This window comes from Girardinichthys multiradiatus, chromosome 19, assembly GCF_021462225.1.
Source record: "Girardinichthys multiradiatus isolate DD_20200921_A chromosome 19, DD_fGirMul_XY1, whole genome shotgun sequence".
In the NCBI taxonomy this organism is placed as follows: domain Eukaryota; kingdom Metazoa; phylum Chordata; class Actinopteri; order Cyprinodontiformes; family Goodeidae; genus Girardinichthys; species Girardinichthys multiradiatus.
Genome location: NC_061811.1, coordinates 10,990,201 through 11,134,379, shown reverse-complemented (window position 1 = coordinate 11,134,379; position 144,179 = coordinate 10,990,201). Strand labels below are relative to the sequence as shown.

The window sequence follows — 144,179 nt, the reverse complement described above, 5'->3', positions numbered from 1 at the left end:
AGGTCAGATCCCTTGATACGTTTGGAGATCCCAGGCGTTCTGTCTGTGACAGATTCTTGTGTGGCACATCTACTGCAGACTGATGCAGCCTTTCCGCATAGGGGAATTGGCAATAAAATCGGGCAATAAAATTGTATAGTTCGTCCCCAGCTTTAGAGAGACTAATGAACCAAAAAGTCATGTTTTTTGACTGTGGGTGGATGCCAGAGAACCCAGTGAGCAGACATGCACGGGGGGAAACATGCAAACTACATGCATTCAAACCCAGGACCTTCTTGCTGCAAGGCAACATAGCCACCAACTGCATTATTATTAAACACAGTTTAAATATTTTTAATCTTAGTGTATGTGATGAATCTGCACAAACTAGCCAGAGCTGGAGAGTTGAAATGAAAAAAATTATATTTAAAAAAGAATTAAAAAAAAAACAGAAGAAAATATCCATCCCCGTTGCTATGAAGCCCCTAAAAAGTTATGGTGCAAAGAAGGCATTAATTAGAGGATCAGCACAGAGTTGGAATGTAGCTTCGTGTTTAAATTCTGCTCTTAGAACACCAATACTACAGATGCAAACCTGATCCTAAAATCAATAATTTTCATGTTTGTTTCTTTTTCAAGGAAATGCTTTCTTATAGTCTTTAACTGTTGGCTACACTGTTTTACAGGCCTTCTGGGACCTTTAAAAAAAAGTGTTCTCGATGACTTCAGCAGCAAATTCTAAAGTTTATGTTTTGCAGAAAATTTGAATATAAAAAAAAACATTTTTAACACATGAATGCCAGCTTACTGGCAAGTATGTAAAACACTATATGCACTCCATACTTGTTCAATGCTCCTTTTCTATAACATACAGTACAGAGCAAAGGTTTGGACACACCTTCTCATTCAAAGAGTTTTCTTTATTTTAATGACTATGAATATTGTAGCTTCACACTGAAGGCATCAAAACTATAAATTAACACATGTGGAATTATATACTGAACAAAAAAGTGTGAAACAACTGAAAATATGTCTTATATTCTAGGTTCTTCAAAGTAGCCACCTTTTGCTTTGATTACTGCTCCTCACACTCTTGGCATTCTGTTGATGAGCTTCAAGAGGTAGTCACCTGAAATGGTTTTCCAACAGTCTTGAAGGAGTTCCCAGAGATGCTTAGCACTTGTTGGCCCTTTTGCCTTCACTCTGCGGTCCAGCTCACCCCAAACCATCTCGATTAGGTTCAGGTCCGGTGACTGTGGAGGCCAGGTCATCTGGCGCAGCACCCCATCACTCTCCTTCTTGGTCAAATAGCCCTTACACAGCCTGGAAGTGTGTTTGGGGTCATTGTCCTGTTGAAAAATAAATGATGGTCCAACTAAACACAAACTGGATGGAATAGCATGCCGCTGCAAGATGCTGTGGTAGCCATGCTGGTTCAGTATGCCTTTAATTTTGAATAAATCCCTAACAGTGTCACCAGCAAAGCACCCCCACACCATCACACCTCCTCCTCCATGCTTCACGGTGGGAACCAAGCATGTAGAGTCCATCCGTTCACCTCTTCTGCGCCACACAAAGACACGGTGGTTGGAACCAAAGATCTCAAACTTGGACTCATCAGACCAAAGCACAGATTTCCACTGGTCTAATGTCCATTCCTTGTGTTCTTTAGCCCAAACAAGTATCTTCTGCTTGTTGCCTGTCCTCAGCAGTGGTTTCCTAACAGCTATTTTACCATGAAGGCCTGATTCACACAGTCTCCTCTTAACAGTTGTTCTAGAGATGTGTCTGCTGCTAGAACTCTGTGTGGCATTGATCTGTTCTCTAATCTGAGCTGCTGTTAACCTGCGATTTCTGAGGCTGGTGACTCAGATGAACTTATCGTCCGCAGCAGAGGTGACTCTTGGTCTTCCTTTCCTGGGGCGGTCCTCATGTGAGCCAGTTTCTTTGTAGCGCTTGATGGTTTTTGCGACTGCACTTGCCAAGAGTGTGCGTAGCAGTAATCAAAGCAAAAGGTGGCTACTTTGAAGAACCTAGAATATAAGACATATTTTCAGTTCTTTCACACTTTTTTGTTCAGTATATAATTCCACATGTGTTAATTCATAGTTTTGATGCCTTCAGTGTGAAGCTACAATATTCATAGTCATGAAAATAAAGAAAACTCTTTGAATGAGAAGGTGTGTCCAAACATTTGGTCTGTACTGTATATAGCACACTAAAAACATTTAGAAAAATAAATTAAAGCCAATCAGGAATTCAAAATATCTCAACATCCTTACAAAAATAAGAACATCATGTTTTCTGCCTTGTTGCCAGTCAACCACACATGGATGTTTAGTTGGGTAAACAAATCTACAAAGTAAAACACCTCAAGGATCAGTTTTCAACATGATTGTTAATTTAGACCCCTTGGTTCAACATTTTTATTCAAACAGGAGAGTAAACATTGGATTAGTGTTCAAATTAAACCAAACAAAACAAAATCTCTCCCCAAACCAATCCAAGTTCCCAAACCAATCTAAGCTCAGAGCTTAAAGTGATTAAGTGCCTCTTGATGTGATGTACGATGACCCTGAAGGAATGAATCGTGGGTGGAAATCATTCTGCAAGAGTACATAACTGAGTTTCATGACACTAAAAACATCACTAAAACATCACAGAATAGATGTGTTTACATAAAGGGTGGGACAAGCACTGATAACTCCTGATGGAAACAACTGTGCCCTGACGGGCTGTAGTACTGTCTGGTAGGCATGGTGTGGGAATCATTTTTATTCTGAAGCATTATCACCTGTAGTTATCACCTCTTTCAAGGTTCTCTTGTTATCTTCAGATAACATATAGACCATGAAACTCTTATGATTTCTGCAGAATAATAAATTGATAACTCAGAATGACATACCCCTGCAGGCCAAAGGTTTATGAATTCAATTAAAGAAAAAGAAATCAAAAGAGACAAAATTATGGCATTGCTGTTGGTTACATCTACCACAATGTAGAATAATGTGTTAGTGTTTTACATAACTCATGAATAAAAATAAGCCACCAGCGAAAGTCGAGGAGTGATTGATGGGATTGAGTCCACCGCCTAAAAGCTGCCATTCTGTAAAAGTTTAAATTTATTCAATATTGCGGTAAAATGTGTTCATACGGACGATCAGTGCTATCGCTGATGCGTCTGCAGCCACAAACCTAGCCGTGACATGGAGTGGGAGCTCCAAGGCGAACTTTGGGAGGATGTTGGTGTCTTTGTCCTCTTTCTGAGAAGCATATATTTCACATCAGGGGATGGAGCTCTAAGCGACAAAGATAGTGATGAAGATAAGGTGAAATAAACAGAGAGAAAGTGAGTCCTCTGGGCTTTTACTGCCCTCTAACAGCATATATCCTGAGGGCACAGGGACAGGGAATGTTTGCCACTAAAAAGCTATTGATCACATCACTGTGTTATCTCCTCTACTTCAGAGCGTATAAGTCACGTCTTCCCGCAGGGTGGGGACGTGTGTTACAATGAGTCTCTGCTGTCTGCGTGACTGGTGGCTGGAACATATATTGACAGGAGCAGCTTGGCATGCCAATGACCTGCAGTGTCAGTTTATTGAACTGCTCCATAATGCAGAGTGATTACACATCAGTGTTAATTCATTCCAATATGAACGGTCCACCTGGAGACAATGGCACAAGCATTAACACAGAGGCCCAGCAGGCATTCTACGTTAGCATTACTACTGACAATCCATTGGTATGTTGGGGAGGTGAAGAGGCTCCACAAGTGAGAGTTTCTTTGCAATATCACATGTACAATTCAGTGTTCACAGTAGTTTAATAGGTAGAGACTGGGCCAGAGGGTAAACCTTTCAATTTATCCATCGATCTACCTCTTATTTCTCTGTGGGGGTCAAAGCTTCAGGGTTTCATGTTTAAGACGTCAGATCCCAGATGTTTTGCTAAGCTATATCAAAGGTGGAATGAAGGACGAGTATTCTGGGGAGTTTTGTTGGTACTCAAAAGACATATTTTCTGAGTTCCCAAGCAGAAATACAACCAAAGCGCTCACTGAAGTTGGAATTCTGGGAATTTGAGTTCCTTGAGAAGCTATGACTTCAGTATACATTATGGCTGTCACACATTTAATGTGTAGTGAAAGTTGACCAATAATTTTTTTGTAGTTCATCTCATGGTTTATACCATATTAGTGTAGTATTACAATACAACCCTTATTTGTCAGCCTGCTCCTTCAGTGTTTGAACAAAACAAAAATGAAGAGGAATACATTTTTATCGTAACAAAATTCTTCATGTATTTACTAATGGCTGCAGAGGAATATGAATCTTATCAAAAGCAAGAAAACTGAATGGGACAAAAAGAAATGTCCTCGCTGAAATTCAACATGAAATGGCTGAAAAGGAATCCATTAAGGCAAAACAACAAAGAACGGATGCAAGAACTACACCTTTGTCAAGTGACAATTAGAGACTGACATTTTTTCGTGAATCCCACGGATCACGGGATTCCAATGGGAATCCCGTGGGATGGGAGACAGCATTAGTAAAGATCACGTGATTGAAATGGTACAGGATAAAAAATGAACGCGAGCAGACGGGATCGTCTGCTCCCGTTTCTAATGATGTATTAAATAAATAGATAGTACCTTTAATTTAATGGCACATTTAATTTTACATTTCTTTCATGTTACATTTACTTCACTTATGGAACATTCACAACATTTATTTATTTAATGATGATTTCATTGTATTAATTTTGTCCAGTTTGACCCTCCATTCTTGATGCCTGTATAGGAGGTCATGTCACAATTTGAATCAGGTGTTCTGGAGCAGACACACATCTAAAACTTGCAGGGAAGGGGTCCCTGAGGACCAGGGCTGTCAACCATTGAGGTACAGTTTCTAAATTGTGAAGGTAATGCCTTTTTGCACTTTTGTTTACCAAGTACAGTTCTCTTACTAGGTGCATTTTTCTTTCGTTTCAGCAATTTGAAACATAAAAGTAATGTCATTGTTCAAAGGAAACAATCACTTAATAAATGAGTAAAATACAACTATGTACATTTTGTTTATTCAACTAAGATAGGCATGGTCTGTTTCCTTGTTTGATATTTGATTATTTCTTCATTATTACTCTTTTTACTTTAACTGGCTTTAACTACAGCTAAAACAGGGACCTAACTGGTCCTTCAAAGAAATTGCCAAAAGACTAAATGAAGAAAACAAAAATGGTAGAGGCACAGGAGTGGGAGTCGTTCTAAATGGAAGCGGGATGGAAGTGGAAGTCAATTTACCAGGAGTGGGATGGGACAGGATTTTTTTTTTTATGCTGGCCTGGGATTCTGATGGGACAAGACATTTTTCTGTGGGAGCTGGATGGGACAGGAGAGAAAATCCACTCCCGTGTCACCCTCTAATGAGGATATCTTTGTAAAAACAAGCATCAAAGCTTCCAAGTGGAGGTCGTAAACTCTGCTAACTTTCAGGTTACTGGATGGATTCCAGTCACTCACTGAGGTGACCAGATCCTCATATGAGTCAGTCTTGTTAGATCTGAGAGCAGTTCTGGATTCAGATTAAAACTTTTCTAAAAACCTTAGTAATATTACATAAACAGGTATTTTCCAAATTGGGAACATTACCAGATATTTCCTCTCTTTCACTGACATACATACCCTTATTCATGCCTTTGTGTCTTGCCGTCTTCATTACTTCAATTCTTTATTTGCTGGGCTGCCCCAAAAAGCTCTAAATCATCTACAACTTATACAAAACCCTGCAGAGTCCTCACCAGAACCCACAGATATGAACATACTGTATCTTTCCAGTTCTTGCTTCACCGTACTGGCTACCTGTGGAGTTAAAAGCTTAATGTTTGTTTTTAAATCTTTCAACGGTCTTGCCCCTGTGTATCTTTCTGAGCTTCTCACTCCTTACACACCTTCTGGTGCTCTAAGATCATCAAACCAACTCTTGCTTTCTCTTTCCAGAGCAAAGATTGCAACAGAAGGTTGTAGGGCTTTCATAGTCAGAGCTCCTCTTTGTGGAATGCTCTTCCACTTGATATCAGAAAGGCCTCCTCTGTGTCAATGGTTGTATTTAAAAGATGCAGAACAGTAGCTCTCGAGGACTGGTGTGTAGACGATAGTGATAGAACATGCATGAATTTTGGAAAACATCATTCAGTATTCAACAAAACATGAATGATCTGAGCAGAAGCAACTACAAATCACGATGAAAAAAACACAAAAATATTTAAAATGACACAAAAAAGCAGGACAAAGAAAAAGAGAACGAAAAGCAAGCTGGTGAAGAAAAACTGAGTAAAAATCAAATACAAAGAACTTTAGAATGAAACAGGAAGTGGAAGAAGATACCACAGGAATACAGAACCTAAGGTAAGAAAATTATCCAAGAGAAAAACGTAAAAATGAACAGCTAACCTAAAGTCTTGTAATCTATAAGAAGAAGCAAAAAGAAGTTTAAAAAGTTGTAGTGATACACACACAGAATACAGATTAAGCCACAGTCATGCTTGGGCAGCAAAGTTTTGTAATAAGAAACAATATTTAAAAAGTTTCAACATTGACTTATAATGTCCAAAGGAACACCTCTTTTCAAATTTCCAATTTAAATTTTCAGAGATAGTTGGCGACCCTTGTAATGGCCTCCAGTAACATGAGTGTTGCTACAGAAACACGTGTCAAACTAACAAATATTTGAATAACTAAAGATTCGTTTTGTGATTTTACAATCTAAATTATTGGGTTTTATTCTTATTTTCCCCTCAATGTAAAAATTGGTGTATTTAAATTGGATTTAATAATTAGACCAAACGATTTGGAATGTACAAGTGCATTGGATGTTGGACAAAATTGTGTATTGTTATTGTAGATATGTTGAATGTCAACACTAAGTTAAAAGAAAATCTAACCTGTATTTGAAATGTTACAAAAAACACAAAAATATTATGGTAAAGCTAGAAGGAGGCTAGAGGAGGCCCACATGTATTGAAAATATTGGAATTAAGCAAAAGACCAAAAATAAAATGCCAAACAGGCTTAAAGATGAAATACATCAGATTCAGCGATCAGCAAAAACTTGTAGGAATATACCAGTATATCGGATGCTGGACAAAACTGTGGAGTTTTTTTTTTTTTCCTCGCACTTTGATCAGATGAGCATGTCTGCATAGGTCCTCTGAACTCAGCTCTGTATTTAGAGTATAAAAAAAAAATCTGTGGAAACTTTCAAACTAACTCTTAACTAGCCATGTGCTGCTACTGCGAAAGGCAGCAGCATAACCTGGTGAATCAAAACAGCTTTTTTGTTACTCCATCTATGAAATAGCGAATATACCCGTGCTGACCTTGTAAACTAGACATACTCATAAGAACATTTAACTATGTGATTTTCTATTTTGCCAAGCAGTTTAGTGTTGTGCTCCCAAATTAGGTTCAACCTGAGAACAATGGGAGTTCACTGGCTTCCTTCTTTTATCTTAAAAAGCAACAACCAATTATTTTGATTTTAGTGAAAAATGATTTTGGTATTTTTATTGAAAATTTATATACTTACAGGTCCTTCTCAAAAAATTAGCATATTGTGATAAAGTTCATTATTTTCCATAATGTCATGATGAAAATTTAACATTCATATATTTTAGATTCATTGCACACTAACTGAAATATTTCAGGTCTTTTATTGTCTTAATACGGATGATTTTGGCATACAGCTCATGAAAACCCAAAATTCCTATCTCACAAAATTAGCATATCATTAAAAGGGTCTCTAAACGAGCTATGAACCTAATCATCTGAATCAACGAGTTAACTCTAAACACCTGCAAAAGATTCCTGAGGCCTTTAAAACTCCCAGCCTGGTTCATCACTCAAAACCCCAATCATGGGTAAGACTGCCGACCTGACTGCTGTCCAGAAGGCCACTATTGACACCCTCAAGCAAGAGGGTAAGACACAGAAAGACATTTCTGAACGAATAGGCTGTTCCCAGAGTGCTGTATCAAGGCACCTCAGTGGGAAGTCTGTGGGAAGGAAAAAGTGTGGCAGAAAACGCTGCACAACGAGAAGAGGTGACCGGACCCTGAGGAAGATTGTGGAGAAGGGCCGATTCCAGACCTTGGGGGACCTGCGGAAGCAGTGGACTGAGTCTGGAGTAGAAACATCCAGAGCCACCGTGCACTGGCGTGTGCAGGAAATGGGCTACAGGTGCCGCATTGCCCAGACCTGGGCTACAGAGAAGCAGCACTGGACTGTTGCTCAGTGGTCCAAAGTACTTTTTTCGGATGAAAGCAAATTCTGCATGTCATTCGGAAATCAAGGTGCCAGAGTCTGGAGGAAGACTGGGGAGAAGGAAATGCCAAAATGCCAGAAGTCCAGTGTCAAGTACCCACAGTCAGTGATGGTCTGGGGTGCCGTGTCAGCTGCTGGTGTTGGTCCACTGTGTTTTATCAAGGGCAGGGTCAATGCAGCTAGCTATCAGGAGATTTTGGAGCACTTCATGCTTCCATCTGCTGAAAAGATTTATGGAGATGAAGATTTCATTTTTCAGCACGACCTGGCACCTGCTCACAGTGCCAAAACCACTGGTAAATGGTTTACTGACCATGGTATCACTGTGCTCAATTGGCCTGCCAACTCTCCTGACCTGAACCCCATAGAGAATCTGTGGGATATTGTGAAGAGAACGTTGAGAGACTCAAGACCCAACACTCTGGATGAGCTAAAGGCCGCTATCGAAGCATCCTGGGCCTCCATAAGACCTCAGCAGTGCCACAGGCTGATTGCCTCCATGCCACGCCGCATTGAAGCAGTCATTTCTGCAAAAGGATTCCCGACCAAGTATTGAGTGTATAACTGTACATGATTATTTGAAGGTTGACGTTTTTTGTATTAAAAACACTTTTCTTTTATTGGTCAGATGAAATATGCTAATTTTGTGAGATAGGAATTTTGGGTTTTCATGAGCTGTATGCCAAAATCATCCGTATTAAGACAATAAAGGACCTGAAATATTTCAGTTAGTGTGCAATGAATCTAAAATATATGAATGTTAAATTTCCATCATTACATTATGGAAAATAATGAACTTTATCACAATATGCTAATTTTTTGAGAAGGACTTGTACATGAAGTACGTATAACTGCTATTTAAAGCAATTGGTGAAAATCAAGCTAATCTAATATATGTGAAACCAGTCAGATATATGCAACATAATTTAGTATTGACTGTCTCATTGCCAGCTGAGATGGACTTTAAGAGTTGAAGAAAAGAAGAAAGTGACAGAGTTTCACATTCAACGGAGGATTGATTTCTTTTCTCTGTTCTTTTTTGCTAGACTCTCAAACAAAGACCCGCATCTCACTGTATTGACTGAAACATGTCAGTTGTTCAGGGAAGGTGAACAAAAACCATGAACACCAAACATGAGGGTTTTAACATCTGTCCATTTTGGCTTAGTGTTTATTAAATAAATAATGATATGATGTCAAATATGTGTTCATGATGGAGTCTCTAAGGCTGTGGCCCCTACAGAAAAACTGCCTCCATAGTTCTTCTAGGAGATAATTAGTTAATGACATGGTTTCACTTTTAATTTTAGTCATCTGCCACCTCAAGCAATGCCTGTCTGATATAATTTATTCTCTGATTGTTGTTGCTTCTTGTATTTCCACTGACTCCTTTGAGATGCCAGCTGGCCTCCTTGTCTCATCTTTAGTCTTGTTTACATGATCTTTCTTCCTGTTTCGTCTATAATGACATTTGTGTCCAATGATGTTTTATCTCCTCTCTTACTATTAGTTATATCTAGTTTTTGAAGGGTCTGTCTTGATATTTGTACCCCAGGCCTTACTTGTTAGTTCATCTGTTTTTCTTTCATTCTTCAGTTCTTTCTACATTGTTAGCTCACAATGAGTTATATAGCTCCAGTTCAGTTTTCTGTTGGAGGTGATGCATAATAAACTGCCGATTATTCTAATTAGAAGATTTAACAGACCATTTCTGTTATATTTAACATTTTCTCCCCTTAACTGAGGTGGTCCCCTTCCCTCCAGGGGTGGAGACAGGCAGACAGCCCCAGCACCTGAACCTGGTCCAGGCTAGCCCGGGCTTGTGGCTGAACCTGAGCGACCCCGGCCTGGACCCCGACCCCCCGCCGCGACACCAGTCCCCAATGACCCCCATCTTCATCTGGAGAGGGGGAGCCTTTGTGTTCTCTGATCCATTTACTGTTTTCACTTGTACATTTTGAATGTGTTTGAGTTACTGGCTGGAAAACGTTTGGTGTCCAAAGATTCATTGGTCATTGATCAAGCAAATATGGATTTGAAAGCATTGCCTCAGCAGCATATCCTAGATTCGCAATATACAGTTGTTGACAAATTAAGTGACTATCTAGGATTGTGTAAATGAGGGTCATTTTCAGTTTGTCTTTATCAAAGATTTTATATTATCATTTAAAATATAAAAAGCAAATATAAAAAGCAAGTCTAATCAACTTAAGATTTCTGCCTTTACCACAAAAAAGGAAATCAGCCCAGATTACAATTTAATATTGCGGATCTTAAAACTATTTTTTTGCTTCCGTCACTCGTTTCGTTAAAGTCTTCCCACCACACGGGCAGTAGTGCACCAAGTTGGGTCTTGATTCTTGCCATATTTTGCAATACGTTTTCTGATGCCTATCAAAAAAAAAAAAAAAAACGAAAAGCAAACACATTTTAAATTTGCTTTATTGTTTAGAATTACAACATTTAAACACTGGGTCTTCTATGGGACTGGATCCCAATTGGGTTCTGAGTGGGAAGGGAAGTAGGTCCCAACGGGGAAAGATACCAAAGCCCCATCTGTGTGAAATCTTTAAGTTCTGTTTGGGTAGTATGAAAAGAGAAGGGCTGGAAGTCAGATTATTCCCATGTTCACTGAAAGCCCCATCTTGTGAAGACCTCCTATTTGTTTATTTTATTTTATTTATTTATTTTTTTATTTTTTTACGGACACGGAGACTGAAATGAGAAGGAAAACAGAAGCTTGAAAAAGAGAGAGATGGGGCAAAAGGGAAAAAGGGGAGAAAAGAAGAAAAGAATGGAGGAGAGAAAGAAGGATGAAGAGAATAAAAGATTACACCCTGCTTGCTTATACACCTGCAGCTGTTTTTTTTTTTTTTGTTTTTTTTTTTTCAACAAAATAGCACACAGTATTTATGAATGTAAAATGTACTTAGTGAGAGGTGCAGCCCAATATAAAACACCTGTGTATCTGTCAACACCTGAAGCTTAACACCTGTGAGTATGAGTGTGGACGCGCTTTGTATACAAGGTTTCTCCACAAAAATATGCAATAGGGAGTTTGAGGACCCACCGACCTGCCCTGTGGTCCCCGGGCGGACACTGAGGAGATCCGAGCCACAGACATCCAAACATCCAAAGGCCCCCCAAAACACAGGAACCACCAGGAGAACCACCGCCGGGACTACCGCAACCCCCCCAGAGAAGAGCAGTGGAGAGTCCCAGGGGAACCACCCAGCAGCGACAATGCAGACGCCCCAGGGAGCAGCAGCAAAAGCCCACAGGCCCCGCCGGGAACCGTCCACGCCCGAACAGATCCGGCCATGGACCCAGAGACCCAAGACCCCGGGACACACCACCACCCAAGCAGAGGCCCAACAGAGCCCAGGGGGCCAGGCCCCGGCAAGCAGCCACCGGGAGTGAGCCAGCCCACACCAAAGCACCTAGCCCCGGACACCGAGAACCACCAGTACACCAGCGGGCAGAGACTCCAGCCACCGGTAGGTAGTGTGGTGGGGAGGAAATAGGCCCCCTATAAGATGGGGGGGCCTAAGCTGATCCAGGAGAGGGAGCAGTCCAAGACCCAACCTGTCACAGAAAAAAAAAAAAAACAGGCACTCACAGTCACAATCACCCACTCCCACCAACTCGCACCCAACGTAAAGACAAACAACAATGGACGTCATACACTCATTCACACTCCCCATGCATACTCTATACTCCCACGTCCAGGCGCCGGTTTATTTGGTTTTAAGGTAAGTCAGTACAGGGATGTAGATACACAGGTATGGAAAACCTTTCTGGATCCAATGGTTTAGGTTATGTGTGGACCTGAGTCTAATAATTGGTCAAACCCATTAAGACTCCATTAGTTTATTTACAAAGGGGGTCTATTTGGGTCTACAGGTCCTTCTAAAAATATTAGCATATTGTGATAATGTTCATTATTTTCAATAATGTCATGATGAAAATTTAACATTCATATATTTTAGATTCATTGCACACTAACTGAAATATTTCAGGTCTTTTATTGTCTTAATACGGATGATTTTGGCATACAGCTCATGAAAACCCAACATTCCCATCTCACAAAATTAGCATATCATTAAAAGGGTCTCTAAACGAGCTATGAACCTAATCATCTGAATCAACGAGTTAACTCTAAACACCTGCAAAAGATTCCTGAGGCCTTTAAAACTCCCAGCCTGGTTCATCACTCAAAACCCCAATCATGGGTAAGACTGCCGACCTGACTCCTGTCCAGAAGGCCACTATTGACACCCTCAAGCAAGAGGGTAAGACACAGAAAGAAATTTCTGAACGAATAGGCTGTTCCCAGAGTGCTGTATCAAGGCACCTCAGTGGGAAGTCTGTGGGAAGGAAAAAGTGTGGCAGAAAACGCTGCACAACGAGAAGAGGTGACCGGACCCTAAGGAAGATTGTGGAGAAGGGCCGATTCCAGACCTTGGGGGACCTGCGGAAGCAGTGGACTGAGTCTGGAGTAGAAACATCCAGAGCCACCATGCACAGGCGTGTGCAGGAAATGGGCTACAGGTGCCGCATTCCCCAGGTCAAGCCACTTTTGAACCAGAAACAGCGGCAGAAGCGCCTGACCTGGGCTACAGAGAAGCAGCACTGGACTGTTGCTCAGTGGTCCAAAGTACTTTTTTCGGATGAAAGCAAATTCTGCATGTCATTCGGAAATCAAGGTGCCAGAGTCTGGAGGAAGACTGGGGAGAAGGAAATGCCAAAATGCCAGAAGTCCAGTGTCAAGTACCCACAGTCAGTGATGGTCTGGGGTGTCGTGTCAGCTGCTGGTGTTGGTCCACTGTGTTTTATCAAGGGCAGGGTCAATGCAGCAAGCTATCAGGAGATTTTGGAGCACTTCATGCTTCCATCTGCTGAAAAGCTTTATGGAGATGAAGATTTCATTTTTCAGCACGACCTGGCACCTGCTCACAGTGCCAAAACCACTGGTAAATGGTTTACTGACCATGGTATCACTGTGCTCAATTGGCCTGCCAACTCTCCTGACCTGAACCCCATAGAGAATCTGTGAGATATTGTGAAGAGAACGTTGAGAGACTCAAGACCCAACACTCTGGATCAACTAAAGGCCGCTATCGAAGCATCCTGGGCCTCCATAAGACCTCAGCAGTGCCACAGGCTGATTGCCTCCATGCCACGCCGCATTGAAGCAGTCATTTCTTTACTTTATCACAATATGCTAATATTTTGAGAAGGACCTGTATATGTCTATACATTGCAGTCTGCTTTATTGTGCTCAGTAAAGGGAATAACTTTGCCTTGGATTGGAGCTATTTTTGAGATAAAAACAAATTTTCTAAGTTACAAAGGTTAAACTAACAGTATATTAGACTTTTACCCACAGGACTTCAGCCAAATTTAACCGTTCATACACACACTGATAGCAGAGAGTCGCCATGCCAGCTGCTGGCCTGAGGATGACAGTTTTCAGATCTGCTGGAGCGTCCAACAGGCTGTTTCAGACGAAGCCTGCTGGCAATCTGAGAGTGGCCCACATGGTAATAAACACATGCTTACTGACACACAAACAGGTCGACACACTTCAGTCACCACCGTTTGCGAGCTTGTGTGTTTGCCAACTGTCAGCTGTGAAATTAGATCAGCTACCCTCCGCAGATGTGACGGCTAACAGGAAATGCAGCGAGGCACTGAAACAGAAGCTCTGTCAAACAGGGATAAAATGTGTAGGAATCCCTATTTGTTACCCAACTGATTTTTTGGACTGAAGTTTTCATAATTTTTTTGTATTTTAGAAATCCTTGACATAAGAAGAAAGGAAGTGTGTACATCCAAAGAACTCATTAACAGGTGGCAAATGTCTGTAGGTTGTTATGTCTTTAGATTATTACAGGTACATTAAAGGTGATTAGAAAGTTTAATTGAGATCAGTGGGCCATACCAACTCTACTTTGAGACACTACAGAATATGTTTTATCATGCAGGAGTTTGGTGTTTTAGAAAGTTTGGCTCATAATACCAGTGGTGAGTGTTGGATGGTCTACAGTTCGGTGGCCTTAGGTTTTCACCAAATGCTGTACTGGTCTGTCATGGAAACGAGAGAGCTGAGCTAAAGGGCAAAGCCTTCAGCTCACCAGTCACCCTTCATTCATCAACTCTCACCAATGGTCATGAGCTTTAGGAAATGACTGAAGCACAAAATCATAAATACAAGTAGTTGAAGTTAGATTTTGTAGGGCTGCAGGACTTCTCCTTGAGGATACAGTGTAATGAGATGAGAGCAGCCTCTGCTTTTCTGCTTTAAAATGAGCCAGTTCAGGTGGTTTGAACATTTGGATTCGTCCTTAGGGAGGCATTTTGTACATGGAAAAAGGCCCAGGACTTACTGGGGATATATTATCTCATTGCTAGCTGTGGAAAGCCACACAGTGGACCCGATATAAGCTGGAGGAGGTAGCTGGGGACATGGAGGTCTGGGGATCTTTGTTGAAGATATTGACCCTGTGACTAGATTTCTGATGGGAGTCTAAGGATAGACGGTCTTTAATAAGAGCTGAAAAAGTGATCTGTGCGTTTTCTGTTTATTTGTTTATTTACATGATTTGTCCTTTTGAGCTCAATATTCAGAGTATTAAGGTGAACCCTTCAGCGTTAAGTTTGCTTCCACTTTTCACTGGCAAATCTGCCATTATTGGACTCAACATCTGTGTAACATCAAAATAAACATTTATTTACAGTATATAAATGAATATATTTATTTTCAAATAATTATGTAAAACATCAGATATTTACAAAAGCTTCAAAATTTACCCCTATTTTCTGCAAAGCCTTTCTTACTGGTTATGCATGACATAACTGTAAACTTAAAGAGGAGACAATATAAACTCAAACACCTTAAAACCAAAATAAATCAGAAAGCCTACTTTTAAGAAGAAAAACAAATACAGAAAAAGTCTCCCTTACAGTTGAAGAAAACAGTTTTGTGTTCTTGACCTTTTCAGTAGGATAACAAAGACAAATTTTTAGTAGCGAATCTTTGTCATTAACATTATACAAAGTTATTCACCTCAGATGCAGATGTTCGATGGCTCCATTTGTAATGCTTGTACTTGTGCTTGTGCTTGAAAATAGACAGACTGGAAATTGAGAGCTTTGTTTTTTGGCTCAGCCCTTTCTTAATACAACAGACTGGAGCACTGGCGGCATTACTGCAGAAAAGGCCCCATTCCTTCTATCCATCTTACACTTTATCCTACCATCACTCATGAACAATACTGTAAGCTACTTGAACTCCTTCGCTCAAGGCATAGGTTGACCCCTGACCCGGGGGACCGAGCTGTCTCTTTCCGGTTGAGAACCATGGACTCAGAGTCAGAGGAGCTGACTCTTGCCCCAGCCGGCATTAAACTGCCTCAGCATTTATTTCAACTAAACAAGGCAAACTGCAGACCACAAAGAGGCTGGAAGACCGAAAGGAAATTACATACTTCTCCCTCTGCAGAGCAAAAATATCATCAAGCTATTTGAGTAATCTGGAGGAGTTTTAGAGAGCAAGCCTAAGCAGGACATCAGTGTTCTGCTATTATTAAGAATTGTCATTCATCAGTAGCTGATAGAACCACATGGACAAGGTATACTTTGGGAAACCTTTGTTGAAGTCTATGATACAAAGTTATATTCTCAAATGCCTGTTCGATCTTTATGGTTCAAAAAAAGAAACCTTTTTTTTTTTTTTTCTTTTTCCTACTCTCGGTGGAGGTGGACGCTTTTTCTTTGTCTCCCGCACCCCTCCCATATCTGCCCTGCTTCAGCTCTGTGTCTTGTCTTTTTTGGAGCCTCTTTTTGCACATCTTCCAAATTCTTCAAAAATATGGATTTGGTCAGCTGGTCTCTCAATGCAATTGATCAAATTTTCTCGATGAGAAGACAGGGGTTGGGAGAGCCCACTTGCCCGGACGGGACATTTTTCTCTGGATACACGATGGAATCCTGACAGAAGTGGAGGATTGTGTGTTTGTCGATAATGTCAGTCGAGGATGTGGAAGATGTGTATATAATTGGATGTTTGATATCAGGATTTCTGCTTTTTGGAGTCAGCGGTTACCTGGCATATCGAGAAATTCGGAGAATGTCAGCAGCTGTTCTGGCCATTGTAAGGCTGCCTGGCCTGTATGATGGGATCTTCAGAGCAATCAACACTCAGACTGAGATGTTACGTGAGCTGAATCGCAGACTGGATGTGATCCTTACACAGGATCGCAGGCAGGTTGCGGTTCCTGGACTCAGGGGTGAAATGGGATAAATCTTGGAGAAAGTTGTTCGCTCGGATCTGGCAGAAAGACCAGGAATTTGGCTGTTTGGATTCGCCTTTGAGAAGCACCAGCGAGACTCTCAAAGCTGACGGAAAATTAAGAGTCAGCCTAACCCAAATAATTATTGTTTTTCTGAATCTGGCTCCTCTACACGGCCTTGATGGCTGGCTATCTTCAACTTCTCCTGGGAGTTATGTAAACATGACGCTCTGCTCCCTCTGCCCCCCTCCCTTCCCTGAGGACATCTGTGGACCTGCTCAGAACTTTGTGGCCGGTTGATGTACATTCCAACGAACCATCAAGGACAATGGCCTCTGGGACAGTGCTTCATGGACTCACTTGCACACACACACATGCTCAAAATAAACACATGCACCCCTCATACCACCTTCACCGTTCCCGGCATGATGTTGTTTTGTCAACTTGTTGTTTCTTTGTTCTGAGGTTTTTTGCAATCTCAAACTGTATCCTGCTAAGGATAAAGTGTGAAATATGATTTTTTTCCCTCTACTTACCTAATGTGGCCTCTTTTCTCATCTAGCAAGAGCAGCGCCTGTGAGTGGGCAGCAAAGCCTCGGTGACCCGTCCCCCCTTGTCTTGTGTCATGCTGTATGATTGGATGGGTTGTACTGGAATTCTAATTTCCCCTCGGGGATCAATAAAGTATCTTTGAATTGAATTGAATTGAATTTTGTTGTGAAGCATTACCCAAATCTGTAGGCTCAGGGGCATCTGCGATGGATCATTACAAAGTAGAAATAGTTGGACAGATCAGTATTCAAGATCTATATTGGACAAAATGAAGCAATGAAGAAAAGCATAATCCAGTATCCTGTAGGTAAACAAGTCCAGAATCCAAGATTTTTGCCGAATTTTGTGATGGCAACATTAATGTAGAAACACATACTGCTTAAGGACCATAACTTTCTAAAGATGATTGTCCCACACCACTGGTCTCCATAACACATGTTTATAAGAAGAAGGGGACAAAACATCACCTGAAACCTTTCATACATTGGTCTTCACAATGCCAGGAGGAGCTGAAATGAATATCTGGAATCAATCCAAACAGCTTTTCTGAGAGGTAGAAATAGTCGTAATGATTAATTCTACAGTAAATCTGAAATCAAACTGAATCACATCCATCATCCTGGGGGTGGAGCGCAGCAAAAGGCATATTGGATTTTTAATCAGGAGAAAATGTCAACCTCAGTCTAAATAAGAAGACATTACGACAGAAGGCTTGAGTGAGTGAACTCACTGTCAGGAGAATAAAAAGGCAAGACAGAAGGAGGGATGGATGGAAGAGCTGAAGCACTTACTGTTTACTTACCTCAGTGGCTACTGTGTTGTGAACAGCGTGGGCCAATTCCCAGTGACACCTCATTTATTACCCTAAACAGACTGGAACAGAGGTACAATGACACAGCTGCTGCCCACACTGCGTAGAAGGCCAGCAGCTTGTTTCTTTAACTCACATGGCAAAACCAGGTTGACCTAACTGAAGTGCCACGGATGAGGGCATAAATATTGTCTTCTACAGTAGCCTATGGCTCCGTGCACCTGAGTTCACACAAAGGTTTGTTTATTTTAGCCTCTTTTCATCAACTTATTCCAGAATAAGCTGATGAAAAGAAAATGCTACAAGTTGATGTTGGTGAATGTGTTGTCATCATCCACAATGTTGGCTGATATGTTGAATTGTTGATATTTTTATTTCAGACTGAAGCAGATGCGTCTTTATTTTGGCAAAATTTGTTTTGTTTTCTTAACTTCTTTTGTTACAGAGCCGACATCCCACAAAACGTCAACAGTAACCAAAGGACGGCCATTATTGAGGTGAGGACCACACTATGGCTGATGCTGTACAAAGCCAGATTCTTGTGAATTTTCTATGGTTTGTCGGTGCCAGAGATCCAGGTTGTTTTCTGACTTTGTGATTAATTTGAATGGAATTTCCTGGACAATAGTTTCAATTTGCTCTATCTGAGGTTCATTATAAAACAGACTTGATGGCTATCAAACCTTGAATGAAAAATGAACCAGTTCATCATTATCTCTGTTGCTAATGACTACCATTTCCCTTGGCATTTACCTTTCATACAACACCATAACATCAAAAACATCAGAAAGGCACACCATCACCTCCTTTAAGAGTTATTTATCAATCCATGATCGCCTCTCTCTACCGAAAGTCACAAATACAAAAAGCTGTGACTTTCAGTCATGACCCACAGATGATGACTATTTCTGCATTTGCAGAACAGAACTGTCTGTCTATCACCTGCATTCTACTGAAACCCATAAACAAAATTCCTAAACTTATTCCTAACTTGAAATGTTTCCTGTCAGCTTCAGCCGCTCAGTAACATCTGACGGTTCTTTTTTTTAACCAAACATATAGTTATGCATCATTAACATTGTATAAGGACCTCACTACAGCTAAAAAAAGTCAGCCAGACAATGGATGGTTTTCAGAAGGTCTTGGTAAGGTCTTCAAGGGGATATTAAGCATCCATTATGTAGACCAGAGCTTGAGAATTCTCGAAGTGGCTGCAGTGTATCCATAATGTGGTCCCTGCACAACAGGTAGTAGCATCATGCAGCTACTTTAAGCACAAAGTCACATCTGATAGGTCAAAGAGAGTTGTGAAAACCAGGGCCTAGGTAGAAGATTATTGTTGTTGCAGTATTGTTATAAAGTGACAATACTATTGTCAGAAAGCGCAGGAGTGCGATACGGAAATTAGTGACTGAAGAATCATGATTTCCACCACAAGGAAGGAGGTACCCTAAATTTGCTGCAATCCAGCTATGTTGTAATAGGTAGTAGAGAGGGTGAATCTTTAGACTGTCCAGGGATTTATTTTCTGAAATGCAAAATTTAATCCAACTTCACACTTTATTTCTACAGGTCCTTCTCAAAATATTAGCATATTGTGATAAAGTTCATTATTTTCCATAATGTCATGATGAAAATTTAACATTCATATATTTTAGATTCATTGCACACTAACTGAAATATTTCAGGTCTTTTATTGTATTAATATGGATGATTTTGGCATACAGCTCATGAAAACCCAAAATTCCTATCTCACAAAATTAGCATACCATTAAAAGGGTCTCTAAACGAGCTATGAACCTAATCATCTAAATCAACGAGTTAACTCTAAACACCTGCAAAAGATTCCTGAGGCCTTTAAAACTCCCAGCCTGGTTCATCACTCAAAACCCCAATCATGGGTAAGACTGCCGACCTGACTGCTGTCCAGAAGGCCACTATTGACACCCTCAAGCAAGAGGGTAAGACACAGAAAGACATTTCTGAACGAATAGGCTGTTCCCAGAGTGCTGTATCAAGGCACCTCAGTGGGAAGTCTGTGGGAAGGAAAAAGTGTGGCAGAAAACGCTGCACAACGAGAAGAGGTGACCGGACCCTGAGGAAGATTGTGGAGAAGGGCCGATTCCAGACCTTGGGGGACCTGCGGAAGCAGTGGACTGAGTCTGGAGTAGAAACATCCAGAGCCACCGTGCACAGGAGTGTGCAGGAAATGGGCTACAGGTGCCGTATTCCCCAGGTCAAGCCACTTTTGAACCAGAAACAGCGGCAGAAGCGCCTGACCTGGGCTACAGAGAAGCAGCACTGGACTGTTGCTCAGTGGTCCAAAGTACTTTTTTCGGATGAAAGCAAATTCTGCATGTCATTCGGAAATCAAGGTGCCAGAGTCTGGAGGAAGACTGGGGAGAAGGAAATGCCAAAATGCCAGAAGTCCAGTGTCAAGTACCCACAGTCAGTGATGGTCTGGGGTGTCGTGTCAGCTGCTGGTGTTGGTCCACTGTGTTTTATCAAGGGCAGGGTCAATGCAGCCAGCTATCAGGAAATTTTGGAGCACTTCATGCTTCCATCTGCTGAAAAGCTTTATGGAGATGAAGATTTCATTTTTCAGCACGACCTGGCACCTGCTCACAGTGCCAAAACCACTGGTAAATGGTTTACTGACCATGGTATCACTGTGCTCAATTGGCCTGCCAACTCTCCTGACCTGAACCCCATAGAGAATCTGTGGGATATTGTGAAGAGAACGTTGAGAGACTCAAGACCCAACACTCTGGATGAGCTAAAGGCCGCTATCGAAGCATCCTGGGCCTCCATAAGACCTCAGCAGTGCCACAGGCTGATTGCCTCCATGCCACGCCGCATTGAAGCAGTCATTTCTGCAAAAGGATTCCCGACCAAGTATTGAGTGCATAACTGTACATGATTATTTGAAGGTTGACGTTTTTTGTATTAAAAACACTTTTCTTTTATTGGTCGGATGAAATATGCTAATTTTGTGAGATAGGAATTTTGGGTTTTCATGAGCTGTATGCCAAAATCATCCGTATTAAGACAATAAAAGACCTGAAATATTTCAGTTAGTGTGCAATGAATCTAAAATATATGAATGTTAAATTTTCATCATGACATTATGGAAAATAATTAACTTTATCACAATATGCTAATATTTTGAGAAGGACCTGTATGCTTGACCTGAAAAAAGGGGCATTATTGGCCATTCTATTTATATTTTGGAGGCATGATTACAAGGCCAGAAAATATTAAGTATTTAATGCCTCTGTCAGTATTTTTCATTTTTAGGATAGAACGCACCTGAATGAAAAGCTGAGATTTAGTATTTTTTTTAGCTTGTGACTGCTCTGTATGATATCTCTGTATCCCATAGATATACATCATATTTCTCTGTCAATGCTCTTCTAAATATGGTGGCAGGACAGGAGGTACTTTGGACTGGGTTTCCATGGATCGAGCAGTTTAGCGTACACTCCGTTTCGGAGGCCTTGGAACACTTTGGAGCCTTTGTTGTGACCATCCAGCACTTTTGTTGTGGTAGGTTTTATTCAACTCTGAGCTTATCAAACCATCTCAGCAAAAACGTTTGTTGGTCTATGTTCACATTTAAGTGTAACCAGTACATTTCAGTCAACCAGCCTACATGCCATGACTGGGTGTTTTCATGTAGAACACTGTATTGAAAAAAATATATATATCTACAAAATTGATCAACATCACAATTTTAAATGATCAGTTTGTGACCTTCTGTACTCCTTTTAGGCCTGTTCCACAGAGGGAGGAAAGAGAGAGCTGCCCTGGGTGGCTCTGGGTGATAAATATAGATGATCCAACTCTTCAACACACACACAGTGATACAGGCACTGCAGTTATACCACTCCGGCAAACAGTGGAAACTGATGAAGAGGAAAATGTGTGGTTTTTATGTGCATGTAACCTCCTTTATAAATTGAAAAAGCAGCAACAGAAAATGTGTTCCTGATATCTGAGTGTAAAAAAAATAATTCAAGCTGATTTTAATTCCCGAAGCATCAAACACAAGCAAATCCACCACCCTGTTTTACCAACATTTACACTGGATTAGATGTCCAAAGTGCAATAGAGAAATTATTTTCTCCTTTTGGCCTTTTTTTGCAATTATGCACTTCTGCTGATGAACTGCAGAGAGAAGCAAATTATCAGCCGACTTGGCGAGTGTGCCTCTAAGATTGGCTGCTGGAGGGATTATGGAAATGGAAATGAGAAGCTGATATTCCGAGTCCAGGCTGAATCTCGGGACAAAATAAAAGCTGTTCATTTCGTCCAGACTGTCGATGTTTGCATCATCAGGTTGTCCCTGAGGTTCTGTTGGTGTAGGCATGCTACCCTCACTGTGAGCTGATAAACTCTGCTTATTCCTTTTAATTTGTTAAGCTTTCTATCGTCATTTAGACTAAATAAATCCAGTTTAACTTCAGCTTTAAAAACTAACATCCACTTGAGATGACCTCTTACCTGCTGCACAGAAGAACATCACAGCGAGTGTTGTGACATGCCTACTGACATTTAAACCCTGCTGTGCTTAAGTATTTCCCTCACAGCGTGGTTGTACTCTTAATCTGGATTTTCAGCGTATTTCTGAAGTAATTATGGCCTTCCAACTGTGGTTAAATGTACGACCTCAGATATTCTTCAGGACAACAGTACAGCTGGTGAGCTGGCACTGCTGTGACTTTTCCAATAACTTTCCAATGTAAGTGAAATCAGCAATAGGTAGAAAAATGTGTTGTTTTTTTTCTGAGACACAAAGCAAGCTTATATAGAGTTTCTGATCACAAGGAAAGGTTTCAGAATAGAATAAAAATTGAATTGCCCTTTATTGTCTCAGTGAGGAAATTCAGGTGCACTAGTAGCAAATGTGACAGGCAAATGCTACAAGGCAAATTCACATATAGGGAAAAATATAAAAATAAAAATAGCATATTCAAATTCAAAGAAATGTGCCACAGAGTAGGATAATCTAAAAATTGTACAACGTGTGCATGCATATTTGTGCATAGAAAACAGCCACAGACTATTTACAAGAAATGGACAAAGTGTCCAAAATGACACTTGGGATGTGAACTCTTATTAAATTGGTTGGGAGCAGTGATGTTTAAAAAGTTTAACAGATGCTGGAAGGAAGCATCTGTGATAATGCTCCTGATGTTATTTTTGCCACTTTTTCTGTCTCCCATCACCTGCCTTGAGTCGAGGTGGCATCCTAGGATAGAGCTGGCCTTCCTGTTAAGCTCATCTAACTGCTCTCACTCAGCTGTAGAGAAGCTGCTGCTCCAACAGACAACACCACAGAAGATGGTTGATGCCACCACTGAGTCAATAAAAGGTCTACAGGAGCTCTGATAAGGAAACTGCACCAAGAAACACATTTTACATTTCTAATTTAAGCAGCTTGAACTGTACTGTTATTTAACATTACTATATTATTATTTAAAAAATGTATTTGTGTCTGCAATGATTTTTTGGGGGGGCATCTTTATGAAGTGGGGGACACAGCCGATGTGCCCCCCCGCTCGTGATTTTCCACCTATGCACCCAGGTACTTATAAGCGTCAACTGTCTCAATGTTAGTTCCTTGGATGGTAACTGTGTCAGTGTCAAGGGTAAGCGCCTGCGGATATCCACCACCCACACCTTGGTTTTCCATGTGTCGATCAGGAGGTGGTTCCGCTGGCACCAGTCCACAAAGTACTGTGTCCACTGTCTGTACTCAGACAGTGAATCGTCGTCACTTGTGATGAGGCCGACTTTGGCAGAGTCATCAGAGAAACCTGGGGAGTTGATGGAGACGTTTGCAGTGTAGAGGGTGAACAGGAACATGATCCTCACAGTGCTTTCTAGCTTCTCCAGGTGGGTCAAAGCTTAATGCAAGCGGTAGATGATGGCATCACCAACCCCGATGCCAGGCTGGTAGGTGACCTGCAGCAGCGAAGAATCAATGAAGACCCCACCAGGGGTGGAGATGGTTGACAACCAACCTCTCCAGGGTTTTCATCAGATGTGAAGTCAGTGTAGCTGCTGAGGTCCTTCGGAAGTGTGACCTTCAGCACTGGTACCACACAGGAGGTCTTCCACAGGCTCATGTTCTGCATGTATCCCATGGTGCCACACAGTTAATGTACGCAGCATATTCGCAGGTCGTCACTCACTTGATGGTGGCGGGGGAGGGGAACTGATGGATGGAGTGCTCTGAAGCAGAGGGAGTTGGTGATGGCTGAGAGTTTGAGAAAATGCACAATGAAAAAAGCAAATCAAACTTTTAGAAGATATTTGTTTCTTTCTCATTTCTGTTTATAATCTACATCAATTTCTGCATTTTGGGAAAGGTTGGGAGAGGAACAGTTTGACGTTAAGATTTTATTTGAGTAAAACAAATTACAAAGATAGGAAGATGATTCTAAAAGGCAATTGTTTTTCCTATTCACAAGTGTTTTGTGGTACTGAATCGTACGACTGTGTCTACCCAAGGGAATATAATACGGCTATGATGCAGGAATGTGTGTCCACATCCTGTAGAGATACGCCTTGTATCCGATCCTGTTTGCTTCATTCATGAAGAGGATCCTAAGGTGTAGTCATGGAAAACAGGATGTCTGAGTTGAGACACTCATGGTGTCCTGTTTGCATTCTGTGAGTGTCCTAAAGTCATAATTCTTGTTCTGCACTGGAACAATCTGCAGGGAAGTATGGACTGGCTGTAATGAGAGACCGGTCATTGAATGGCTCCTTAACCTCTCAAAGAAGCTGGTTAAGGTGCCAGGAAGTGTGGTGTTGTAAAATGGGAGTTTTTACTCTCTTTCCTCCCTGTGCACCACCGGGTCCGTTTCTCTCCAGTTCCGAGACCCAACCAGTAAAACCAGCAAAGTATTTAACTCGTGAAATAATGAGAAATGGTTACGTATAAAATCAAGATTTAATGCCAAAATGAGCAGTGTACAGAGTATACAATTGAACAGATACAGAGTGACATTCACCTTCGGTACCGGGCCCCACTCAGCCCATCTTAGGGATGAACCGAGAGGAGCAAAGAATGGAGCGTGAGTCCTGTTTTTATCTAGGCCTGTTCTTAACCCTCTTAAAGGATGTCATCCTCTTGTATCAGTTTATCCTTGACTATGTGTTGCATCTTATGTGATATCAACAGTTATGTTGTGTAAGCTGTAGCAGTGAGCGGTGCTGCAGATAAGCAACAAAGGCAGATATATTTAATTAGGGCAGCAAAGAGATGATTAGAAAAGGCCACAGAATCATACATAAATAACAGTGGGGTCTTGACCGACCTGCTGATCCTTACTCTGGTAGCCTGTTATCATTTTGATGCCTCTCCACATATTTTGTGGTTGTCGACAAAGTTCCTCTCAATGCGCCCTCTTTACCTGTGTTTGGCCAGGCGGATTCCCTGCTTTATTTCTTTTTGAGCCAGCAGTAACCTAGTATGCAGGCAGTACCCCGTGATTTAGAAAAAATGCTCTTGCCTCTGGTTGAGAAGTTTATGAATTTATGGAATCTGGAGAGCACTGCTCTAAGTTCGACATGGCAAGTCTCCAGCAACAATAACAGCCACTGATGGATTCTCATTCATTTGATTGCTAATTAGGGAGAACAGTTCCTCCAATGCAAATTTAGCATTAGCTCAGGGTGGAATATTAGTGGCTACAATCTTGATTTTGCAAAACTCTCAGTTTTGAAGGGCCTGCATTTCACTGCTAGATATTTAAAGTCAGAGCCAACGTAGTCCGGTTATATTTGCAGGTGTACCACAGGTATTATTAAACAATTTGGAGAAAACCTCGGGTGTAGCTTCTATTAGAGGCTACTGTCCTGTAAGCCTGTAACAAAGAGCACCCCTCCAGCTCCACCGCAGCGTCCGGAATGTTATCAAATTTTTTGGTGAGTGACCTGGTTAGAAAAAGACTGGGGAGAGCTGGTCTGTGAGGATTAAGGCTCCCACAGTGTACTGTGAGCAGTGCGGACTTTGTGCGTACTGTCCGCAGCAGTTTGAGGTTTTAAGTCAAACGTACCAGTTTCCTACATTTCCCTCAAATTCTGCCATGCCATAAATGAGCGAGGATGCAGAGCTAATTTGCCTCGTAGCTTTGGAAAAATAAAGAAAAGAAGGTGGTATATAAGGCCATCAAACCAGACTAGGGACGGAGAATGGGAATACACCTGTCAGTGTGGTTCAGAGAGTGGATGTGCCACTGCAAATCCTCACGACTGGTTGCTTGGAGCAGTGTGTCACATATAAAGCAGTTCGAGGTGGAGACTTTTCCCCACCGAGCAGTTTATTGTGTGACCCGGTAAACATTTTTCTTTGCGCAGACGTGTCCATGGAGTCAAGTACGCCCGACTACGTGGGAGCCCTTAGCCTGTAGCCAGGCCCGTAGGTCCCTCCTCTTGCCCCGCTTTTGCTTGTGGAGTCTTCTCCGTCTCCTTGGTAAAGGTGAAACGTTGAGAGCTCCAGTGTTCTGCTGTACCTCCAGTGGAATAAAGTCCATAATTGGGGGGGGGGGGGGGGGGCCTCACCAAAAACAGCCATAGAACAATAAAAACAATAAAAAGCTGGGAGCACCAAACTGCTGCGTTCATGTGCGCCACCATACACATAAACTGTCTTCATGTCCATTCTGGCCTTGACCCAACTCTGGATTGAAGGTTGAATGGATAGCTGTGATCTCTGATCTCTCAGATGGCACTGCATCAAGAACCACCATTAATCCACAGCTGATAGTCCCACATGGACAAGGTCAGCTCTAATGTTTGTTGTGTTTACCTCAGACTTTTCTTTAGCAAAAAGAGCAGCAAACCAGGTTTATTTCTTTTAGGAGAAAACAGAAATAAGTCACATGGTACATGGTTACTGTTGACTTATGGTTCATTTTAATTAGTCTTCTCTCAAATGATGCAGGTCCCACCGTTGAGGCTCAAACAACTGGACTCAAATCTGTCAAAAGATCAAGGAAAACAAAGATAGAAAACAAATAAAAGATAATAAAACTGTTAAAACTAAATGAAATTAAATAAAGCAACACATAAACTGTATATGGCAAATGAAATTAAGACAACAGAAAATTAGACAGATTAATTGATTATTTTGAAAGCACCATGAAATAACATAAAAGGATGTTGATTATGGTTGAGGCAAGCAATATGGAGTGAATTCAAACAAAACTTAACCGCTTTTACATGTGTGTTGTAATTGAGGTGCATAAGCACTTAACCCCAAAACACTAGACTGAGTTTGTGACAAGATGATTGAAAGAAGTTGAATGCGAATATAAGAAACTGGGATACTGATGTTTCCATTGCCTTTGTAAAACACTGAACTGCAGCTTTAAATGTCGTTCTTTCCAGAAGTGAAAAGAAATCTCCACAAGGTCCAAAAAAAAGTCACAGAAACAGACAGGAATATTATTTCAAGCTCAAGTCTGGAAATGAAAAGGCAACAATCTGCAGATGTTCAGAGCTGTCCCAGTCATTCCCACACTGACGGACCCAAGATGACTTTGGGTCCAATCCGCACAGTTAACAATAACAAGAGAAATGCACACTCATGGTGCTTGAACGAAGGAATAGGATCTGACCTAAACAAACGGAGTAAACATGATCTGTCTCTCAAAGTGAGGTGCAAAACAATGATGTGACAGACATTTTGAGGTATTTTGTTGAGAACCAGGAATAAGAGGAGCATCACGCAAGCTAGGAACATCTCGGAGTGAAACAGATTTTAGATAAAACTTCTAACATCAGGGCAGCAGCTGCTTATCTTCCATACCACAGTGGGAATGGAAGATGGGACTGATGACTCTCTTTTCCCAACACTTTAATGGTATTTTAGCAACCTGTTTGCATTCTGGTTAAGACAGTTTTCAGTTTTCATTCAGTCACTGATGGATTAAATACAGACGTGCCCACAACTGCATTGTTTTGGGTAGTGGGTTATCTCAATGATACTTTACATGACAAATAACTACAACAAAACTAGTTTTCACGTTATCACACTTGAACCTTAAATATTTCCCAACATTGTAGAAGGATAAAGATGAAAAGTACAGTTATGCTTCAGCATGAAAAAGTTTTTATTAAACTTGCTTAGTGGGACATGTAAGCCAGACTGTGTCAGCATCCTGGCCCAATGACGATAATGATGTCCCTGTTCCAGATGTGTCTTAGTACAGAAACGCCAGCAGGGCAGAGAGCCAGCGAGTCATCACAGATCCTCTGACCCACAGAAGAAGTTCATACACTGACAGTTTCCACAGACTCACAGACTCGGCCAGTGTAATCTGCAGGCACCTCCTCCAAGACTGAGTATGGCTCCTCTTGTGCCTGTCAGAGCAACAGAGGAAGATAAGGTGAAGAGTCACATTTCAAGGTTTATTCACATTTAACTCCAAAGGAATCAGAGGGAGAAGCAGTGAATGGGAACACAAGTCTACCCTTACTGCTTTCACAAGAATTACACACTCAGGTGTGTGTCAACAACTCCAGGATAGAAAGACATTAGCAATGGCAGTATAGAGTCCATCTTTCTACAGTGAAATTTCTAGGCAGCTGCCAATCTTTATACAGCATTCCTAAACATCTTCTATTTCAAAATTGTAAACTTTCCAGACTAATTTCTGGACTTTTCATTATTATATTTAACATTATGTTGAAGCAAAAAACATTCACCTTGACAATATGTTTACAGCCGACTAGTCCTATTTTACTATATATATGGTTTAATTCAATCAACTATGAGCTGAACTTCAGCTTTGAGTTACAGTTACATTGCTTGAGAGCAGGTACTTCGAAAATGTTCAGAAACTATGATGCAAAGCTTATCTTATCACATGGAATCATATGGTATTTAGCTTGATAAAAAAAAACAAAATTATCAGTGTGAACTGTTGTTGAGTGTGGAGTCAAATCCAACGAAATCTGTGTCATGCAAAAGACATGCGTCACAAGCAGAAAGATGCAAACCGTGAAGAAATGTTAGCATTGGTCAAAGAGGGTGAGTGAAGTTTGCCCCCCACCTTCCCCAAATCAAAGAAAATTTGTGTCAAACGTTTGTGCTGGTTTGTCCAGCAAAAAGTTTGTTTGCGCCTCTTTTGTTTTAGTTATTAATGGACCAAATCAAGCAAATGGCGTCAACTGATTTTGCTATACTATCACTTTGAACATTTTAAAGTTTAATTCTTCCAAAGTTCAACCGTCAAAGCCACATTACCTGAAACCCATGTTAGCGCTCAGTACTTTAACCTAAACAATGCTGGTTTAAACGACAAACACAGCTCACCCCCAACATCAATTAACAGCGCTCTATTTGTGGGTGAACAACAGATTTACATTGTCTTTTTAGAGGCCAAGTTTGGATATTTCGGACAGAAGGAATCACAGCATTTTCCCTCAAGGCGAGTGACTGCTTAGTGTGTGTGTGTGTGTGTGTGTGTGTGCACGAAGGCAGCAGAGATAAAGTTCAGCTTCACTTTAAAAGTTTAAAGTTCTTCCTTCATTGTAAATATAACTGTCCTCCCATCGGGTTCACTTATATGAAAAAATATTAACTGCAGGCTCATTCCCCAACCCTTTGTACGCCCACTCCATAGCTTATAGGTGGCAGACATAGCAAAGATGTGCAAAGAAGCTGCAGCTCCTAACTCTTCTTTTGTATCATCCTGCAGGTAAGTCTCCAAAAGAACAGCAGAGATGTATTTAATTTATCAAACTGTCCACTGTCTCTACATGCTGGTCCAGGCGGAGTGAACGCTGCAAGTAACTCAATGCAATTGGCTGCGTTTCCTTAAATAGAAAACGTTTAGCCAATTTGAAAAATAAACTAAATTTAACTGAATTGTTTGATATTAAGATCAATTGAAATGTATGTACTTGACTTGGAATCTGTCTAAGTAGATTGAATTGAGTGCCTTGAGGCAATAAGGGTTGTTGATAATCACTATATAAATAAACTGAATTGAAATGAAAACTATTTCATTTATTTAGGTGGAACATGCACCGGGACTTGTTCATGTTAGACTCTGGCAGGGCTGCCCTTTGTCACCGGTCCTGTTCATAACTTTTATGGACAGATTTCTAGGCGCAGCCAAGGGGTCTGGTTTGGGGACCAGTGGATATTGTCTCTTCTTTTTGCAGATGACGTGGTCCTTCTTGCCCCCTCTAGCCGAGACCTACAGCATGCATTGGGGTGGTTCACTGCCAAGTGTGAAGCGGCTGGGATGAAGATCAGCTCCTCCAAGTCCGAGGCCATGGTTCTCGACCGGAAAAGGGTGGCTTGTCCTCTTCAGGTTGGAGGGGAGTTCCTGCCTCAAGTGGAGGAGTTTAAGTATCTCAGGGTCTTGTTCACGAGTCAGGGGAGAATCGAGCAGGAGATCGAGAGACAGATCGGTGCGGCTGCCGCAGTAAAATAAAGAGAATAGAATGATGGATAAGAAAATGAAAGAAAAATTGGACTGAAAATTTTACTAATAATGTTTAGATGGCACAGTCAAAGGCCACTCTAAACAAATAAGCTTTTAATCTTGATTTAAAGCAACTTAGGGTTTTGGCGCTTTTATAGTTTTCTGGGAGTTTATTCCAGGTTAGTGGAGCATAAGAACTAAAAGTTGCTTCTCCATGTTTGGTTCTGGTTCTGGGTATGCAGAGTAAATTTGAGCCAGCAGACCTGAGAGGTCTGGGTGGTTGATACACTGACAACAAGTCTGTAATGTATTTTGGTGCTAAGCCATTCAGTGACTAACAGAAGTATTTTAAAGTCTATTCTCTGAGCTACAGGGAGCCAGTGTAGGAACTTTAGAACCGGGGTGATGTGCTCCACATTCTTAGTTCTACTGAGGATGCGGGCAGCAGGATTCTGGATCAACTGCAGCTCTCTGATCGACTTTTTAGGCAGACCTGTGAAGACACCGTTGCAGTAATCAATTTTACTAAAGACAACCGCATGAATTCGTTTTTCAAGGTCCTGATGAGACCTTAGTCTTTTAATCCTGGAGATGTTCTTTAGGTGATAGAAGGCCGACCTTGTTACTGTCGTTATGTGCCTCTGAAGGTTCCAGTCTGAGTCCATCACTACACCCAGGTTTCGAGCCTGACTGGTGGTTTCTAGCTGTATTAACTGAAGCTGTGTGCTAATTTTTAAATGCTCTTCCTTTGGTCCAAAGATTATTACTTCAGTTTTGTTTTGATTCAGCTGAAGAAAATTTTGGCCCATCCATGCATTGACTTCTTCTAAGCATTTACCCAGCGTTTGAATGGGTTCATAGTAACCTGGTGACATCGTAACGTATAGCTGTGTCTCGTCTGCATAGTTATGATAACTTACGTTGTTGTTTATTAAAATCTGAGTTAGGGGGAGCATGTAGATATTGAATAGAAGGGGCCCTAAGATGGACCCTTGGGGAACGCCACATGTGATTTTTGTGCTCTCTGATGTAAAGTTACCTACTGACACAAAAAAGTCCCTGTCCTTCAAGTAGGATTTAAACCAGTTGAGTGCTGTACCAGAAAGGCCGACCCAGTTTTCCAGGTGCTCTAATAAAATGGAGTGATCAACAGTGTCGAATGCTGCACTAAGGTCCAATAATACCAGCACTGTGGTTCTTCCACAGTCTGCATTTATACGGATGTCATTGAAAACCTTGATAAGAGCAGTGTCTGTACTGTGGTGAGCAGGAAGCCTGACTGGAAGACATCGAAGCGGTTGGTCGTTGTTAGGAAGTTGTTTAACTGCTGAAACACAGCTTTTTCAATAATCTTACTGATGAAGGGGAGGTTTGATATAGGCCTGTAGTTCTGTAGTAGCAGCTTGTCCCAGTTGCTCTTTTTCAATAGAGGTTTGATAATTGCTGTTTTCAGGGCCTGGAGGAAAACACCTGACAAAAGGGACGTGTTTATTATTTGTGTTAAATCAGATGTTATTACAGGCAAAGCTTTCTTAAGGAAAGCTGTGGGTAAAAGATCGAGACAGCAGGAAGAAGAGCTTAGTTGGTGTACGATTTCTTCTAAGTTTTTGTAGTTTATTTGGTGAAATTGGGAAATTTTGTCAAAATCAGTTCTAGTTGGAGACCACAGTGGTACTGGAGTTGATGTGGATGTGCTGACTGCCTCTCTGACCTTTTGGGTGTTTTCAGTAAAGAATTTAGCAAATTCATTGCATGTCCTGGTAGAGTGGAGTTCAGATGCTACAGTTACAGGAGGGTTTGTTAACCTGTCAACCGTCGCAAATAATGCACGAGCACTGTTGATGTTTTTGCTGATGATCTCAGAAAAGAAAGATTCCCTTGCATTTTTCACTTGTACCTTATATCTGTATAGTCTCTCTTTATAGATAATATAGTGAACCTGGAGTCCAGTCTTTCGCCACCTGCGTTCAGCTTTTCGACACTCCTTTCTTTCACTTCTGACTGGTGGAGCACCTCTCCACAGAGACATTTTCTACCCAGAAATGACTTGCACTTTAATTGGAGCAATTGAGTCAATGATGTCCGAGATTAGATGTGAGACGTCTGACTCTTGGCTTGTTCAAACAGAAATAATCTTGCTTGAAGAGTTGTCCTTTTTCCCAAAAAATATTAAAGTTGTCGAAGTTCACAGGTGTGGTAGCACATGTTTTTTTCAACCACTTATTAATCATCAGAAGTCTCGAAAAAATCTAATCTCCACAGAAAATTGGTGCAAAGGGTCCGCTGAGAAATACCTTGATATTGAGACCTCCAACAATATTCAGAAGACGAGTGAAATCCTCCTTCAGTCTTTCTGATTTTTTCTTAGCCACGTCATCCATGGCTCCACAGTGTATAATAAGGTGTTCTAGAGACGGGCGCTTTTCTGTGATTGCAAGAATATTCTCTGAGATATCGGACACCACGTTACTGGTACCAATCATAACTTCTGTGTTTTTCTTGTTGCAGAAGTTTTTAATCCCATCCACAGCTGTGTTGCCCACTATTAGGGTTCTTGGTCCGGTGGGGCGCTCATTCTCTGGCAATTTAGGAGAAGACTGTTTAGAATGAAGGTTGTCCTCAAACCTTTTATTGTTCTCAGAAGATGGATAATTTTCCTGGTTTTCATTCTGTAGTGGAGAAAATCTGTTTTGGAGGGGAATTCCATTATTTCCAGCTGTCTCATTCCTATCAGTTGTTGTGACAGCAGCTCGCTGTCGAAGTCTCCTTTTCCCAAGGAAAACGGGGGCATTTCTCTGTAATTCTGGCTATTCTAATTTATTTAATTGCTGAGATTTTCCAGTGAGTCGTCAACCTTGATTTTTTGGGCAAGCGTCTAAAACATGGGTGGGGGGTCTGCCGGTAGGATTATTCTCAGTGTTCTGATAGCCGGCTGAGTCATTGAGCTGTCACTGTTTGGGATCACAGGCAGAGTTAAATCATCGCTGTATCCCATATTCACCTCCACATTCACTTCTAGTTGATGGATTTTCATCTCCAAAACAGCCAATTTCTGTAAAAGTTTGTTGAAGTCCTCTGTGGTGAAGGGAGGCATTTTGTGCTGATGAGCTGGCGTCAACTTGTCCTTCGATTATAAAAACATCAAAATTCTTTAGAAAAATTAAAATAATAATAATCCTTGGGAGTTGCTGGTAAGAAGTAGTTTTAGTCCAATATTTCTGTAATTTTGGCTAAGAGATAAAAAGTTAGGAGTAAAAAAATGCAAGCAAGCAGGGAGTTTAGAAGAAAAGCGTCTGAGCAGGCAGAGAGGTGGAAGCCCTCTGCCTGCTCAGACTCCTGTAGAGGCTCCTATATCAAAATTGACATCCTTAAGGTTTCCACTTGGATCTGCCAAATAAAAGCTCAGACAAGACCGAAAAGAACTGTTTGGCCACATAAACAGAGTAATGTATGAAAGACTTAAATTGAGGATTTCAACTCTAAGACCACCGTACCGATTGTAAAGCATGATGGTGGTAGCCGCATGCTGTTGGACTGTTTTGCCAGGTCCCTGGTTTTAGGTAATGTGGCTTAGGGGGTTGAACTTTGGAGGATTTAAACTTTAAAATCTTCAAAGTAATAGTATAGCAAAATCAACACCATTAGCTTTTGGTATGGTTAATATGGGGAGAATGGCTGACCTATGGTGATCTCCGGAAACTTTTATTAAAAACACAGCCAAACCTAAGCAAGTGGGTAACCCACTTGCTCAGTTACGATTAGACGACCAAAATGATGCACTTGATTCATTCCAGGCATGCATTCGAAGCCTGTCAATAACACCAATTCTGTCAGGACATGTGTGTGCCCTCTAAAGTAGATCCCCTCTCTGCAGGTATTAGATTGAGACCTAAGAAGAGATGGGACAGTTTTAACTTTGCCAAAGTTATTAATCTGTTAATTAAGGTTGGTGCAAATGCACTAGATTTTTGAAAAACAATCATGAATAAATCTGAATAAACACATAGAAAACCAGAAACAGCAAAAAACAACTCATCACGGTGGTGGAGGGCTAATGATTTGTGCGAGCTTTGCAGCCAGGGGACCTGAATATCTTGCATTAAGTTGGCCACAAACTCCTCTGTATGTTGACGTTATCCATTGTTTTCTAGTTTTACACATCAAACTAATAGAAAGGTGAAAAAATATAAGAGTCAAATTTCAAACTTTTAATCACTTGGTGACCTCTGCAGAAGTAAGAACTGCTGACAACAGAATCAAAGAATTGACCTGGCAACGGCACGTATGCAGCAGCGAGACATGTTGATGAAGGACGAGGACGAAGCTCTGGTTTGTAACGTGGTCTCGATGCCCCTCAGCAGGTCGTTGGTCTTCAGCAGCAACAGCATCTGTCTAGGAACTCTGTTCAACAGGTCGCTGATCTGAGGCAGGTAGAGAGCGGCATTGGTCCGAATCTCAACGTCCTGCAGAACAACCGAGAAAACTGGTCACGTCTTGGTGCGTCTCTTGGTTTAAATCAACATCTGTACACCAAAACTTGGACTGAAAATTTATACAAAACCTGTGACGCTGCCATAAAACTGAAAATGTATGGTATTTTTTCACACTTCCCATTTATAAAAGTAGCCTTTGTTGGTTAGTTTTTAACCAACAATGAGCCCATCACTTCAAGAGAGGACGAGGTTAAGAAAGCAAGAACAAACAAAAGAGCGGAAGAAAAAGAAAAGATTCAGAAAGAAAGAAAGTGTGTTTACCTCCATGGAAACCATTTGTTCTCTTTGATGTTGCTGCTCAAGCACCACTGTCTTCCTCTACTCCACTTCAAAAGGTTCTGCCTGCTGCACATCAGCCAGCCTAAATTACACTATTAGTCATGGAGGAGAGCAGACTGCGGGCTTACAAACCTTTAGACACTCAGCAGTCTTTAAGCAGAGAGGAAAACCAGGACGCAAACAATCTGCACGAGGATGTGACGTTACAAGAAGCTCAACTGCTGTGAAATGAGCTGAACAAAGAATTTTTAATTTCAAGTACAAAGAACTGAGTTTATTTGATGTGTTTTATTAACCTTATCAGTACATATTTAAACTGCAAAAACAAGACACAGCTCCATTATTTTCTACAACTGATTGCTGAAGATGTCCTGCACAAAGTTTGTTTTTTTGTAACAAAGAAAACATGTGCACCAGACAAGAGAGCCTTTTTATGTGTTTGCATCCAGTTATTTATGTGGACATTAGTGAAGGACACAAGAAACAAAAACTGAAATTAGGTTTTTATTTGCGTTCACCGTTTTATTTTTAAAAAGAATTCTGCAAATTTCACTGAAATTACTCTGAGATCCAAATAGTTCTGACCTTTAGGTGTGCTTAATTTCTCCTCTTTGTAAAGCATTTACTGAATGTTGGTGACATTAATTCTTTGGTAATATATTATTTTTGTTAAGAGTATGCCTGTGAGTTATGATGGTCACTTATTCTCAAATCTTTTAATATTCGCTCCAGTGTAGAACTTCAAATGATTTCAACAAATTTGTTAGCATCTTGTTTTTCAGATAAACTGGTGATAATGCATTGCTGCAACCAGGTGGAGGCAGCACTGCATTAATTTGTTTGTAGAGAAGAAGAAAACCCTTTAGGTATAAGCAGTAGAGATGGGAAATTTGATTCTTTTTACTAACTCGAGTCTTTATGAGCCACTCACCAAAGTGACTTGAGTTTTTGAATCAGTCACATTAGTTTAAGTAACCCTATTTAATGTGGTCCATTAAACATTAAAATAAATAAAAGACATGATACTTTTTCCCATATGTGATGTTTTTTTTCCCCCATATTGCAAAAATTATTTTTTTTGCACTGAAACATGGAAATAGTATAAAATAAACAACAGAACACGCTGAGCCGAACTGAACTGCTAACTCGCTGACTCGTCCAAAGCTTAAGCTGAGTGAACCGGTCATCAAGTATGTGAACCACTGACTCAGCTGAGACAAACCAGAGATGTAGATTTTTCCAGTGACATGTTTTCTAGTTAGTTATTTTTAGTCAGCCAACTGTAGCATTGAACGAGTTAATAGAGGTGACGAATTGTGACTCATGAGTCAGTAAAGCGACTCACGAGTTTTGAACAATTTGTTCAGGACTCGCACGCCACTAATTAGCAGGCAATTTCTGGGTGTGGTGTGATCTGAAATGCTGACGGTTTGTTGAACGGGGAAACATCCATCCATTATCTATACCTGCTTGTCCCTGCAGGGTCACGTAGGGGCCAGTGCCTATCTCCAGCTGTCAGTGGGTGAGAGGCGGAGTATATTTTGGACAGGTCACCAGGGCAACACAGAAAAACACAGGACAAAGCATTTCCACGGCATCTACCAGGGTAACATTTACCACAAAAAAGGCCTCTAGTAGCCGTTAAGTTTTATTTAACAAAGAATTATAATGTCCGTTTCAATTTTAATATTTAATGTTTTTACTTTAAAAGAGACAATGTACATTGACAAACAAATGAACACGTTAAATGTAAAAGTACCCACGTTAGCCAACGGCTAGTTTTCATCTGTAGCTCCTTTGGTTGACCTAAAAACGGCATCCAGAATATAAAAAAAAAAAAAATCATATCAACACAATCATGAAATGTTAAAAAAAGAATTTTAACTAACAATTTATGTATGACTGAAGTGTGCTTTTAGACATCTATGTCAGTTCTCCAGTAATATGAGACACAAGTAAAAAAAAAAGAAAAACAAATGTGGATTGTGATTGGATTTTAAATTAAGAAACTAGGAGCTGCTCTGGGTGTGACTGTACGTGGTTAAAGCTGTATTTGGACATGTCGCTTAATTTATTATATAACTGTGAATGTCTTTAAAGTGATTTTTATTCAGTTTCACAGTGCTAAAGCTCTGTATCTACTTCTCTCGCTTAAAAAGTTTGATTGCTGAGGATTAGTTTGAGGAGTTACCTTATCAACATCTGTGGATGTAATTTACATGAATGGACCAAGCAATAGAAACAAACACAGGGTGTGACCAGAATAAAATTTCCACTGGAAAATAAGTTCCAGTGGAAAACTTTCTGCACTTTGGGTCTGGCCTGGACTCTCCTCTAAGTTAGATATGCACAGAACATCTTCTAAGGAGAGGCCAGCATTGTGGTGAAATGAACCACCTGAGCATGTAACCATGATTTTGTTATTTTAGTCATTACTATGAACCATTAAAACAAGAGTCGAAGGTTCACAGACTGGAGCAAAGATTTTCTTTTTTAAATGCCACCTTTAGACGTCAGAGAGACACCAGACATGGTGACAATCTATCACTTTAACTATGGTAACCATCTCATGACTGAGGCCGTTTTGACATTCAGCTGTTTAAACCACGAAACCTGAAAATTTCTAGTTAATATAGATTCATTTAAAGTTTTCTACATTTCTTAGCTAAACAAAATCATTACGATTGATGTTGTCTCGTCTTAGGAGGAACTTTTCACATCTGCTGGCAGCTTTCAAGAACACAGATGGAGCAATCACAACGAGCAAGGTTGGGTAAATACTCCTTTAGATAAAAAACAACTCAAAAAGTTTGTTTTGACTCAATCTAAAGCCCAGTGAAGCTATTCAAAGGGATCTGGAAAAATATCTGAATGTGCACATTTTATAAAATGAAAAACATGAAATTATTCTGAACCATTCTGAACCATTGCCACAAAGAACTCCCAATCTAAACTTTTTAATTATTTGACTTGTTTATAGAAAAATGGATAAACTTACTCAGATGACTTTTGTTTGCTGTCCCTAACTGCAGCTACCTTTACATAGACTTATTCACTGTATTTTCATTTCATGCAGCAAATACTCTTTAGGGTCCAGGCCTGTGTAAGCATAAGTGTAACATCATGATTGTCAGAGCTGTCGGTCCAGATAAAGAGAGATTTGAGACGCACAGGGGGAGACAGACAGCCAGTCAACAATGTGACATGGATAAACCCTGCGTCTGTATTTGATGCCCACAGGAAGAGCTGAGAAGTGACAACCTCCGTGCAGCAAACATGCACCAACCACATTATTCTGCACACAAATATAACAGAGCGTGAGAGGCTTTGCAGAGGAATGTAACAAAGATGTGTTATCATTATGACATAAAGCATGTTTTCTCACAGAATTATGTCACTTTCAGAGTAAGAAAAAAAGGAAACTTTTTGCCACTACGAGCACAGAACACCTTTCATATTCCCATAAAACTGTCCAGTTAATTTGTCCGCGTTACTTAAGTAGCTTTCTATGTAACAGCAGCAGTTAAACTGAAGTAAAACCACATAATGCTGTGTTCCCCATCCTGGCACTACCACCATGCTTCACAGAAACAAGCTCATTTTTACATGAAAGGTTAGGTGTTTAAACAGGGTTTTAAAATATTAAACAGTCAACAGAACTAGCTAAATAAATGTTATTTGTTTATTTTAAATCAGTAGAGGGGTGTTTCCAGGACCGAACTGTAATCCGCTAGCTACCACAGTGTTCAGTGACAGAGAGGTATAACAGCAATCAGAGACAATATCATGATGTATGCTTGATGGTCCACCAGCTCCAGACGCCTGTGAGACACATCGTCATTTTGTGACACACAAGTCTTTTTAAACAAAAGATATTTTCAAAAGATATCATATTTTCCTATTTATTTATTTGAGGTTCTGCCTGAGGTTTGTCTATCCATATTCCATCAGCACAGGATAAATAAACCACTTGGTTTTTGTTCATGGACATTACTTAAAAAAGGGCGGAAAAAATATTTCTGAATAAAAGATGGTGTTAAAGAACAAAACAACGTATGAAGAGTGCAACTAAAAGTTGAAGAGGCAAATAAAAAGGGATGCCTCTGAGGACAAATTCGGTATTTTCAACATACCCTGTTGAGAAATCACTCAAATATCACTTTTGATCAGACAGTTAACAAACTAGAACGTTATCACCACCTACTGGGCCTTAAATGTGAAATGGTAAAAGCAAGAATCAAATTCTTTGGCACAGGGGGAGCTTTGGGCACAAGCAAGTCGAAGACCTCATAATTTTTCCTGCTGGCTGCCTGGGAAAGGTTGCTGCCAACTGAAAAGCCAGTCTAATCATTTTGTCATTTTAATGACCACTCAGTGGAAAGGTCTCTGTGAAAATGCCTGAATTTTATTTTTAGGATGGAGGAGAGAGCAGACAACAGGAAGGCTGAATGGAGTGAGCTTTCTATCCCTGTCACAGAACACATTGGATTTGGATATTTTGGGAGATATTTGGAAATACCTGAGGTAAGGATGTACTTTCCCCAGGAAATTCGAAGACGTGCTTCAGTTTAATTTTTCATCTAAATTAGATGAACATAAATGGTAAATGAAATATATATATATATATTGTGGTTTTTAGTATAACAATGACCATCAGTGGGACCCTTTGTGAGGTGCCTTGAGACGTCATTGTTGTAAATAAGCGCCGCTTAACTAAATAATCTGAACTGAAACTATCTGTGTTGTTATGCTGCTATAGGCTTAGGCTGCTGGAGGACATAACGACCACTTTCACCCTCTTCGCTACATTCTCACACTACTCTCCAATTTTGCATTGTTTGCTGTTATTTCAGCTTTTAACTTTGTTCTCTCTTTTCTCTTCCTAGAAGCTACACCTGGCCTGGCTCTGTGTCTGCCTGTGACACCTTTCTGGAGAGGGGCATCGTCCAAGCTTCTGCTGCCAACAACTTAATGCTCACCCTCTACCGATGACCCACATAATCCTGTCTTTTAGTGTTTAACCCTTTCTCTCTCCTAGACATGGAAATTGACTGAGCTTAACTGTGACTAACTCTATGTGCTCTCTTTCAGACTCTAACCTTGAAAACTGGCTCAGAGTTTATCTCTCCTTTCTTTCTAGGTGAAACGACTAAAGGAGCTACATCCATTAACATTTACTTTTCCTTCCCATAGAAAGTACTCCTGGATCAGTACTTCTTTGATCTTTTTGTGTCTCTGCTCTGTTCTCTCAAACTCCCAGTCGGTCGTGGCAGATGGCCGCTCATACTGAGCCTGGTTCTGCTGGAGGTTTCTTCCTGTTAAAAGGGAGTTTTTCTTCTCCACTGTCGCTACATGCATGCTCAGTATGAGGGATTGTTGCAAAGTCAACACCAGTGACTGTCCACTGTCTCTACATGCTCATCCAGGAGGAGTGAATGCTGCAAGTCACTGACTGGATGCAATCTGCTGGGTTTCCTTATATAGAAAAACCTTTTATCCAATTTGAATAAAAAGCTAACTCCGACTGCACTGTTCAATTGTTAGGATTAATTGGAATGTATGTACCTGACTGTTGTGAAGTGCCTTGAAACAACATGTGTTGTGAATAGGCGCTATATAAATAAAACTGAATTGAATTGAATATATATATATATATATATATATATATATAAATATATATATATATATATATATATATATATATTAACTTCACACCGTTATAGGAATGTGGAAACAAATGGACAGACACTCTGTGTTCTCATATGGGTTTATCACCACAACCTTGTGGTCTGGTTATGCAAGATCCATTTTAATACCATTTCAAAACAAAGAGAGATACAATGACTACAGTAATGAGAAGCACAATTATATAAATATTGTCTAAATTATATCGAAAACTGGCATAAATGAGATTGAACAGCAGACTCCGTCTCTCCAGAGTACCGTTGATAGCGATAACTGATCCATCCCAACCTATCTGGACTCAGTAATTACGGTTTTATTAAAAATATTTAGGTTCAACAATAAATCTTTCTCCAACTCATTTTCCTTGAAGAATTGTGACCCATCCCCTTTACTGTCTCATCCCCCACCTCTTCATTTCCTCTACTTACATGACAATCTAAACTAAGAATTACCAACCTGAAGACATCGACATTCAACGCAAAACTGCACCTCACCCCAAATAACAGGGTCTTCAGGACTGCTCCGCTAAATCCTGCCTTGGGAATAACAATTAGTAGCAATTATCGGAGACTGGGAGGCCGGCCTCACAGCTGCCAGGAGGGCACAGAGAAGGTGATGGCGCTCTCATTTGCATCTGAAAGCTTCAATAAGGACATATTATATTGCGAGTGGTGCAATAATGGGCTGTGCAAAAGGCAAAGGAAATTCATTTGGGAAAGGGAGAGGGATCAGGCTGGTGATTTCTTTTTTTCTACAGCATATTCAGTCAGAAAGCAGACAGTAGGATATAATACTCAGACATGCAGACAGAAAAAGATGGTCAGGACTGTATTATTTGCTTTTATTAAAGCAATTTTTAATAAGTAGGAATGTAAAACACAGCTAAACATAAATTATACCAAATGCATACGCTAAGGAAGATGCATTTACATTCAGGAGTCCCGAATGACATGCAATACACAATTGTTCACATTTCTCATCTCAATTCACAAAAAGATTCACCATATCCTTACCAATTCAACTAAATGTAAAACAGTACGACTTCAGTCTTTAAGTTTATTAAGCTAAAAAAGTCTCTTACCATATCTAACATACATCACTAATCTCTTAAATAATCTGTGAGAAACACAAACATAGACCAGCTTTTTGCCCTTAAGGTTTATCAAGGGTGTGAGGGAGTTTGTTTTTTGTTGACCTGGAAAACTGGAAAATGCCTATGACTGAGGTACACAGCTGTGCCCCAGAAGGATATCCAGCAAGTTTGGAGCTCCGGGCCTTTTACTAAGGGCCATTTTGAACCGTGCAACTAGACCGAGAGCTTGGGAGGGAGGGAGGGATTGATGGACGGACGGACGGATGCATGGCAAAAATGAAACTTGTGTATATTTGCTACATTTAGATAAAATATAAACAAAAGCATAACTCAGCTGTTATTGTGTGTGAATGAAACAATTCATGCAGAATTAATTCTTGGAATTCGTTTTTTGTTCTCTGATGAACTCAGTAAAAAATATAAAAAAATAATTGGCAACTCAGAGAAACTGCCTTTTTGCTGTCACAAATTGAAAGTGGTTATTATGGTGACTCAGTCTTGTCACAAACCTCATAATCCCATCAGCACAATAACAGTAAACTGCATTCAGACTAATATTCACACACAGTTCAGCCTCTGTGCCACAAAACTCACCATTTCTCATATCTTTTTCAATATTTAAAGAACTGCTAGAAGAGGCATATGGCTTTTAATGTCATAAAATATTTGTGCATGAATTAGAGGATTGGACAAAGATCCAAACAGTGAGTCTTTAAAAACCAAGAAGTAGAGTTAAAAACATAAATAAATCAATGGAAGTACTGGCACTGAACTGCCCACAAAAAATGGAACAGCACAGCAAAAGACCCAACAGAATAAGCTTGACTTTTTTAACAGCTTTGTTTTGGTTGCGTTTGGTAGAGAAGCATTCATTAAGGAGGTAAAATATTCCTGCCTGTGAAAGAAAAAGCAGCAAAAAGCTGCAGCTCTAAAAGCACTCAACTCTGGCTGGGTGCACGTGATTGCATTACCACTAATGGAATGCATCATCTGCTGTTAGAAGCAGAGCGTCAAAATGATCCATGAACAAGAGAGCTTCAGGGGGAAAAAAATTAAAACAGTAAAAATGGAAGGTGAGAAGACAGAAAATACTGAAGGGAAACAAAGATTAGACAATGCAGGTGAGTGGACATGAGTGGAGCAAAGTCTTCACATTTAAAATCCACAAAAACATTTGTTTGAGTAAAAACCAACAGGTAAACCAGATGTTACAGATTGGTGAAAGACTAAATGGAAGCAGGTGTTGGCACACTGTAGTTCTGATGGGGAAAAATAAATAAAAGTTCATGTACGGCATAAAATAGCTAATAAACTTCTATTAAATGGAGATAATAGGGTCAAATCCGTTATTCTAAAAAAATATAACTGTAAAAGGACTCTTTGAAATGAAAAAAAAAGAAATTGTAATTTATACCAAACATGACAGTGTTATCTCAACTTCAAAGAGTCTGTGTTTTATGGCCCAGACCCTCCTTGGGTTCAGAGGTGACAAAGTCATCTAGGAACAGACATAACTGCTCTTTCAAAGGCATCACCCTAAATGATGGGTCTTAACCACTAAACTTCTGATAATGGCTTTTACAGCTTCCTCCTCTAACACAGATGTTCTGAGGAGTGAGGTAAAGGGTCATACACTTTGGAACACTTAATAAAAGAATTTCCATTACACTGACATGCTAGCAAAAGTTAGCAAAAGGAAGGACAAAGAAAAAGACCATGACAGAAATGGTGGAGCTTCTCCACCCACATGCCGCAATGCATTTAAAGGCCGCACCTACCCCTTCCATTTACTAAGTGGCCTCTTTTATTGTTTTTTTTTATTTTTTTGAGAATGCACATTAGCAAGATTTCTATCACTGTCGACATGTTTGCTATTTTCCTCTGAATTCAGAAGCTATATCAAAAATGCCTGTAGTGGCTACATTGGCTAACAACAAAGCTAACTTAATAAACATAGGCTACTGAAAGCATGAAGGCGGTGGCAGCTGACGATGTGAGAAACAGGCAGACATCTATTTAGGTGCGTAAAGGGAGCATAAAGGGGCTTTTAAACATTGATGTCCAATCTAACGATCAAGCTAAAACTCGTCTAGTGAAAGTCTAGCAGACATGAAAATTGACTTTTAGAGTTTGTGATTTAATTTTGTTTAACACAACAGAGCTGTGGTTATCACTGATGCTCACAGTGGGAAGGAACAAGGTTCAAATCCCATCTGGGATCTTTCTGTTTGGTGTTTGCATGCTCTTCAGGTATAGAAAATATGATATCATCAGGGCTAACCTTCCCTCTATCCAGGATTTATACAGCTCTTGGGTCAGGAAAAGGGCAGCTAAAATCTCTGCCGACCTCACACACCCTGCACAGAAACTGTTTAGGCTTTAACTTCAGGTCGGTGCTACAGAGCGCTTTCTGCTAAAACCACCCGCCACAGAGACAGTTTCTTCCCCCAGGCTGTTTCTTTAACGAACACTTGTTCCAGAACAACACCATGGCATGCTTGGACTGATCTCACGTTATATTCTCTTGTAAAGTCAATTGTGTATATATGTACATTTAAGAAAGGATATTCTTCGTTATTGAGAGCAAAGTGTAACAGAGTCGAATTCCTTGTTTGACTATATAAACTTGGAAATAAAGATGATTCTGATATAGATATAAAAAATGAGCATAACCATAAAAGTTAAAAGTCATATTTATAATTGCAAGTGGTGAATTGTGAAAACTAAAATAATAAACGAGAACATTTTCACATATTTCTAAGAAAGAAATGAAAACCAGTCAACATCGGAAGTTTTATCAGTCTTTTTGACTCAACGCCACACTCATGCTACAGCACATATCTGTTTCATAAACACAAAGATTTCCTTTTCCCACCCAGTTATTTATGTTGTGGCCCCGCCATGTGTGAGGGGGTGGCACACTCTAGCAGGCCGTTGTGTCGTACTTCTGCCAGCTTCAAAGCATTGCATAAGAGGTATAAATAACCTCTCCTGAGGACAGATGGTGTTGTAGAACACCTGAGGGTTTGATGGGACACGGCCCAGGACAGACCCTGAAGCTGGTTTCTTCTCTTAGAAAACAGTTTATAACAATGAAGTCACTCTGGCTTTCAGCACCAAATATCCCTGCAATGAGGGGGTAAACAACCCCTGAATGACTGTGTGGATATAAGCTGCCAACAGGGAGGAGCTGCATCTATGAAAGCTGAAACTGCACCACAGCGGCAGCTTAGGATCAGAACAACGAATGAAATGCATCCCAACCTTCCTGGTGGAGCATTATGGCTAAATTTGTATTTTTAAACTATGCAGTACAGTGGTATGGTACGGATGGATTCAAAATTTGAAATGTTTTTTGGCAAATCAAACAAATTGGCCTTTTGGTCATCAGTGGTTTTGGTCTTACGTCTTGAATTTTGTTAAATTGGGGTACAATGTGTTGCTATTAGAGATGTTTAAGCCTACTTCGTGTTGTTATGCAGGTTCTATTTAATTATTTTTTTAAACTAAAGCCGATTCTAATCAGGCCTAGTTGTGGCCAAGCGAAGTTGTGATTAAGCAAACTTACAGGGGCAAGTACTTGAAAAAGTACTTGTAAATAAACTAAAAGGTTAGTTAAGATAGCTTTTTTGTCTATTATAATTTAAATTGTCATTTGAAAACTGCTTTTTGTATTTACACATGTTATCTTTGTGTGACCTTTAAATATAATAATCTGAAACATTTAAGTTTAACAAAAAAACAAAAACAAAAGGGGCAAAAACTTTTACACAGCACTATATGTATCTGCAGGAACAGTGGGATATTATACCTCTGCATGTGTGACGGGAACAGAACCGATTCCAGCGTTTACGGCATTCCAGGAGCGAGCAGTAAGCACACAAGCAAAAAGGGGATAGAGATCTCCAGCTCCCAGTCTGCGGCTGTAACGCTCCACTCCAGACATGTCGCCTTTAATCAGAGACATCCACAGTCGACAGTAGTCCATCCTGAAATCTGGCTGCAAGACCTGAAACAGAGTAAGCATATAGCTAGGTTTACGTTTTGTTTTAATTTTTGTTAAACAAACTAAGGCCAACCTGAAATAAATGTGCATTCAGCCTTTAAGTCTGATGCCAACACATCTGACTCATCAACTCCGCAGTTTTTCCTTTTCATATGAAATCACAGCAGCCTATGAAGTCTAAAGTCACGATTCTGGAGCAGAAAAAATGGAATGCTTCCTCTGGGTCAGGAATGAGTCTCTGCCACAAGTGTTGCTTCATCTGCAGTAATAAGGGTATTGCTCTGGTCTGTGATGCAGAAGGAGCTGAGCTGAAAGGTGAAACGCTGGATTTACTGGTCCATTTATAATCCCTGCCTCACCTGTGATCATTAGAAATTGATCAGGACTAAATATATGAGCTCCTAGATACATGTGTGAACAAAGCCAATCTAGTGCTGCACCTTTAATAATAACCCAAATGAGAGATAAGAATACTGTGGTCCACAGTGTCAAATGCTGCCGTAAGATCTAAAAGTCCATAAATCACAGAGTTTCCAGAGTCGTTTGCTAAAAGGATGTCATTAAAAACCATTACCACCACTGTTTATGTGCAGTGTAAATGTTTGAAACCAGACTGGAAAATCACCCCAATGCCATTAGTGCACACAAAATCATTCAACTGAGTAAAAACTATTTTCTCCAATATTTTTTAAAATGAATCGGAGTTTTGAGATTGGTCTAATATTTGAGCAGACTGATGGGTCAAGGCCAGGTTTTTTAACAAAGGTTTGACAATTGCATATTTAAAAACATTGGGGAAAACACTGGAAGTGATGCTGCTATTTATAATAGCAATAACCGAGGGTCCAATTGACGGAAACAACTGTACAATAAGAGAACAAGATAAAATGAATGACAGAAATAGACAGAAAGATTCTTGAAAATAAGGGATGGCTAGCCAGATGGACAAAACATACCAGTAACTGTTGAAACTGATTGGTCCAAGCCTGTGGTGCTGTCTCCAACTGACAACTTGTTGAGATTTCCCTTATTTTTTGTCAATTTGGTAAAATTCAGTTAACTCCCAACCTAAGGAAAATGAGCTACTGAAGAAAACAGGCCATGTGTTTCCTGTGTAGATGGTTATGTTCGAATATGCTAAAATAAATAATGCTGGGAGCTGGCACAGGGTAGAGCATGCGGCCCATGTATAGAGAGGCTTCGGCCCTCGACGCGGTTGTTCCCTGGTTTGAGTTCCAGTCTGCTGCTGTCTTCCCTACTCTTCACCCCATTTCATGTTTGCCTACTTTCAAAGAAAAAATGCTAAATCAAGGCCACTAGTGCCGCAAAACAAATCTTTTAAAAAATAAATAAATAATATTTATTTATGTAGAAATATCTGGTTCAATTTTAAAACTTTAAAGTAGCAGGGAGTTTATCCTTTCTGCACAGTGCAGTAATTTCTAAATCTTAGACAATCTGAACCAGTATGAAGACATACATCACGATTTACTGTACTAATACTGATAGTGGAAACACTTTATGTTAGTGTGTGTGAATGTACAGTACGGACCAAAAGTTTGGACACACCTTCTCATTCAAAGAGTTTTCTTTATTTTCATGACTATGAATATTGTAGCTTCACACTGAAGGCATCGAAACTACGAATTAACATATGTGGAATTATATACTGAACAAAAAAGTGTGAAACAACTGAATATATGTCTTATTTTCTAGGTTCTTCAAAGTAGCCTCCTTTTGCTTTGATTACTGCTCCGCACACTCTTGGCATTCTGTTGATGAGCTTCAAGAGGTAGTCACCTGAAATGGTTTTCCAACAGTCTTGAAGGAGTTCCCAGAGATGCTTAGCACTTGTTGGCCCTTTTGCCTTCACTCTGCGGTCCAGCTCACCCCAAACCATCTCGATTAGGTTCAGGTCCGGTGACTGTGGAAGCCAGGTCATCTGGCGCAGCACCCCATCACTCTCCTTCTTGGTCAAATAGCCCTTACACAGCCTGGAGGTGTGTTTGGGGTCATTGTCCTGTTGAAAAATAAATGATGGTCCAACTAAACACAAACTGGATGGAATAGCATGCCGCTGCAAGATGCTGTGGTAGCCATGCTGGTTCAGTATGCCTTCAATTTTGAATAAATCCCCAACAGTGTCACCAGCAAAGCACCCCCACACCATCACACCTCCTCCTCCATGCTTCACTGTGGGAACCAGGCATGTAGAGTCCATCCGTTCACCTCTTCTGCGCCGCACAAAAACGGTGGTTGGAACCAAAGATCTCAAACTTGGACTCATCAGACCAAAGCACAGATTTCCACTGGTCTAATGTCCATTCCTTGTGTTCTTTAGCCCAAACAAGTTTCTTCTGCTTGTTGCCTGTCCTCAGCAGTGGTTAACCTGCAATTTCTGAGGCTGGTGACTCGGATGAACTTATCGTCCGCAGCAGAGGTGACTCTTGGTCTTCCTTTCCTGGGGCGGTCCTCATGTGAGCCAGTTTCTTTGTAGAGCTTGATGGTTTTGCGACTGCACTTGGGGACACTTTCAAAGTTTTCCCAATTGTTCGGACTGACTGACCTTAATTTCTTAAAGTAATGATGGCCACTCGTTTTTCTTTACTTAGCTGCTTTTTTCTTGCCATAATACAAATTCTAACAGTCTATTCAGTAGTACTATCAGCTGTGTACTGTATCCACCTCCTGCACAACACAACTGATGGTCCCAACCCCATTTATAAGGCTTGAAATCCCACTTATTAAACCTGACAGGGCACACCTGTGAAGTGAAAACCATTCCAGGTGACTACCTCTTGAAACTCATCAACAGAATGCCAAGAGTGTGAGGAGCAGTAATTAAAGCAAAAGGTGGCTACTTTGAAGAACCTAGAATATAAGACATATTTTCAGTTGTTTCACACTTTTTTGTTCAGTATATTGTTCAGTTTGAATGAGAAGGTGTGTACAAACTTTTGGTGTGTACTGAATGTGTGTGTGTGTGTGTGTGCATGCACGTAGACTAAATCAAAATTCTAGCTGTACTTCAAAATGACATCTGAAATCACGAGTCATTAGGAATTAATTGGACCCATTATAGTCTAAGAAAAGCAAGTAAGTGCATGATTGTGCATGTATCTGAGTGTGTGTGTTGTGAATATTGTGTCAAATGATGTAGTTGCATATGTATGACTAAGTCTCCCATGAATATGGCAACAAGCAGGTAACAAAGTCATGTCAGAGCTTTGTGCCACTGCCTGTGTGAGAGTGTGTGTCAACATGATCGTGTATGTGTGCCCCTGCGTGATTAGGCTGCAGTGCATTCGAACCCAGCACACAACACTCTGCTAAGAACAACATCAAATGAGCTGTTTATCAAAAAGCTTTTATCCTGTTGTACTCTAATAAAAGTGTATCTGTCTCTGAGAGTGTGCGTCATCACTGTGTTTGCGTGTTTGCTGCTCCGCCAATTTAGCCAAAGCCTCGACCGGCAGCATGAAAAATGGGTTGCAATATTACAGCAAACAGGGCTTTGTTTGTGTGCGGGCAGCCTGCAGATTTGTTACCTGATACAGGCCGTGATCGAGCAGGACAATCTCTGTCTTCTGGCTCAGGGGACATTTTCGGACCAAGACGTTGCCCGGGTGGGGATCGCAGTGGACGAAGCCATGGACGAAGATCATTTCGCTGTACATTTTACCCAGGTTTTCTGAGATCTGTTGGAAACATGAAGGAGAAATGTGAAAACTGAGAGAAAACAAAGAAACCATTGCCTCTATCTGGTGAAATCAAGCAGGGAACTTCAGTAGAAATTCCATTTGGTTCCTCATAAATCATGAGACTCCACAAACACAGACCAACATGCAACCTAATGATGCAATCCATCCAAGGACCATCAGCTTATTATTCTCTGTATTACCCTATACATGTACACTAGCAGTCAAACGTCTGGACACACCTTCGTCATTCAAAGGCTTTTTCTTATTTTTATTACTTTCTACATTGTAGATACATGGTAAATACATCCAAACTATGAAGCACAAGTATACAGAAATATGTAGCAAACACAATATTGTGAAAGAACACATCTTTTATATTTTAGATTCTCCAAAATAGCCCCCCTTTGCTGTGATTATTGCTTTGCACATTTATTCTCTGGATGAGCTTCATGAGGTGGTCACCTGAAGTGGTTTTCCAACAGTCCTGAAGGAGTTCCCAAAGGCAGGAATACAAATAAAGACAAAATGTCCGATGAGACGGAATTTCCAGACTTTTTACTGTATATATTCTTTGACATTTACAATTTCTACTTAATGCATGATGCATGTCTTCTTCTGTTTTGGTATTTTCTTATACAAAAAAGCTCCTAAAATAATCCTTCAGTCCATGCACTCATTTGTCCATCCATCCAGAGGTGTTCTTGAGGCGAGCAGGACCACATTATCCACCCGAAATCTCCGCCCAGCCAGGGTACACTAAACTAATTGGAATAATAGGCAATTCAAGTCAGGTCCTCTGTAGTTGTAAAGGGGAAATGGAACTTAGACAGAGGTCCAAAACCCTGACATAAGCTAAAGAGGAAAACAGTCATGAGTTTTCTCCAAGTCACATGAAAACTGCTTCGGCAAACTCCACAACCAGGATGCAACTGTCAAACTTTTCAAATCGACCAGACTATTAAACTTGACATGCAAAATGTTTAGTTTTTTGTGTAGCTCATAATAACACCGGTGATATCTTCTGATGAAGCCAGATCAGTCAGTAAGACTGCAGCAGCTGTTTTTCTGGTCCAAAGGTGCTGTTTTTATAGTCAAAACAGAAGCTACAGCAATGAAATGACTTCAATAACTCATAAGTATCATCCATAAAGCCAAAAGGCAATACCTCATTGACATTGATGCAATGTTTCTTCATGTATTCTCTGTCGTTGACTTGCCCTCCTTCTAAAAACTCCATTGTCAGGATTCTCTTTGTGGAGAGATCCCAGCAAATCATGGGAACCTGAAGAAAAAGCAAGAGCAATAAAAATGAGATACAAATATGATTTTTTTTTGCAGTGTTTTATGGCAGAGAAATACATTTTTGTTTTTATTAGCTGAAATTACTGGAACTGATGAAGTTCACTACCTTGTAAATCTTCATCTTAATATCTATTACCTCAAAACAAATCTGTAATCCAATCTTTTAATCAGAAAAATGTGCAGTCTGTTGAAAATGTACATTTTCTCTGACATTAACATCATGTCAGACTATTTGAAGCCAAGATATTACGACTAGTAAAGTGATAATGTGGGAATATATTGCGTCTTTAATCGGGTTAATCTATTTTTGAAATAATTGTCAACTAAGTTGTTGAATAATCGTGCACTGGAGTACACAGAGTCTAAAACATGCCATTTGGTGAAAGAACAAATCACTCAGAGCAGTAATTAAGCCAGATTTTACAAAAAATATATAGATTTTGCATTTCAGATGAAAAACCTTCTTTTTCTGTAAATATGCTCTATCCAGAACTCCTCACGTGGCATACTTGTAGCTTCACCTGGTTCAATCGATTAATCGATTAGTAAAATAATCATTAGTTGCAGTCCTATTTTCTTCCAAAAAGACAGGGAGCAAAAAGGAGAAGGCTCATCCGGACTGTTGTGACACATACGCCAAAAGCACGGCTGATTAAGAAGAAGGTCCCATTACTGGATTGACCTGACTGCAGTTCTGGCCTATCCACAACAGGGAATGTTGGAGAATTTAGAAATCATAAGCAGGACGATGATAACCTTTTACTTTTAGAAACCTTAAAACATGTTTCATAGAAAAATGGGACAAAACAGCCCACCAAACAATCTCTATGGTTCACTATCAAAGCCAGAACCTCTTAGAAGTGCCAGGAAAATGGACTGGTAACATTACAAAGTATGAAAACTCTCCTGGAACAAATTATTCTGGAATTTTTTGCAGCCTGAAATACAACTTGTTTAATAATCACAGATTCCTTTCAACAGGAATTTCAATCAAAACTGATGTAAAATGATATCTCATTCTCCAAGGGTAATATTTCTATGAAAGTCATACAATTAAAACCAGCTGAATTAGAATTAGCAACTCTCTAAAAAGATGTTTTAGCTTTTTGGGTAAAAAGAAAATGAACAAAAGCAGGCAAAGCCAGAAGAAGGTAATTCACATTCAGAAAAGCTAATAAAAACTTTCAACCAGACATATGAAGAAAAAGGATACCGGGAAATTAAACGATAATGACATGAAGTCTAACTCTATCTAGTAATGGAAATATGATTCTGCAAATGCGGCTTTGCTAGAATATAGAGGAGAAATGGGCAACACAAAGGAAGATCTCAGACACAAAGGAGGACACTGACCTCTATTAATGGCAGACAGGAACAATTTAAATACTCTGACTTTAACTAGAGACAGAGAGCGTTAAAATAAGTGTGCTGGAGTCCCATGCGGTAAAACAAAGCTTTGTAGGAAAGTAACATAAAATGTTTGTACCTTGAGAAAAGGGAAGTGGGACAGCATGTTAGCCACCTTTTCAGCATTGTGTCCCTCGTTAAGGAAGTCCAGCTCCAGTGGCATGTTTTTCTTGGCTTCGTCCACCAACCACATAAAGGCAAAGTCTGGGAAGAGCCAATGAACTGCCTTCACCAACACCTTCAAAGTAAAAAAAAGACTCAATTACACTCAGTATCCTTTTGGACTTAGAAATATATTAGCATGCTCATTTAAGACCATAATGTAGACCAACTAAGATGACATTAAGTTGTACTGTATTCAACAGGCACAACTTTTATTATTTTATAGCGGTTACACTCTAAAACTGAATTCAAATCTTTTCTAACTCAGAGGAAGTTTGTGATAATCCACATAGTATGTTTAATAATTAAAGCCTGACAGTTGCATTCTGATGAGCAATAACCACACATGCAGCAACAGGACTACTGCCCCTTTTCCACTGGCTTGTATTAGGCGGGGAGGGTCTGCTTCACTTGGTTTCGCTAGGTATGGTACCAGTTGTGTTTGAATGGACCCACTGGAGCACTGTGCTGCTATTACTGTTACTGTGTGACATTGTCACATAAAGTAATTTGCGTAAAACGAAAAAAATAAATACAAAAAGAGAAAATAAAAACAAATAAACAAAGTACAAATAAAGTTTGTTTTATTATATATGACATTGTACAACCAGAACTTAAAAGGCTCAGGAGTTCTGATGTAAGGGGGGGTGGCAGGAAAAGCAAAAAGGAGAGATGCCGCTGTCTGGACTGGTGAAGCTCCAAAGTTTGCCTGAAGAAGTTCCAATTTTGGGCTTTATGAGGAAGTTTTTCTTAGCCACGGCAATAATGAAAACAAGGACCTTAAAACGCACTTTTGACCGCGGTGAAATTAGTTTCAGGTTGGATATTTGTGCCAGATGATTCAGCAGGGTCTTCCTCCCATTTGATCTGACGGAGGCAGTCTGATTACGGGCAGCTGCTCTCCGCCTGCTCTCTCCTCCTGGAAACGGTGGTTCACTAAAGGGCTGTCAAAAAATTTCCAAACCAAACATGCTGTTTCATGGTGTTTTGGGGGAAATGTTTGTGCATCTGAACAGCTGATTTAGCATATCATTAAATACAGCGACCCGCTTGCATGTAATACAGAAAGCTGATGTGCCCTTTTTCTTTTCTTTCAGCCTTTAGGCATGGTCTATGATCTGTAAATAGCAAAATTATATTTCTTTATGACCATTGTGGTCCTTAATATTATTGTAGTTGCTCTTTAGGTACCGGTACGGAAAAAATAGTAATAGAAACACTTGCAAAGAGAGTCGAGTGGTGTCAAGTAGGGGCAAATCGAGCCAGTGGCATAGAGGCATATATCTGCTTCTTTCAGATTTCATCTGTTAATAATACACAATCCCGAGGTTGTAATTGCTTTGTTATGTATCTTGGGATGTAACCGCTGTAAAATATTCTAACATGTCCAGTTTAAATCCCTAAAATAGACTTTGACATGTTTTTTGTATAGTACTTCAGCCTCCGGAAACACTGAAATCAGAAGTTAAATTTGCCCTCTAAATACATTGATTTTATCAATGTATTTAAGTGTTTACACTGTAAGTCACTGCAATATGCTAACTGTGTGACTAGGTTAGAGTGTTGTGTCTGCAAGCAAAATTAACAGGTCCTCCTGTTGTATAACCTAAGTTAAAAATTAGAAGACTTAAACTGGGACTGATAAAAATTCTGGGAATATTGAACAAGTAGATAATATTTAGTTACTTTCATGTTTTGAATGATATATAGTGTTCTACATTTTTGTTTTAAATTCTTATGTTAATACAGTGAATCCATGCTAGTTTTACTCGAGGTTATCATACTGTGAAAACTTCATGCCAGCCTATGCCTATTAGCACCATTCCACAACAAAGCTCCAATAGTTTAGAGTCCATCCAAACAGTACTATCGCTCGACCTTTAGGGGAGATTTGCACTGGAAACTGTGGGGATAAAAAACGGTCCCAAAAATCTACCCTGGGTTCTGGAAAGGATCCTGTGGAAGAAACACACATAGTACCAGGGTGTACAGTGGCTCCAGAGATTAGCACTGTGGCCTCAAAGCTACACAAGCTAGGGCCCCTGTGTGTCTGACATTGGCATGCTCACACCATGCACAGTTTAGTTTTGTCCAGGTTTTCCATCTTCTTTGCCCTTAGGTGTGTGCTTGGCCATTTTTTCCTGTGTGGTTCTGTGTTGATACAGACCTGAGATTCCACTTACTCTAGCCCCTTTCTTATATATTTCTAAACATGACAAAGCTGATATAGATAGAGGATGTAAGGCTCTATGGTTCTGACATGTCACCATACACAGAGAGTTACAAAACAGAAAATCTCACAGACTCACCTCAATCACCATTATATCCTTGGAGCTTTGTCGTTGGACTTTGGGGTGCTGGACCTTGACGGCTACCGTTCTCCCATCATGCAGGACTGCTTTGTGGACCTGCGCTAAAGAGGCTGCACCCTGAGGTTTCTCCTCAAACGAAACAAATAACTCAGAAATCTGCACAAGAACAGAAAAAAAGAAGGCAAAAATTATAACTCCCAGGGTTATTTTTGCAGAGGTAAACATTTTATTCATGTTGCTCATTTATGCATCTTAGATGTTTCTCATTGGAGTATCTGTGACAGGGTGACAGCCATTAAGCAAGATTAGCTACCCATGTTTTGTGTATATCACAATAATGTGTTGTCCCAGCCATCCCTTTGTTTTCTTCTTTGCAGGTCTAGTTAAAGTTCGGAAGCAGGTGTATCTCATGTTGCAACACCACTTCCGATAAAAAGCAACGGCAATATGAGTATCCAGAGAGGTGACCATGAGTGCACAGATCCAAGACTGCTGTGTGATCTCCTCAGCCCACCAGCATGTCTCTATCACAGCATTCAGCCCCCAGTTTGTCCTCAGAGCATAGGTGGTCCCTCATTAGCTGCCACTGCTCTCTGCGGACTCCCAGAACACACACGGTAATTAGTGTGTGGGTTTGAAGGTTAAACAGACTTCCCGAGAGACTTTCAGTTATTAGAAACGACTTATTGTGTACTTGGGAATCTAAGAATCGCCCTGAGGCTGCCCAGCTTCATGGAGACAAATCTGTTCGGTTAACAAAGGAAAAAGCAAAATACAGCCTCAAGAAAATACTTTTCCTTCAGCACTGCAGCAGCTACTTACTGACACTACTGTTGTGTATAACAATGTTAACAATTAAATGCATCCTGAAGACATTTAGAAAAAACACTTCAACTTTCAAACAGCATTTCAAATTTATAACAGCAGATTATGTTTCCCTTGGTTTGCATTGCATTAACTGTTGATGCTCCTATTTTAGGACTGTGTTCAGCTTCTACCTTTGATTGAATCAGTGAAGTCAGAGAAGAAAGATAAAAATTACCAACAAATGAATCCCCAAAACTGTACACATAAAATCTGGACAGAAATACATTTTCCTGATAGTTATACCTACATCGTTTCTATGCCAGCATATTCAGGAACCAAAGCCTGGGTAGCTAGTTGAACTATAAGCAGGATGTGTCTTAGTTATACATGCTTCAGTTTGTTTCGTCAACCACGTTAGTCCAAGCAATGACAAGAGCATCTCTATTTCCTTCCCATGGATTGTTTGCTTATGTTTCTTTGTTTCGGACAAGAAATCAGCTCAATAGATGGACACCGGACACATCAGACGCTGGTGGATTTTTTTCATCGAGGAGTTTGAACACTCTCTTGTTGCATTTCATTGTAGTAACTTGCTTTTTTTGTCTTCAGGACAGGTAAAGCTGGTATAACGGTTTCTGTACTTGGTACCGGGACAATTTTACTTCTTTGAACATTTTGTATGAAGTCATATGATTTACCGTCGTGGATAAAATCCCAAAGTTGGAAGCAGGGAACGAGACGTATTTAGGAGTGTTCAAAAAATAGGACTTAGTTAAATTTTGACCTGATTAAATTCAGCTAATTTTTATATATTATTGGTCTCCAAAAGCCAGTACACACAGACCATTATCCTGCAAGTTTTAGAGGTAACCCAGACTGGTTCATCAGAAGACCTCAGCAGAGTTTGGTAGCATGCTGTGGAGGTAATTGAGCCATTTGAATAACCCGCACTGGAGCTGGAACACATGTAAGACCTGCAGTGCACTGTATATGTACAAAACAAGTCTGTGCAATCACCTAAAATTTCTGTATAGGACCTTTCAGTGGCTTAGTGCACTAAAACGCAAATTTTTTTCTTCAAAATACTTGTGGTTCTCTCTCTCATTTTGTTTGTCTTGATAGTTGGATTTACATTTTTTATCTATTTTTTGTGTTTGCATTTATTCTTTTTATAGTAAAACATACCTCTGAATAAATACATTGACAGTTATTTTAAGAAAAGAGTAAAAATGTAGGTATCAGGAAACATTTTCTTGTTTTTTACAAATTCAACAAATAATTGTTTAAATAATTGTGATTTATATTTTGACTAAAATAATTGCCATTATGATTTTCTTACATCAGCGAGTAGCCCTTATTGCACTTTGCTTTGGAAAAAAACAAAAACACTCAGGATCTTCTTTTCAAGCATCAGTAACAGTTACAACTCCAGAAGCCTTTAAACTAAGCTAACATGAGTCATCCCAGGTTTATCCAACAATTTGGCTTTATTCTTCTCCAGCTTTTCCAGGAACCGATATTAAAGGCTTACAACAAACATCTATTTCATTGTCCCCATCTCAAAAACCAGTCCATAAGTGGGAAAGATTCCCTCGCTATTTGTGCAACATGAAAAGAGGCTAATCTGAACATGATGTTGGCCCGTCAGGTACAGACAGAACATGAGCCCTGCAGAAGATGCCACCAGATATTAAATTATACATCCAGCAGGAGCTGCTGTGCGGCCTCAGCTGAGCTATTCATTATGCAAATATGCTAAATGGAATGAAATTGTTTGCACCCACCAGTGTCTACACAGGACGGCAACAACAATCCTGTGGGATCTGACACGTCAAAAGTACTTTCATGGGTTAAGGGAACGTGTAATTTCTCAGATGAGCCCATCAGTTTGAGCAGCAGCCTGAGCTCTTTGAAATCCCAGCAAAATTTAAACAGAAAAACTCAGATAAACATGATCTAAGAGAAGAGGGAATACTGCAAATGTTTGCAGCCATGCAGTCAACGCTCGTGTTCAACTCGGAGGTGGAGTTAATAAACATGGTAATACATGCGATCGGGCCCTGCTCCCACAGGGCAGACCCTCAGTGACATACGTTCCCTGAAATGAGTTATGGCACAAATAAAATGGCCCCCGAGGCCTCGCAGTTGGATGGAAACACATCGGTGTCTGTGTCACAGAGGAAAGGTGGCCAGTTTGGCTGCTGGCAGTGAGCCACAGCCCCAGCTGGCTGAAAATACATAAATCATTACAGAGCGGAGAAAAAAGGAAGCAGAAATGAGAGATTGCTCTGCAGAAGTTGAAAAACTAACGGCCCTTTCAAGGAATCTTAATGTAAACCTCAAAGCCATATAAAAAAATAACCACGTTCTTGTTGACCTGCATTCATATATGATAAAAACAGCTAGATAGACCTTATAAATACAAATTCTTGAGTATTAGACATTTAATAAAGCTTCCGATATTACCATAAGCAGACAACAAATTGTTATTATTGTTTCTACTTTCAAAGTGGTAGGCATCCCTCTGTACTGAACCAGTTTCTCTACCTGGAGTCAGAAACCTGAATGTTTTACTTTTCACCACATTGCATCAGTCACTGAACTCATCATGCTGTTAGCATCTTCCACCTGCAGACTCGATCTTCTCACAGCCGCAGGAGTGGGAAAACCTGGCAAACCTCTTCATAAATGCCACAATAGACTCTTTGCTGTCCATTGTAACTGCCCGTCATTAAAACTGCTAAAAATCACTTCAACCCAAATAACTTTGAATCTATCTTCAGTACAAAGTTAGCGACAACTCTTTTTCCATCCTGCCAGATACAGCAGCCTATGGACTTCTTGAACTTTCTATCTTTAAATATCTGTTTATTTTTATAATTCTGTTGACTCAAAAAGACACTGGCAGAAAAACAAGGAGAGCTTTAAAGGATAATTTAATTAAAAAATCTTTAATTTATTCATGATTTCTGTTCAGCTAATTTCACTCAGGGCAGAACTCTAATCAAACACTCTTTAATCGTACACTGCTGTGTTCAAACTTTGCACAGACCGTCTGTATTTTTCCGCATTTACATTCCAAAGATTTATTCAGACCACTATAATTTCCGTTAACTAGAGGTATCTGTTGATAACATGTTCAGAGAAAATCTTTTTTCTATTGATCCACCATACCTTTTCAACATATCTGAGATCGGTTCTGGGATTAGCTGTTTTTCTAACCATGGATAGAATCACTGACTGTTGCTTCAACTACCAGTATCTCTGTTCACCGTTTAATTTTCTTTTCAATACAAAGCAGGCCTACCTCAGTGCTTCTGTGTTTAGCTGTGTCTTTCCTGAACAAAGCCACTGATAGAACCATTGCTGCCATTACTATTTTTTACTATTCTCCGTTTTTCTTGTCATTAGAGGTGTCCTAGGCCCGGTGCTTCTGGGTTTAGCTGTCTCTTCGTCCTGGACGAGGCGATTTGTGTTCTTTTGTTTTTTTTTATTTACATAGATGGTACACCTGGCTTACTGCTTCTGTGTTTAGCTAGACAGCCATTAACAGAGCTATAGCCAGTATCAACTCTAAGTATGCCATTTTTCTTTTCTATAGAACATATGTTGTTCAGTAATCCTGTTTTTGGTCTTCTTTTTTACTATATCACTAGTCCGGGGTTTCTTTTTGTTTAAAAGCAGTGATCCGATCCTTGCCACTGTCACCCTTTGCTTACTCAGGAAGAGGGATTCCTCCAGCTTGCTTAGATCAACAACTTTTTACCACCTGGTAATAAATAATTAGTTCTACTGGACTTTTTTTTGTAATGTGCCCTGAGATTACATTTATTGTGAAGTGGCAGCAATACATATAAATTCGTTTTTCATTGCATCTTTCTGAATCAATCTGGCTTTTTTGCATAAATGCCTTGTTTGTTGCTCGATTCCAAATTATGTCACATAAAAAATCGTGAACACTGATGGTAAAAATGGGCCAATTATTGGATTATTTTGTAGAACGACCAGTGTGCCTCCAAAATAATCTTCCCCCCTCATGTTTCTTGTTTCAATATTTTGGCACATTTTGGTTTTTTTCAGTTCCACCTCCACTTCCTGAAACCCCATGTCCACAGATATTTCCAAACCCACACTGCCCAACCTGAACAGCCATGTTGTCGTCATGTTCTCCCGAGTCACGCTTTTAGTACCAGCTAAGTATGACATTCATCCTGGACTCAGTTTAGTAAAACAACATATTGTGCATATTGGGCTTTTCAGCAGATTCTCTGCAGCCAGATCTGTGCACAGTGGGACTGCATATGCTGCCACAAATGGTGCTGGAAACAGCACGGCAGCTCTATGCTCCACTCAACGCTTCTATATGACAAAAAAGGCCATGTTGTAAAAAAGAAACGTGCGGCGAAACGGATATGATGCTGGAGCGGCGGCCGCTTCCACTCCGGGGCCGCCTGGTATAGCTCATCAGTGTTGCTTCTTTCCCAGCTACTTCAGGAGGGAGGAGGGCTGATTCATCCCATTCTCCCTGCTTTCTACATACAAGAGTTGTATCATTGCCTTTTCAGGGATAATGACGCCCCACGCAGATAGTAGGAGAAATCAAATCCAATGAGCACCTTTTGTAAAAAATCTGAGAAAAATATTATGTAGTGGTTGTGCATTAAAGGAGGACTCTGAATAACTGTACAGAATAAAATATAAGATGGAACTTATAATTTGTGGGGTTTTTTTTCTCTGAGGGCTTTTGAGAAGTTCCTTTGAATGTTGGAGATGCTGCAGGTGTGCGGCTGTAAACAGTTTGAAAATCAAGTGGAACTATTAATTAGCCTGGCTGTTAGAGCTGCTTCCTACTCTATAACAAAATGAAAAAACCTTTTATAATCTGTTATTTTATTAACTCGACGGCTGCAAATGCAGTAGCTGTACAGAATAAATGCATACAGGAGAAATCAAAATAACCAATATAAATAGGTTGTAAAAAATTTTTTAAACAAGTAAATCACATTTTCACATGTGCCCTATTCATGCCAAATGTTCCCTTTTTCAAATTGCACAGCCCTGAAAATCAAGTATAATACATTTTTTGGGATTGCAAAAAATGTGTCTTGGATATATTCTTCTGGATGGAAGCATTATCAATTTGGTCATTTTAAAATATACAGTGCCAGTGCTTGCAGGGTTTAAAATGTAATCATTAAATGAAATAAACAGATGGACAGACATGACATGCAAACTCCAGGCAGAAAAACCCTAGGTCAGGATTCAAACCCAAAACCTTCTTGCTACAAGCTAACACTGCTACCAACTGTGCCACCATTCAGCCCATGTGTAATGTCGTAAAGCAAAAATGTTTCACAATTGGTTTGAGGAGTACAACACATTTAGGAAGTTGACCTGGTCTCAAATATTGTTTAAAACTCATCAGAACAATCTTTTTTTTTTTTTTTGCACTTTTACTTTTTGTATTTTGAATGCATTTGGTTTGCTTTTCATAGCTTAGGCCTAAAACCTATAAATATTTAGGTTTAAAAGATATTTTTTGACATTTACTTCTATTTTCTTTTACACAAATAACCATTTTGGTTCTGAATTAGCTCTAAATAGCAGAAGTTTATTGGGTTACTTTGGCTTGTTCTACCTGCCTAAACATTGGTGCAGACCATGATAAACCTTCCATGGAATCAGTATTCCCTGATGGCTGTAGCCTCTTTCAACAGTATGTTTTCAGGAGTACAACGGGTTTGTACAGCCAAATACCACAGCAGTGGTTATGTGGAGTCCATGGTTGGACGGGTCAAGGCTGTTTTGGTAACAAAAGGGGGACTAACACACTATTAATCAGGTGCTCAAATTGTTATGCCTGCTTGGTGTTTACACACTCCTGTTAATATTCAGTTACCTTGTCAAGTTGTACCTCCCTCACTTGCTTTTTGTAGCTATCAACAATCCTGGCTGTATATTTGAACACTGTTAGAATTAGTAGAGTTGATTTACAGGGCTTGTTTTCCTGCCATGAACCCAACTTTAAAGGAGAGTTCACAAATCTATACGATTGAGGTCAGGGGTTTAGGAAGGTCATACCAGAAACTTAACATTAGCCTGTTTAATTTGATCCAAACCTGTTTGGATGTGTGTCCGAAGGTACTCACCAAAAGTGATCCAAGGAAGAAAAAAAACAGCGTAGACACAATCAACACGTGAAGACTGACCTAATAACTGCTGAAAGTGTTCCTTCTGATTCGATTGAAAAAAATTAGAAATACTGAGTGAAATACACATTTCTCTAAAAGGATACATCAGTTCTTTCACTCAAAAGGCATTTAGTTTATTTCTTACCAACAAAATAAAGTTCACTCCAAACCTGATGGTTTTATGCGACTTGACTGATGATGAAAACGCAGAGATTATACAGATTATACAGTCCTTTATACAGGGCAAATTCATGTGAAGGGGAACACAATGAACTTTGCTACCGATGTTCCTGATTCAATGTACCTAAACTGGGCACAATAATTGCACTTTTTTACCACACAGCAGTGGAGAGTATGTGTTAGGAGAGGACCTGTATATTTGAGTATCACAGAATAATTGCCTAGCCTCCTGCAGGCCCTAAAAGGCTGTCATAACAACCGGTTTGAGAGCAAACACCGCACTCGGTGCCAACAGCTGTAACAGCTTTTTCAGCTTATAAAACCAAACAAGGACACAATGTCAGACTGGTCCAGCTCTGCTTATTTGCCCTTCTTCCTGCAACCCATAAAGTGCACATATACAGACAAGTGCACATTTAACACCACATCAGAGCTGATGATAAAAGGAGCCTCAAGTGCCACACAGTGGGAATGTACAGGGGTTGGACAATGAAACTGAAACACCTGTCATTTTAGTGTGGGAGGTCTCATGGCTAAATTGGACCAGCCTGGTAGCCAGTCTTCATTGATTGCACATTGCACCAATAAGAGCAGAGTGTGAAGGTTCAATTAGCAGGGTAAGAGAACAGTTTTGCTCAAAATATTGTAATGCACACAACATTATGGGTGACATACCAGAGTTCAAAAGAGGACAAATTGTTGGTGCACGTCTTGCTGGTGCATCTGTGACCAAGACAGCAAGTCTTTGTGATGTATCAAGAGCCACGGTATCCAGGGTAATGTCAGCATACCACCAAGAAGGACGAACCACATCCAACAGGATTAACTGTGAACGCAAGAGGAAGCTGTTTGAAAGGGATGTTCGGGTGCTAACCCGGATTGTATCCAAAAAACCACGGCTGTCCAAATCACGGCAGAATTAAATGTGCACCTCAACTCTCCTGTTTCCACCCAATACTTGTGCTAGATGGGCGCGTCACTGCCAAGGACTACCGAACCATTCTTGAGGACCAGGTGCATCCAATGGTTCCAACATTGTATCCTGAAGGTGGTGCCGTGTATCAGGATGACAATGCACCAATACACACATCAAGACTGGTGAAAGATTGGTTTGATGAACATGAAAGTGAAGTTGAACATCTCCCATGGCCTGCACAGTCACCAGATCTAAATATTATTGATTCCTGAATTACACTACTACATGAAAATCCAGATTGGTGTACAGTGGGCTACTGGATGCTGCATAAAAAGCCAAGATTTTAGTTAAAGTCTACATGTTCACAGTACTCTTCCCTTTTATTTGCAACACTGGTAAAGATGTGTAAAAAGCTTTAAAATACTTTCTTTGTTGTTTTTTTTTGCAGTAGTATATTCTACCGAGATGCATTGATCAGAGATTTTGTCACCAATTTCTGATCTTTGATTTTATAGAGCTTTAATCTGCAATTCAAGAAATAGATGTTTTTGATACATAGAAATAGTTAATATAAACAAACAATATACACATTTTCAGCATAAGGTTACAACGCTGTCTCCCTCTCTGCATCACTAATATTTTACAAATACATTAATAAAAACTATCCAGGTTATGGGAGGAGGGCATCTACAAATAAAACAAGTCACAGAAGTACAGCCTATTAAATACTTCTTTACACGACAGAAAATGTAGAAGAATGCAATATCATTCAAAGATTCAAGTTTGTTGCAAGATCATAATCAAATTATATGATGACTAGTAAATTAACATTCATATAGAGGAGCCATAGGGAGTCTTTGTGTCATGAACAATCAATAATCATTTACTTTAGGAGCAGAGGACATATTGCACTATGTGTCTGAGAGCAGTTTTTGTTACACACCTCTGCAAACTGGTTTATGAGATTTTAACATCTCAAAATAAAGACAAAATGATTACAAAGTTGAAATTTTAAGCCACCTTCACCACCTTCTGTTTGCAATCAGCATGGTAAGCATTTTTAATTGTAAACAGCAGTCTCTTGCTTCAATTGTGATTATTTCAAAAGCCTGCCAACATTTGTTATTGGACATTTTCCCTCACGTATAGAATTGGACTTTATAAAAGGCTTAATCATGACCACTTTGCTGTAATCCTTTCAGCTTTCAGTCATTGGCAACCTGTTAGAACGTAGCTATGGTACAAAGATCAGGCCTGTAAACATTTATTTTCTTAAAAACACTGGTACCACAGATATAGAGACAACTAAGCATTCCTATAAAAAAAGTTGACCTGTTTTTTCCCCTTTTGCAAGTCGATCAGATGGTCAAGGAACTTTAATTAATAATCCGTTACTTTCTGTTTCTGTTGTCTATTAGCTTCTTTTCAAATTTGGAAAGAACAGAGAAGATGTCATTCAAGTATGGGAGATGTTTGTGAATTATCATAAATCTGGAAATAACTACAAACTGTGGTCCTTTTCCTGCCCACAACTCAGAGAAACATGTAAACTAGAGGGTGACACGGGAGTGGATTTTCTCTCCTGTCCCATCCTGCTCCCACAGAAAAAAATCCTGTCCCATCCCACTCCTAATAAATTGACTTCCACTCCCATGTCGCTCTCATTTAGAACGACTCCCACTCCTGTGCGACTCCCATTTTTGTTTTCTTCATTTAGTCTTTTGGCAATTTCTTTGAAGGACCAATTAGGTCCCTGTTTTTAGCTGTAGTAAAGGCTAGTTAAAGTAAAAAGAATAATAATGAAGAAATAATAAAATATCAAACAAGGAAACAGGCCATGCCTATCTTAGTTGAATAAACAAAATGTACATAGTTGTATTTTACTCATTTATTAAGTGATTGTTTCCTTTGAACAATGACATTACTTTTATGTTTCAAATTGCCGAAACAAAAGAAAAATGCACCTAGCAAGAAAACTGTACTTGGTGAACAAAAGTGCAAAATGGCATTACCTTCACAATTTAGAAACTGTACCTCAATGGTTGACAGCCCTGGTTTTAGGTGTACAGGTCCTTCTCAAAATATTAGCATATTGTGATAAAGTTCATTATTTTCCATAATGTCATGATGAAAATTTAACATTCATATATTTTAGATTCATTGCACACTAACTGAAATATTTCAGGTCTTTTATTGTCTTAATACGGATGATTTTGGCATACAGCTCATGAAAACCCAAAATTCCTATCTCACAAAATTAGCATATCATTAAAAGGGTCTCTAAACGACCTATGAACCTAATCATCTGAATGAACGAGTTAACTCTAAACACCTGCAAAAGATTCCTGAGGCCTTTAAAACTCCCAGCCTGGTTCATCACTCAAAACCCCAATCATGGGTAAGACTGCCGACCTGACTGCTGTCCAGAAGGCCACTATTGACACCCTCAAGCAAGAGGGTAAGACACAGAAAGACATTTCTGAACGAATAGGCTGTTCCCAGAGTGCTGTATCAAGGCACCTCAGTGGGAAGTCTGTGGGAAGGAAAAAGTGTGGCAGAAAACGCTGCACAATGAGAAGAGGTGACCGGACCCTGAGGAAGATTGTGGAGAAGGGCCGATTTCAGACCTTGGGGGACCTGCGGAAGCAGTGGACTGAGTCTGGAGTAGATACATCCAGAGCCACCGTGCACAGGCGTGTGCAGGAAATGGGCTACAGGTGCCGCATTCCCCAGGTCAAGCCACTTTTGAACCAGAAACAGCGGCAGAAGCGCCTGACCTGGGCTACAGAGAAACAGCACTGGACTGTTGCTCAGTGGTCCAAAGTACTTTTTTCGGATGAAAGCAAATTCTGCATGTCATTCGGAAATCAAGGTGCTAGAGTCTGGAGGAAGACTGGGGAGAAGGAAATGCCAAAATGCCAGAAGTCCAGTGTCAAGTACCCACAGTCAGTGATGGTCTGGGGTGCCGTGTCAGCTGCTGGTGTTGGTCCACTGTGTTTTATCAAGGGCAGGGTCAATGCAGCTAGCTATCAGGAGATTTTGGAGCACTTCATGCTTCCATCTGCTGAAAAGCTTTATGGAGATGAACATTTCATTTTTCAGCACGACCTGGCACCAAAACCACTGGTAAATGGTTTACTGACCATGGTATCACTGTGCTCAATTGGCCTGCCAACTCTCCTGACCTGAACCCCATAGAGAATCTGTGGGATATTGTGAAGAGAACATTGAGAGACTCAAGACCCAACACTCTGGATGAGCTAAAGGCCGCTATCGAAGCATCCTGGGCCTCCATAAGACCTCAGCAGTGCCACAGGCTGATTGCCTCCATGCCACGCCGCATTGAAGCAGTCATTTCTGCAAAAGGATTCCCGACCAAGTATTGAGTGCATAACTGTACATGATTATTTGAAGGTTGACGTTTTTTGTATTAAAAACACTTTTCTTTTATTGGTCGGATGAAATATGCTAATTTTGTGAGATATGAATTTTGGGTTTTCATGAGCTGTATGCCAAAATCATCCGTATTAAGACAATAAAAGACCTGAAATATTTCAGTTAGTGTGCAATGAATCTAAAATATATGAATGTTAAATTTTCATCATGACATGGAAAATAATGAACTTTATCACAATATGCTAATATTTTGAGAAGGACCTGTACATCTGCTCCAGAACACCTGATTCAAATTCTGACATGATCTCCTATACAGGCATCAAGAATGGAGGGTCAAACTGGACAAAATTAATACAATAAAATCATCATTAAATAAATAAATGTTGTGAATGTTCCATAAGTGAAGTAAATGTAACATAAAAGAAATGTAACATCAAATGTGCCGTTAAATTAAAGGTACCATTTATTTATTTATTTATTTAATGCATCATTAGAAACAATAAATGTACCATTATATCATGAAATGGACTATTATGCAATTAAATGTGCCACTGAATAATTAAGTATAATTTTTTTTTTTTAAAGATATCTTTTCAGCACTAGTGGCCTTTATTTTTCCATTTTTTGACAGTAGGTAGACAGGAAAGAGGGGTAGAGAGAGGGGGAGACATTCGGTAAATGTCGCCGGGTCCGGGACTCGAACCCGGGACAGCCGCCATTCGAGGACTGTAGCCCCTGTATATGGTCGCGCGCTTTCGCCCCTACACCACCAGCGCCGCCCTAATTAAGTATAATTTTAAAGATGACATGACGTAATTAGTGGTACACTTAATATTTAATGATGTATTAAATAAATTGTACATTTAATGGTACATTCAATTTTTTTCTACATCACAACGTATTTATTTAATATCTTCCCTTGATGAAGCCTTTCCCCTCTACTGTGGCCAAGGCTCTTAAATCTTTAGTGCGCATGCGAGCAATCTGGTCAGATGACACTTGACACATGATGGTACTTTTCATTTGACGAATGAAGAGATGCAGGGCTGATTCAATCCAGAATTTGCCTTACAAGTGTCCCTTAATCACTGGTGAACTTGATTACGACTAAACATGTTTTACAAGCAGCATACAGCGTGTTAACACCGCTGCATTCAACTCTCCTGAAGTTCGGTAATATTTACGACTTTCCAGTCAGCTCTATGAGTTTAATAGATAAGTCCTTACTTCTGACTTTACGTTGCAAATCCAATTTTACCACGTCCAGTTCTCCACCTGCGTTTGCTCCCTCCATTGCTGTGTTCTGAACTGTAATGAAGAGGTCTTCATTACTTGGACTATTTTTATTTAAGTAATTCATAGCACTTTAAGAGCACCTTTGCAATCTATTAAAAGCACTCAATCTAGCACTTTAACAAACACTTTATTTAGAACTGCACTTTAAGCATGGATTTGCACATAAAGAATCATTTGCACACAAGTTTTAACTCTTTATTGAATATTTATTAAGTATTTTAATAATGAGCATATAGCTTTTTGTTCCAGGCTCTGCACAGCTGCTCCTCATTGACAATTGGGTTGGGTGTCTGTGAAAAGAGAATTGTTATTCAAAGCAAACAAGGTCTCATGTTTTGAAACTTGAGCAAATGTTTGTATAAAATCAGTTTAAAAGTGTGAGTGCAGGAGAAGTGTTGTGCTAAAAAAGTAACTCATCTGTCTTTTCTGTCTTCTCCAGAGTGTTTGGACAAATACTTCCTCAGGGGTCCAGACACCATTTATAGGTTCCGGGAGAGACCATGGAAAATGTGGGGGATTTGTGCACATAGTAGTTCTGAGGTTTAATGGTGTTTGGGTGTACGTTTAAAAAGAAAATATATATTTATAAAAAGTAAGGAGGAATATGTATATATTTGATAAAATGTATGTTTGAGTTGGAAGTTGTGAAATGTTAAATTCCATGTAGAGAATGGTTTAGTCCTTTATCAGCTGTGCTTATTTAAGGCTGCAATTGTGTCTTTTAAGGAGGCTTGATGCTGTTAGGCTGAATGGTGTGCGCCTGAATAAACCAACTGCTACTTCCGCCTTACTCTGCCTCTACTATTATTTGTCACTGGAAGACCAGCCGCAAAGGCCACCAGGTAACATGAACGCAGGTGGAAAACATCAATCAGAAGAACTGTTGGCTTGTGGGTCGTGTAGCACAATGGCGGCGTCGATCCAAGTTTTTTTTCTTAAAGTTTATAACAAAGTCTCATTTTTACATTTCCAAAGACAATTGATCCTAGTTTGTTTTCCCTCATATTGGTTAGCTCCCGCTCCCGTCTGCTCCCGTTCATTTTTTATCCTGTACCGTCCCAATCATGGGAATCCCGTGACGCTTGGGATTGTTGAAAAAATGTCAGCCCCTAATGCAAGCCATCACAATTATAAACATCTGGAGTTTGCTAAACTCTACTGCGGGTTTTACTGCAACTGTCTGCTTTAGTCAGAACAAATTAAGACTGGGTTTTTTAGCAACAAATCTACTGGTGGGATTAACATGAAACAACGGATGATTAACTAAAGCACCTCATGCCCACTGTACAGTATGGTTGTGGATCTGTCATGCTGTGGGCCTGTTTCTTATCTGTAAATTATTTTCTTATCCCCATACTCCACAATTTGTAGTTTCTGAAAATTCGATGATACGATCTTGTTCATAACTAAATAATCAATGATGTCTGAAGGGAAAGCAAGCAGAAACTACCTTTGTTTCAGTGTATTAGTGCTTAACCTTCAAACCTATGAAGGTTGCAGCGCAGGCTAAGGGCCAATTTTGGCCAATAGCTGTCGCTGCGGGGTATGTACTGTACCTCCTTTCCAAGATCTTCTCTGATGACTCGCCGAATCTCCTCCATGGTGCTCTGAGGAGCTCTGCTGTGGAGCACCTTCAAGGTGGAAGTGTACTCCTCAGGGAGCAGATAGTCCAAAGCACCGAGGTGTTGGCCCACTTTGATGAAGGTGCCCCGGTTGGCGCAACACAAGTCTCGAAGCCGCTCTGCTGAACGTCGATGCACCTTCAGGGGATCAAATAAACAAATTAATTAATTTATTGTGCAAAACACATAAAATCTTCTAATCAGTATGAGATAAATGGTCCCAGATTTTCTATAAATCTGGAAAGATACAAGCCATCATCAATGGTTCCTCTATCAAGATCAGGTGAAATCTGAGAATTTGCAGCATGGAGGTTCATATATTGTCTAAAACCTTCCCTCCTCCACTAATAGGAAAACGACAATAGTTTCTTTATGTATCTGACTTTGTGCTGGAAGGCATCATCACACTGAGGCAGAAGAGGAACAAACACAAAGACTGTGTGTTGGTCCCGTCCCGTCTGTCCCATTTGAACCAGCTGGAAGTGATAATGCTTATAGAGAGTTCGTCTCCTGAGACCCGTGCAAATAAAAAGGCGTGAAATTAGCTCCCCTTAACCCCAGTAACCCTCACCCCACACACTCACACACACCAGACAGACACACAGCTGACTCCCACAGGAACGTTTGACACCAGTGTCATCTGGCTGATGATGACAACGCAATGACAGAAACAAGTCACCAGAGATTACCAGATGAGCCTTTTTCTGCATTTTGTTACAGCAGCGCCACCTTCTCACACTGGAGTGCATGGAGCGCTCCTTCAACACCAAACACAGTGGCTGGAATAAATACCGTTTCTGCACATACAAAAACGGATAGGAAGGTATTCAAAATTTAAATCAGATTTTACTGTACAAACGTTTAAAAAAAAAAGAAAAGAAATAAAACTACAAATAAATCCCAAAAGCAAATTCGGAAGAAAAAACATCTTTGATGATCAATGATTGCAAAACAGTTTACATTTTAGAGGTAATATTAAATGGAGTATTTTAACAAAAATAAATTCTATATAAACTGTCATGACAAATCAGGCATTAAATGGTTTTGTCTTATTTATAAGCATGTGTCCCTATAACAATAAAGTTATTGAAATAAAAAATAAATACATTTTGATATATAATAGAAATGTTCCTACAAAGATCCTAAATTATGGTGGTATACATTGATCTCATTAACCTTTCTTTATTTTAAAAATGCATACTTCCAATGTGTTTCAAGTGAATCACAAGTCAATTTATAGAATCAAATGAATGTGGCTTTTGCCATTAAGGACTGCTGCATGCAACTGTAACAATTGCTAAATTGTTAAATGTGGAAATATAAATTTAAATTATAAAGTTATCAGAAGCCTAATTTTACAAATACACAATGTACTGATACTAAAAACAAAATATTTTGAAATTTTACAAGGACAAATTAACTAATAAACTACAACTACCAATAATAATAATGATAAGAAGACGAAGAAGAAGTTAATGCTAAATAGAGTCTAATATAGTCTATATAAAGGCCTCTATCAGAAGGCCTGGTGCCTCTGGAAACATGATGTGAGCTGGGTTTTCAGTTAAATCTTAACTGCCTCTCTGGAACATTTTACATTCAGATGAGATTAAATTAACCTGTATGAACCTTGCAGCTCATTATCATGATTACTTGTTTGCAGGAGATTATGTCATCATCATGTCAGACTGATCAACAGCCTTCAAGGGGCAAATTTTAAAAGACTGTGACTGGAAACTCATTCTGGAAGTTGTTCAAGCCCAAAGTGACGTCGACTCGTGGTTCGATCATCAGATCGATCGCTGCTCTTCCTCTTCTCTCCTCTCCTCCAGTAATCAGTCAGCTTTTTTAGATGAAGGCGGGCAGTCAGCTGGAGGATGACATCACCATGGCGATGCAGCGCTCTGAAAGCCGGAGGGCAAACGCTGCTCGTGGATAGGCTGACACCCGCCACCGCCCACCACCCCAGCGCACGCGCAGTCCACTGAGATGGGCTATTAGCGATTGAGACACAAGGGTTAATTTGTGAGAGATACGGGTTGGTGCAGAATGCTTCACAGTATCTCCACACTCATTCTCTACACTCAGATGGGGATTTGAAGGAAAGAAAAAGCTGCAGGAGTCTGGTGGTGGGATGGATATGAGGTTGAGGCAGAAAGAAAGCAAAAAGGAGGCTGAAAAAACAAGAGAATGAAACCCAAAAGGTGCATCCGACTGGTAACTTTAGAAGCTTCAGATCCTTTAGTCAAAGCATCACTTTGATTACATTGAAGACGTAAATATGCGATCTCTCAAGCAGGCAGGCCACAACTGCTTGGCAAACTGGTATCCATTGGGTTTAGCTCCTCTCTTGCCAAAGAAAAGCAGTCTCAACTCTTTTTCTGATGTTTCATCCATTGATTTATAAATGTTAGGGTAATGAAGACTGGATCTTGTTTTTCTTGGTGTTTCTGTTCAAACATGAGGATCTTGAGGCCAGCTCCCTGCGGAACCTGACGGTGGACGGGCTTCAGATGCCATTAAGCACAGATGGCAAATTGCTTTGTGGGAGAGCACCCCCTCCTCCTTGCTTTGTGCACTTTGATAGTGTTGCAGGGTAAAGTCAACAGATTAACCACACTGGTTAAATCAATTTGACACAGATCCTCGCTGCAGAGAAAAGTTCAATGATCTAAACTTACATTAATCATACAATAAACCTCAAATTAGTCTAAATATTAAAGGCTAGACAGAAAAAAATAAGTATCTGACATTATCAAAAGCCCTGAAAAAAAAAATCAAGAAGCAAACACAAAGGCATGAATGTACTATGTAACAAATAAATCTAGAAACATATCCAGAATGAAACCCTTTGTCTCTAGAGTCAGAGGTGTGGATATGTTGTGTGCAGCTGGAAAGCAGAGTGCGAGCTCCAGCTGCAGTAATTGATTTCTGCAGCCCCACCACGACTAAATGACTGGGATTAGTGGACTATGAACAAGACCTATTTATTACTGGGATGCTCATGATTACCTCGTTACTCAGTTCTCTGGGGTTCATCTCTCTGTCCGTCACTGGGGAGGGGAGAGGCTACGCAGTGTTTGTGCTGAGATTTAAGCCTGTATGGTCAATAAGGCTCGGCTACAAGTATTATAGCAGCAAAGCCACTCTCAAAGAGTCCTCCTGCAGTTAATGCTAAGGCTCCGCTGCTCCGGATAATATCAAACATTTTATTTATTTTAACAAAGCCCGACAGAAACACGGCAAATTGGGAAAAAAAACCAAAACTTAATGCTGTATTATTTCTCTGAGCCCCTGCTGTGCCACTATGATGCAGCTTTCCCATTGTAATACCCTGAGAACAGCAAGGATGTGGGGTTAAGGGATAAATGTCTGGGAAGTGAAGAAAAGAGAGTGCACGGAAAGATGGGGGGCGCTGATTTTTCCAACAGCAGGCACAGTTAATTTCATGCTCTGCATTTTATTTTCATGCCTGAGTGGTGCTGCCTGGTGCTGCAAGAACGGCAAAAAGACTCTCTGCCACGAGCCAGTGGACGCTCAAGATCAGTAAAAAACAGCCAAGCTTATGGCAAATACATAACATATTCCAGAAAGCCACCATCACTGGTCATTACAAATATTTCCCCAACATTAGAAATATTTGGAAGTGGTGGAATTAAATTTTACCGCTCACCTCATTATTAGGACCAAAAAATACTGAGGCAGTTTCCCTTTTATGTTACCAGGTTTGCTCACATCTTAGAAGGGATATTTGTCCATTCCTCTGTACTGAAATACTATTTTTGTTAAAGGTTTAAAGCCTGTTTCTTGGTCACTCAAAGCTTAAGTTCTCTTTGGAGACTTTCTGTAGGACTTTGGTCTGGAGACTAGCTAGGCCAATCCACAATCTTATTGTGCCTCTTCTTTAAACAATTCTTTTTTGCTTTGTCATTATTATATGGGCCACTGTCATTCTAGAATACCCATCAAAAACCCATCTTCAGTGTTCTGCACCAGGGAAGAATGTTCTCATTTAAGATTTTATGATACATGGCCCGTTCTTTTGGCCTCTCAACCGTCCTTTACCAGGCGCAGAAACACAGGCCCAAAGCATGACGTTTCTACTTGTGTGCTTGACTGGGGATGATGTTATTCAGGTCGAGGTCAGTATTTCTCTTCCTTCATGCACGTTTGGCCAGGTCAAAACTGAAGAGTTCAATTGACCACTAGTGGTACTTTTGCCGTCTTTAATTTCTGGAATTTGTTTGACAAATTTGATCCAAAATGACCACTTATGCTGTTTTGTTTACCTCTGAAGTGAGAACATTATATGAGAATGGCATCAAAACTAAGTTAACCCTGTTTCAGTGTTTGCAATTTGTACCTTCAAACACTGTAGTGATATGTTCACTAAAGGACGCTGTTTAGTCATTTTTGTGTAAATGATTTCATCAAAAAAACATTTTACAGAAAAGTAGAATTTTCTATTTTTTCCTCAAGTACCAGTTTTATTGTCAAGGCATTTGTGATGAATATTTGAGTTTTGGGTTAATGTTATTAACATACAGAGTAACCAAAGTAAAGGTTATCATTTGGAAAATGCAGTTTTCAAATAATTTATTGGTAAATGGTAAATGGCTTGCACTTGTATAGCGCTTTATCAAGTCCCCAGAGACCCCAAAGGTGTTTCACACTACATTCAGTCATACACCCATTCATACACACATTCACACACTGACAACCAAGGAGTAAATGATCTACAGCTGCGAGAAGGCGCTTTAAAGCTTGTGACAACTATAAGCTGCTCCTGTACCACTGAAAAAATTAACTGAAACATTAACTTAAAGAAAACCGAGAAAGACTGAATACAAGCAAAATGCCTCCAAAATGAAATTCCTATTCTTCTGATTACAAACTGCAGGTAGTAAAAAAAAGGTAATCCAGAAGCAAAAAGTAAGTTGATGGAGTTGTTCAGAAGCAACATTGAGTCAGAAGAATTTAATGGATTCAGTGATGTAGAATGAGATCGCGAGCTTGGTGAATTTGCTTATCCGTTACTTGCTTGTCAGACTCGCTGGCTTATGTCAATTTAGCATATTCAGCTGAAGAATTGTTAATGTGTTACGTTAACATACCGGGCACCTTTTCAGCCTGTTGTTCTGCGTGCTATTGTGTAGTTGAATAACTTGCCTTTCCAGATTAAATGTCTGTTCTTGCACTTGGATTTTGTGAAAAAAATGTCTAAATAGATGTGATTTACATACGTTTTTTTCCTTATCATGACGCATTTATTGACTGATACGACTTACACACTGCAGCAACTTATAGTCCAGAAAATACGGTAGGCCTCGCAGTCCGTCTTAGGCAGATTGACATCTTCTGTGATTTAATATTGGACCCTGTTGGAGATTGTATGACATTTCATGAGGATTGTTTTTGCTGACTTGTCACTGACAAGCTTTCAATTTATTTGCCTCTGAAAACTGGAGATGTTTACAGTTCCTTCCCAGCTTTTCCAGCTGTAGATTACTGCATCTGTCTTAATCTGCTAAATACTAAATACTGCTCCTTCTAACAAGTCTGCTTAACAAGGTTTAACAATCTTCCCTTGTGATCACTTATCATTAAACGTTGAGTAAAGCTATACAGATAGCGACAATCAAGCTTGTAGTCAGTCAGAAACTTCTTTCTTTGTTACAACTGATACCTTAGATTTGTTTTTGTAAGGCTATATTAAATATAAATCATATAAATATAAGGATTCCAGTAACTTTTAAAATTTAAAAACTCAGGCAGTAGCTTGTTTCATTACCTATTTGAACTAATTCTACTTAAACTCCACACATCAAGCTGAGATTCAACTCCTCCTTCAGTTTCTCCTCATTTTTATTCACAGCAGTAAACAGGGAACGTCAGCTGCTGTGGTTGTCTGGCTTTAAAAACATTCATGGGGCCAACAGAAAAACAAAAAGATGATTGCTTAGAACGAAAACAGAAAATTGGTTGAGGGTTCATCTGAAAAGAGTAATGACAGAGACATAAACACAACACCTCTAAAAGGATAGCCAACTTTAGTGACTTCATAGGTCACCATGGAAACAAGCATGTCCAAACCATGTCTGTCATCTCACCGTGTTTGATCAATCACGATTTCTTTTAAATGATCCAAACAATTCGGCCTTATCAACATATTTTTTGATATGTGATTAAATAGTAAAGTGTTTTCAGGTTTAAGGGAGTGGGGAATTAACATAATAAAATTATCCTGCACATCATGTTGCAGTGCAGTGGCCACTCCTTTAAAAAACACAATATGGTGTGATTTCTGTGGCGCCATGCCAGCTGCCACGGGACTCGTCTTTTCTGGTTGGCACAAAGGAAAAGAAATAAAAAACAGAAAAACATCAGCGACAGTGGAATAGAGTATTTACGCCGCTGTCGCTGCTGAAGAGCAGCTTGTCAGCCATGATGTAACCACAACGGGCAGTCGGGAAGCAAATGTTAAACGTTCCCTACTCTCCATCATCCCTCAAGGATTTTCCTGCCTCGGACTTGTTTGGCTGATAATCTGCTGCCATGAGCATGTCAAGGTCAGCAGTTGTCTGGCCCCACCTTGTATTTACATAGCTTGTCCCTCACAAGAGCAAGAGCTCCAAGAGTGGTGGTGGACCCTTATCAGGGCTGAGCACACTCCCTGTCATGATGTGCAGTCAACGTTGACATCTGCTGGAGGAAAGATGGATTGCAACACTATGAGAGTGTACTGTAACAATATCAGATTACTTTCTTTCATCTAAAGGACCAAAGTCTAAAATCAAGAGCCAGAACAATGGTGGTCCTAGAGTTAGGTAGGCTATATTGAAGAGACATGCAAAACTTAAAATTTGTGTTTATTAAAGAAGGTAAGGGGTGAACCCAACTTCACACTACTAGAGGTGAAGCACCCTAGGTGCTTCTCAGTTGATTTTGAAATCATACCGTGTTTGAATATTTACCATAAAAAAGATGTATTATTATACCAACATTTTGGTATATATATATATATATATAAATGCCTGGCACTTAAAAAACAATAGCATACCAAATATTGCATCCAAGCGGTCCTTTGAGACTGTGATATTGTGATGACAGTGATTTAGTTTCGATTAAGAATAAACAAAGAAATGAATACTTCAGCTAAAGACTATGAGAAAAATCAACAGCCAACAACTATAAATAAAGTAGTAAGTTGTCTCAACCTGTCAGCTTTCAACACCAGAACTACCACAATAGAAAAGGAAAAAGAGCCTCACTTGGCTCCAAATATTTCCTTACCATTTATTCTTACTGATATATTTCTGCTGGTGTGTCATTTCTTCCCTTTCTTTTATTAAGAGAAATAGTGGTTCACCTTCATTGACACCGTCAACAATAAATATTGAAAAGTATAATAAAATATGGACTATTTCAAAGCTCTCTGAATTTCTAAATTAAATGAATTAGGTTAAACTACACACTGCTCAAAAAAATTTAAGGAACACTTTTTAATCAGAGTACAAAATCAAGTCAGTTAAACGTCTGGAATAATGATCTGGTCAGTTTAGTAGAAACAGTTGTTAATCAGTGTCAGCTGTTTTGGTGTTACTGAAATTAACAAGTGGGTTACAACATTAAAGGCTAGTAATGAACTTTTCTGGAATTTTCAAAATAAATCACAGTAACATACTCCTAACTCAGCCCAGGAACAGAAGGACAGCGGACTTCCCATGACGTCACTGTTTGAATAAAACCCCATGTTCCAACAAACAGGCCTCTTCCAAAGAGTGGCAAAAAAGGTGGGATGAAGAAAAGAAAGGAAGATGGTTTTACAGAATCAACAAGATAGTAGGAGAAGTAAGAACAGGAAGAAGGAGCAGAAAAGAGGAAAGATTAATTACAAGATTAAGAATAGGACATACAGGACTTAATTCTACATTGTTCAAGATAAAAAAACATAATACAGGAAAATGTGATCATTGTGGAGAGGAGGAAACAATAGAACATGTAATATTGAAGTGTCAGAAATATGAACAAGAAAGAACAATTTTAAGGAGAGAATTTGTAGGTATTAAAGAAATTTTTATTTTGAGAGATACTTTGCAAAGAAGTTTAGGTAGCAAGCATATTCAAATTATAATCAGATTTTTCAAAAGCACTAAATTAATAAATAGAATTTAATTGTTGTAATAGTAAAATAAGATTTAAAACCATGAAGAACCACACTCCATACCAGTCGGTGGCGGTAATGCACATCATAACGTTATTTGCCAACTGCCAAAAAATAACACAGAAGAAGAAGAACAGGCCTCTTCCACACAGGTCCCCAGCGGAGCTGGAAGTAGTAATGTCTCCTGCTGGCAAGCAGACATAACTCTTCCAACTGGATCCAAGTGTCATACAATCACGCAATGCAAGAAATTTAAGTAATGATTTGCTGTTCGAGTATCCGGCATTCATTCACATTAAGGGTGTAATAAGACGAGCTTGACTTGACTTTCCTTCTGAGGCCTCCAGAAGCAGCCCTAATCGAAGCGGATTTCCCCCACAGCCTGGAAAAGAAGGCCGGGACCACATCGCACGCCTTCCTGCGTACACGTCCAGGTAGCGAGAGCTACCCCCCATATTGTGGCCACTCAAGGAGCCGAACATGCCTTTGTCGTACGGTTCGGCTGGGCCAGGCAGAACGAGCCGCCCTACCCCACAGCTACGGAGGTTAGCTGCAAGTTAACCCTTTGTTTACCCACAAGTGGATGTTTTTCTCAATGCCCTGGAAAACTTCTCCTCAGCACGGTTCACGTAAGAGGTAGTGTTTGGACAGAGAATAATAGTTTAGAGGTAAATAATCTAAATAATGTTTGTTTTGTTTTGAGAAACTCGGCTACAGTAAGTGCTAGCAGACTAGCACTCGGCTTAGGATGTGTTCTGTGTTGTGTTTTTAAAGTTAAGACAAACTTTATTTAAAGGGTGGTTTTTAAACACAGATGCTCGGCCATAACGCGCCATCCACGCTTATGCATTTCAACTCTTTTATTAGTGGTATTTTAAGGTATGTGTTTGATTCTGATGACAAGCTATAAGTTTCTTTTGTTAGCTCTGGACGTGCTAGTCCACTTTATGAGTCAGCTGAAGATCATTTACCCAGAAATATTCTTAATATTTCCTCAAATACTATTGTAATAGATGTGATAACTAATTAAACACCATTAAGACCCACTTATCTAGAACGGTTTGGTTCTTATCCAAATAATTCCTTAAATATTATTTTAATATTTCTGTAATAATATTTCCTTAAATATTATTTTAATAAATAAAAGGCAGCTAATTAAACACCATTGAGAATCAGTCATCCAGAAAGTTGGTTTTATTCAGCAAATCATTCTTTAAAATGTTATTTTTTTAAATAATATTTTATCTGATCTTGCATTGTGAATGGTTGTCTAAACGTTTGCTGATTATTTTCTAAGTTGGTTCCAAGACTAACTTAACTTCATTTCCAGATTCTTCAAGATAATCCTTGGTTCTCAAACATAAATAACATTGCATGGTAATGTTGCATCACTCTTTTGGTCATGATTTTCAATCATCTTTAATCAACTTGTTTATATTGTACATATCACATTAGTCTTCCTTATCCTTTAATTCTGCTTGGTAGTTTAGTTGGATTGTTTTAGCATAGTAAAGAGTTTGTTGATTGAAATATGTTTGACTTTGAGTTGACTTATTTTTGTTAATAAATTCTTGTATTTTAAGAAATTGTGTGAATTCATTCCATATTTGTGCAGAGTTTATGCTGTTCAATAATGTCAGAGCTCATCTCATCCCTTTCAATTTTGTCCTAATATTCACAGGACAACCCTTAACAGACCAAAATATTATTTCATAAAATATTACAGTATTAATATTAAATAATATATTTATATTCATCATCACAACAGCACTAAAGGGGCATCAATGAGGAGATTTTGCAGGTGGAGGCCACAGACATTTTTTACCTTTTTCTTTTTTTTTTTTTTTGACTGCTTTTACGTAGTTTTGCATTTGACCAGTGTCAGTGTGACTACAGGTAGCATGAGATGATACCTGGATCCTACAGAGGTTGCACAGGCAATCCAACTTCACCAGGATATATTGATTGTTGTGTCTCCCAGCACAATCTCAGTCCCCTCTGGTCTGAATGTTTCTGAGCAAACTATTAGACTTTGACCAACAGAGTTCATGAGGTTGTCCTGAGGGCTTGAAGTCCTCTAGTAGGCCCTGTGCTCACTGCCCAGCAACATGAAGCTCGACTGGCATTTACCAGACCGGACACCAGAATTGGCAGGTTCAGCGCTGGCACCCTGTTCTTTTCACCAATGAGGAGGTTCACTCTGAGCTTATGTGACATACGTGAAAAGCTCTGGGGAGGCTGAGGTGCACCTTATGCTGCCTGCAGTATTGTTCCGCATCATCAGGTTTGGTTGTGGGTCAGTGTTGGTCTGGCGAGGCATATCTATGGACAGACACACAGAACTGTACAGGATAAATGATGGCACCCTGACTGCCATAAGGTATTGGAAATCCTTAGACCCCTTGCTAGACCCTTTGTTGGTACAGTGGGTCCTGTGCTCCTCCTGGTAAATGATAATGCCCGACCTCATGTAACAAAATTATGCAGGCACATCCTGGAGGATGAAGGAATTGATACCATTGACTGGCCTCCATGATCCCCTAAATTAATTCCAACATCTCTGAGAGACAATGTTTAGGTCCATCCGACCCCACCAGGTTGCACCTCAGGCTGCCCAGGGGTTCGGTGAAGTAACTTTGGATTATGCCCTCTGTGGGTTGTTAATTTTCTTGTTCATCAAATTATGTGGCATTCATTTGTTCCTAAAACATTACCCATAAGGATATTCAGCATGATTCTTTTTTCAATTGTTAGTGTTTCTTTAAATTTTTTTGTGCTGTGTACAATGCTTTTGACATAAATCGACACATTTCAAAAACAAAAAACATGTTAAGCGTAACAACTTAGCAAGGCCATTTGCTTCTCATTTTGTGGAGATAACAGGCTTCTATATATTTGAGAATAAAGAGTTATTTTGACTAGACCTATCTTTCTACGAGGACATTTTGAAAGGACCTGGAGAAAAGCAGTTCTTGACATTAAAAAGGTCATTGCAGTTGCATTATTTGCTGTTATTTCAGTTTTTAACTTTATGTTCTCTCTCTTTTCTCTTCCTAGAAGCTACACCTGGCCTGACTCTGTGTCTACCTGTGACACCTTTCTGGAGAGGGGCATTGTCCAAGCTTCTGCTGCCAACAACTTAATGCTCACCCTCTACTTATGATACACTTGGCCCTGTCTTTAAGTGTTTAACCCTACTTTTCTTGTAGACATGGCTACTGACTGAACTTTTACTGTGACTAACTCTATGTGCTCTCTTTCAGACTCTAACCTTGAAAACTGGCTCATAGTTTATCTGTTCTTTCTTTCTAGGTGAAACGACTAAAAGAGCTGCATCCATTAACATTTACTTTTCCTTCCCATAGAAAGTACTCCTGGATCAGTACTTCTTTGATCTCTTTGTCTCTGCTCTGTTCTCTCAAACTCCCAGTCGGTCGTGGCAGATGGCCGCTCACACTGAGCCTGGTTCTGCTGGAGGTTTCTTCCTGTTAAAAGGGAGTTTTTCCTCTCCACTGTCGCTACATGCATGCTCAGTATGAGGGATTGCTGCAAAGTCAACGCCAGTGACTGTCCACTGTCTCTACATGTTCATCCAGGAGGAGGGAATGCTGCAAGTCACTGACTGGATGCAATCTGCTGGGTTTCCTTAGATAGAAAAACTTTTTATCCAATTTGAATAAATAACTGAATCTGACTGAACTGTTCAATTGTTAGGATTAATTGGAATGTATGTACCTGACTGTTGTGAAGTGCCTTGAGACGACATGTGTTGTGAATTGGCGCTATATAAATAAATTGAATTTAATTGTTTGTGTACACTACGTCTGAGAGGTGCAAGATCCCAGTATTGCTTCCTTAATATAAAATTACCTTAATTTAAAATGATGTAGCAGCAAAAGCAAATCCTAAACTATAGAAGATAAGATAAGTTTTAGGCAGGTGTGAAAAAATGCTGTAAACAAAGAATGCTTTCAAATATGGGAGTGTTAATCATTTATTTTCATCAATCAAAATGCAGTGAATGAACAGAACAGAAATTTAAATCGAATCAATATCAATATTCTTGTTCTTCTTTACGCTGAAGATAGTTCTTAATGACTTTGGCTGTATGTTTGGGCTCGCTCACTTAGCATTTTGTAAATTGATAAAAATAAACAATCATTTATATTTCTGAAAACATTCTTTGTTTACAGCACTTTTTCACACCTGCCTAAAACTTTTGCACAGTAGTGTATATTTATTATTTTTAACCAAAAAAGGTGTATTACTAAAGGAACAAACAATATTATTCTCAGCATCATTATCTTAACTAGAAAATTAATGCAGCTAAAGAACTGACTTGTAAAACCTCTTATCTAGGGTGAAAACCTGTTTATTGGCACAGTATCAGAAGAACAGACTGTAATTACGCTACTTGACACGCAGCTGAAAAACACTACAACAAGTTTTCGAAACCATGTTTGGACCCTCCAAACGACATCATGTTAAAACCAAACTGGAACCACACCAAAAGGCAAACGCAGAGAATTATAGACGATTTTAAGGAATTTTTATTCTAAAACTCTTCAAACCCCTCCTGTAAGTAGATGTCCCTAATTCATTTCCAGTCATTCTGTGTTCAAACTAAATTGCACATACAGCTAAATTACATTTGATTTAGGCTGAAACTCTGCCTTATAATACAGTAATTTTGAATATGACAATGCTGAACAACAAATACATATGTCCAAACAGTCCTGATCTGGACTGACTGGTTATATAAACGATTACTGATTAGATGATCTTTTGCGTATGATCGTGGTGTCCTGCAGCAATTTGTAATCTCTTCTGTATTTTGTGGATAAGAGTTAAATTTATGCAAAATAAAAAATACAGTGGAGCTCAGGCTCAGAAAAGCAGCTGATATAGAGCGAGATTTGTTTTCTCTGGTGAAAAGTCACTAATCAGCATTAGCCGAGGCTATGATTTCCTTCCCCTCTGTGGTTCTTTCATATCAGTGTGACAACTTCAGACATATTCAATGTAACAGGGCAAAAAGCAGCGCTTTATCTTTAACCTTTGGGGGGTGATGAGGCAGAGGCTGCATAATGCTGTGCAGATGTGTCAAGTGAATCAGCGTTTTTGTTCTTTTCATCTCGGCTATTAAAAGCCACCTTCAAAATGGCTGCTTGCCTGAAGCCGCTCTGCCTCCTGCAGCTGAGGAGGCAAAGAGATCATTAGACATCACTGTCACCAGTTCCTCATGTCTCCGTTCAGGCTTTTTCTTTCTCCGGATCAGCAAAAATGAACTTAAAACACCTGCAGTTTGCCTTCATGTCCTTATGCCTTTAGTTTATTTCAATAATCTATTGCAAAGCCTCCCACATTGGTTTCCATCACAGCAACTGGAGCTTCTGACGGCATATGACAATTATTTTTCTACTAACTTTGAGCAAGAACCATTCTTATTACAGATATAGGGTCAACAAACTGGAATATTCTTTACATTTTCTGTACATTTTAAAAAAGTAATTTCAACTGAAAAATGCTTTAAATCAACAAAAAAGATTGTATCTACAATTTGAGTGAATGCTAGTAATGGAATTTGAGGAATTCATTTTCCCACAACACTGTCACTTTAAGAAAATTGCTTGTCAAAAATACATGAAATCAAAGTAAATCATAATAAAAGAAAAAACAATTGGGAGAAGTGAGGTGAATCAGAAGCTAGAAGTGATGAAGAAGGGAACGATTTTAAGAGTACATTTTTTTACTGTGGAATAAGAAAACATTAATTTATATGGTACAATCGAATCTGACATTAGCTAGATGCGGTGCACAAGAGAAGAATAAAAGCAAAATGCACAAGATTTCAAGGCCGAACTACGATGATTAGATGAGTGGGTAACAAGAGGTGTAAATGCCAGCTTTGCGCACTTCTTTTTTTTTATATCAGTGGTTAAAACCAAACAGAGGTGGTCAAAGAAAAGACAACAGACACGATCTATACACACAAAAAAGTGTTGCAAGGACATCCAACCAGAGTGAATCCAGTGTTTTTCCCTAATTTAAATACTATCCCAGAGAAATTCCCAGACAAAATAGCACAAGCTGAAAAGTCACAAGAACTGCAAATTAAAATAAAATAGTATTTTGTCATATTTACTTCAGAAAAGAGACATTTAGCCATTGCTAGGATGAGGTCATTAGGTCGTATTGTGCGGTTGCTGAGCAGCTACGATACAGAGTGGCAACATCTGAGGTTCCTGTTCAACATGAAATAGGGACCACTGAAGGACATTACACAATCTGAAATCATCTGCTGCTGTCTACCAGGGAATAATCATCAGTATAAGGTATGGACTATACCTCTTAATTCGCCAAAGATAGCTGTTGTATGGGATTCATGAACCTTAGAGCTGAATGACTCATTGACCAAAAAATGAAAAGCATTCCAGAAGGAATGATCAGACTGGAATGTAATTTGGTTCCCAGACCAGCAATAGGTGTGCAAGTAATTCCTTTGGGAAGGGGTCGGCATTTCTAGAGCAGTAAAACTAGGTCGACGATATGAAAAACACCTAATGCAACATAGTAGGAGTTCTGTTCTCTGGCTGATGCTGGTCGTTGAATAACAGTACAGGATTAGACGAGAAGTTAAAGAGTTTATCGCTGGTTGCAAATTGAATTCAGTGGGGCAACCTGGGCATTCTGAGTTGGTGTGGGCTGCCTGGGGCAATAAAAACCTGCATGACAAGAGTTTGTGGCATCACAAGATTACCAAGACAGCCATATGCAGCCAGTCCTATCAAACGCTACCATCTATGAGTAATGCTGTTTGTTTACCATCACTCACTATTTTTAACTGTCGTATAATCCAGTTACTGCCTGATGCCACAAATCAACCTCTGTGGCCTGTTGAAGATATCTCAAGCTTCATGCATATTGAATAATTCACATATCTATCTCTGTGGACCAAATTCCATCCAAACTGGATCGTTCCTGCATGCTGAACCATTGTTATCAGTGAGTGTAGAAAAAATGTTTTTACACCCAAGGAATGTTGTACTGTATGTAGGGGAGGTAGTCTGAATATACCACCCCAGCTCCCTCGGCATGTTCCGAAAACATGCTGATTTAAAAGCAGGAGAATCTGATGGAGAATGTCTCGGAAAAATCAGGGCCTTCTTCAACACTTCTCTCTGAAGAAACCTCACCTTCAACGAAGCTGAAATGAAGACATTTCTGTGCTTTATAAACTGGAGGTTAAATGGACATGAAGAGCCTCCTTTTAGTAAAACACATTCTGCTAATAGGACCAGCACTGAATATGCAACTCAAAGTGATAACAGAGCTTTGCTTTGCAATTAGACGAATACTGTTGAAAATGGACTGTAGACAGAAATGCTTAGCAGCCCACTGGAGATGTAGACCATCACGTTGTTAGGTCCCCTATCTCTAAAATGAGGCAACGTTCAATTACTGTATTTTTAAATTTCTATATTCAAGGCGACCGACCCCTCCCAACCTTGCCTGCAGGCCTCAGTTGTTGGTCATGCATTATTCATTTGCATTAAGTAAGCTACATTTAATTTCTCAATCATGTGTTGGCATGGCTTGTAATGAGATGCTAATAAAAGCCTGTACAGCTGGAGAGGGAGAGCAGGAGAGAGATAACAGTGAAAGAGGACCAGGAGAGGATTGCATAATCAGTGCCAAGATAAAGACCTATCTTCGTCGCACAGCACTCGTGATGTTAACGGTGCTTCTGATGTGCATTTTAATCTGTCTGATTGTTGTGTCTTTGATTTGACTCAGTGGCATGAAGAACTGAAGGGCAGGTGGAAAGACCACCAAGGAATAAAGAAATATCTATATTTGTGCCTCTATATTTTTCCCTACTCATCATGTTCATGAATATGATGAGTAGGAAAAACCTCCTGAACAGAGCTGCATGTTAAATAAAGAGTAGTTTTCTAAACCACCTGGAACCATTCGTTGATTTTGGTCTATTTCAAATTCGATTACATATTTTCTTTTATTAAAATAGCAAAAATGACAGTGGTTAGCACTGTTGCCTTGCAGCAAGAAGGTCCTGGATTCGACTCCCGGCCAGAGGTCTTTCTGCATGGAGTTATGTTAATTGGTCTCTCTAAATTGTCCTTAGGTGTGAATGTGTGTGTGCTTGGTTGTTTGTCCTGTGTGTCTCTGTGTTGCCCTGCAATGGACTGCCAACCTGTCCAGGGTTGCCTCTCGCCCATAGACTGCTGGAGATAGGCACCAGCTCCCCCGTGACCCTGTACGGAAGAAGCAGGTATACAAATGGATGGATGGATGGATCGACTAAAGGTGTACTGAAGGAAATTTTTCAAGGAAGCAGGTTGAGCTTGTATTGACTACAGCAGCCAGTACCAAGTGACAGTTCCAGGATAAAACATTCACCCCAGCAAAGCTCCCAGGTAGAGTGGTGGGAGAATCTGTGTTGTCAAATATCACCTTAATTTTGTTACAGTTGCACATTTGTATAGAGTTTGGACGGGATTGATTTTACTTAAGTTCTAGGGTGCAACTCCTAAAACAACGTTTCATATTTTATCGATCTGATAATGCTGTGTTCTTGTTACGTTCTGACCAGAGGTAGCTGCAACACTGCAGCAGGGTAGTATCAACACCTATCTGCACAATTAGCCCTAATTCATACCTCCCAGTCTGCTTTACTGTCCGCTCAACTGCAAAGCCTGTGGGACATAATTTTTACTATCAGTATCCGTCCACTAGGGTCTGCTGGGACCCTTCGGACATCGATGTGTAGCAGAGACTTTAGTGACTGCACCTGCTGTGCATGCTGGCAGGAAAAACACAACTTCCATTCAAACTGGGGTGCCAAATAACAGAGATAAAGAAAACAAATGGTCAGATCACAAGCAGAAGAAGGAAGAACAACAATATTTTTTCAAGACATAGTGTGAGAAACCTCTTGGCCTTATCCATTATAGAAATCAATGTATTTGTTATTTTCTTTTTGTGAGAAGAAAAACCAACACAATCATCCACTCTGAGGCTGAGTGGAACACTGTGGTTAAACTGAGCTAAAAATAGTATGAACATTGATATATACATGATGGACACTGAGAGCTATGTTCAGGCTCCTAACTTGCAGAATCTCATCTAAATCTTAGGGGGAGCCCCCTATAGGCTCACTGAGATGCCAATCAAAGCTAAGAAGCCTTGCTTTATCTGGAAATCATCATATCAAGAATATTCCCAGACAAAGATAAATTTAAACTGGAATATGGGGGGCTTTTTTTTCCACAACTGAAGGTTGTTTTAATCCAACTTGTGTCATCTGCCAGAAAGCTTTAATAGGGTTACGAATGACTTCAAACTATCTTTGACTTAGTCATTTAGTCAGCAGACTCTGATGAGATTCTATAGGCATGTTCCAGCTCTCATTTGGCAGAGTTCAGAGTGTTCGCATGCTTGTTCTGTGATGCTCTCTAATTGGCTGTGAATGGCCCCTCGGGTTGCTCAGGGAAGCCTTTGATGAGGCTCCGAGACTGGCTGCTCAAGTGGCTTTTGAATCAAGCTCTTCAGGAGAGGCTGAAAGCAGCTGGCTGCTCTGCTGAGCGATGAACATGCAGCCAGGACGACGAGGAAGAAGTGGAGGAGCACTTACGGGAGCTCATTAGCCATGCAGTCAAACAAGTCGCAAAGAGGGAAATAATTTTAGAAGTCGGTGGGTGCTGACATAATGACTTCATCTGACACGCAGGATTTATATGGTTTTACAAGGATTTACATTAACCTGCTTTTTGACATTAACTGCCTGGATTATATAGATGATCTAATGAAATGTGAGGGATTTCTCAGGTCTTGTTGTTTTCTTTTGCTTAAATACAAGACTTTCAGATGATGCAGGGGACCTTACTTTATGCCTAGTGTTACATCTTTTTACTTGTTTAACTTTGTGACACATTTTCTTTATTGTTTAATTAAAAACTGCACAGTGTGTTATCAGGGTTAAGTAGAACAACTGGTCTTAAACTGAGTAAAAGAGCAGCTGGTGTCCAAAGAATAACCTCAGTAATCCTGGACAACTATTGATCAAGACGCTTCCCCAAGGATCTGAGCATATCTCTGTACAGAAGCCAGGATATGCTCTGCATCAAGAGCCAAGCAATGACTTCTAAAAAAAAGCATCCAGAAAGACCAAAAGTATTTCAAGAGCTCTTTAGATAGACTGAATCTGTAATCTGCTCCAGAAATTTATGCGTCAGGAATCAGTATAGAAATAGAAATATCTGAAAGAAACGGTTTAGAGTCACAAATCAGTGCAAAGTCTACAGTGTTGAAAATGGTCAGGTAGAGGGACTGGGCCAAAGTAAAAAGAAGCTGAAATATTATTCAAGATTTCTCAGAGTAATCTGTTCCGGATCAAGAATCTGCTTGCCGTGCAGAATCCTATCAGATTAGGAAATCTGTTCTGTTCAGAGTCAAGAATCTGTTAGCCACCGTGTTCACCATCAGGAATCAGTTTAAAGGCAAACTTTGAAAGACCTTTAGAAAGCCTACAGAACTACTGAACAAGGCTATTTTAAATAGACTTTTATTTATATGCAAGAACATGTTTCAAAATAAGCAATATTTTCACCATCTAGAACCTGTTCCCCTTGATTTCCCCCTGGAATCTGTTCCACATCAGGAATTCAAAGAAAAACTTGGAAATTCCTTAGGAAAGCCTGGAAAACCAGTGATAAGAACCACTTTATAGACTCTGAAATCTGGAATATAAGTGGTTGAAATCCCTTCAATACAGTAGTAAGCCACTAAGTAATAAAATACTGAATATTTCACCGTTCAATCACGAATCTGTTAAGAAAGGTAAATATGTTTAAGAATCTGCTTAGAGTCAGAAGTCTATTAAGAGCCAAGAAAATCTCCAAATAAGGAAGCTGTTCACTACCATGAATCTGTCTTCCTTTGACAGCAACTAGGACTGGGCTGAAACTAAGTTAAAGTCCAAAGAAAAACTCTGAAAGACCTTCAGAAAGCCTAAAGAACTATTGATCAGGATCACTTTACAAGATAAGAGGGAATATTTCTAACAAGCACAGAAAACTTTGAAACTTTAGTTTAAAACTGTATGTCATAAAAAATGGAAGATTCCAATTAAGGAGTGTTATTCATAGAAAATGTTTTCATGGACAAAATGGGATTTATTCAAGAATTCTCTTAAAGAGTTTTTTCAAACAAACTGGTTGCAGTCCTGGACTGAAGCCAAGTCTTACTTAGCACCAGTTCAGCTTTCATTGACTTTACCAGTGTAAAACTGGTTTTATCTGGTCTTTGACGGACCAGAAGTAAGAAATGCTTTTCATCAGGCATCTGACGGGGGTAATGGAAACCAAAATCTTATGAAAATGTTATTGATTTTATTTTTAACATGTGGCTAAATCAGCCATGGCTTAGACCTGGAAGATATCTGTCATCATTTTACTTATTTTATCTATTGTTTTTAATTGTTTGGGAGCTGGTTTTCATGTTTGTTTTTATACATTTACTTTTTATTTATTTAATGTATGTTATTTAAATAGTTGTTTTAAAATCTTTTATCCCCCAGAATGAGACAAACTTGTGTTTTCTTTTTTTCATAATACAGCAGATTTTATTAAGCCATTGACCTATTATCTCTACCGGTGGTCCCTTGAGTGTGCAGCAGAAAAACTGAAGAATGAGCTGCAGCTCTGAATCCTCACCTCTTTTGACTTCAGGATAATTAGGAGCTGAGCCTCCTCTCTGGAATAAATCAGCAACATGCATTAATTCTAATCAGCGTGAGCAGCCAGGCTTGACCGGCACAGCCCGAGGGGCAGAAGCACTTGTCTGAGTGTTTGAGTCCCATCCACGTGGCCAGCCATGCTGAACCATGCTCTTCAAGGTTCACTGCAGAGTTCCTGCAACACCACCAACAGCAGCAGAGCTCTAAGACTAGGAGCAGTTTGTTTCTGATCTTTTTTTTTCTGGAGAGCTCTCTTCAATGACCTTTTAGACAAATACCTGCATGATTCATGCACCATATCAAAAGACGATTAAACTCACCAAACTGTCACAGTGCCGGCAGTGCTCTCCTCAACATAACAGAAGCAGCTCAAAAAAAAAGGGAACAGGTCTTTATTTTGCATATACCTGAAGGCAAACATTTTTAAAAGTTTGCGCCCACTGATCGGCCGATTTTACCCACGCAATTTGATTTGCACTGGTTTTGTAGATCAGCTTTGCGCACGCAAACCAGTTTTTATGTGTTTTTCTACATGCAAACCTTTTGAAGCTCAGGCCCAAAATGTTTTCATACAGCAGCATCAGAAAACTCAAGGATTTCTTACCATAAAAACACAGTTTTATGGAACAAGGACAGTGATTCTGAAAGTGCTGCCATAATGATGTTTATTTAAGATAGTTAAATAGTTTTTTGCAAGCGGAACAGGACCGGTACAGGACCTGTCTTCAAATGTTGCAACCAGGACTTGGTTCTGGGTTACGCAATCAATGAATCCGTGTTTCCACGGTGGCAAGACGAGGAGCACCTGTCTGTAACTGCCAGAGCTCTGCTGGTGAGAGGCTCCCACAAGGGCAGTCTGTCTATCTGCCGCCAAATGTGGAGCAGAACCTTTTCCTCATGTGTAAAGACTGGTACAGGACCAGTTTGAGTAATGACGATGGTATATGGATGTTTGAAACTGTATAAACACAGAGAGAGAGAGGACAGAGAGGGATATAAAGAGAAATAGAGACCTAATATTTCTGCCAAAAAAAGCGCTTTGAACTGTTTTTAACTGAGAAGTATTGATATGTATAAATTTATCATAAATTTTACATAAATGAGCTGTGGTAATTAATGTTTTTTATTTATTTACACATTTTGTTAAAGTAAGTAAAAGATAGAACTGTTTTTTCCATCCTAACTAGTTGTCTTCTTTAGACAATGAGAAACCCTAAGCAATCAATACACAAATCCTAAATGATTGAAAATGTTGTTTTATTTCTACTTTTTATATTTATAAAAAGCCTCAAAAAGCAGTTCATTTTATTGTTTAATGAAAGGCAGTTCTTACTTTATTGCTTCGACAGTGACACAACGAGAGAAAACAAAAGAAGCTAAAATAAATACTGTAGGTTGATTTTCTTTGTGCCAGGGCCTGGAAAATATACCTCTAAATGGGCTCGGCGTGAACACTTTCAGAAACATCGACGTGGGATCATGTTCAGTTGTTCTAGGATAATGTATAATATGTAGCATCGATCATAATATTAGAAAAAAATACAACAGTGATAATATCAGTAAATATCGCAATGAAAATATCAACAATAGTGTTGCTTCCAATCAAGATTAAAAACTTATTGGTTTAGAGTCTAAACATTATTAGTTAAGTTTTCAGTCCAACTTTCCTTTCATTTTCTAATACATCATTCTATTCTCTTTATTTTTTTAATTACCTCTGTTGTTTGATTTTGTTTCATTGTAATGTTTTTCCTTATGTACAGCACCTGAATGCCTTGTTGCTGAAAAGTGCTATGTAAATAAATTTGACTTGACTTGAATATAAATAGATATTTTCTCATTCCTCATCTGTAGTTTCCAACTAAGTTTCCAACTTAGCCTGTTACGGTACATTAATTAGTGCCATGTGTCATGACAGAAAATGAATAGGCCCTCCACACCAAACCAGTGCAGGAATTGCTCATAATGATGACACATAACAGACTAAAGACCTGCCTGTTTGTTTTTAATGAGCAGAGTAAAAAGGTTTCAGGTTCTCCCTGACCTACAGCAGCAGGCTGTACAGAAAGACAAATGGGTCACTGTTTGCATGGTTTCCAAAACCTGGTGGCACCGCTTTAATGCTGATTTAATGTTGTAAAGGTTCTACACTACTACGCCACTCTGGATTTTGAAACAAAATCTCTAAATCTTTCACACATTTCAGAGATGAACAATATTGTTACTATATACTATGGAAAAATGTGACAATATCAGTAAATTCAAATAAATGATTTTTGCAAACCACAAAAACTTTGTATGTGAGGAGTAACTTGTAGTAATATTTAGACTGTAAAGATCTCATCCAGTGAGAGAAATAAATGGGGCTGAATTATACCTTTTATCATAATCGCAATAAATACCATTAAGTAATGTGACAGAATGTTAAGCCTACATGGCCCAGGGCTGACACGGGCTCTGGAGTGCCCAATCAATGCTGTGCCGATAGGGTGGCGACAATCTTGTTAAACACAACACTATGTGCCAAACAACAAACAGCATTGTAATCATTTTACAAGCATTGTATAACAGCCATGTGGAACCATGCACACATCAACACATATTGCTGAATTAATTTTGCCCCTGATGATGGAGACGGTTTTTTCTGTCACTGTACCCCGTCAGCAACTAAACACTGATAAACCAACCTCCATAAAAACTGACCACCTACCTTGGACTTCAGAGCCCAGTACTCCTCTGTGTCGTAGTCCACATGTTTGAATGCCGTCAGATAGTCGTAGCTGATCACCGCCGTCTGCAAATACGAACATAGACAGGTGAGGAAACTTTATGCAGCTTTTTTGAGATAATAAACAGGCAGTAACAAATTATGTGTACATTGTTTTTAAAGGTGTGATCCTAAAGCACAGTCCCAATTCCTCCTTTTTTGCTCCACCACCTGGTTCCTGTTTTAAGTTGATGCTCCTATTATTTCTGTCTTGAGTTAGTCTTTTTGCGTCCAAAAAAACAGTCCAATTATCCAAAAGAACCAATGATTTTCCTGTGTGCTTTCTCTATGGAGCTACATTGGGGCCATAAAGTTTGTCCAAACAGAAAAAAATTTAAACCTGAAAAATAAAAGTTTGTTCAAAAGAAAAACATTAGAAGCTGAAAAATTATTTTTGAACCTCCCTCGAAAAAATTTGAAAACTGGAAAAAAACAATTTCAAAACTACTTTTCAGATTCAAGTTTTTTTTTCGAACTTGCAGATTTTTTTTTCGGCTTCAAACTTCTGGCCCTGTTTTGGCGTGGGGGGCGGGGCCTCAGATCACGGGGGTGCGGAATCATGACTGACAGCTCGGCTGAACAACATATTCCCAGCTGTTGCATTCAGGGACCGTGGGAACTGGAATTATCTGTAATACATCATCAATATTCTATATATATGTGATTGGTTTTGAAAGATAACCTGCTTCACCGATAGAAGCAGCTTACGTGAATACACGACGCGCATCTCAGAGGAGAAAATATGATCTTGACAGATTTGCACAGCATTTTAAGTCCGTGTTGGAGATTTCCCATGCTCTCAACATAAAGCAAAAGAACCACCAGACTAAGCGGCAGGAATGAAACCAGATGTAAAACGAGCCGGTATTTTCCGAATATCCTTGCATAATTAAGCCTGGACGTGTTTTCATTTGGACTGGACTCGGGTTTCGGTTTCTGGTGCATTTTTGATTAAAACGTGTTTGGTCTCCATTTAGTGAAGTGACTCACGGCCAGGGGCAAACTGACATACGGGGCAACCGAGGAAATCCCTGGTGGACCGCTGGCTTAGGCATTTCTTATTTTGTGAATGTTTAGTTTTTAATAACTGCCTTTCACAGACGCAGGGCGCTGGGCTGGTGAACCACCGGCCCACGAGCTGAACCACCGGCCCACGAGCTGAACCACCGGGCCACCGCCCTGCACAGATGCAGGGCGAGTGCAACATCAAGTACGGAAGAGGCAACAGTTTCTGGGGCGCTGATATTTTTCTGGACCATTGTGCCCTAAACTATGTCATATCAACCTGTTAAGGATAACCATTATTTATATGACTCATAGCAGTTTTTCCCATTTATACCTTAATGATATAAAGCATAAGTTCTAATGTTTCCATTTTGTTAGAATAGGATAAGAATGCTCATCGACACACATTACAATGATAAATGGCCAAAGGTTTGTCATGAATGACCTGAGGCTGGGGCACTGGGTTTGATGGTGGAGCAGGCTGTAACTGGTTTGATTAGAATGCAGCAGCACACTTAGATTAAGGATGGACACCCGCTACTACACAACGTACCAGATAGACACCACAATGGTGACACATAGTCTACTGATAAACACTGAGGGAAGGAACATCCATTGCATTGGAGTGCCAGATATAAAACTACATGTGACCTTCTATCGAGGCTCTTCCTCATCCTTTCACAGACGGAAACGGTCCAAGACGAGCCTCGGCGCTGATCTCTGTAATCATTCCTCTGCCTAATTTAGATTAAAGGAGCTGAAAGTTAGAAACTGTTTGAGAGTCGTTCCTTTAAGAGTCAGTGTTAGATAGACTGTGTGATCGCTTCTGGGGACCAAGGATCGGAGAAACTCTGAGAGGTCTGACCGCCAACAGGGTGCGGTAGCTCGGACAAACCTCTCCTCTGCTCCAGTCAGGCAGATAAGCTCTGCTGCGCGCTGGCGAACTGCTGATCTGTAACACATAAACATGCGCTATATATATATATATATATATATATAGACCACAATAATTTATTAGTATGGTGTAGGGCCTCCTTTTGCGGCCAATACAGCATCAGTTCATCTTGGGAATGACATATACAAGTCCTGCACAGTGGTCAGAGGGATTTTAAGCCATTCTTCTTGCAGGATAGTGGCCAGGACACTACGTGATACTGGTGGAGGAAAACGTTTTCTGACTCGCTCCTCCAAAACACCCCAAAGTGGCTCAATAATATTTAGATCTGGTGACTGTGCAGGCCATGGGGGATGTTCAACTTCACTTTCATGTTCATCAAACCAATCTTTCACCAGTCTTGCTGTGTGTATTGGTGCATTGTCATCCTGATACACGGCACCGCCTTCAGGATACAATGTTTGAACCATTGGAAAACACATGGTCCTCAAGAATGGTTCAGTAGACCTTAGCAGTGAAGCGCCCATCTAGCACAAGTATTGGGCCAAGGAAATGCCATGATATGGCAGTCCAAACCATCACTGATCCACCCCCATGCTTCACTCTGGGCATGCAACAGTCTGGGTGGTACGCTTCTTTGGGGCTTCTCCACACCGTAACTCTCCCGGATGTGGGGAAAACAGAAAAGGTGGACTCATCAGAGAACAATACATGTTTTACATTGTCCACAGCCCAAGATTTGTGCTCCTTGCACCATTGAAACCTACGTTTGGCATTGGCATGAGTGACCAAAGGTTTGGCTATAGCAGCCCGGCCGTGTATATTGACCCTGTGGAGCTCCTGATGAACAGTTCTGGTGGAAACAGGAGAGCTGAGGTGCACATTTAATTCTGCCGTGATTTGGGCAGCCGTGGTTTTATGTTTTTTGGATACAATCCGGGTTAGCACCCGAACATCCCTTTCAGACAGCTTCCTCTTGCGTCCACAGTTAATCCTGTTGGATGTGGTTCGTACTTCTTGGTGGTATGCTGACATTACCCTGGATACCGTGGCTCTTGATACATCACAAAGACTTGCTGTCTTGGTCACAGATGCGCCAGCAAGACGCGCAAAACTGTGCTCTTACCCTGCTAATTGAACCTTCACACTCTGCTCTTACTGGTGCAATGTGCAATCAATGAAGACTGGCTACCAGGCTGGTCCAATATAGCCATGAAACCTCCCACACTATAATGACAGGTGTTTCAGTTTCATTGTCCAACCCCTGTATATATATATATATATATATATATATATATATATAAGCCAGCGGTCCACCGGGGATTTCCTCGGTTGCCCCATATGCCAGTTTTCCCCTGGCTGTGAGTCACTTCACTAAATGGAGACCAAACACGTTTGAATCAAAAATTGCTTGATATTGAGAGCATGGGAAATCTCCAACACGGACATAAAATGCTGTGCAAATCTGTCAAGATCATATTTTCTCCTCAGAGATGCGCGTCGTGTATTCACGTAAGCTGCTTCTATCGGTGAAGCATGTTATCTTTCAAAACCAATCACATATATATAGAATATCAATGATGTATTACAGATAATTCCGGTTCCCACGGTCCCTGAATGCAACAGCTGGAAATATGTTGTTCAGCCGCTGTGTTGAGCTGTCAGTCATGATTCCGGACCCCCTGTGATCTGAGGCCCCGCCCCCCACGCCAAAACAGGGCCAGAAGTTTGAAGCCGAAAAAAAAAATCTGCAAGTTCAAAAAAAAAACTTGAATCTGAAAAGTAGTTCTGAACTTGATTTTTTTCAGTTTTCAAATTTTTTTGAGGGAGGTTCAAAATAATTTTTTAGGTTCAAATGTTTTTCTTCTGAACAAACTTTTATTTTTCAGGTTTATATTTTTTTTTGTTTGAACAAACTTTATGGCCCCAATGTAGCTCCATATTTCCCTGTACTGCAGAATGCTCAGGGTGTCCAAGCTGACCCATGTACACCACCCAAATCTTGTAGGAATTTGATAAAGTGGACTGCTTTAATGGATCACATGGACGGGTTAATTTTCCAAGCTACGTCAATCTGATTCTCACATCAGACCTGTTTGATGCTTGTACAAACATTTAGTCCCAATGACAAATGTTTATAGACAACAACATGCAATACCATACGTTAATTAAATACTAACGGCTTACACTGTCATATATGCAACACTTTGTGCTGTTAAAACTCATATCACATGTTGTAACTGTACATGCATGCCTGGTTCTGTATACATGCTGTGGGAGCATGCTGTAGTCCATATCTCAGCTTGCAGGCAGCAGAGGAAAGGAGTTGCTTCTTATTTTCAGTATATCCAAACTAAAAGTGCAAACACTGCATAAGGATACTTTGTTGATACGATCTAAACTGTGAGGCCTTCACATTCACAACCTGTTTAGATCAGTCTCTACTCAACTGTTTTTCAGCAGTCTGTGTCCGTGACATTTTCTGTTTTACAGGAAGCAGTCCGTCATTTCAGCCGTTCTAATTTCCCTCAAGATATATATGGAAGAGGAAACTGTTTGGATTAGTTGGGATAGTACTTTACTGTTTCTAAAGGTTTCTCTGTCATCTGGCTGTGTACTACCAGCTGCTTTCCAACACACAGTGCAGCCTTGATCAAAATGTTCTTTAGTACTATAGATCAGGAGTCTCCAACCTTTACAATTCAAAGAGCTATTTTTGCCCTCAGTCCACCTAATCAAAACTATTTTAGAGCTGCAAATGTTACATGACATTTTCAAAAGAGAAACATTTCAAATTTTGGATGAATCCATTCTATAGGAAATTTAAAAAGCTCCATTCTATTTCTATTTTTAGGCTTTAAAAGAAAGAGAATTTGAACTTTTGCAAAAAACTGTTTTGATTTATTAAGAGTCATTGTGGATGGTACACAGGTGGCACACCCCTGCTATAGGCCCAAATCCAAACTGCCTTTTATGTCCAAAATCTTGGAAAGGGTCGTCTAGAATCAACTTCAGACCTTTCTTGATTCGCATGCTTTTGTAAAAAGTTCCAGTCTTATTTTTAACCACTTTTTTAACAATTTTTAATAACTTTCTTTTAACGGTTGACTCAAGGTGCTTTGTTGTTCAAGCTCTTTCAGATCTGAATACAGCCTTCAAGACAGTCAGCCACAACTTCAACATGTTTGTTTGAAAGTTGCAGTTTTGTCTTGGATTAAGACCTATGTATCAATAAAGTCTTTTTTCTGTATCCATAGGAGAATCCTCATCTTCCTCAGCCCCTATTTGTTGTCGTGTACCCCAGGGTTCTATCTTGAGTCCAATCCTCTTCTCATTGTACATGCTGTCTTTTGGATGGATTGGCAGGAACTACATTTCCTTTTATTGTTATGCTGTTGGCATTAAAAATTATTTGCGTAGTTTCAATTCAATTCAATTCAATTTGGTTGTTTTTATTTTAGTTTAGTCTGGTTAGTTCAAAATGCTCCAGTATTATTGCTAACATAAGGCATAATCACTACAGCCCAGTTTTATGCACTGCCTGCCTGTATGCTTTTGCATTGATTTAAAGATTCTTCTACTTTCTTCTTTAGGTTTTTGAGGAACTAGTGGTCTTTATTCACAGGTTTCAGACAGGAAATGGGCAAAGAGAGAAGGGAGGCAGACATTAACCAAAAGTCCCGAAGTTGGGGGCTGAACCTAGGCTAACCGGGTTAAGGATAAATAACCTCCGTATACAGGTCCTTCTCAAAATATTAGCATATTGTGATAAAGTTAATTATTTTCCATAATGTCATGCTGAAAATTTAACATTCATATATTTTAGATTCATTGCACACTAACTGAAATATTTCAGGTCTTTTATTGTCTTAATACGGATGATTTTGGCATACAGCTCATGAAAACCCAAAATTCCTATCTCACAAAATTAGCATATCATTAAAAGGGTCTCTAAACGAGCTATGAACCTAATCATCTGAATCAACGAGTTAACTCTAAACACCTGCAAAAGATTCCTGAGGCCTTTAAAACTCCCAGCCTGGTTCATCACTCAAAACCCCAATCATGGGTAAGACTGCCGACCTGACTGCTGTCCAGAAGGCCACTATTGACACCCTCAAGCAAGAGGGTAAGACACAGAAAGAAATTTCTGAACGAATAGGCTGTTCCCAGAGTGCTGTATCAAGGCACCTCAGTGGGAAGTCTGTGGGAAGGAAAAAGTGTGGCAGAAAACACTGCACAACGAGAAGAGGTGACCGGACCCTGAGGAAGATTGTGGAGAAGGGCCGATTCCAGACCTTGGGGGACCTGCGGAAGCAGTGGACTGAGTCTGGAGTAGAAACATCCAGAGCCACCGTGCACAGGCGTGTGCAGGAAATGGGCTACAGGTGCCGCATTCCCCAGGTCAAACCACTTTTGAACCAGAAACAGCGGCAGAAGCGCCTGACCTGGGCTACAGAGAAGCAGCACTGGACTGTTGCTCAGTGGTCCAAAGTACTTTTTTCGGATGAAAGCAAATTCTGCATGTCATTCGGAAATCAAGGTGCCAGAGTCTGGAGGAAGACTGGGGAGAAGGAAATGCCAAAATGCCAGAAGTCCAGTGTCAAGTACCCACAGTCAGTGATGGTCTGGGGTGCCGTGTCAGCTGCTGGTGTTGGTCCACTGTGTTTTATCAAGGGCAGGGTCAATGCAGCTAGCTATCAGGAGATTTTGGAGCACTTCATGCTTCCATCTGCTGAAAAGCTTTATGGAGATGAAGATTTCATTTTTCAGCACGACCTGGCACCTGCTCACAGTGCCAAAACCACTGGTAAATGGTTTACTGACCATGGTATCACTGTGCTCAATTGGCCTGCCAACTCTCCTGACCTGAACCCCATAGAGAATCTGTGGGATATTGTGAAGAGAACGTTGAGAGACTCAAGACCCAACACTCTGGATGAGCTAAAGGCCGCTATCGAAGCATCCTGGGCCTCCATAAGACCTCAGCAGTGCCACAGGCTGATTGCCTCCATGCCACGCCACATTGAAGCAGTCATTTCTGCAAAAGGATTCCCGACCAAGTATTGAGTGCATAACTGTACATGATTATTTGAAGGTTGACGTTTTTTGTATTAAAAACACTTTTCTTTTATTGGTCGGATGAAATATGCTAATTTTGTGAGATAGGAATTTTGGGTTTTCATGAGCTGTATGCCAAAATCATCCGTATTAAGACAATAAAAGACCTGAAATATTTCAGTTAGTGTGCAATGAATCTAAAATATATGAATGTTAAATTTTCATCATGACATTATGGAAAATAATGAACTTTATCAGAATATGCTAATATTTTGAGAAGGACCTGTATAAGGTCTATATATGGGTATATACGTATATAGGGTTCCTATACTTTAGGGTTTCAAATGTCTTGGCACCCAGTTATTTAACCCAACTGCTTGGCATTTTCCTGAGATCATCCAGCCAAAAACTCTTTGTCAAAGGTCAAAACTGCAACACAGAAGGGATCAGGCCTTTGTGGTGGCAACCCGTAGATTCTGGAGTAACCTGCTTCCCGACATCTGTGCTGCAGCATCTAAACGCCTAAAAAACGTTTTAAACTTGCTTTTTCAACTTTAGTTTGAGTTCTATCAGGTGTTTTACTTTGCTTTCTCCCCTTCATTTAGCCTGTATTTATGCATATTTGTATACATTTACTTATTTTATTGATTTATGTTCTTTCCTGCTTGTTCTTAATAGTCTTTTAAAAGCACTTTGAAACCTGTTTGAGAAACAAAACTGAGATTTTCTTAACTGATTTTATTTTTTCCCCAAATAAGATTAGGGATATTTTAAAGTTACCCATAATACTTTGAGAGAGAGAGAGAGAGAGAGAGACTGCAATTAAAGGGAAACTCTCAATGAAGTTAAAATTACTTTTTCTTTGTTCTCTAACAAAGAAAATTAAAACATGTGAATGATAGCATCTTTATAAAAAAAAATATTACATGTTAAAAGTACAGAGACAATAGAAATAAAACTGACAGTTCAGACTAAAAATACCACGGGTAGCTGGAGTTGGTATGCTTCTTGCTCCATTTCTACGTTCATGTCTAACAGTTTTTACAGTGTGACCATCTGTCTGAAGGTCCTTTATAAAGCTGCAGTTCACAGAGCTCCTCCAAACTTCATACTAAAAGAAATCAGGAATAACATTTCCTGCCTGCAGTTACTTTCTCTCAGAAGCTGTAATCAAACCCAAACCAGGCGCACAGTTTTATGTGAGAACATCTGAGGTCGGTGTGAACTCTAGTTAAGTTGTGGACATTCAATTATTTAAGTCACAGTACTGTTGGTTTTTCGTTGGTGGTAAAAAGTCTTGTTGTTTGGTCCTAATAGATTATAGGAGGTTTTTAACGGTTGCCTCAGTCAAATAAGTTAAAACAGCGCCCTTGAAGCTCGTGCCGAGCTACTAAAATTATCCTAGTCCATATACCAAGTGCCAGTTGTAAAATAGGGAATGAGCAGCCGTGAACAAAAGTGACTGTGCAAGGTGAGGATGACCGCGAAAGGCTACTCGGTCACCCGGACCTCCAGATGAAGAAGGGTGAGACTTTTGGATGAAGGCTGTCAGGGGCTAGGCGAGTCATTTCCCGACACCAGCTTAAACAGAACTTTCAGTAAACCTGTTAGGCAAGACCCTTCAGGTTTAGGGAAGTCCGGACCCGTTGGATGGAGAGCTGGTTTGAGCAATACCTCTAAGGAAAGGGAAGTAAGTGGGAGGGGTTAGCTCATCGGACAACGAAAGAACTCACGGTGGCTGCGGCTCGTCCGAAGCGGATCACGCTCAGGTCGCTGAGCTCCAGCTGCCTGTTGTAGAGGTAGAACCCTGAGGAGGCGAACACTGCTGTGGCCAGAGAGGAGACTTTGAGGAGCCGGCCCGCCATTGGAGGACTGCAGGAGAAAGAGATTCATTTCCAATGAGTTCACATATAAAAGCCTTGAATTAAATAAAATATATCTTATCACCTGATAAGACTATAAGAGACACTGTTTAGTTAACATTGTTTTAATTAAAAAATGTTAATGTCTTTCTGCTTTGGGTTCATTGCAAGCATAGACCTTGAATAATGAGTAGTTGATCCAGCAACTGGAGAAATACTAAATTCATTATTTCAACAACGTTTTATTGAAAGGCTGAATGCATGAAATTAGCTAACATTTATTTCAGTCCAAGCAGGTTTAACCATACTGATATTGTGTACTTTGACAATGCAATGCTAATAAATTTGCAATATAGCCTGGGGCTGCACAATATGCTTAACAGTATGTCAATGTGCTGCACAGTATATGCACAGGGCTTCTTTTGTATGAATTACTACTTTAATCCAGCGTGGCCTGACCTAAACCCGGTTCAATTTGCAGGTCAGTCCAGCACAGTGGTATCATGACCATTAAAGCAGCTATTGCTTCTTTCAGCACTATGGACAATTGCCAAGTCCCGCTAGAAAATGAAATCAGCATCTTCAAAGAGCTTGATGACATGGCTCCCCAACATTACTGATGTTGTAAATGTCATGTAGGGACTGCCTCGCCACTCTTCCTCCAGATTCTGGGACCTGGATTTCCAAATTAAATGCAAATGTTACCTTCATCTGAAAAAAAAAAGATAATTGGACAACTGAGCAACAATCCAGTCCTTTTTTCTCCTTACTCCAAGTAAGACCCTTCTGACTGTATCCCTGGTTCCTAACTGGGTTACTCAAGGAATCCAAAAGCTGCAAACCTTGTCCTGGATTGTGGTCTATGCTGGCTACTGAAGTGCTGACTCCAACTCCAGCTCCTCCTCCATATCCTGTAAGTCTCCCCCAAACTCTTAGAGTGGACTGCCATTGTCTCTGCACCTTTTCCTACCACACTTTTCCCTCCACTCAATTTTCCTCTCATGTATTAGGAAACAGTACTCTTAACAATCTGGTTCTTCAGCAATAATCTTTTGTGGCTTACCCTCCTTGTGGAAGGTGTCATTGACTCTCTGCTGGACTACCTTAAAATCAGCAGTCTTCTCCACGATTTAATCGGCCATAATATAACATTTCTGTAATAAAAAAGCTTTTTATTTTGGTCTTACATGATACTAACATTTTGTGAGAAACTAATATGTTGGGTTTCATTAGCTGTAAGCCATAATCGTTTAATAAATTAACTGAAATTAACATTTAAATGTTAAATGTGTTATCTGCTTATAATACATCTAAATACGTGTTTCAGTTTTTGAATAAAATGATTGAAGAGAAACTGAACATTTTGAAGAATGAATCATAAAGACTTCCTGATAAAGGAGATTGGTCTAATGTGTTGCATTTCAAAGATTTAAATGGTTTCTGTTTGTACACATGGTATCAGCAGGGTTTAAATGATAAATGACAGGTTGGATGAAACCCACTCTTCGGCACTCACCCCACGCAGCCACAGATGGACTAAAGGGTACAACCCGTCCCTCTGACAGCTGTTGACCCACGGAGCTAGCAGCAGGTCACAAACAACATCTTACAGAGAGCTCTTCACCAAAATGACACTGAGATCAGCTTCCGTCCGCTGCAGAACGTTAACCATAACGCCTCTTGAACATCTCAGTTATGCAACCACTGTTTGGTAAGTGGTTTGAGAGTCTTGAGCGGGCTCACAACAAACAGCAACCTGTCTCTCTCACTCACACACATACACACACACACACACACACACACACACACTGACCTGTCTGCGGTCAGAGTAAAACTTCACTTAAAAATCAACCAGGACATCGCTCTACTTCACTTACCGGTTTGATTTGTGACCCCTTCTCCGGGTTTTCGAAGCATGGCCACGGAATTCTGGGTAATGTAGTACCACAGGAAAATATAACTAACGAGTTCAGATTTAACGTTAGGTTCACATGGCAGCCTGAGACATCCGAGTTACACTCGAACCATAAAAAATATATTTCAAAGGTTTTTGTTTTATTATAGCAGCATTATATGCTTTCATTGTTGATAATTATGACAGATTTAAACTACACCGCTGGTGACCTTAGTGACGCATTTATGTGCGTCACGGTCAACAAAACGTATTGGTAGATCGATGCTGCATTCACTTAAGCTGGGAATTTAAAGTGTCATCAAAATAAAATAAAATAAAAACGAAACAAAACACAATAAAATAAAATAAAATAAAAAATAACTAGAATACCTGGTGCACAAAGTATTTACAAATGTCAACATGCAAAAAGCCTGCATATACAAGAAGGCATATTTTTCTCCACCAGCATATTATTTTTAAATTAAGAAACTGGGATGTTTCATTTCAGTAACAAGCGAGAATATATGAATTTAATACATTGTTTGAAGAAGGACGTGTTTATAATAGGAGGGCGTTTTTTCACAACCGCAAAAAAATATATAAAAAAATAACTTGATAAACACGTTCTTGCTGCAATCCTGATTTTTTATTTATTTTTTCCCCCTTTAAAAAAAAAAAAAAAAAAAAGGTGTAATAAATATTTCAATTTAATGTAAAAGAAAAACTAAATGCTGGATTCTCTTGAAGCAAGAAAAATCTAAATTTTCGTTTTTTTAAGTACTGCAACAATAGGGACAGTTCTCCATTTTCCCACAAAGAAATTTTAAAATAGTAATGAAATATAAGGCATTTCAACAGTGCTGACCTGTCACAAATATTACATGTTCCACTGCCAAAAATAATTGAAAATTAAGTGCTGCATTCACCTGAAATAGTAAAGTCTCAATTTTTAAACTTCAGAAAATCACACAAAACTATAAGAATATATTTAGTAAAAGGTGGAGCAAATATTTTAATGAAAAAAATGATGTTTCATTCACTTGAAGCAACACCATTCTAAATTTTCTTACATGAAAATATTTCAACAAGAACTGATGCTATTTTTTCCATGCACAAATATTACAATCAAATAATGAAACATATGATCCTGCTAATATTAAAGTATATATATTTTTGGAAACAAAGTACAGTGCTGCTTGCACTGAAACGGGAGAAAAAAATATATAATTTACATAATTATAGCAAGGATCTTTTTCCCACTTTAATTCAAGAATAATAAAAATAATGAAACATATGATCCTCCTGTTGTACTTAAAAAACGTTTTTTACTTTAAAAAATGTGAAATTGTTTATTTATTTTTTTTAACAGAGATAGAATTGTGTCTTTTTTCTATAGGACAATGATCATAAACACAGTGGATAAAACAGGCTAATATTAGGCTCCTGGGGTCTCATTCCCAAAGGTCCGACTTCATCCTTTTTGAAAAATGTTGTGAACAATGCTTAAAAAACAGGTATGTGCCAGCGAACAAACAAATTTAAATAAATATCACTAATTCTGTCAAGAAGACAGATAAAATACTCAGCCTGACTGATGCCAGGAGCTTGTTGGGGGCTACAAAAATCATGCGGCTTTAATAAATCATTATTGTATGAAATCATTGTGTTCAGCTGTAGATTTAATATCAACTCTTCTGCTCCGGAACATTTAAAAATGTTTCTTTCTGCATCCATACCAGAAAAAATACTCAAAATGAAAAAAAAAAAAACAAGTAAAATGGTAGCAATACACATTTTTATTGTCTGAAACCAACTGACTTCATGTGATGGAGAGGAATATTTTTCACAATAAATACAGATCTGATTAGTGGACATCCCTTTAAAGACCTGACACTAAAGTTGAGGCTCAATTCCAGTGAGACTGAATAACGCAGAAATCCTTCCTGATGTTGGGATCCGTTCAGACAAATGGATCATGCTTCTGTCTGAATGGTTCATTTAGATATTAAGCAGCAGGAATGAAAGAGTCCATTAAAAAAAAACAAAAAAAAAACATCCGTTTGGTCTCATCTGCTCAGCAGAATCGCCAATCTTCAGTCAAGGTATCCGTCTTGATTGGACTTCTGTCCTGCAAAGGGACGTCTGTTCCTCTGAACCTGAAGCTAGAACCAAAGAACATCATCGGTTAAATCAAGTGGGCAGAACCTTTTTGTTTATACTGAAACCGAAACGGTTGAGACCGGCAGTAACTGGTTCAGTCGTTTACCTTTGCTCCTTCCAGAATATGGGGGTCCTTCTGCAACGCGTTGTTCAGTCCCTCCTCTGTGAAGAACCCAACCCAGCAGAACCCTCTGTGGAAGCCGGTCTCTCTGTCCTGATCCGGCACAAGGTTCAGAGTCAGACAAAACCACACTGATAAACTGCACTCGTTATGACAAAAAGGAACAACGTTCTTCCATCTTTATCATCTCAAAATCCACGGAGTTCAACATGTGCTGTTTTTAATGGCTCCACTGAACTAAAAGTAAAAGAGTAAAAACTTACAAAAGGAAGGAGACACCTCTTCACTGGGCCAAACTGTCCAAAATACTCCTTCATCTCCTCTGAAATATAAACAGATCGGTTAGGAATTCAGGACGGATAAACGTATTATCTAATATCCTAAGATTTATCAGACTTTTTATAACAAATAATGTATTTACCCAGATCATCCTAAATGTTAATGTTCTCAGTCTTTCAAATCTGCACTGGGTAGCATCTTAAAATGGATTTTTCATGTAGTCTACTTAAGCCAAAATCTAGATTAGCTTTTAAAATAAATAAACTGGTCAGATTTAGACTAGATCATTATTATTTTTTAATGTATGCAAATACAATTCATTGTGACATGGAGTCTCGTTTTCAAGACAGATGTTTCCCCTCTGAAAAAATATTTCACTTACACTTTAGACCATTGCTTAACTTTTTATTCTACTCATAAATCTGTGGAAAAGGTCTATTTACACTATAGATTTCACCAAACAAGTCTTACTGTAGTATGTCAGCTGGTTAAGATGAAATTTTGCATTTCACAAATAAAATAAAGGCTTGAAAACTCAAACCACATCTAAATTGTCTATAGTATTGTACAAGCCAGACTTAACAAGTCAAAGTTAAATTTAAAAGAGGACATTGGAAAAGTTATATTAAAATGGACGTGTGGCCACTTTTTTGGCAGCAAAGAAAAAGGACAAAGCAAACAGAGATCATCTATGAAGGAAACATAGGTGTGTTCTATGGGAGTAAACACAGGTAGGGAGGAAGTATTTCTCCTGACCCGCCATAAATGGAAACACTCTGTGCACAAGGATAATGAAACGACTGAAATTACAGGAGGGAACAACTCAAAGATGAGGGAAAAGCACACAACAGTGTTCATACCGCAGCAATGACAGACAGTGCAAGCTGAGTCAGCAGCCAGACCACTGAGGCTGTTGTTAATTAAGCATAAGGCTGACTGAGATTGGCTTTAGGTAAGCAACTGTTTTCCTTCAGCTGTAGCAGCATCCTTTTTCTCAGTGTCTGAGCCCATCAAAGGAGCAAACATTTGACTGCAGATTCCATCTGAGCATCAGCATAAAGTGTTTTTTTTTTTTTTGGGGGGGGACAATAGCCACGTAAGCAAAATAACTGCAGTCAGAGTTATAGCCTTCCACTGCTGTGCTGTAAATATTTTGACTGCTACATTACTGTAGTGCAGCCAAATCCTCGCAAATGAAAGAGAAACTGATTGAGTGTAGAAAAGTGAGACAATCACTGCATGGCTTCCTAATATAAAGTACTGTTGTGACACAGTTGTTTGGGGAAATGGGAGTCTTGATACTTTACTGGTCAGAACCGGAGCAGATTGTAATTTCTACCAGAATGCTGCCAGAATTTCAGCGTTTCAACTCACAAAATCCTCAAACAGCAATTTCCCCCATGAACTCCTCCTCCTTACTGGATAAATTGTTACCTATTGGAGCCATGCTTGAGTTGGAGACTGAGCTATCACTATTTTTCTCTTGGGTGGCCGTGGTGTTAGGCATTGATACCCGAGTTCTCCTTTCCAAATGTAACATCAACCCTCTTCAGCATCTTTCGTCTGCGTTCTCGGTTGTCCTCTGGATCGAACAGAACCATTAACTAACTGTTCAGTGGCAGAAAGTACGCTGACTTCAATGAATTCATGTTGCTGTTAAAAGTCTCGCACATTAAAACCAGCCAATCAGAGGCCGAGCTGACCCTTCTGTCCTCACGTGTTACACCCAGATCTTTAAAAACAGATAAAACGAACTTTTTCCTCAGCTACAGTTTCCATAGTAACGCTACAGCTCGGTAACAATTTTAAACGGAAAAGGACTCACTGCTGGCGACAGTCCAGGGGATTTTAGACACAAACACCTCCAGGACTTTCTTAGACGAGGCTGCCATCTTGTCTCCTTTGCCTGCTACTCTGACCTCTGACGTGAGCGGGCACGTGATCATGCGTGATTTACGTCATGGCCAAGATGGCAGCCTCCATGGTGACAGAAAGCGGAGAGGACGTTTTCAGGAAAATGTTTAAGTTTTATAAAAGAAGGGAGCCTCCTCCAGACCTGAGGGAAGTGATTGACTTCAGCAGCGGAGCAGCATCCGGGGGAAAGGTCTCTTCCACGAGCTAACTGTAAATGTGTTAAAGTAGAATACGGTGTTGGAGTTTTGCTAAACTGATTAAAACCTGATTCTGATGGTCTAACTGGGTAGGGAAGGTTACACAACTGTTCCAAACTGATCCTGCTCAGATTGAATACCTTAAACCAGGAGATAGAGTTGGAAATGTGATGTTAATATTGATTGGTTGATATTTGTGTGTGAAAACTGATAGATTGTTCCATTCAAACTGGATCAAGCTGCTGTGAGTGATCAGGAGGCTGCCTGCGTTGGTTTGCAGCCCATCAGAGACTGGAGAGTTTTCGGCCTGCAGGGGTACCCAGGTACATGTTGCCCTGAAGGAGGAGTTTCTTCGGGATTCTTGCCCTTAAAGAAGAACCGAAGGTCTACATCAAACCAATGCACAAGGTCCACTAACATTAATGATGCCCCCCGTCTTTGTAGGCTTTATTTTCATCTCCAATCCTTTTCTGCGGGGCTCCCAGTCCTTCTGGGTCAGACAGTGTTTGAAGACATACTCTCAGAAACCAAACGTGTGCAACCTGGACATGCACATGTCACCCTCTGACACGCAGGACATCTGGGCCAGGAGTGTGCAAGCCATCAGGTGGGAACCAACTCAGAAAGTAAGGTCATTATTTCACCAAATATGAGGTATTGTTAGGTGCTGAGAGAACAGCTGCCGGAATTTCGTGCATCAATGTTAAAAAGTGTAGTTTGAGTGGTAACCAGCAGATGGCGTTGTAGTAAAAGAGAAGTCCAAGGTTTGAAGAGTCTTTGCGTTCAGAATCCGTTTTTGCATGGATTTGACACGATTTCCATGTGTTTGAGAGTTTGATGTCAGTGTAGCAGAATATGCTAAAGCAATCACACTATAGAAGCCTCCATGCAGTGACCTGAGTATATAAATACACCCCACAGATCTCCCATCTCTGTCAAGAGACAACCCAAAACTTTACTGGAGAGGCTGCGCTGGGTAACTCTAGGATACCATTACAACTGGGACACTAAGGTGAGCTTGCAAGGTGCATGCACATGATGAAGGTAAACATTTTGATCATTAAAATTGTAAAAAAATGAAAAACGTTTCAGTGTTTCATCAGGTCTGAGATTAATACCTAATTACATCCCAGTGCATTTATAAGCAAATACAACTTTCAAAAACCTCTATAAAAAAAAATCATTAATGCATAAATACATACAAATAACTGAATAAAAATGTTCAAATAGATTTAAAAAATAATTAAATTTATATAAAAAGATCAAAATTTTTTCTGATTTGTTTAACCTTTCAAATTCTACTCTTATTTGTATGTATTTCTATATCTAAGGTTGTCCCATTCGCCTCTACTTCCAGTTTTCCTTAGAAGATCCACCAGGAAATCTCAGGAATAATACATTAAAAGAAAATTCCCTTAAAATATTTACTTTTTTTTTTTTTTTTTTTTTACTTTTTTTCTGTTTCAAGACTTACTCTGCCAACAGTTACACTCCGTTCCCTGCTGATCTGCACATGCTTTCGGTCCGGATAACAGCTGCCTGTGGCTTCCCGGGGTTCAGCTCAGAGGCCGCCATCCTCAACTACTACCGATCAGATTCCTCTCTGGGAATCCATGTGGATGAGTCAGAGCTGGATCACTCTCGTCCTCTGCTGTCGCTCAGGTGAGAGGAAGAACAGTTAACTGGTTCAGGCTGCAGGATTCTAGAAATGTCCTCAGTAATGTGGTTTTGTTCTGGCAGTTTCGGACAGTCGGCTATCTTCCTGCTGGGCGGCCCCCAAAGACAAGACCCCCCCACTGCTATGTTCATGCACAGCGGAGACGTGATGTTGATGTCAGGACCGAGCCGGCTGCTGTATCATGCCGTCCCGCGGATTCTCCCGGCACCGCCGCAGCTTGCAACATGTTTAGAAGAGGTCAGCTGTGTCTTGGCCCTGCAGATGGGCAGTGTGTTGGAGCCGGTGTCTGAGGAGGATTGGGACGTGTGTTCCAGGTACATTCAAAGCTCCAGAGTGAACATGACTGTCAGACAGGTGTTGGGGCCCGGACAGATCTTCCCACTCCAAACGGACGATAAACACCGGATGGTCGGGTGTCATGATGATGCAAACAGTGGGAAAAAAAAGAGGACCTGCAGTGACCCTGTGGTGACTGTAGACACTTGAAACACCTACTGTGCTTTTTATACCCAAGTGAAGCTACTTCAATCACATGTTATTTTTCAAGAACAAAGGCAAATATTGTTTTGGAGTTCTCAGAAGAATCCAGTTATTTAATTCCCAACCTAAGAAAACTGATTGCAGTTTATGAAATTGGATGCCCATCCAGGAGCAACTTGCACAAAGCAGCTTGAAGGAACATTGTACAGTTTTTCATTCGGTTGTCTGAAAGTGGTTTTTTTTATGTTGCAGAGAGCCAAGGTTATGACCAGTCAAACAAAGGGTGATTTGAACTAAACTGTCCCCATTACTGATCTGACTACTCCTTATATCTCCTTTCTGCAGTGTTTTTTCCCCCTGTTCATAGTTACAGATTGATCTCCTGTTTAAAGCTCAGATGTTCCCTTTTACAGTATTGGCTTTTTAGACGTTCACGCTTGTAAAAAGGAGACAGACATGGTGCAGTGTGCATGTGATGGGATTCTGTTCTGAAGGGACTTCCTTAAATTCCCCAAACAGATGAAGAGTCACCCTTCAAAAGAACTGAAATCCCACGAAGAGTCATGGCTCACATTTAAATTGTAGAAATGTTTCTGTAATAAGTGATTTTGCTTGAAAATCTTAGTTTGAGCTGAAAAGCTGAAGACTGGTGATTATTTAAGTCGTCACAGATCCACAGGGACTCTGCAGACAGAACCACCCCTGAAAAGAACTGAAAGAGTCCCTGCAGCACAAATGGCTTCTTTGGTGTGTTTACAAAAAAATCTAAACATTTCAACTCGTTTAAAAGAAAAATAAAATGGGAATGTTTTTCTGCTTTTTGTGTCTATTTTATTCCTTTTTCCCATGGTCCTGAAATTAGAATTGAAATTCTTGTAATATGACTGCCTGCAGTACAAGACAAGCCACACAGAGTCCTCAGTTAACTCTTCAAATCATTTTCATCTGTGGATCTGATCTGAGTTGGGAACAACAGGCTGCTTCTGGCAAAGCTACTCTCGTGCTGTTCGGTTCACCTCATCTAGATGGAGGATGCTGAGGACAAATTTACACTACTGACTACCTTGTGAAAAACAAGTCTTTAGTTAACAAATAAGATAAATCATGAGGTTTAGTTGCATAATCAAATATTTACTGTAGAAGACTAATGGAAGTGTGTGACTATAACGTGTGTGTTGGTGTTGCAGTGAATGTGAGATTCATTAAAACACGGTGTTCACATGTGTTCAGATTTCAAATTGCATGCACACCCTGTGCGGCTGCAGTAACTGGTATTATCCACTAGGTGGAAGCAAAACCAAAAATATATAGCTGGAGAATTGCGTTGATATACAGTAAATTATGCAAAGCAGAATACATGCCTATTTAACGTTTAAATAAACAAAAATTCTTTCATTTGGCTAAACTGTGCATGTTTTTTATGTGTATTAATGTTTTTCTTGAATAGAATCAACTGAGCAATAAGTGTGTTTTATGTTTCATCCAGTTTGACCAGCAACACGTGTTTAAGGCAATCATCTGATAGGATACCCTTGATAGCTCAGCTGTTGTTTTTTGATTGTTTTTTTCAATCCTCAGATGATACTGCCATGTAGCTTTCCTTCTGAAACATATAAATTACTGTATATAAACAGTTATGGCATGTTAAAGACTTCCCATGAAATATTTACAAATGTTTCTCTTTAATCAGTATCAGAACATCTGCTTCAGTTCTTTAATTCATAGCTCCTGTGTTACATCTTACTCCAAGGGCTGTTCTCTCCATGTTTTGAAAGAGCTTTACTGTCAGTGACTGTTCAGCAGCCTGGACCTACACAGAGATGTGCTACGTAAACCTCAGCAGTTCAGGTTGCATGTTGTTGTATTTTGGGAGAAACTAGAATAAAATTCATGCAGACATATATGGACATCTTGCATGCTCCAAAGAGAGAGACCCCAGCAAAGGTTTAAATGAACGAACATGCTGGTTGTGAGGCAAAGAGCAAACCACCAAACTGAAATAAGGCCTGCACCGCTAAAGTATGAATCAGAGATTAACCGCAATTAAACAAAGGTCCACAGTATGTTCACTGTGTATGCAACTTTTATACAATACAATCACCAGACAAGGCAAGGTGCTATGAGGATGTCAAAGCATGGACCCTTATCCTTGCACTATAGTTTCTTCACAGGTGCTTCCCAAGAATTTGTGCTGGGATGACTCTTCTTTCCAAACTCCAACACCTCCTTTAAAATGAGTCTCTACTCCTTTGACTTTTTATAGCAATGCCATCGCAATGACTCCCAGCTCTACTTTTCATTCTGAGTAGATGGCCCCAAGGGTTCTGCTCAAATCCCAGCTTCTTATACACACATCAGCAAAGACAAAGGAATTCCACCATGAATGATATCACTCCTTTTTTTGTTTCAACTAAACTGATGTGTCTAAATGTCTATCTTGTTGCTGGCTCAGCATTGGTGAAATCTGGTCACATTTGACTTGGCCACAAACTCTTAGAACAAACCATAATCACCTCACAGCTCAACAACTATAAGTTCCTTTTCTCTGATGACACCTCTAAGATCCTAAGACTGAATTTGAGCTGTTATTCCAAAAACAAATAAAATCTATAATAAGTGATTTGGCCCTACTGTCTCACTAAGGATTAGCTTCAGATCTCAACTGGGGAAGTTTTGATTTGAGTTCCAGTCCGCGTGTTTTGGGGGTAGCCCTGGGTCAGACTCATTAAAACAGGACCAGCAGTGTTTAGTTTGCAGAAAGCAGGTGAAACAGGGTTAATCAGTGTCTTTATGCTGCAGCTGCGAGCCTGTAGTTTCCACCATCAGTATTATTAAACTTCCATCTGACATTCTTCTCCACCTTCAACTCTGCTGCCTACTAATGAACAACATTCATGCACATCATTATAAATCCCATAAAACACGCCTGTGGTGGGATGACTGTGGATGCGGTGATCATGCAGTCACTGCGAGCATGTTTTCTTATTAAAACCTGAAGGCTACAAGAAAAATCACTCTGTAGCTGTTACAACAGAGGATAAAACCCACAAGCCCTCTTTCTCTTCACTTATTTTTAAACAGAAAGTCTTTTAAAGAACTTCAAACTATCCCTAGGAGACAAAAACAATAAGCTTCGGTGTATTGCGAAAGAGTTACAATACCGTTCTACCAAGATCAGAAAAAATTATAGGAACTCTAAACAAAAGCCAACTTGAGGATCACAAATCATTGAAAGTGTTTGAAGTTGTTAAGAATGCACCCAAATAAGAGAAGAAGTTATGCAGTAAAGTCTACAGAAAGCATAATGCATACACTTTTCTTAGAGTAGAGCTTCTCACATTATTTGAGATTTGGATCTGGAAAACATAAATTTAGTTTTCTTCACACTTAGAACAAACTAAGTCATGCATTTAAGCCTGCAGAAGCTGAAAAGCAGTTTAAAGCTCTGTTTACCTGCATCAGAGGAGAGCCAAGTTAGTAAAGTCTGGAATCATTTCTATGAAAATACTATTTCGAGGTAGAAATGTTCATTTCATTGTCAATGATAAAAACTGAGAACTAAAGATGAGCCTTGGGGAGCTCCTTTTATGTCTTTTATTCTATGTGTATGTCAAAAAAAGTTGTTTAACTTTAAAACTGAAACGTAACTCTCGTAAATAGTACAAAATCAAAACCCAATGAGGAGTGTTTGTTGTCATTAATTTATTCCTAATGGAATTCAGAATGAAAGGTAATATGGAGCTAATAGAACAACTTTTCCCAGTGTGAAAATACTACATAAATGAACACTAACCACCTACCTGGTTTTCCACATTTTAAACACCAGGTTTTATATGGTGGCATTGATTTAACTGTTTCCACCACTTGTTCTCAACTGCTGATGTAGATCACTGGAAAACTGAAACATATTTATTCTGCTTATTAAAAACAAACAGAGGGTCTTCAACTTCCTCATTCTTCATTTCTTCATGGATTTGATGTCAGGCGCCACTTAACAAACAACTATTAAATCACTTGTGCCATGCACCCCCTTGTCGATTGGGGTGGTGGTTCTTCCACCTTTACAGATGGGTGATCTGGTACATCTTCCATTTTAAAGGTGTCTAAATGTTCTTTAAGAGGTGCTACTAAATATACAGGTCCTTCTCAAAATATTAGCATATTGTGATAAAGTTTATTATTTTCCATAATGTCATGATGAAAATTCAACATTCATATATTTTAGATTCATTGCACACTAACTGAAATATTTCAGGTCTTTTATTGTCTTAATATGGATGATTTTGGCATACAGCTCATGAAAACCCAAAATTCCTATCTGACAAAATTAGCATATCATTAAAAGTGTCTCTAAACGAGCTATGAACCTAATCATCTGAATCAACGAGTTAACTCTAAACACCTGCAAAAGATTCCTGAGGCCTTTAAAACTCCCAGCCTGGTTCATCACTCAAAACCCCAATCATGGGTAAGACTGCCGACCTGACTGCTGTCCAGAAGGCCACTATTGACACCCTCAAGCAAGAGGGTAAGACACAGAAAGACATTTCTGAACGAATAGGCTGTTCCCAGAGTGCTGTATCAAGGCACCTCAGTGGGAAGTCTGTGGGAAGGAAAAAGTGTGGCAGAAAACGCTGCACAACGAGAAGAGGTGACCGGACCCTGAGGAAGATTGTGGAGAAGGGCCGATTCCAGACCTTGGGGGACCTGCGGAAGCAGTGGACTGAGTCTGGAGTAGAAACATCCAGAGCCACCGTGCACAGGCGTGTGCAGGAAATGGGCTACAAGTGCCGCATTCCCCAGTCCTGGGCTACAGAGAAGCAGCACTGGACTGTTGCTCAGTGGTCCAAAGTACTTTTTTCAGATGAAAGCAAATTCTGCATGTCATTCAGAAATCAAGGTGCCAGAGTCTGGAGGAAGACTGGGGAGAAGGAAATGCCAAAATGCCAGAAGTCCAGTGTCAAGTACCCACAGTCAGTGATGGTCTGGGGTGCCGTGTCAGCTGCTGGTGTTGGTCCACTGTGTTTTATCAAGGGCAGGGTCAATGCAGCTAGCTATCAGGAGATTTTGGAGCACTTCATGCTTCCATCTGCTGAAAAGCTTTATGGAGATGAAGATTTCATTTTTCAGCACGACCTGGCACCTGCTCACAGTGCCAAAACCACTGGTAAATGGTTTACTGACCATGGTATCACTGTGCTCAATTGGCCTGCCAACTCTCCTGACCTGAACCCCATAGAGAATCTGTGGGATATTGTGAAGAGAACGTTGAGAGACTCAAGACCCAACACTCTGGATGAGCTAAAGGCCGCTATCGAAGCATCCTGGGCCTCCATAAGACCTCAGCAGTGCCACAGGCTGATTGCCTCCATGCCACGCCGCATTGAAGCAGTCATTTCTGCAAAAGGATTCCCGACCAAGTATTGAGTGCATAACTGTACATGATTATTTGAAGGTTGACGTTTTTTGTATTAAAAACACTTTTATTTTATTGGTCGGATGAAATATGCTAATTTTGTGAGATAGGAATTTTGGGTTTTTATGAGCTGTATGCCAAAATCATCCGTATTAAGACAATAAAAGACCTGAAATATTTCAGTTAGTGTGCAATGAATCTAAAATATATGAATGTTAAATTTTCATCATTACATGATGGAAAATAATGAACTTTATCACAATATGCTAATATTTTGAGAAGGACCTGTAGTCATGCTAAAGCACTGTTAAATTGAAGTTATGCATAGCAGGTCTTAAAATGAGACCCATTCTTCTTTCCGATGGGCCAAGTTTCAGCTGTCAGATCAATGGACTCACAATATAATTTAGATTTCTTTGGTTGATAATAATAAACTGAATGAGTGCAAGGTGCCCAGGCCCTGCAGCAGAAAAGCAAGCCCATATCAATAGCCTTCCACCTATGTGCTTGACAGTTAGTGTGAGGTTTTTCTGTACCACATTAGAACTTGCTTTATTGCTTTAATAATGATTGAAAACAATTTGAGACAATTAATAAGTCTATATAAAGCACTCAATGGTATTTTCCCTGTATACATGTTTAATAGCACTGTAAAACGTAAATCATATTTACTTTAACTCCACTTCAGTAAAAACACTCATCAGTTATAGCATTTAAACCACTTTACAGTGCCATTACAGACCCATCGAGCCCATTTTTTCATGTTTACAGGTCAAGCTGTTTATGCATTGGATAGGTTTCAGATCTTATAATTTACCATCTGCACATTTTTCACCAGGGTTTGCTCTTACATTTCATTGTAGCTGTCATTAATTTAGCAGAGCCGAAGGCGTTTCATAGGTTATGACAAAGAGCAAGTGTTTTATTCTGACTGTAAAAACACTTTTTGGTGACATCATGCTCACTGGTGTTGTTTGGATAGCTGACTGTTGAGTTAATGGGAGTTAATGATGGGCATATGTGCATGGTCCACTGAAACCTTTTATTTGTGTTTACAACAGCAAGTTTGCAGTAAATGATTCAGCATGTGACACTTTTGTTTGTCTGAGCTCATTGTTTGATACACCGAATGCCCGGGCTTGTAGTCCTGCTGCTGTTTGTCTCTGGGGGGGGGGGGGGGGGGTTATGATATCACACCTGTTTGTTTGTTTAAGCTCTGTGTTGTATTATTATGTTGCTGTCAGGCATCTTGTTTTTATTTGTTGAGGTTCGTAATGTTACAATCAGGAATAATGATTTCTAAGATTGTTTTTTTTTCCCTTTACTGTTTTTTTTTTTTTCTGAACAGGACACAGTAATTACTTTTGTCAGCAATAACGATTTTAGATCTACATAGTAATACCAGTTAGAGGCACAATAACAGATTAGTTGTTGACATCTACTTGAGAAATGATGTTCAAATTTTTTTTCTTAAATACTAAATCTGTTTAGATCAAAGTAATTACACATGAAAATCTTGGCATGTCTATCATTTCATTTTTTTCTTCTTTAGGCTTACCGCTCTGTCAGCAGTCTCTGTTGATTCTGCATTCTCAGATAACGTTATTGGATTTCAGAAAATGTTTCTGAAGTGATATTGTGTTGACCTATGCATGATGCATTGTAAAGCTACGTCGTGAAGCATGGATTACTCAGTTTCAATACTATTTTGTCTTCTTCAGGTCTGTATGGAAGCTGAGCCCTTCCCAACAGCAGGGTGAGGGTTAAGGGTAGGTGACGCCCACTCGATGGTGCCTATCCCAACAATGTAACCTCATGTCAGTAGGTAAGAGGCAGACTAGGAATGCTCCTACCAGTTATAATTCCTAGGTGATTCTGGGAAATCCAAAAGCATTCACAGGACAGAAGGAAATACAGCTCCTCCAGCATATTCTGGATCTGGCCCAGAAAACCAGAAGAGAGATGAGTAGAAGACATCCTTATTTGTTCCCAAACTGCCTCTACTGACACCTTTTGATGCAAAGTAACAGTACTCTAAGCTCCTCCCAGGTGACAGAGCTCCTGGCTCTGTCTCTGATGTGAAATCTGGCCACCCATGGATAAACGGATTCCCCAGCCCATTTGTCCATCTCCTGCTCCATGCTACCATCACTCATGGGAAAGACGCCAATATACCTGAACCCCTCTGCCAGAGGTAGAGACTGAACGCTGACCTGGAGGGAGCAGGCCAACCTATTCAGATTCAGAACAATGGCTTTAGATTTAGAGGAGTTGACATTCAGATTAGGAGCATTTTAAAGATGTTGAAGTATGGAGATCAAGGTGAATGGCGTACTTTGTCTGGAACAGGGAGAACAGGGTACCCACCCAGCCTGGTTCTGGAAGACGAAGATCACTGGTGAGAGCTTGATGGTTAAGCCTTGGCTCTTAGGGCTTGACCTGAAAAGGCAACAAGCCCACCACCTTGGAGGAGAAAAGTCAAGATCAGGTGTCTCATTAGCTGGGGAAGATGCAAGGGTGGGGGCCTTGACGCCTTAATCCCAACGTCACAATTCTTTTAAATTCAGCTGAATTCTGAAAGCCATAGAAAATCGATGAGGGGAACTTACAAAATGTAAACAAGAATCCCACATTGTGGAAATTACTTTAAGATGCATTGACTGTCAAATGTACATCTGTCTTTTTCTCAACAAATACTAATTTATGGATCATTAATATTCTGGATACTGGTCCCAACAAAGATTGCTGTTGCATCAGTCCCAATGTTCCTTCAGTTGGTTTTAACCTTTCACGTAGTGTCTCCTGTTAGTTTGATTTTCATTTAAACATTCCTGATCCAGTTCTTTCAACTTCCTCTGTGGAAATGTTCATAATTATTCCTGTATCTCATTGAAGGAGGTAGGATACCAGTGTAATTATGTAGCAGCGGCCATTTCCTCAACATGTTGATCAGCAGATGACAGTCCTAAGACCCGAGTAAACATGTCCACCTGCCCTGATGGAGCTTTGTCACGTCTTCTCATTGACATCATGGTTGTAAAATTAGGAACTTGGTTTCATCAGTCTCCCAGATGTGGAAGCTTGAAAATTGCATTCCGGGGCCTGTGCCACATTTCATCAGTGAATTTTCCCCCTCGCCGGTGTCCAAAAAGGCGGCTTGACTGCACACAGTTCTGGTAACACCCACCCATCCTCGTTACTCGGCGTGCAGAGTGAAGTTTCACCTCCGCGGAGTTTAAATAGAGGCACAGCTGCTCTAGAAGCAGATAAAAAAATCAAGCTGTTCATAATCCGGGCTGTTTATATTACTGGCTGCATTAAATGGAACAGAGACATATGGACAAAATTAAAGAAACTGTCAAAGACCATTTTTTTCTTTTCTACAATATCTGATTGACCTTTACGAATTTCGTCAAGGGGTTGAACGAAATCTTCAGTGTATGCACCCAGGTTTGCAATAGTGTAATGGGTAGTAGGGGAAAAGTAATGCACATGTATACTCTAACATTTATGTGCATATCAAACCTCTGATAAAACAGTCAGAACATAAAAATGTTCTGAAACTTAAACCAAAGGTTGATGTAAAAACAAAATGTTTGGAGCAGACTCAGAACACTTATGAAAATCATTTCTTGCCTGCAAACGCTGCCTGCAGAGCTGCTCCACAAGCGATGAAACCATGTGCTTTGGCCTGTTCAGATGAGAAGAACATTGGATTTGCCCTGCATGCACAGCACTATGTGTAGAGGACAACTAACATTGCACATTATTGTGAACAGAGTACCCGAACAATGAAATATAGTGGTGGCACCATCATACTATGGGGATGCTTTCCTTCAGCAGAGACAGTTACAGCAGGGACAAAACTGATGAAAAGATGGATGGAGCTAAATACTGGTCCATCCGGGAGGAAAACCTGCTGAAGTTGACCTACTAGCAGGACAACGATCCAAAACATACAGAAGGAGATACAATGGAATGGTTTGATGAAAGCATATTTATGTGTTGACATGGCCTATTCAAAGTCCAGACCTAAATCAAATAAAAAATAAATAAAGATATTGTGCACTATTTTGTGTTTGTGTATCACATAAAATCTCAATAAAATAGAAAGGTTTGTGGTTGTTACATAACTAAATGTGAACTAGTTCATATGGTAACACATTTTCACGACACTGTGGACCAGTCTCTCTGTGTTCTTTAGGTAAAGTGATGGGAAATTATTAAATGACTAATAATGAATATACTCCACCCCTCTCCAGGTATAAAATAATCGGTTCCATTCAGAATCAGTGTGTCAGAAGGAGTTTTCATCTCCCAAACTCCACCAAACCTTGAAGATCACAGACCGGGAAACACTTCTCCCGCTCTGTGTTTTTGGCAAAGGCCGGCTGTTGCTCTCCCGTTTCCAACGTTTCCAGCATGGAGCTGTCGGATCCCCAGGCAGAGCCCACACCTGTGGTTGATAGGCTCGTTCTGGAGTACAAAGGCTCTGATTTACAGCCCCGATGGGCTGCAAGCCCGGCAACAGCTGCAGAACGGCAGGAAAAGGAAGCTGTTCATCATGCGGCAATAGTCGCTGTGCTGTGTGTGCAGACTGGGTGTTCGGACTTCACCTCAGCGACAGGTAGCTCATATGTGTGGCATTTTTTTCACATCTGAAATAATGTCTGAGAAATTTGAAAGTTTATGAAATTTTAATTCATAACTCTCTGCTTTTTAACTGTCTGCTACCCATTTGAAGGCTAAATAGAGTTTATTTTGACAGATTTAGAGGAGGTGTATCGAGTCACACAGACGAGTTAAAGTTTATATCTTCCTGTTACATGACTGACCCAAACCCTAAACTGAATACTTTAGTGCAGCCAATCTGATGGATCCCAGAAACAACACTGAACACATCCTGGAAATGAAGAATAACTTTCACTGTCAAGTGTTTGGAGTCTCTTTGGAAAGATATTTTCACCGAGAGGAATGTGATGAAATGTTGAGCTCTTATGCACATGTGAGTTCAGTGTATTAATATGAGACATGCGGAGTGGAACTAATGAATTTGGTTAAGCTCTTTAAAATGATTTCCAAACAGCATGCTGTCACGATAAAATTATAAATCTCTCATGCACATTGGAAAGAGAAAAAATGAATGCAAAAACGGTTCAATCATTGTGAGAGGAATAGTTTTCCGGTTGGCTCCTTATGTCCGAATGGTGGCAGGGCTGCAGGAGCAGCAAAACCAGGTCGTAAGAGAAATCATTTATAATGAAATCTGAAGCACTAAGGAACAAATGCATTTTCCCTGGAGATCCTGGTTTGATACTGAAGTGGAAAAGTTTGGTGTTTGAATCCCCAGTGGCTGTCTGCAGATCCAGAATCAGTGACTTCAGGCAGAAGGAGGCCATGCTGTTAGCTCAGGCTGTGAACCTTGGCACAGCGATCTCAGACACAGCTGTCTTGGACCCGGCTCACTTGTTTGTGTACCCGTTCACACATGCACGCTTTGGAGTTTTATTTGCAGATCCCTGAGCATCGCAGCTATGTTCCCCGAGCCAGGCCACCTGCAACAATTAAAAATGCCTCTGCAGCTTGCTGGCTCAGCAGGACTCTGATCAACACTGCATTGCATTATAAAGAGGGGTTGTTTTGCAAGTGGCTGTAAAAGAGGATCTGGTTTCAGCCCCCTAAGAGCATGTTTGGTTCATCATTTTCCCCACTTTGTTCCCACTATGAACAAAAGGAGTAAACTATGGAACAATGTGCACATACTACTGCCACAAGCTGATGTTTTTTCTTTGTGTGCTTAAATCTGTTAGTAATTAATGTGGTACACAGTCACAGAAGAATAGATGCCCAAGGAAAGTGTATAAATTGAATGAAAAGCTGGCCTTCAATAAACTGTTATGGAAGCGCATAGATTCTGGGCCATGCTGCGCAAGTGAGACGTTTTTATTTCTGTACAAACCAAACCAACACAACATGCAGACTCATGTGACTAGAACTGGATTTTAACGTTCATTTTAGGAAACAAAATCGTTAACATGAGATGATTTCAGACTTGCAAGACCACAGGAGTCAGGTGTCTGGGCTATTTCCAAGGTGGGAGAAGCAGCTCAGAGAAACTAACGTCTTTACATACTTAAAATCAAAATGCGTTTCTGCTACTCAGAATATGTAGGCTACTAATCAGGTCTAGATAGAAGCAAGTGCCTGTATGAAACCATAAAATCAGAAACACAACTGAACTGCAGGTGAATGGTATGCGATAAAACTTCAAAAAACGTGACCTTTTAACATGTTAACCAAAACTGTTACATTTACAACCCTTTCACCCATAGGTTTATAGGTTTTTTTGCATTAATGTTAATGCAAGTCTGAAACATTAACTATGACTTTATTTGTTAATCTTCTCACAGATGGACACATGTTATGTTTTCTGTGAGAACTGAATCCGATCCATGAGTTTGGACATGCTGAGGGGGGGATCTCTCTAAGACGAGCTGGTCTGCCCAGAGAACAGTAGTAAGAATGTGACAGACATTCCTCTAAAAATGAGTCGCACAGGGAGCAATATTTCCCTTTATTCCCCCCAACAGAAGCCAAAGCTTTTGGCTTTTTTTTCCCAGAGTCTCACTCAGGACAGAGGAAAATATAAATCAAGTCATGTAATGCTTTTTTTCCCATGTCAAGAAAAGAATAACATTGTGAAACTAGGCCTTGGAGAGGTGTTTGAGTCTGTAAAACATTTATACACCTCATGGAAAAATAAAAAGAAATGATGAAGGTCAGATCTTTGACTTGCCTGTTGGAGCAACGTTCAAACTGTCCATGCCAGGACCTCTGAACCTTTTGGATGCTGTTTCAAATGTTTGGCTTATTTTGATGCTCAATTTGTACATTTAATTTTAGGTGGTAATATATCACAGAAGAAATATCTTATAACAACAGTCAACAAATGATAACTAAATCCACCAGAGCTCTGAAAGGTTAAACGGAGGTACTTCAGTAAAATGATCTCTGATCTCATCAGAAATGCATAAAACATAATCCTTTAAGGATTTTCATTGTCAGTAGTTCTCCAGGATTTGCCTAAGGTGTTAACTTTTGTTTTTTAGGTGTTTTTACTGACGGTTTTTAGAACAAATCAGCTGCAGAGAAGTGTACACACGTCTTTAGGGCAACTGTAGAAGGTTTAAAGCTGTACCCTCTGACTCACTTTTTGGCGATAACTGGGTACTGGAGTTGCTTTTACAGACCCAAAGCATCTGTGTCTACATTCTCAGCACAAAATCAAACATGTTCCCTGTGCAGGTTGGACTCATCCAGGATTTGATCCATGGTGCTGCACATTCATTCAGTTGTGGATATTAAAAGGCTTCTGTGTATATTATCTACCGGGACTGCACTATACTTTCAGAAAAATGAAAATGATAACTATTTCAAAAGAGCAGTATTTATTACGTGCTAAGTGCATTGCGTTTGTAGTGCCAGCACATTAAGCAGCAGCTAAAATAAACACTGTGATACCACAAAGGTTCTCAGCTGATGACAGATGACTTTAAGTATGCATAGAGACATTCTTGGTTTGCACAGCTGCCCAAGAGGACCATATTAAGGGTGAACACATTTCAGAGTAGCGATGCATCCATGTATAAAACGAATGTGTCCAGAGACTCCAGAAGAGACTCCACCTACGCATGAGTTTTCAGACTGGATATGACTTGAAATCATCTGTAACTGTTAACTCGAGTTTTTTCAGATGTTATTGGTTAGTCACAAAACCACAGAGACGGATCTCATAATCACCTTCTGTCAGTAGTTTAGATGATCCATTTTTTAATTTTTAATAAATCATCCATCCAGACATGAAAAAAGGCCTGTTAAATGCTACATTTATTTGTAGTAACATCCTCTGTGGATGTTGGGGACATGTTTTGATCATGGTAGACAAAGTTTTAACTTAGCCACGTTTTGGTACTCAGTTGGAACCCAGACACAGGAAAGCAATCTGAGCGGAGAGCTCAAGAAGTCCTTCAATCCTGACACCTCCTCTGGTTCTCCCAGATGAACCTTGAAATGTAATCTCTCAAATAATTCCCGAACATACCTCTGGGAGACATCTGTGGCCATCCCTCACTGATCTTTGACCCAACTCAACAGGTTACTTTTGACACAGGAGCAATGAATCTACACTTAGCCTAGCCTGAATGACAGAATTTCCTCATCCTATTCCTAAAAGCAACATCATCATCTCTTTTTATTCTTTTGGTGACTTTCTATGGTTTTCAATCATGAAGATTTTAATAGGGATCAGCAAGTGATCCTTACCATTCCAGACTTCACATTTTACAGTCCAGACCCTGGATGTTCACATTCCCGCAGACACTGCTCCAATTATCTTCCCTATTAATAAGGATCTTTGTACATCTGTCGTGAAGCAACATCTTTGGCTTTGTTGTGGTCTTGTGTTTTCGACCTTTCATTTAGTTTGGGTTTTGTCTAAGTTCCTTTAGTGGTTTCTTTTCTATTACTTGTTATGGTTTTCTTATGACTATTATTATATTTTTTGTTATTCTAGCTCCTTTGGCTTCCTTGTAGTTTCTAGTTTAGTTTCTCATTTAGTATATCTGTGTTTATTTATATTTTGGTATTTGTTCACCTGCGCTCTTTGTTTACTAATTTATTTTCTCTGTTCCTCCTTGTCCTGGTTCCGTTTCTGTGGTTTAGGTTTTGTTTATTTACGGTCAGGGTTTCTTTATAGGTTCTTTGTTAATTATTAGGTTTTTGGTGTTTCTTCTATTCCCTCTAGTTTCTCAGTTTACTTTAGTTAATAATTATTCTAGGTTCTTATGTCTCTTTTGGTTTATTATCTTCGTCTATAGTTTTGCTTAGTTCTGTTTCCCTGAATTTTGTTATTTATAGTTTTGTTTTTGTAGTCAGGTTCCTTTGGTTATGTTATTGCCCAACTTCCCTCATGTTACCTTTCTATTCTAGTTCAGTCACCTTAGCAACCATCCAGATTCCCTCAGTTCTCTACAACCTGGTCCACACCTGATTTCCATTCTCATCTGATTACCTGCCTCAATATCTCATTGGTCCATACTCCACTTCCCTCTGTTCTTAAGCTCTCTGTCTTTGTTTGTTCTTGGCTGGTTCCTTGGTACGTTCACCTATCCTTGTCTAAAGCTTTGACTACTATGTTCCTGCAGAGTCAACTCTGTAAGTTTTTGGAGTTTCGACTTGTGTTTTTGTACCTGCAGTGATTTTTGCTATGTTCTTGCTACGTTCGGAAAACCTTTTCAACTTATCTTTGAATAAAGAAAGAAGACTCCTTTAAACATTGCTGCCTAGTCTGTGCTTTGGTCACCCTAAACCACCGAACTCGACAACATCACAAAAATGTCAGCATATTCCCAAACATCCTCTGCAATCCGTATGAGGCTAAACCATTGGTCAACAGTAACAAGACCAGGGAAGGCATTGCATTATTTCTCCTGATGTTATGGTTTGCAAGATATAGGACCCCAGAATGCAGATGAGCAGGCAGCATGATGGTAAGTGAAAAAAAGGTTTAATAACAAAAACTCACTCACAGCAGGAGGCAGGAACAAAACAAACGGGCAGGCAAGACAGGCATGGCATGATCAAAAAAACAAGACTTGGTTTGAGAATGTTTCCGCGAAGAACACCTGAACAGGAGTGTATATATGGAAAGTAAACCAGGTGGAGCTAGGAGACAGATTAGTTTGGGCAGGTGAACCGAATAAACTTAATTGACAGACAGAACAAAACGTGGCTGCGGCAAAAACAGAGACTCTTGAACACAAACTAACAGAAACTAGAACAAACATGAAGCAAAAGCATAACCAGATCCGAAAACCAAACTTGACAAAACATAAACAAGACGACAAAACTAAAACATGACCAGGAAAATAACAGAAGCATGATTCAAAATCTAAGAAGAATAATAACAATAGAACGAGTCAAAACCTTAACTGTGAAAAACATAAGAAAAAAACCAGAAACCAAAAACCAAACAACCCCAAATCATAACACCTGAACTCTGTAGGCTGTAACACACAAACTGGTTCTCCTTCAAAGTGGGGCCAGCTTCTTGGTAAGCCAATTGAAAGGGAACTGTTTCTGCCTTCTCCGGGATGTTTCAACTAGCTCCAGAAATAGCAAAATCTTCCTCAACCTTCTGCCCAACGTAATTTTATGTTTAGATTGGGTCATCTTAAATGGTTACAACAAATATTTCTTTGGTTGTAGTTTAATCTTCAATATGTTAAAGAAGACATCCTATCAGTTCATGCTTTAATCAGGAGATTTTCTATACTGCTGAGATGTGAAGAACACAGATTTAGCTGTAATCACTTCATAATCTTAATTTAATGCAAAGCTACTCTAAAAGCCTGAACCTAATGGTTGGCAAATATTTTCAGCTGAAATATTACAGCTTTTGTAAGTTTGTTTGTAATTTCCTAAACTATAATAGCATCAAATTAAAATTTAAAGCTTTAGAAGATACAGAGAGTAATTCAGGATAATGTGTAATCAGGATTTTGCTTGTTACCCAACCCTTTGAACTGGGACTAATCTCCAAAACGGTGATAGTTTCCTCTGTTTAGGACCATGTTTGATCTGTTGGCAGGAGAACTACATCTCCTACAAGTCCGTCTGATTGGACTCAGTCTGCCTTATGATGTAATCTGAATTTTTGAACACACTGAGGGATAGAAATGTTTTGGATTTACTATGTGCAGCCAGGGGAACATCAGTGTCCTGAGAATCTGTTTCATACAGTGATTAAAATGAAGTAAGGAGACAAAATGTTCACTGTGTTAGTCAAGTATCATATACAGGTTCTTCGTGCAGGCTGCAATAGCCTGTCCATGTGGAACCCATTACTGTGCTGGAAGTATGACTATGATCCACAGGTAGGACATATCCTCCATCAAAGCCAAGTCTTCTCTTTGGAATATTATCCTCAGAGCATCCATGTCTGGCACAAAGAGGCATCAGTAACCTCCTGCATCGGATCAGGGACGATAGCTGAAGATGGAAGAGTAGCTTCTGGCTGCCGTGATCCGTGCTTTCATCTTTTAGTAACAAGACACGGTATTTCATAGACCTTTGATTTATAGTCCCTGCACCAGTCAACACTGATAATTTATTATTTTTCCAGTATATAACAAATTCAAACCTTGTGGCTTACAATGTTCCAGTCATTTTTGGGCTACCAAAATACTTCTGAGGGTGTCGGGTATTGGAGTCTATATCTACTTTTCAAGCACATCTAATGCTTGACTGGTTGCTTGTCTTCAGTTTGGCGTTATTATTAATTTTCAGAAAAATTATCTTTATCATTCAAACTTTTATCATTAAAGTGGTATAACTTGGCAATAAAACGTTTGTGTAGTTTTGCGTAAGGTTTGTGTAAAGACTGGTCTGCACACTATGTGTGACAGTCACCCAGAAATTTGATGTAATGTCTGCACAAATAAATATTATATATATACATTATCACATATAAAAGAGCAAGTTCAATTTATGTATATATTTTTTTTATGATTAAGATTAATTTACAATTTATGCTCAGATTTACACTTACATTCATTTAAGAAAAACAAACCAAACAAACTGAAATTCACCAATGAACACAAAGAAATCTAAAGTTACTTACCAATGAGGGATTTGAGAGTTTACCTCTTCTGAGAGGAAAAAGTGGAAAGGAAAAGTGTTTCAGTGGCTAGTTCTGAGTTCTAATGCTAAACCACCTGGTACTGCACTTATAGAACAAGCAAAGGTGCCTTACTGGGTCCAAAATCTACATTTCCATCACTCATTGAACTAAGGTTCCAAATGCCCTGTCTCTCAGCCTGACTGAAAGGAAAAGTTTTTTGAATCAGCCAGAAGGTTGCTTAGAAGCAGGCAGGATTTTAGGTTTTGGCCTAGATCGTTGAAATTACTCTCGATTCAGAAACAAGTTGCATATGAGAAGAAGCATGCTTGAAGGAAGTATAGTGTACAGTGCCACAAACACATGTCCAAGGTGTTTAAAAAAAAACAAAATCTTTATCACTGTTACAAATGTGAGTAGCTTGCAAATGCAAAGAAAGAAATACTTTTATCACAACCAAATCTCAAAAGGTTGATCTTTCCACTCTAAGCCAGTTAGGTGAGGTTTCTTGATGGTCTGAAATCAGCTGAGCTCCTAAGAAGTATGCCCCTCCAGGGAAGGAGATGTCACAAGGGACTGTTGAACCAATCAGAGGTGAGCATTAGACAGCCAAAGAGAAAAATGCATTATCTTTGTAAGGCACAATCTTTCGATCGAGATAGACCTAAATTGTCAGCGTTCACTATAGTGATAATACTGTCTCATGACTGAGGTTGCTTTCACATTACTATTTTTCTAAAACATGTATTTAAAAAAAAAAAACTGCATTAATTATTCAATTTATTGACAGCTATGAAGAAAACATGACAATCAAATCAATCTCATTTTTTCAAGACTACTGGGATGACACCTGCAGGGAATGAGAGGTTATTTTTAAGTCTGGCAGGGACATTATTAGGTGGTCTGAAGAAAAGCAGAGCTCTTTTTGGTTAAAGGTATTATCTGAGGTTTGCATATGAACTACAATATGAGGATAAGATAAAAATGCATATGATTCAATTTGCTGAGAGATTGGAAGTCTAGAACAATCCTAAGTATTTAAGTAGGAGGCAACTGTACTTACTGTCTTAAAGGGAACATATGATGCTTTTAAATCCTTTGTTTTCACACTTAAATCATTTAGTTGTGGTCTGTGTAAGGTGGAACTGCAATGCTTTGGTCTGAATTTCTTGTTACTGTAGCTCCACACGCTCCCCTTTTATCCCTGTTCTGAGGTGCGTCCGAGAGCAACTCGCTTTGGTGCCGTCTCTTCAAATGCTGCTGAGGCCCTTCCGTTGGGCCCTTCACATCCTGCCCTCTTCCAGGTCAAGGAGCGCTCCACTTTAAGCCGTTTGGCCATTTTTGTAGTTTGATAACAATTATCTAGCACTGGAGAAACATGACAAAAACGGTGAAAACAATGCAAAACTTTTTAATGTAATAATACTATTGAAAACATTCAGTATGTTTATATCCTCAAGGAGCTAAACGTAGCACAAAGCACTAACATAAGCAAAAGGCACATTGCTGCTACTATCAGAACAATGGCCAGCACGTCATATCAACACACAATAAATTTATATCTAAAATAAAGTCTGTCATCATTTAAGTGGGATTTGCAGCTTATCGCTTTTATGTGTCCGTGGTTTACATAGACAGAAGGAACTGACCCCTTAACCAGATGAAGTCTTTCAGCAAATCCTTCTTGATACTGGAAGAGGTTGCTGAAGGCACTCTATTTTCCCCACTTGAATTGGGGGAAATTCATATTTCCCCAACATGTACATCGATGTGGGTAGATTTCCATGAAAAATAAATTTTAATCAGGCATTTGGAAGAGGTTCTGATGCTGGGGAATGGTGCAATGAATTATGTGGGTTAATACACCCAACAACTGATTTGAACTTATCCTCTTTCAGCGTTGGCAAATTTGAGCTCAGACTACAAAATTGCAGTGAGAAATAAATATGACAAATACACAAAATTGATCAGCTGGAAGTCCCTAGACCGTCTTTGGCTGTTCTGCAGAAAATATTTAGATGTAAGAGTTAGAAAAATGTAACAGATGATAGCGAAAACTGAATGGACTGAAAAATATGACCCAAACAGATTATAAAGATATCTCCGCAACACCTGGAGAGACTAAATTTAACTTTTCTGCACTCCTACATCCAAGCACACAACAAAATATACTTAAAGGCTAAAAAAGTTGTTTTTGCATTATATGTCCCCTTTAATTCTTGAAGGTGTTTTCCTTCTCATTAAAAAGGCTCCTTTAGTTCAGAAATGAAGAAGCCTTTCGGGGCTCCTCAGTTTGGTTACCCTTTACTTAAGCACTTAGGATTGTCACATCAGTGATGACAGAACCTACACCAGTGTAACATCTAGAACTGCCCCTAGATGACATAATTATGGCATCAAGCAATGACTGGAGCATTAGTCAGTCAGAACGGAGAGTAAAGTTCATCAGACAAAGAAGATGCTTTGTGTTCTCATTAGACAGCATTACCAGCAGTTGATGGAACTTCATATGAGTCACATTCTGTGTTTGCATGAGGGCAGGTAATCGGATTGGGAAAAGTTTTCAGCATGGGGGTTGAACAGATATCTCAGCCAGTGATTATTAAGGTCTCCCAAATGCATCCTTAAGGATGCACTTCCCACAGTCACCAACAGAGCATCTTTGGGAAATGGTGGAAATGGACATTCACATCATAGATGCACAGCCAACGAACCTGCAGCAACTAGGTTACATTATCATGTCAATATCGGCCAAAATCTCATGAGAATATTTATAACACCTTGTTGAACCTGTGGTAAAAAAAAAGAAAATCTTTGAGGGTGCAAAGTTTTCATGGCACAGTATGATTTTCATTATTAAATCAAGTGACAAATGTACTGGTTTTTAAGGTTAGAACTGGACTGGACTGGACTCAACGCAGTGAATCGTCTCTCATTATAATGTACCATTTATGTCACAAACCAATACTTTGATCATCCAGCCTACTTCAGGTAGTCATTTGCATTTGAGTTAGAATGTTGAATTGCTTGTATTCTGTTTATTTTTACATTTAGTTTTTTTCATTTCTCAGGTTTCTAATGCTGCTGTAAGTCATCTCACCTCTTGCCACACTGAAAAATATAACAAAATCCCTTTCATAATGCTCCCCCATCAAAAACACCCACAGCAAACACATGATGGTTTTGGCAACTGCTTTCACATTATATCACTTCAGTCCAGCGCACTCTTCAAATTAAATCTGCACATTGTGATCCTGAGAACAGTGTAAAATAGTTCTAAAGCAATAAAAACCTGCTCTCCAGCAGCAGCGGTTATTGGAGGAATGCTGAAATCATAGAGGAATAAACCCAGAGCCTGCGGTAGTGTGCTGTCTTTAAATACGTGTTGAACACACACACTTGTGTATTTACATGCACAGAAGAGCACCTGCACGCAGGCCCAATTTTGTCTAAATCAAAAGCAGCTCCAATCCCAAATAGTTCCAGCGTGAGTTAACAGTGTTTTGGTTTCTACGAACAACCACTTTCTGTGGTTTCATGTGATCGTAAAATTACGCGTTCTCATAGTGCACTGGCCCAAACTCAAACACAAGAGCTGAAGCACGTCAGGTAAGCTGCAGCAGGGTGAAGAGCAGAGCATGCACCAGAGAGAGATCCTTCAGTTTGATCTCAGATAGGATAAAAGTGATGCTCACAAGCTCACATCTGAACTTCCTTCATCTACACTGAACAACTGCTTCTCAGCAGGCTGGTTCTTGACCAAAAATGCTAAATTACAGCAGCTGTTTCATTCCTCATGGGTGTGACACAATCAGAAACTTCAAATTCACCAGAATGCTTCCACCCACGCATTGTGAACGCATTGTTATTGGAGCAAGTTTATAAAAACAAAATCAGTCAGGCATTTTCTACCACTTATTCCATAGTGGGTCGCGGGGGAGCTGGTGCCTATCTCCAGCAGTCTATGGGCTAGAGGCGGGGTACACCCTGGACAGGTCGCTAGTCCATCGCAGGGCAACACACAAACAACCACACACATTCATACACCTAAGGGCAATTTAGAGTGACCAATTAACCTAACAGGCATGTCTTCGGACTGTGGGAGGAAGCCGGAGTACCTGGTGAGAACCCACGCATGCACAGGGAGAACATGAAACTCCATGCAGAAAGACCCCCGGCTGGGAATTGAACCCAGGACTTTCTTGCTGCAAGGCAACAGTGCTAACTGTGCCACCGTGCAGCCCCACAAAACAATCAATCAGACAAAAAAGAGTTGGTCTGAAGATGTTACAGAAAGGTGGAGGACATAAACACGGAGAACCATGGAGAACCTACGGCTCTAAACAGACTCACTAGCAGCTACATGTGAGGATGAGAGAAACCAGGTTATATTCTGGGAAAACTAACAATGAATGAGTCTGCTGAGGGACAATCAGCAAACAGCAATCAGGGTTATCAAAGAAACAGTGAATGCATCAAAATGTGGGGTTAAAGGGGTTTGGAAATAAAGATCCAGAGGCCAGGTGATTTTGGTCTGGTTGTGTGTTACAGAAACCTGCAGACTGGAACGGATCAATGAAAGGTTTCACACGTATAAGAGTATTTTACTTCATTAAACTCACATTTCTGTTCAACCTGGTTAACATCAGACTAAAGCTGATGTTGGAAACATTCTCAACCACGTGGCATGATCTTTTCTCAATTCTTTCACCTGCCTATGCTAAACATCCCTATGTTCTAACATTCCTGATGTTTTAAAACCTTATTTTCCAGCTTGGACGTTCCAATACATCTCATCATCTTATCCAAGATAATCCATGAGATTCCAAGAAGGTTCCTATGTTTAATTTTTCAGCAACATTTAAAACAGTTTCTCTCTCAGCATGTTTGCATCTCTTACTGGTCAGTACAAACATTTCAACTTTCATCTGTTCTAAATAAAGTATATAGGTGTCTCGTGTTTCTTTCCAAGAATACGCTGACTGGGTTACATGGTTATTGCATTGTAACTAAGTGAAACCATCAGAGTGAAAAGGGGCTTTTCTTAGCATCACATCAGGGCTGTGCTGGAGGTTTTCCAAACAGGCCATAGAACCTTAAAAATTGGATCAAAGCTGCATAACAAGCTAGAGCAGCATTTACTGTAGGCTGAAACCATTGTGCCAAAAGGACTCTGTCAAATGTTATAATACAGAAAATGTACTCATGTATTTAGAAAATTGAGTGCAGACTAAAAGTATTATTACTACTTTAAAAGTAGGATTTTCCTCTCGAATTAACAAAAATCAGATCGCAAGAAATTAGAATATCATTGAAAATGCATTTTTATAATTCAATTTAAAACATTTAATTCATAAGGTATATAGATTCATTAGGCACTCACAACTAATGAAAACCAGAGATTCACTTTCTCAGAAGGATAGAATATCATGCAGAAACATTTTGTTGTGGTCTGCAAAAACATGGCAAAGACTGATGTCTTGACGGTTGTGCAGCAGACAGCCATTGACACCCTCTAAATGGAGGGTAAGCCACTAAGAGTGCTTCATTTGCCCTATTAAAGGAAAGTTAAGTGGAGGGAAAAAGTGTGGTTAAAAATAGGGTAAAGCAACTGTGGCCTTGAGAGGATTATGAAGGAGATGTACAGGGTTCATGGTTTACAACTGTCACAATTCTTGAGTTAAGCCATTCCTGAACCAGGGACAATGTCAGAAACCCGTTTAACCCAGAGAAAAAAAAAATGGACTGTTAATAAGTGGTCCAAAGTCCTCTATTTAGAACAAAAAAAAATGAAGTCATGATCCCATAGTTTTGAGAAAGAGCACAGAGACACAGACTCTAAGTTGGCTGAGGTTCAGTGTGAAGTTTCAATACTCAGTGATGATTTGGGGGAGCCTTGTCATCTACTGCTGTTGGTGCACTGTGTGTTATCAAACAAAAAGTCAGTGCAGCAGTCTGTCAGGATGTTTTAGAGCACTTCACGCTTACATCTGCTGACAAGCTTTATGGAGATGCTTGTTTAATTTTCCAGCAGGACTTCACACCTCCTCATCAACAATACCAATACCTGCTTTAATGACTGTGGTATCACTGCTCTTGATTGGGAGGTAAACTGATCTGACCTGAACCCCACAGAGAATCTATTCAGTATTATCAAGAGAAAGCTGAGAGACACTAGATCTAATAATGAAGATCAGCCGAAGATTGCTGTTAGTATTAATGACACATACTGTACAACACAAGAATATACGTTTCACATGGCTAATAATCTTGTGTTAGAATACATTTTTTATTGGTCTTACTATTGTAATTTTCTTAAAGACTGAATTTTGAGTTTTCAAGAGGTGTAAGCCAAACTCATCCAGATTTTAAAAAATACACGCTTGAATTACATCACTTTGTGTAACAAATGTATATTATACATGCGTTTGACTCTTTGAGTTAAATTACTGAAATAGATGTAGTTTTCGAAGATATTCTAATTTGTTGGGATGCACCTGTAGAATTGTTTCAACTTGAGAGGATGACTTTCTTACAGCTTATCTCCCGAGTCCTGTTGCAGTAACCTGTGACGCCCACAGGGGTCGTTGTTCTCAAACATTTCTGCAGCTGAGCACTGGACGTGCGCCTCGCTGATGTGAGTAAAAGTGATTAAAATGACCAGAACATTATAGATGCATATGTACAGACGCAGCATGAGCTGCAAATGGACCAACAAAGATAGAAATACTGCTAAAAAAAACAAGTATTAAGACATTGTAAGTATTTTCCCGTTACCCCCAGTTGTCATCAGTTAATACAGCTTTGGATCAGTCCAGGAGCGTGTGCGCGCCCTGATGGCCACATGAAGAACCAGCCCAACACTCAGGACCACATCTTCTCAATGTAGAGCTGTGCATGATCCCCCGAGCCGTGCTGCGGTTATGGGCTGGGTGTGTGACGTGCCAGAAGGTGTCGGACTGTGGGCTGAGATAAAGAGGCGGCCGAGAAGAGAAGGGAGCGCAGAACTGTGCGACAGAGCGCAGAGGCGTGATCACCACCGTGCCTGAACATCTGAGCCCAGATCAGATCAGAACAGATCACATCACATCAGATCACACCAGAACAGATTCATGCAGCCGGAACATGCTGCTGCTCCAGCCGACTTACTGACGCTTCAATCCCCGTTCAGACGGCTTCGCGGCGGGCTTTCACATTCAGAGCGTCCGGCGGGAGAAAACCGGTTAAACTCGACTTGTTTGGTAAGTCTTTATTTTACTTGATCTTAATCGTCCTACAGAACTTTTTAAGGTTAATTATTTTTATGAGAAACATCTTCTTTAAAAGATTTATTTATACACTGACTTAAAGCGCAACAGGTGTTTCAGCTTCTTGTGACACTGTTGCATGACAGCTACCGATCAGATCTGATCAATTTATGATCAACATTTTTTCTTTCTGATTTTTAAATTGGTTTAACTTCAAACAAATTATATGTGAAATCTGTTAACTTCACTTGCGATGTGATTTATTTTCCACACATTTTAATAGTACATGTCTATTTTATTCAGTATGCCTGCATAAACAGAAAACAACGCGCTGTTTTTAATCAGGTAATTGATGAAATCCTTTTTTAATGAGGTCCAAACAGATAAAAGTTGTTACTCTGAATGAACATCCCCGCAGATGCTTTCTGACACCTTCACACAGGCCTCATTAACTGATTAATCACACTGCTCTACCAAACCACACTTGGGATCTAATTAAGTTTAGCTGGATTTAAAGGGGTGTTTGGAGTGAAATCTGAGGGGTCAAAGGATCAAACTGGGATTTATCTCTGGTGCCTCCAAAAAGAAAAACTTCTAACTTAACTCAGAATCAGCTACTACTGTGGTAGAAGCTCTTGCACAGTTTGAAACACTCTGTTGGTGTGTTCTTTAAACAACATTTTTAACAATGAAAGTCATTATTTCTAATAATAAAATGCTTTGTGGTTTTCTTTAAAACTGTTTAGTTCAGGCTAAAGTCTCAGCAAAAATATCTCAGACCAGTTCATTATAAGAAAAACTCAAATTTAAGACCCGCTTAAAAAAACAAAACAAAGATTTAATTCAGTCTAGAATATGTACAGAAATGGGCTATTATGTTCAGGACCAAATAGTATCTTTAGATTAAATTCACTCTCTGTTTTTCTCTGTTTGCATAAATTCCTCTCGTTTTTGAAGTTTTGCTCCATTCAACATCTTATTTCACTCTGAATAAACCATATTTTTATCAAATAAATGTCCTTCTATCAAGCGTTTTTTTGTATTTCCAAAGTACAATAACTAGATCTGAACATTTCACTAAAACTAAACTTCATGAGAGAGGTCTGGGTTTACAGTTCTGTGCTGACAGGTGTTTATTCTTTAGAGTGCAGTAAAGAAAGTGTGCTCTCACCGAGTGCACGAGGACATCTCGTTCTCCAAACACGCAGCTATTCATCACTTGTGATTTAATGTCCACAGCTTTGATAAATCACTGCTGCAGCTTCAAAAAACATTAGCGCTCCCCTGCAAGCCTAAATGCATTGTTCATGCAGAAAAAAAACCCTCAGCAGACTTTTTGAGTACACCTCTGAGCCTCCTTTTTTGATCCAGCTGAGAGAGCAAACTCCAACAGGCCTTAACGTGGAACGTGCATTTCATGTCTGGTGTGTCTGGTGTTATCCTTTTTATGATGTTGTGCTGAAACCTTGTGTTCTAAAAAGTTCTAGTGTTTCATGTATAAAACTTTAGAATTTCTACACAAACTGACATCCAAAAATTAAATTTCTCTAATGAGATACTTTTTTTTGTGCAAAACCAAATTCTCTCAGTTTATTTAATTTCTCTGCCTTTAAATATGTTTTAGGTTAAGTTTAAAATTTGAAGAGAAATATAAAATATATAAATTCTTTTGTTTTTTTGCCATTTATTTTCATCTTCTGTTTGCTTAAATGTGGTAAAATCTAAATCATTGCAGCAAAGTGAAACAAACCCATCAGAGGATCCAAGTCCTGCTTATCTTCTCTTGGTGTGATGAGGTAAAGGTGAGAAGCAGCGTCCCAACACGTCCTCTGAGGTGCTCAATCTCACAAACCGCACCAAACGGAAGGGGCCACATGTCACCTTGGGGGCCCCTTCAGACATATAAGGGTTAACAGGGGCAGGGAACTTATCTCCTCTAATAACCTGCTGCATAAAAGTCAATTACTTCTGCATGGTGATCAGAAAGGAGGAGCCGGTGGGGGGGCTGTTTGAGCTCCTCATTAACAACCTTCACTGCAGTTTCAGAAGAGATCTGCTTCAGTTCAGTTCTTAAAAAAAATCTGCAACTTTTAGCAAGTTATTCATTGTTGAATATTCAAATTTTTTAATGTTTGCATTCTTCAAGAACAACATGACAGTGAATTTAAATGGATTAAATCAGCTTTAAACAATTTAATAAAAAAATTTTCTTTAAAAATGAGACCTTTCCAACAGGGCTTTCTAACAAATTATGTTCAATAAAATTTTTTCATGCACTTTCCATATATTGTGCAAATTATTTTGAAGAGTTGAATTCCAGTTGATTTTGTCTGCAGGAAAATTGTGTCTTTGCCTTTTCTCTTCATAAAGGCTGACGAAAAATCATATTTCTTTATGACCAGGTGCCATATTTGAAACTTTACCTTCAGCTTGACACGTTCAGCAGCTCTAAGGGTTAAACATCAGGCATGAGGGTGAAGGAAAAGAACATTTTTGTCTTGTTGAGTTCATGACTGAAATCAGATTTTCTTCCTTTACCTGACACCTGCTCTGTAAATGAACTCTAGTTCCTACATTAGTACATTTGGAGCAGATAATAAAATGAAATGAAAACATAGAAAAAGGGTTTATTCTGTTGAAGGGTTGGTTACAAACTGTTGGACCCATTTGAAAAATAAGATGTTATTATTAGCAGAAAATAAAATTAGCATAAGACCGGATATATTTAGAAAATATACATTTTTACTGAACATTTTATTTTGATTTTATTTTGAAATATTATTACATATTCTTTGTTTAAAGTAGATAAAGTAAATTAAATGACTTAATTTGTTAATTTACTCACTGACTTACTTATTTAACTGATTTCTTAATTGGTGACCAATTTATTTAATTACTTTATGACTGAATTATATAATGGCTCATAAATGTATTTCTCAACTAATAGTCATTTACTTTTCAGTGATTTATCTACGTATTCATCTTTGTACTAAAAAAGTCAAAATAATAAAGCAGATTTTAATAAGCTGCTGCTGACTAAAGCACAAAATATTCATTTAAATAAAAAAAGTTAAATTACACAAAAGTCAGTCATTTTCTACCACTTATTCCATAGTGGGTCACAGGGGAGCTGGTGCCTATCTCCAGCAGTCTATGGGCGAGAGGCGGGGTACACCCTGGACAGGTCGCAAGTTCATCGCAGGGCAACACACAAACAACCATGCAAACACTCATTCATACACCTAAGGGCAATTTAGATTGACCAATTAATGCCTAGCAGGCATGTCTTTGGACTGTGGGAGGAAGCCAGAGTACCTGGTGAGAACCCACGCATGCACGGGGAGAACATGCAGAAAGACCCCTGGCCGGGAATCGAATCCAGGCTAAAAACACCAGATTTAGAGCTCAGGATAACTAAGAGCAAAGCTGCTTCTGATATTTACTATCATTATTAACCAGAATTAAAAAAAGAACTGAATAACTGGATTTCAGAGACAATGTTTTGTTTATCCTGCTGACAGGCGTGAACACAATAATAAATAAAAAACAGATTTGGTAACTTGCATTAAAGCAGCAAATATGCGCACAGTTAAATTATTAATTTCATCTCAGTTATTGGAGATACTTTTTACATTCTAACTCTTAGTATTTTAACTCTGAATGAAAACAGGAAATAAAACTCCTAAAAAATGTGGACCAGCCAACAAAGATTATGGCTTTAATTTTCTGCCAAACTTGTTCATGCCAGCAGAGCGACTTCATCTCGTTAGGCTGTGCTCTGTAGCTTTATTTAGATGTTCCTTCTGATGTTCCTTTTTATTCTCTGAAGATTGTTCGACTTATTAGATCATAGACTTACATGAACGAAGATGATCAGTGTAACTTCATGACCTTTAGTCCTTAACCACAAATGCATTACCATGCCAACTTCAGTTTTAGATCTTTACAAGCACAAATCAGATGATTTACTGACTGTAATCAAGTAGTTTAAAATGTTTAAACCAACATATATTAAATGTTAAAGATAAAAAACACAGATTTCAAATTAAGCAGCATAGTTTTTTTCCACATGCAGTTGGATGCTTGATCAATGTAGAAACAGGATGGTTGAATCTTTTTTAAAGTGATTTTTTTGGTCCACGTTTGAAGTGTTCAATCTGCCCTATTTGTTTGAGATGTCAGGGACAGTAAACATGCATTTCTGCTTGTGAACCAAGGTGTTGTCCCCTTAGTTATGCTGCAAACCTGCACAGAAAATTAACATTAATGTAATCTTTGTTAAAGCCTTCCCGAAAGAGTGCAAAACGATGTTACCAGAAGGATTTTTTGATGCTGTAAAATATTACTGTGTGAGCTGTGATATGACCACAGACTCAACCTTTTAGGATCATAAAATTATGGAACTGTATGCATTCATGCAGATTCATTTCTATGGGTTTTGTTCACAAGAGAGGCAACCAATCTTCCTTTTGATTGATACACTTCCACAAACTCTATGGAGCAGCTGCAGATTTGTGAGCAGGTTTCATGTGAGCGACACCGTGCGGAGGTGTGGCTTGTGCTCTAATCCTGGAACTGCTGCTGCTGCTGCTCACGTCCGTCATCAACTGCCTCAAACAAAGCAACATTATTGTCTATTGTTACTTCAGCTTATCAAACCTGATGTAACAGCTCGCAGGTATTTCTGTGGCTAAATGCTGTCATTCTGTCTCTCTGCCCTCAACGGCCCCAGGCATGTTTCTGGGAACAGGAAACACCCACACAAGGCTTTAGGAGTATGTACAAACGTTGGCAGCGGGTCTATATTTTCATTCACAGAGACGTTGGTCTCAATCATTACCTTAAAAAACTTTTAAAAGTTCTGAACTCAATCAATTCTCAAGGTACTAAATCTTGGTTCACATATTTCTTCTTATACTGCTCCTTTAAAACCAAAGTTCATCTTTTTATAAATTCTGGAGTTTGAGTAAGATTTTGTCTTATTTTTATTTTCGAAAACTTCTGTTTACAAGTTGTTTTAGTTTTGGAAGAGTTTAGGATGATGAATTTAGTTTCCATTATGCACTCCTCCATGTTTGGAGAAAATCAAACATGTCATACCAACTTTTGAGCAAGGTGGTGGAGGGCTAATGATTGGGGCTTGTTTTGCAACCACAGAATGTGGGCACCTTGCAGTCTGTCTGTCAACCACAAACCTCTCTGTATGTCAAAGTATTCTAGGGTCAAATGTGACATCATGTATGCAAACTGGGACATCAACAAAACAATGATCCCAAAAACTGCAACAAATATATAATAGACTGACTGAAAAAGAATAGAATGTGAGGCATTGCAATGGCCCAATCAAAGTCCAGACCTCAACCTGATTAAAATGCTGCAGTGAGATCTTCATAAAACTGTGCAGAAAGTATTGCCTGCAAATATTAATGAACTGAAGCAACACTGGAAAGAAGAGTGGGTCAGATTTCCTTCACAACGATGTAAGAAAATGATAAAGTCATACAGAAAACCACTGTTTTATTGCTGCTGATGGTGGTTCTACAACCTAAGAAATTTTATTTCCATAAATAATGGAGATTGGAGACAGGATGAAATGCAGCTGTGAGGTGTCAGTTTCTGTGGCTTTATCAAACAGAGATATGGGGAGTGGGTACTCCATAGATCTACATATAGGTCTTAGCATTTAGCTATATAGTTAGAGAGTAAAGAGAAGCATAATAACTGATCTACTTTCAAAGATTTACCAGTGAAAATTGTAATGTTTTATTGGTTTATTGATTGAAATCGGCTGTAATAACATGTATTTATTTTTGTTTTGCTTTTCTGTATTTATCAGATTGCCTGCTGGATTTGCAGTAGCAGCTATGGGCAGTAAGACTCTACCAGCCCCCGTCCCTCTTCACCCATCCCTTCAGCTGGCCAACTGCTCCCTCATCCAGAGCTCCTCAGGTCTCCAGCTGCCAGCTGACCATTTTCAGAGCATCTACAGCTTCAGTGCTCTTCACGCCATCCATCTTCACCAGTGGACCCTTGGCTATCAACCTCTGGCTTTTCCCCGCTGCACATTCTCCAAGCTGCCTCCTCAGTTCTCCTCCATCCCCATATTCCCCCACCTTCTGCAGCCGAAGCTGGACACAGCAGGGTTGCTGCAAGGCACCAAGAGCAAACCGCGCTTTGACTTTGCCAACCTGGCGGCTGCAGCAACACAGGAGGATCATCTGAAGGCTGAGGACCTGAGCATGATGGGTGCTGCTGCTGCTGCAGCCGCTACAGCGCAGGTTTCATCTCAACACCAGACCTCAGCTAGCCTGGGATGCCTGTTGGATGTGACCAAACTGGCCTCACCGGAGCGTAAGTCCAGCCGAGGCCGACTGCCCTCTAAGACTAAGAAGGAATTTGTCTGCAAGTTTTGTGGCCGACATTTTACGAAATCCTACAACCTTTTGATCCACGAGAGGACGCACACAGACGAGAGACCATACACCTGCGACATCTGCCACAAGGCCTTCAGAAGACAGGACCACCTCAGGGACCACAGGTTAGGAAGATACTTCATTCTTTATCACTGCAACACCTTGTTCTTATTCCAAAGGCACTGGGACTTTTTCACTACACATTCAGCCAATTAAACCAATCAAATCCAGATTTGTTTTCACTCTTGTTGAAAAAGTGACAACTTTGAGATAAGGGGTTAAAAAAAAAACCTTGAATCATCCTTATTTTCTTAATCGAAAGCACAAAAACAACAAAGGTCCTGCAACAATTAAAAGATTTATAGCATTAGTTTAGCTTGCACCGTGAAAGCCGAATAAAATAACTTTCTAAGTGCGACCTGTAAAAGTCTTAAATTTAACTGAGCTCTAAAAGACATTTCCAATCAAAGTGCAGTAAGAGCATTTTCTTTGCCTGTGTTTTTATTCCCATTGAAACTATTTCTAAATATGGCAGCTGGCCACGTGAAGAAAGATATTTGATGACACGTCTGCAAAGGCATCTGTGAATGTAGGTCACCTGAGGTAGCTGGCATGCAGCATGAATTAACTGCTGCTTGTGTAGTCACTACATTAGATGCATGTTAGTCCTTGACTTTATGGACAAATGTAAAAAAAAAAAAAACACTGATTTGTTGGCATCTCTTCCACTACCCTAATTCTTTGGCTTGTTGTTTCCCCCTGCAGATACATTCATTCCAAAGAAAAGCCCTTCAAATGTCAGGAGTGCGGAAAGGGATTCTGTCAGTCCAGGACGTTGGCTGTCCACAAAACATTACACATGCAGGTCAAGGAACTAAAGCCGGCCAAGATGAAGTGATTCATTGCAGCAGCAGCAGCAACAGCAAAAGGGACCGGGAACACTGGAAAAACAACAAGACCAAAGAAAAGACAAAACCCAAAGATACTTTTTTTTCCTTTTTTCATCTCAGCCAATGGAGGCGCAGCTTTCTGTGTGAACATTCCTCAAGGAAGAAATATTCCAGCAGCCGATTTTCCTTAGAAATAATACAGAAATATGCCTTAATAAAGGCTGGGTGTCGGATTGTCAGAGTTCAATTTGGCAGCGAACTCAGTGGATGTGTGGAATGTGAAATGGACCTCAAAATAAAAGAACCTCCTGAGGCATCTCAGCACAAATATTTCAATTCAAAGCTTTTAACCTAAAGAGGGATTCTGCATGTATGCAAAATAGGTTTCTAGAAGCCATGTTAGCGACACACAAATATCACGATCCAATGTTATTTTTGTACAGATGCATTATATCAAATTGTATTTTTGCACTTTAACCTGATTATTGATTATTGACATATATCACTGGATTTCCTAAACTTATTTTTTAAATAAATAATCATTTCTAAATAAAATATTTTACTGTACCAGGTTTGCTGTGTTCATTTTATGCTGTTGTCATTTAAATGATCTTGGTTAGCCACTTACAAGCCTGTAAAGGTACGATGTTGTTACGCACAGTAGTATGTTTTATTTAATCATGTTTAACTTTTATTCAGAGGTTAGCATTTTGCTGTAGAGTGTCACCTGGGAGAGAGATGCCCCTCCTGGAGCTGTTACTTCTGCAACCCAACCTTGGATAACAAATAGTAATAGTAGTAACTTATCCATCAATCATTTTTAATCATAAGCACTGTCGTAATACTCCAGACTCGATGCAATACCTTTTATTGCATTAAAATTTTAAAATCTCAAAAGCAGAGCCCCGTGAAATCCTTCTTATTATTTTCCAAATTTGTTTTCTAAATTCCACTTTTTCCATTTTTATTTTACTAATATCCCCCTTTCTCATTCTAATCATATTTATCAACCTAAAAAGAGGGTAATCATGGAGTGAATAAAAAATAATTACACTTGCATAACGATCAGGTCATATGTTAACTTTCATTTCTTCCGTCTGTCACAGACTTCTCTATCAAAGTACATGATTGACACTCTTTTTGTATTTAGCTCACCACCCCTCTCCCCCGTTTGCAGTGCTTTACCAAAAGCGGGCAATTCTTCCTATTCTTTCTAACGGAATATCTGATTCAGCACACATAACAACAAAATCTTCAACTGATTAAGTTGAATGTTTAAAAGTTTGCATTCGTTAATGTCTCGTACTTACTTTCTTCTTCTCCCTGTTTCTGGCTCTTTGACTATAAGTGGTCATCACAAGCATTCTTACGTATCCAGTCAACCATTTGCTGACAAAACGTACAGAAAAGCTGTTCTCCAGATTCATAAAAATTGCCAAGGTTCTGTTTTGCCCTAAACGTTGCACTAAGCTTCAAGTTTTTAATTTTTTGGAGGACATCTGTGTTTCAGCCATTTTTAGAGGAGAGCTAGGCCGACCTCCACCCAACCAGGTAATGACAGGTATGGGGGGCTGCAACAGCCAAAATACTTCAGAAATTACCATTCCATGATTCTGTAAACGTTTTCTGCATTGTGGTAATCATAGGGCTTCCTAAAAAACTGATACAACAACCCATAAGCAAACAATACCACAGAAAACACCAATCTCCAAAGGAAGAGAGTTCCAGAGTCTGGGGCCCATTGAACAAAAGGCACAGTCTTCTTTTGTTTTTAGTTTTGTATGGGGTCCCATCAGCATTGCCCGATTGCTGGATCTCATTGACTTAAAAGGGATATATGGAAGAATGTTATGTGTTGTAATCTGGTGTCTTTTTAAGTCAGAACAAATGCAATAATCAGAGAAAAGGTTTAAAACGTACTTTTTTACTTTCAGTTTGCAAAACGTGCACGTTTATATAAAACATACTCACACAGCGTGCATGCAAAACCTAGCTTGCATGCATAACAATGGATAAAGTTTCACCATTGGTGGGCTTTAAATTTATATACTAAGTTTAAAGTGATTGAGGAAAAATTAGCATCTAAATTTTATTGCATTGTTAAAATGATTGGAGCATGGCTCCCTACAGTAATATGTCAGTAACACTTTTACAATTGGGCAACAATGAGACAACCAGCTTGTGCGTATCCATCCATTGTCTACACCCATACAGGCATGCAGGGGAGGGCCAAAACCAATCTCAGCAAAAACCAACCTCAAAGCTCCACATAGAAAAAACCTAGTTGAGACCTAAACATAGCACCTTATTATACTGAAGCAACAGTGCCCATAGCCATGCTGCTGCTTCTGTCTGCTATCTGCTCTCAGGACCAAAGATTTGTCCTCCTTATACATATAAATTCATATGAGCAGTTATCCTATAAACAGAAATGTTTCTGAATTCAAAACAGTGAGGTACACACAATTCAAATTCCTCTATAAGTAGTGTTGTAAAGTTTACAATTCCAGAAAATATTAATAGCACTCATGCTCACCCTGTTGTCAGCCATCACTGATGTCAGAGTGGAAATGATGTAATGTAATGCGTGTGTATGAAATTATATAAAAATGCCAAATGATCGCTGAAAATAAGAGTTTCAAACAGTCAATGTTTTTGAAAAATATCTAACCTGATTTGACATTGCATCCTAAAGACTCTTTACTGAGGGTCTGAACTGAATAACAAGGTAAGCACATTCGGGGCATATCTTGAAGACCTCAGGACTTCTATACAGATATGAAAATGACTTTAGGAAGTTTGATATGTACTTTTTTTGAATGTTAAATTTTGGTAGGAGGGCAGCACGGTAGGGATTATCACAATTTCCACACAACAAGAAGGTCTTGGGTTTAATTTTCTGCTGCAGCCTTTCTGTACAGTTTGTATGTTCTCCTTATGCATGTAATGGTTTCTCCAGGTACTCCAGTTTCTTTCTACTGTGATGATGTCGGTATGTTGATGAGGCTGCTATCCTGGTAGGTATATTTCCAGTTTTCTTAAAAA

At 39.6% G+C, this 144,179-nt stretch overlaps 4 protein-coding genes across 7 annotated transcripts; 2 read left to right on the top strand and 2 right to left on the bottom strand.

Moving 5' to 3' along the window:
• Nucleotides 1-27,401: 27,401 nt before the first annotated feature.
• adck1 (aarF domain containing kinase 1) lies at nucleotides 27,402-102,798 on the bottom strand. 3 transcript variants are annotated; one of them, XM_047344697.1, is made up of 11 exons: nucleotides 102,646-102,798; nucleotides 100,640-100,778; nucleotides 91,889-91,972; nucleotides 69,191-69,394; nucleotides 54,846-55,004; nucleotides 52,454-52,612; nucleotides 50,831-50,947; nucleotides 49,513-49,662; nucleotides 45,770-45,967; nucleotides 34,678-34,871; nucleotides 27,402-28,333 (listed from the first exon to the last, which is right to left on the bottom strand). In XM_047344697.1, exons 2-11 carry the CDS (start codon nucleotides 100,769-100,771, stop codon nucleotides 28,174-28,176), a joined length of 1,557 nt encoding a protein of 518 aa, XP_047200653.1. In that variant the 5' UTR covers nucleotides 100,772-100,778; nucleotides 102,646-102,798; the 3' UTR covers nucleotides 27,402-28,173. The 3 variants fall into 3 exon arrangements, with proteins under 3 accessions (XP_047200653.1, XP_047200654.1, XP_047200651.1); XM_047344698.1 differs by having other exon boundaries at nucleotides 102,582-102,647; XM_047344695.1 differs by lacking the exon at nucleotides 102,646-102,798 and adding an exon at nucleotides 102,285-102,569.
• A 1,642-nt stretch (nucleotides 102,799-104,440) lies between these two features.
• Nucleotides 104,441-107,168, bottom strand: LOC124855130 (SRA stem-loop interacting RNA binding protein). 2 transcript variants are annotated; one of them, XM_047344700.1, is made up of 4 exons: nucleotides 107,048-107,168; nucleotides 105,207-105,265; nucleotides 104,929-105,036; nucleotides 104,441-104,824 (listed from the first exon to the last, which is right to left on the bottom strand). In XM_047344700.1, the coding sequence occupies exons 1-4, from the start codon at nucleotides 107,166-107,168 to the stop codon at nucleotides 104,756-104,758; spliced, it is 357 nt and encodes a 118-aa protein (XP_047200656.1). In that variant the 3' UTR covers nucleotides 104,441-104,755. The 2 variants fall into 2 exon arrangements, with proteins under 2 accessions (XP_047200656.1, XP_047200657.1); XM_047344701.1 differs by lacking the exon at nucleotides 107,048-107,168 and adding an exon at nucleotides 106,657-106,945.
• Nucleotides 107,169-107,182: 14 nt separating this feature from the next.
• Nucleotides 107,183-110,308, top strand: alkbh1 (alkB homolog 1, histone H2A dioxygenase). The gene is made up of 6 exons (XM_047344699.1): nucleotides 107,183-107,326; nucleotides 107,548-107,656; nucleotides 107,778-107,940; nucleotides 108,255-108,345; nucleotides 108,802-108,995; nucleotides 109,074-110,308. Exons 1-6 carry the CDS (start codon nucleotides 107,183-107,185, stop codon nucleotides 109,495-109,497), a joined length of 1,125 nt encoding a protein of 374 aa, XP_047200655.1. The 3' UTR covers nucleotides 109,498-110,308.
• A 23,282-nt stretch (nucleotides 110,309-133,590) lies between these two features.
• Nucleotides 133,591-141,701, top strand: osr1 (odd-skipped related transcription factor 1). The gene is made up of 3 exons (XM_047393190.1): nucleotides 133,591-133,825; nucleotides 139,668-140,369; nucleotides 141,010-141,701. The coding sequence occupies exons 2-3, from the start codon at nucleotides 139,696-139,698 to the stop codon at nucleotides 141,140-141,142; spliced, it is 807 nt and encodes a 268-aa protein (XP_047249146.1). The 5' UTR covers nucleotides 133,591-133,825; nucleotides 139,668-139,695; the 3' UTR covers nucleotides 141,143-141,701.
• Nucleotides 141,702-144,179: the final 2,478 nt, after the last annotated feature.

Excerpts from the sequence above, each read along its gene's own strand:
- adck1 (XM_047344697.1), bottom strand. The coding sequence starts at position 100,771 with ATGGCGGGCCGGCTCCTCAAAGTCTCCTCTCTGGCCACAGCAGTGTTC. Across the intron at positions 45,968-49,512 it reads TCGATCACGGCCTGTATCAG|GTCTTGCAGCCAGATTTCAG; the intron begins GTAACAAATCTG and ends ACTCTGTTTCAG. Across the intron at positions 28,334-34,677 it reads TGCATACGTGCCGTTGCCAG|GCACAAGAGGAGCCATACTC; the intron begins GTCAATTCTTTG and ends TTGCTCTGACAG.
- LOC124855130 (XM_047344700.1), bottom strand. The coding sequence starts at position 107,168 with ATGATCACGTGCCCGCTCACGTCAGAGGTCAGAGTAGCAGGCAAAGGA. Across the intron at positions 105,266-107,047 it reads CCCCTGGACTGTCGCCAGCA|AGGAGATGAAGGAGTATTTT; the intron begins GTGAGTCCTTTT and ends TTTATATTTCAG. Across the intron at positions 105,037-105,206 it reads AGAGGTGTCTCCTTCCTTTT|GACAGAGAGACCGGCTTCCA; the intron begins GTAAGTTTTTAC and ends GTGCCGGATCAG.
- alkbh1 (XM_047344699.1), top strand. The coding sequence starts at position 107,183 with ATGGCCAAGATGGCAGCCTCCATGGTGACAGAAAGCGGAGAGGACGTT. Across the intron at positions 107,941-108,254 it reads AGGAGTGTGCAAGCCATCAG|ATCTCCCATCTCTGTCAAGA; the intron begins GTGGGAACCAAC and ends TACACCCCACAG. Across the intron at positions 108,346-108,801 it reads ATTACAACTGGGACACTAAG|ACTTACTCTGCCAACAGTTA; the intron begins GTGAGCTTGCAA and ends TTCTGTTTCAAG.
- osr1 (XM_047393190.1), top strand. The coding sequence starts at position 139,696 with ATGGGCAGTAAGACTCTACCAGCCCCCGTCCCTCTTCACCCATCCCTT. Across the intron at positions 140,370-141,009 it reads GACCACCTCAGGGACCACAG|ATACATTCATTCCAAAGAAA; the intron begins GTTAGGAAGATA and ends TTCCCCCTGCAG.